General features: G+C 38.8%; 3 protein-coding genes and 1 long non-coding RNA gene across 5 annotated transcripts; all 4 read left to right on the forward strand.

The window, feature by feature from the left end:
* The first annotated feature begins 1857 nt into the window (after positions 1-1857).
* On the forward strand, positions 1858-32036 carry LOC757159 (sodium- and chloride-dependent GABA transporter 1-like). The gene is made up of 14 exons (XM_030973737.1): positions 1858-2082; positions 4986-5117; positions 10128-10291; positions 11769-11947; positions 14751-14883; positions 15951-16085; positions 18616-18818; positions 21286-21404; positions 24481-24593; positions 27138-27275; positions 29054-29156; positions 30040-30140; positions 30976-31152; positions 31733-32036. Exons 1-14 carry the CDS (start codon positions 1950-1952, stop codon positions 31814-31816), a joined length of 1914 nt encoding a protein of 637 aa, XP_030829597.1. The 5' UTR covers positions 1858-1949; the 3' UTR covers positions 31817-32036.
* A 4648-nt stretch (positions 32037-36684) lies between these two features.
* LOC115919839 lies at positions 36685-41249 on the forward strand. Its single transcript, XR_004062035.1, has 4 exons — positions 36685-36763; positions 37679-37991; positions 40384-40487; positions 40721-41249. It is a non-coding gene; the product is annotated as an uncharacterized LOC115919839 (long non-coding RNA).
* Positions 41250-44248: 2999 nt separating this feature from the next.
* LOC592669 (sodium- and chloride-dependent taurine transporter) lies at positions 44249-75598 on the forward strand. Its single transcript, XM_030974264.1, has 14 exons — positions 44249-44473; positions 47284-47415; positions 52406-52569; positions 54347-54525; positions 57362-57494; positions 58577-58711; positions 61278-61381; positions 63917-64041; positions 67476-67588; positions 69230-69367; positions 71038-71140; positions 72642-72742; positions 73625-73801; positions 74781-75598. Exons 1-14 carry the CDS (start codon positions 44341-44343, stop codon positions 74862-74864), a joined length of 1821 nt encoding a protein of 606 aa, XP_030830124.1. The 5' UTR covers positions 44249-44340; the 3' UTR covers positions 74865-75598.
* A 4268-nt stretch (positions 75599-79866) lies between these two features.
* LOC756837 lies at positions 79867-112621 on the forward strand. 2 transcript variants are annotated; one of them, XM_011666431.2, is made up of 19 exons: positions 79867-79974; positions 81778-81889; positions 83482-83620; positions 84552-84666; positions 85047-85122; positions 86049-86205; positions 87239-87428; positions 87900-87985; positions 89052-89200; positions 89866-89998; positions 91170-91250; positions 91732-91837; positions 92908-93005; positions 94066-94316; positions 95513-95588; positions 105545-105700; positions 106519-106572; positions 107850-107942; positions 112324-112621. In XM_011666431.2, exons 1-19 carry the CDS (start codon positions 79970-79972, stop codon positions 112392-112394), a joined length of 2148 nt encoding a protein of 715 aa, XP_011664733.1. In that variant the 5' UTR covers positions 79867-79969; the 3' UTR covers positions 112395-112621. The 2 variants fall into 2 exon arrangements, with proteins under 2 accessions (XP_011664733.1, XP_011664735.1); XM_011666433.2 differs by having other exon boundaries at positions 87903-87985.
* The last annotated feature ends 31558 nt before the right edge of the window (positions 112622-144179 follow it).

The raw sequence follows: 144179 nt of genomic DNA on the forward strand, positions 1-144179 counted from the left end.
CTGGACCGAACACCAATTTTTGTCCTGCCAGTGTCACAATTGATATAAAATATGCTCATCTGACCGTTATTTATTGCCCAAAACCCCGAGCTTCCGGGTACTCCGCCCCTGGACCCCACGCCAATTCGTGACCTACCAGTGTCACAAATAAGGTATAAAATCATGCTCATCTGACGATAATTTAATGTATAAAACCCCTGAGCTTCCGGGGCTCCGCCCTCTGGATCCCACATCAATTCGTGACCTGCCAGTGTCAAAAAATAAGGAATAATTATGCACATCCGACGATAATTTGATGTATAAAACCCCTGAGCTTCTGAGGGCTCCGCCCTGGGCGAAAAAGTGTAAAATACATTAATTTTACTTTTTTTTGGAGATAGATTTCCTATATCTGCTGTTCATAAATGTCAGGCTGAAGTGTATTTTGTAATCGAACTCAATTTGTAAATTGATACATGAATTGGCACTTCAGGTGGGCCCTGCAATCGCTACTACCCATCAATTGCCAGGTACTCATTCACATCGTTGTGGAGAGTGGCAATTTAATGTGGATGTATATTTTCATGAATACAATTATTACCGGGCTGGGAATCTTACCCTCAACCCTTGGACTTAGAGTCGATGAATTAACAATATAGCAACATATTCGGATCTCGACTTTGGACTCGACTACTATACTGAACATGATTTTTCAATCCTTTTGACGATTTATATATTTAAAATAAAACAGCCCCAAGAGGTATAATTACGTACATGTATAATAATAATAACTCCGCTTTATATAGTGCTTATTACATCTATGATTTACAGCGCTCTATAGATATTACATATATTATTATCCCGGTCATTGGATTCAATACTTTCCCGCACACAGTGTGTGCACAATCTCCACTTCCTGGGGAGCCAGCCAGGCGTAACGTTACGCTCAAAACTGTTTGACCAACAATGACGGTCGCATCCTACCTGGTACCCATTTAACACCTGGGTAGAGAGTAGCAAGTGCAGGTTAATATCTTGCCAAAGGATATTAGTGCCGTGTCGGGATTCGAACCCTCGACCTTCGCATCTGCAGTCAAGCGCCTTAAACCGCTCGACCACGACACTCTTACGCGTGTAAGCCTATGATTTACAGAAACTAGATTTTGAGCCAAGTACGCTACATTATGTGAGGTGGATTAACATCAGCGCTGCGCAATTCACATATTTGCAATAAATGCAGTAAAATCATGTACATTGGTCTAATATAGAAAGTACATGCATTCAGGATATGTATGCGGTTCGCCAAGGCTGCATCGCACCGCAACACCGCATACCAGGGGCGTACGCAGGGGGGGGGGTTAGGGGGTTCAAACCCCCCGCTTTGGTATTTTTATGTGTGTAAACCCCCCTAAAAAAAACTTAAAGTGACCTTACCCCCCCCCCCCCAACGAAAAAAGATGTCAAATTTTCAAATTTCGAGACCAAAAAAAAAAAAAAGTGTCCGCTTCCCCCCCCCCCCCCCAACGAAAAAAGAAGTCAAATTTTCAAATTTCGAGACCAAAAAAAAAAAAAAAAGTGTCCACTTACTCCCCCCCCCCCCCCCCCCCCCCCCCCCCCCCCCCACTGAGCGACTTTTCAAATTTTCGGAAGCAAATATTTTGGGCCAGATTTTAAACCCCCCCCCCCCCCCCCCTTGAAAAAATCCTGCGTACGCCCCTGCCGCATACATTACTATAAAGTTTACACACTGAACTTGAAAGAGAACGTCATGCTGAGTCACACCTACCGTACATTTGTTTAAGCCCCCCCCCCCCCCTGAGAAAAATCAGTTACAGTTGCACGTACTTCCTGGTTATTAAGCGCAGAATAGGATATACATTCGGCGTTCATGCATGATAGCTCGAAATATATCTTGACTATAGGATAGACCTGTATACCAGCTAGACCTATATCATACTGAACTATAGAATATGTCGGACCAGGCAGTGATAGATCGGGAACGGTGGAGTTGGCGATTTGAATCTATTGGGACGAACATCGGCTTCGTAGCCTGTTTTCAGAACTTATGGCGCTTCCCTTACCTCTGCTACGCCAATGGCGGGTGTAAGTAGATGACATTTTATTTAGATTATATTTCCTTGCTGTGTTGAACTAGCACGTACATCAGGATTGTTGCTCTATGTGGGGGTGGGGTCAGTCAGACCTCAGTGGTATGCAACCGCGTAGCTAGGATTTTATTTAAGGGGGCGAAGCACTTACAAAAGCGCGTTCCGAAGGAGGGTGGGTGCGAGGTAGGGGAGTCCCTCCCACCCGCCCCCACACCGCTCTTGCGAAGCGCGGAAGCTTTGACGTTTCATTAAACTATAGAGAAAGAAGGTGATTCGTTCTCGACCTTTATAACCCTTGTCTGAAATTTCAAAAATAATATTTGCTTCATTGTTAGGTCTATACAAGATTTCGATTTGTTTTCTTTTAGAATTGAGCATCATGCATGTGATAAATATATTGACCAATCACCAAGCAATCAGTATTTCATCATAAGATTTCCTTAATTGCTTGCGGGAAATATGTTCGTCATTATTTGCCACATTAGCGTACTTAGGGGGGGGGGTTTGGGGGGTTAAAGAATTTGAGATTTTTGTTGTAAACATAAAAAAAAGCTGAAACCTACCCCCCCCCCCCCCCCCCCCCCCCCCCCCCCCCCCCCCCCCCCCCCTTTTGATTTTTTTTTTTTTTTTTTTTTTTTTTTTTTTTTTTTATTATTAAAAAAAAAAAAAAAAAAAAAATTATTCCCATGGCCGACCTAAAAAAGGTGACCTTACCCCCCCAACGGAGCAAAATGTCAAATTTCCAATTTCGAGACCAAAAAAAAAAAAAAAAGTGTCCTCTTATGATCTCATGAAGTTCCATTAATTATGGAACTTCATGAGATCCTGATAGAATCGAGGCCTGTAAAAAAATATGGCATACCAGTCAGATCTGAGCCAAAAATAAACTGATTTAGTTTGTCTAGTTTGTCACGTTCCTTTGTCTGCTCCTTTTTTTTCCTACGTCCTCTTACTTTTTTCTCATCTCTCTCTCCCCCCCTTTTTTTTGGGGGGGGGGGAGGGGGAAGACCACCTCAACTCTTTTGCTTTCCAGTAATACCTAAAATATATTATTTCAAGAGGTCAACGTTAGTCGTCGCTCGAAAACCGCCAACCTATATTCTTATCCATCCCGCTCGTTTTTGTCAGAGGATTTTGAGATAAACTATTCTTCTATTCAGGAAAAATGTTTCGACAAAAAATAACTTCGTTACCGGTCAGGAGCTAGCAAAAACACAACGCTATGTCAAAATGTGATTGCAAAAAGAACAAAATTAGCCGAATATTTGGGCTCAATTTGCATTAACTTCAAAGTTCGGAAATATTACAAATAATATACCAAAAGAGAGAGCAAGAATCGTAAAATCAGTTACCACATCATTTTTCGATGATATCTGAATAATTTTTTGCAGAGGGAGGGGTTCTGTTGGCGCTTTCCAAATCTCGTGACATCTCGCACAAAATCTCGCGGTTTGGGATCGTACGGCCGTACGTGAATCTACAAAATTTGAAAAAATAGCTCATTAAATAGCGCGGGCGCTGCGGTCTGACTGGAGTGCATCAGTGCCCCTTCATGAGGGTGGATTGATTTCATTTATTGTTTTCATTACATTTATTTATTTAATCACGGTAAATTCGCTTCAGCCTAAACGATAGTTTTTCAAGGAATTTATCAACTGCATAACGTCTAATAATTATTTGATGATGATTATTAACCTAGTATAATTAAATGATTATTAGACCAAGTGGATAGTAGACAAAATTGGCATTCGACAAACAGTAATAATACTGATAAGGCTTATATGAGTATATGTTATCGTCACTATTGTTATAATTATCATTGTCATCATTATCATTGTATTCACTATTAGTATTGTTAGAAGTAGTATTAATAGTGGAGACCACTGCTCTACCAACAAGTAATAGTAGTAGTAGGACAGCAGTAGTAGTAAAAGCCGTATGCACTGTAAAAAAGAATTTGTTCATTGGTAATTTTTACGTATTTTTTCTATGTAGAATTTACTTGAAAACATTTGTTTTGCCACTTACGCACTAAATTTAAGTCTTGCTAACTCAAACTTTCAATTTAGTAGAACATACGTGGAATATTTAAGTAAAATCAAATACATAAGAACTTTAAGTAATTTCAGCTTGCATTAATTTAGTAATTTTAACTCAAAATCAGAAATTATACGTATTACTCAAACAATTTATGTTGATTATTCTTATTTTTTTAAAGTAAGGACCGATGCAGTGTGTAATAGAAATATTTACATAATTTATGAATATTCATTAAGACCAAATTATACTCTTTTTTAAATAAAACAATTCTTTTTTGTGGTTGAATGAAAATTTAAGGACTTTAGAACATTTACTAATTCATTTAACATGGCTAAGCAAAGACAAGACAATTTTTAATTGTTACCCAGTTCAAAACAAATCAAAACTTGATATTTCAGGAAATTGTCAACCAATTTTCCATTTAAGATGTTACGATCAAGTATATATAAAATTTGGAGCCTTTCAATATGTGTCCAGTTGAAGCATATGTAATAGTTTGTGATGGTGGTAGATATATATATACGGTTAAATCTTAAATAGAAGTAGTGAATGATTAGTGGATGTTACTTGTTAGATTAGATGGGTACCAAATCGTGCAATATGTAATCCTATCATAGCTTTTTTTAAATTATCTAAAATGATTACATTACTTAAATTATTTACGTTAACGTAACTCGATTAAACTGAGTAAAAATTTATTCAGCAAAATAAGTAAATTCTACTTAAGATGCCGTAGGTAATATTTACTTAATAAAAATAAGGCAATTCTTTCCTCAATTTTATTGAGTTATTTCGACTATTATTTTTTTACAGTGTGGTTTGGTAACACTTTTGATTATGTTCTCTCTCTCTCCACAGTTCTGTTCCTCATCCCATATTTACTATGTTCCATGTTTCTTGCGATTCCTCTCATGTTCTTGGAGACGGCACTCGGTCAATACACCTCCTCAGGTCCCATCAGGGCATGGAAGATATGCCCACTTTTTCAAGGTAAACATAACTAATTAATTAATATTTCTGAAAAGAAATACAAAACATATATACATTGTATAAAACAAGAATTTAGTAATGGGAGACCACGAAAAGACGAAGACGTTTCTAAAACCAACTTCAAACTCTGAGATCATTGATATTGTGTCATCTTTGAAACCATCTAAATCTAGTGGTTCTGATGATATTTCACCTAGAATTATAAAGGAGTGCATTCACCTTTGTATTGATCCCTTATGTAAAATCTTTAATATGTCTTTATCTCAGGGAGTTGTTCCAGATAAACTCAAGGTAGCTAAAGTGGTACCAGTATATAAAAAATCTGACCGTAAAAATGTCATTAATTATAGGCCAATAGCACTGTTACCAATCTTTTCTAAAATTCTTGAGAAAATAATTTATAAACGCTTAAATGAGTTTCTATCTAAAAAGAATATCTTGATTCCTCAGCAGTGCGGTTTTCGTAAGCACTTCTCCACACAAATGGGTGTGTTTAATTTATTAAGTAATATCATAAAAGCTATTGATGGAGACAAGTATTGTCTGGGGATGTTCTTAGATCTATCTAAGGCGTTTGATACCATTGACCATGGTATCCTCCTCAGGAAACTAGAGCATTATGGAATACGTGGTGCAGCATTGTCTTGGTTCCAAAGCTATTTGTTTGACAGGACTCAATTTGTTGTGGTGAATGGTAGTAGTTCCCAACTTGCTTCTATTAAATATGGTGTACCTCAGGGTTCTGTTCTTGGTCCCCTGTTGTTTTTAATTTATATAAATGATATAATACACTCGTCAACATTATTCTCATACTCCCTGTTTGCTGATGATACCAGCTTGCTGCTGGTTGATAAGAAGGCTGAAGATTTATTACTAATTGCAAATCAAGAGATTAAGAAACTGAATACATGGTATTGTTGTAATAAGTTATTGTTCAATGTTCAAAAGACCAAATGTGTTATTTTTCGCTCAAAGGGTAAAAAGCTTCCAGATGGTATTACTTTTCTTAATGTTGGAGGCCATGATGTTGCGCTTAGTGAAAATGTTCAGTTCTTATGGTTAACTATGGATGAACATTTATCTTGGAAGAATCATTTAGATGTTGTATGCACTAAGTTGTCTCGAAGTGTAGGTGTCATTTTTAGATTGAAATTTATTTTACCTGAAAGAGTGCTGATAACATTATATAATAGTATTATTCTTCCTTATTTGACATATTGTAATGTCGCTTGGGGAAACACTTTTAAGTCATATCTTGATAAGTTAAGAGTATTGCAGAAGAAGGCAATAAGGCTTATTACTAATTCTAATTATAGACATCCAAGTTCTCCATTGTTCCTTCGCTTAAGAATGTTACCACTAAGTGGACTTGTGTCAATCAATTGCGTATTGTTTATGTATAAACTTCAGTTTATGCCTCATGAATGTACGTTAAAAGATTTATTCCGTAAAAACTCACAAATTCATAATTATAATACACGTCAAAGGGGTCTTATTCATCAGCCTTTTGCAAGAACAAATATCACTCTGACATCTTTCCATATCTCTTGCATCAAAGAATGGAACAGTTTGCCTGATGATATAAAATATAGTACAACTCTTTCTAGGTTTAGAAGGTTATCTAAAACGTACCTACTTGGAAGACTGACATAATTTTACTTTGTATCTTAATAATTTCTCATTCTCAAATGCTTATAGACCACTAAGGACTCTGTGTGTGTGCGTGTGTGTGTGTGTGTGTGTGTGTGAGTGCGCGCGCGTGTGTGTGAATATTTTTTTGTGTTCTATATTCTGTAGCTTAGTTTGTTTCCATCCCTTGTATAAACATTAGATTCTTTTTATTCACCTTGCCATATCGTTAATGTATGTATTTTGTTGACTATAGGGCCCCGCTCACAAGCTTAGCTTCTACAGGGGTCCTAAAACCATTCACTTAATGATGTACTATTACCAGTCTCTTTTTCATGTAAAAGATTATATCATGTTTTGTGTGGTTTTGAATAAATGAACTTGAACTTGAACTTGAACTTGAAATGGCTAAAACGTGATTCCCAGATACGTCAAAATACATGCGCTGTACGTACAGTACGTTAGGTTCACACAAAAGTCCGTAGTTTTAATCTTCAAAGTTATTTTAACCGTTGTTAAGCACCGTGTCGACGCAATTGTGGTTACGAAACTTTAAATGCGTAGACGTGGGCGTAGATGAGAGTTTATATCTTGGGATGCATTTGTACTGACAAGAAAATAAATATATAACAAAATATTTTGGGGTGCCTTCATTTTCGATAACCCTCTAACAGGCAAAAAGACAAAAGAAAACGTAATCACATGTTTGATGGTGAATGTTTGCTCTTAAGTCACGGTTGGTTTAGAGTAGTCTTTCTGTTTGTTAATGGAGGGGTGGGGGTGCGTGAATCAAGAACAAAATCGTGAGGGAATTTTGATAGTAATCTCCCCCTGTCCAAATCGGAGGGAAAGTGTCAACCATCCCCGGTATTTCCGACCATGGAAAGACATAATAAACCAGCATTCACTCAGCTTCGACTCCCATCTTGGGGTTCAAGGGGGTGGGAGGGGCAGGGAGGCGATCGAATTCTTGTCATGTTCGGCAAACGAGGAAAGTTATAGCGACTAAGCATGAAAGGGTGGTAAGGGGCCACCCCTCCATTCATAAGAAAGAATAAAAGCACATGTAAATAATGCTCAATAAGATTTTCCATAATTTAACACCAGATTGTATCCAGACTAATCTCTTTTACGAAGAAACCAATTAGGCCTATCCCCTAAGAAATAGAGTGGTGAAGCGTGACGTCATCAAAAATCTATTTTTAGAATTTCTCAATTTTTTTCTTCATTTTTCGAAAGGTTATCAAAAATAATTTCCAAATGTCGAAAACCAATTGTATATGTTAGGTATTGGCTGAGATATGACCATCTGAATAAATATATTTCCTATAGGAACTCAGTGTTATTTTGCTCTGGCTCCTAACCATTATGAGTTAGTCATTTTAGTAGTTATCAGATTTGTATATTTCTCTTTCTTTATTCCTTTTGAATGATTACATTTCTCGTAATTGATGCTTGTACAGCGCGTAGAGAAACTTTTGTTTTATAATGCGCTTTATAAGTATTAATATTATTATTATTCCTTACCTCGGATTATTCATTATTTTGTATGAACTACAAAATCAACCTTTTGCGTTAGATCAGTTTACCAACATATTCACATTATTGGGATACTCTTTAAACAAAGGTTGTTCTTGAAAACACTAACGTTTGTACGAGGGTTGCTCGACATAGCAACAAATGATGTACGCAGACTGGATTCCGCGTATTGTAGTTCATTCATTGAAAACGGATTGATGAAAACACTCGTCACTAGGTCCCTAGGAAAGAAAACAAAAATCGATTTGAATATGTGAGCAAAGAGCGGTCTAAAGCTTCCAGACATTATTTTTTCAGTGTTTAGCGCATGAGCATTACTTGCCTCTTTCACTCTTTTACACACTTGACTTAACCCTAATAAGGCCGAGCTATTTGAGTTCTTAGTAGGGCCGGGGGGCCATTATGGCCCCTCTCCCCCCCCCCCCCTTAGGATCTCGGCCGCAAAGCGGCCGATCTCCGCGAAAATTTGCACGCATGTCAAGTGAAGTGTATAGAATAATATGATGATTTCAATTTTTAGAAAAATTTGCATATTTGCATATTTATGGTAATTTATGCAAATAAAGTCATAAAATCACATTTTTACCCATAAATCATATATTATTCATATTTAAGCATTTTTTTCACTACATATATTTATCAGACCATTTGAAATAAAAATACGACAAAAAAAGTTGAAAGAGCCAGCTTATTCCTTATGTTATTTCTTGTTTTTACAATTTCTTATATATTTCATTGTTTTGTTTAACTTATGTATTTTATTGTTTTTGTTGTTTTATTTCCTTTCTTACTATAATTCAACTATTTTGACTCCCAAAACAACCACCTAAACTTTAAACAAGACTCAATAACCAATGTTTAATCTATTTTAGGAAAAATGACATTTCCATATGTTTTGTACACAAATCACAAAAATGAGCGCTTTTCGGGCTGACACGCGAAGACAAAAGGTCACCTGACCTTGTAATTGAAGGTCCGATTTTCATTTTTTTTTTAAGATGCGCAAGACTCGAAAGAAAAAAGTCAGCGAGCGGCGGGCCACCATCCATATGCGTTCTCGAGCAATCGGAAAAATCCTTGAGGTGGGGGCCATAATGCCCCCCCCCCCCGGCCTTATTAGGGTTAAGATGCGAAGGCCGTGGGTTCGAGCCCCGTACCTGTACCACTGTCCTTTGGCAAGTCATCAGTTTGACATTTCCCACATTCGAATCAACCAAGGTATTTTTAAATATATATTTTATTACAGAGCACTTGTAACTTTTTTATTCTCAAGGGGTCTATAAAATACAAGCCATGCTTTTTTAATAGAACCTCCACTATGTTTACACCACCTTCCAAATCTTAAATGATTCATATGAATAATTGTTTAATTATTTGTCGTATCATTTGTTTAATATTGTGTTATTGAACGCTTGTATATATTGCATATTCATTTGATTATATTATGTGGACAAAATATTTAAAAAACTTGAAACCTTGAACCTTGTATTACTACATGGATACCTGGCTGGTAGGAAGTGTTTCATAAATTCTGTGAGCATACAGCAAAATCGGTAGCCTAGCTGGAGCCGGTAAGTTTTTATAAAATATATGTTGAACGCTTTTTTTTTTGTTTTTTGTAATACTCCAAGGCTCGTACAGAAATGACGCGGCATAATCACGGCTTTATTTTTTTTTTAGTGATGACGTTACGTGTACAATACACGGATCTCAGTGAATACGCAGAAGTCCTTTGTTGCTCATAGTTGCTATTCATTTTACATGTACAAAAACCCGGGTGGCTCTTTTTGTGGCGGTTTACCACGCCCACTCCTGAAAACGCCTTTAATTTGATCATCGTAGGTATTGGTGTCGCCACCACTGTCGTTGCTTGGTGGCGTACCATCTACCATAACGTCATCCTGGCTTGGACTCTATACTACCTCTACAGTTCGTGCCTTGGCGGTGAGCTCCCCTGGACGAGATGCAATAATGTATGGAACACACCTTCATGCCTTGAAAGCTCCGTAAGTCTAGACTCTGTACATCCCTCCCCTCCCCCACTCCATCCCATTATTTAAAGCTTCCTCAGTGGTGGATCGGGGGGGGGGAGTCGGGCACACAAGTCACCCCCACCCCCCCCCCCCCTGGTAAACCAAATATGGCAAACTTATACGACAACGACAAGTATCTGGTATATCTGTATCTAGGGAACAAACAAAAATGTAATAACATTTAATGCAGAAATCTTACTTAAGAGCCTCCTTACAAATTATTCTATTCACAGGCTTCGAATTGTATTTCAATAGACAGAATGCAACTTGCTAACATAATGGCCCGAATTCACAAAGGAGGTTTGTCGACAAACCGAGGTTTATGTACGTCATATGACGCGTTTTGACGCATTTTTCACAAACCTGGTTTGTAAAAACGCGTCGAAACGCGTCATATGACGCACGAAAACCAAGGTTTGTCGACAAACCTCCTTTGTGAATTCGGACGAATGTGTTGTTAGGTAGGACAAGTCATAAGTCTGTAATTCGCATTTCACTATTGAAATACTATTGAAATACTATTATTCGTAGTTAAGCGGGTGAATGAAACAATTTGTAATATAATAATAATAATAATAGATCACATTTATAACGCGCCTAATACATTGTAACAAGGCACTTAGAAAAGATTTGTGCATGAAATTTGATTCCATAACGAAAATTGTCTATTCCAATACCCTATGGTACATGTATATCACATATAAGTTCTATTCAGATTCCCTTATCATACATTTATCGCACATTCCAGTGGGTAATGGACAAGGCTATTGAGGCCAAGGGCTTCGGTTGATTTCTCGAAAGTCTTTGTGTTCGTGCATAGCTCTAGATGGGAAGTTTGAGTTGAGTTAATGATACAAGTAATGATAAACACGATCGCCACTAATTTCGAAATATCAACTTATTGTATATCCCCCAGAAATCCTGTTCGAATAAGGGAGTTTACAGATAGCACATAGTACAAATGACCCCAAATATCCACAGATCTTTTACACATGGAGAAGTTCCACTTTGAGCATCTTTTGAATAATGTCTGCCAAAGTCCTAGATGTGCTTCATGAATACCTTTTGTTTGACCTCTTGAAAAGAATACCTCCACCTGCGTATCATAGAATGTACCGTTAGTGCATGAATGAATAATGTCACATAACTTTCATGAGCGCATATCCAGTATTCATCTCTGTGGGTTTTACCATTTTGGTACAAATGACCTTTATCTGCCCATGCGCATATTGTATCTGTAAACTCCCTTATTACGTCACGCGTCTTTGCAATGTTCGCACATCCCAAAAGGTGATGTACAAATTAAGGCCATTGGAATTGCCTTTGGCTGATTTTCGAAGGTAGTTGCGATCGCGATAATGATGATAATAATGATAATAAAAATGATAATAAATATGGTATTAACCATTGTTGTTGTTATACTGTATCACGTTGAATTCATTGACTCTAGTCTAAATGGGTGTGCGTCAACGGAACCTATATCATCGGCAACAAGTGGGATACGTATCCAACGGAAGCACCGCGAGCCCCATCGTGGAACAGTAGGGATGTAGCAGGGTCTTCAGATAACCCTGACAAATGTGCTTATAATTACCCTTCAACCACCTACCCTGCCCACGAGTTCTGGAGGTAAGTTTCATGATATTGATGATGATGATGATGATTCTAAAACTCACAGTATCAATACTACTATATCATCAACGTTTCCCACTTAGACCGGTTTACTAACATATTCAAATTGTATACATACTTTTCAGACGAGGTTATTCTTGATAAACCGAACGCTTGTTCGGCGCTTCCCAGACATTTCAACAAGTAATGTATGCATACTGGATTCCAAGTATTGTAGTTCTTTCATTAATAACAGGTGAATGGGATAACTCATGACTAGGTCCTCTGAATAAAAACTTTCTTAACTTTAAATATGTTACTAAACCAGGCTATTCCTTCCAGTAACGTTTTTTATACTGTATTCATATGACTAAAATTCACCTTTCATTGAATGACTACAGTAATAATAGCGATATCATGCTAATATTAATAATAGTAATAATGATAATAATAATAATAATGCACATGTATCATGGCACTTCGATATTTGATTAATACCCCGGTTTATAGAGCCGACCCGTAAAAGTAAATAGCGCCCATTTAAAAAAAAATGTATTTACCTCTCCTGGAGTGGAAGCCCTAACATCGAAATCTGATTTCCATTGGGTACCCATTTACACCTGGGTTGGGAGTGGCAATTGTAGATTAACGGCTTTTGAAAACAACATTAGCGTTGGCCCGGGATTTGAACTCTCTACCTTGTGATCTACAATCCGTTGACTTAAAACGGGGTCAGAACCATTTAACCAAGATGTATGCCAAATTGTAGATATACAGGTATATCATCGCTGAATGTATGTGAATAAAGTCTGGATTATGTGATATCCGATATCAAACTCAAAATATGCCTAGATCGGAACAGACGGTACACGCCACCTACACACCGGATTTCCATTCCGGATACACACAGGGGCGTCGCTAGAACTTTTTCAGTGGGGGTGTAGAGGCTACCAATTACCGACAAAAGTAGCCCGACAAATACACTGTTGGTCATAAAGGTGGAATAATTATTTTTAACCCAATTTATGGAACGATTTTGACAATGATTTATTCTTAATAGATCTAGATAATAGTATATATTCTCAGATTGTATTGAATAATAATTTGTGAGTGTTTGTTTTGCTTGACTGTTAAAGCATTGTGTGCTACTATGCTAATCAACTAGGGGACCTACGTCCTTAAGTCATAACTGAAAGTAGCGAGGATTAATGCCTCGCAAAAGGGCACTACAGCACATCGACACGGTTTTGATCATGGGGCCTCACAGTAACAAGGCCAGTGCTTAGCCACTGAATCGTGACTGTACGCAACGGAGGCTAGGTTACAGGGCCGCCCCCACAAATACAAAAAAAAACAAAGAAAATGCACTAAATTATCAATAATTCATTGCATTTTGTCCCGATCTCAAACAGAAAAAATTCTTTGTGTAGCCATGCCTTAGACCATTAAACTTTAATTGATAACGTACACGAGGATCGAGCATGAATCGAGCCAGAATCGACACAGCTGATCCGACACAGCAACATATATGCGTATCTTTCTTGCTCCCTTGACGAGACGACTCCACCTAACAACTCTCCTCTCTCTCTCTCTTACTCCCACCCCTTCTCTCTCAGGCTCTTCCCCCCCCCCCCTCTCTCTTTCTCTCTCTCTCTCCTCTCTTTCATCCCCCGTTTCTTTTGTTTCCTTTTCTCTTTTTTTCTTACTCCTTTTCATTCTTTTCTTTTTTTTTACTTTCTTTCCTCTCTTTCCTCTTTTACTTTTTTCTCTTACTTTCTTTTCTTTCTTACTTTTCTCTTACTTTCTCTTTCTTTCTTTCCTTTCTTTTCCTTTTCTTTTTTCTTTTCTTTCCCTCCCCATTCTCTCAATTTTCCCGACGTCAGCGCAATTTTACCCACAATTTCCTGACAGGTGGGTGTGTCGCACCCCCACAGCCCCCCCCCCCCCCCCCTTTAGCGACGCCCATGCATACACCCTCTTGCGAATAGAATATACAAAGGGGCTCCGGTTGAAATTATGTTGTTTTTTAAAGCTATTTGAGGGGCGCAGTCATTCCCCCCCCCCCTCCCCATCAGGCGAGTTTCTAAAAGAATGACGGGTAGGGAGGAGCCTGGAGCCCTTGCATTCATTTTCTACATGTGCCTCGCTTAAATTCATTTATAATCAATACTTTGAGGGGGCTTGGAGGGAAGAAGGGTCCCCTCCAGCCCCTCTCTAGAACCGCTACTGTCTGAAAATGAGTAAAGTCAACATCTTTGTCTAAAGCCACATCCGGGTGTATTACTGGTTAAGTCTACTGCAGGATATGGCAGAAAAATCTGGGAAAATAGAACATGATGGGGAGGGGGGGGGCTCCACTTCATCTTTATTTCATCTTGAATATCGAGTGTTCCTAACATTCACAAATTTCTTGACACTCCTTTAACTACTGAGGATTCCATACCTCGAAATTATAATCATTTCTGTTTGTATGCATATTTTATGTAAACATTGCATCATTGGTCCCTGGACTACTGCATTGTACATTGTGTATGTTGATATTAACAAACCGAAATGAACTGAACTGATGTCACCTTGCAGCCTCAGTGATACCACAAACTGATGTTGTAGTTGTTAACGCTTCCGTCAGGATAACTCTTTATTATTTTCTGTATTCTTTGAATTAAAGTGTACTTTGAGAAAAAATTCGTATTTCTTAGTAGAAAAAGGAGTGTCAAGAAATTAGTGAATGTTAGGAAAACTCGATAGTCAAAATGAAATAAAGATGAAGTGAACTGAAAAATGGGATCTAGTTTTATCAGTTGTCATTTTCCTTTGCTAGATTCAATGTGCTAAATCAGACAGACGGAATACATGACGTAGGACGTATTGTTTGGTATCTTGCCCTAAACCTCTTCCTCGCATGGACGCTCATCTACTTTGGCCTCTGGATGGGAGTCAAATTGAGCGGCAAGGTAATTTTATATTTTTGTTTATTGTTTGTTTATTTGTCTGTAATAATTTTATGACGAAAAAATGACCCCCAAAATACGAAATTGCAATGATTTGTTTACAGTTCATTCCTTGTAATTGTAATGATGATGACGATGATGATGATTGTGCTCGTAATAATTACAATAATAATGATACTTACAATAATAATGATAATAATAGAAATAGTAATAATAATGATGATAATAATGATGATGATAATAGTGACGATGATAATGATAATAATTTTAATGAAGAAAAGAGGAATAATATAGTGGGTCCTTGTACAACGAATATGTCTGTCACACTATGAGCTAGACACCCTGTTCTACTGCTAAAATATCTCGGCTTTTTAGCTACATTGGTCACACTACGTACCCATTTGCTTAATTTACTTTTTATTGTTGGCTGTGAGCATAAACATTTAAGCAAGGCTTATTGTAGTTAAACTAGTGTAAATAGCTTGGTTTGATTAAAAACAGTACATTCATTTTAAAAGGTGCACTCAATTCATAATTCGACCCGTAAATCCGAGAAATAATTTGTATATTACTTCTTTTTGTTTTGTTTTCTTATTTTTAATACCAATGATCATTCTTTTATCATGTGATTTCGATCAGAAATTAATCATGTTTTTTTTCCTTCAACTTGCCTTTTTTAAAAGTGAATTGAATTAAATGTATTGTCTTGTGCAACAGACAAATCAAATTACATTTCAGCGATACGACATTTGTTTGAACGTGTACAAAGTGTAATAATAACAAAAGTTGACATTAAAACAACATGTTACTGATGACACTACCAAGAATTATTCATGAAGAAGCCTGCAAAAGAAGGGTTATCACAGTAAAGCGCTTGCTTGATAACGTGATAGTCCGGGGGATGGGTGTTAAAATAATATTAAAAACGGTGATGGTGATGAGGATGATGATGAAAAATTAAAAATAAAGTTTGTATAGAAATTCCCACTTTATGACCATATTGAGTGTAAAATTGTTGAAACCGAACTAGATGTGGTATAATTTTTATTCTTACTTCTCTTAATTTGCAGATAGCTTATGTCACCGTTCCCTATATACACCTTGTACTAGCCGCATTTTTTATACGTGGGGTCACTTTACCAGGAGCGTATGATGGTTTGCGGTTTTTTCTCTACCCCAACATATATCTACTTGGAAGAACACAGGTAAACGGTCTTCAAAGCTTGTATAATATCTTGCATCTGTTGATTTCGCGAAGGTATTTCCTATCGTGTTTTCTCTCTGATTAGAGGACCTGTATTCCCATGTTATGTAATCATTTGAATTTGACTAATTTATTTGACTTTGAAAATTGTATTGTTATGCATCGATATAAGCGCATCTCATTCTCATAAAATAAAATCATTACTTGACAAAGCCCTAAGGGCGACAATTTATAGAACAATATCTTCGTCTACGGAGCATTATTATTTCTTGTATTGTATATATTATATTACATATATAATATATATATATTCATATATATACACATTAAATATATTCTTTTTTAATCATTTGTTTATTCTGACAAGAACACGTATATATAAGGATAAATGCGAGAGATCATGTACTTGAAACTCCTTGAACATATATAAATACCATTAACTCGTTTATATTTCATTTCATTTATTTCATAAACATACATATATTTCAAATGAAGTACAAAATTGTTTTTTTCAATGATACATAATAATAACAAAGATAAGTGGTCAATATGAATTAGTGATTTAACTAAGAGAAATTTGATAGGAACTACATGAAAGCAAGCTTGTAAGGCTGTAGGCCCCAGTAAAAGTATTTGTGGTAATAAATGGAGGACGGATATGCATGTAATAGTGACCAGTCTAAATTAATCAAAAAATAAAAAGGAAATAATAATAAACTTGCAGTGGTGCTGTTTATATTATCCCTTCCTTTATTTAAGTGTAGATAAAAGTACACGTACTTAAATTATCATACAATGGGTGCTCAGCTGGTAAACGAACATTACAGATAATAGTAAAATGAATACATTTGTATATTACATACATAAATAGAATAACGAAGCGAGCAAGCACACTGTGTCAGCCGTCGCACTCTCGGATATAGAAGTAACGATGTTTTATTGTTGTTGTTGTTTTTTTTTTAAATACGTATTTCCGAAAGCACAACAACCAGACACAACGTGCTTGCACACAAAGGTCATATATACATTGACATCAAGATATGCTTTGAAAAGCAGTTCCTTCAGTTTACGTTTAAAAGTATATAAGGACTGACTTTCAATTAACTCTAACGGGAGGGCATTCCAGTAACTGGGTCCTGTAAACATAATCGTTTTGGGGGCAAAAACAGTTCGGGTACGTGGAAGGTGGTATGCGTTGCTCTGACATGTGGGATAATCATGTAGGGATCTATTTCTCCGGAACATTTGTACAAATATTTCAGGTAGGTTATTAGTAGATAAATTGTACATGAATATACCAACATTGCAATAGAATAAGTCTGATAATTTTAGGATTCTGTTTTCATGGAACAGGTTGTTGGTGTGAAAAAGGTATCCTACATGATTAATATTTCTAATAGCGCGTTTTTGAATGTGAAAAAGCATATTTATTAGATTTCCACTAGCGTTACCCCAGGCGAGAATTCCATAGGTGAGGTATGGAGTTATTATAGCAGAATAAACTGTTGATAAAATTTTACTGGGGAAAAAGTGTTTAAGTCTATTAAGTATACCAGTATTTCTTGAGAGGACCTTGCTCAAATTAGAAATGTGGGATTTCCAAGATAAATCACTATCAATATAAAGTCCCAGAAATTTAGTGCAGTCGACTTGTTCTAGTTCTAGGTGGTCTTGAGCATTTATGAATCTACCTCGAGAGAAAAGGTTAATGTGTATCAAAGCAAACAACATTAACCATTAACTTTGTGGCCCGAATTCACAAAGGAGGTTTGTAGATAAACCTAGGTTTATGTGCGTCACATGACTCGTTCCGACGCGTTTCGGACTAAAATTTGTCTGAACCTTGGTCTGAAATGCATCGGAACGCGTCATATGACGCACATAAACCTAGGTTTGTCGACAAACCATCTTTGTGAATTCGGGCCTTTAGGATTTGTTTATTTTAATATAATCAATATTTCTCTTTGTTTTCAAACTGGTCATTCCAATATTTGTAAAGCTCAGAACGAGTAAAACTATGCAGCGCTACCTTAACCGTGTCTGAATTTAATAGGCAAAATAATCTCCCTTTTTAAAATCATGATTTGAATTGATATCTGCATTTTTTCAAAATACACTGAATAACAAAGAAAATGTAAACGTTAGGTATAATAAAAATACGCTAATAATATAACTTCATTTCAAATTGTGATTAATACAATATATACATATATAAACAAATTTCTTCTATACTATATTATTATGAATTTGAAGTATTATCCTAAATATCTGTGGACAAAAGTCCAGGAGACTGCCATCATAAGTGACGCTTTACTATGATGGCGGTCTACGGTTCATTGTTTTGTTTTGTTTTATTTGTTGTTGTTTTTGTTTTGGTCTCCATCCACTTTCTTGTTGTTGTTGTTGAATGGTTTAACTGGAAATCCCGGCCCAATAGGTGAACTGCATTCAGTTTACAATATAAGCACATGAAATACATAGCAATCGACAGGCATTTGACTTTATTTTTCTTCATCAAATGGTTTGTAAAGGTGTGGATAGCCGCTGGAACAGAAGTTTTCTATTCCTTCTCGATTGGACTAGGTGCTTACACAGCCCTTGGAAGCTTCAACAAATTCCACTACAACTTCTATAGGTTGGTACAAAAACACTTGCTTGTAATATTCTCTTCTCGTGGCAAGAAAAGAAAAGCAGCGGGCACTAAGGCAAACTCAGAATCGCTCGATCAGCTATAAGATTTCAAGAGTTTGATTGAATTGCTAGCACCGGAACTCCATACGAAAACCATTAGTTTCGTGGAGCAGTAAGTAGACCAGCAAATGATTAATAAATAAAATATTTATTTCAACCGCATTGGAAGAATCATATTCTTCATGAAATTATTGTTCTCAGGGTTTGCAGAACTTCACCGTCTGAAATTTTCAAATATTACCTTTAATTCATATATTCCACTGTTTTCGCACTAGGTATTCGAAAAAGACGGTTAAATTTTTGTTTAAGTTCATGCAAGTGTAAATTCAGGTCAATTAATCGGGATAAATGATACCCCAACCTCCAAACAAAGTAGCGAACACACGTCTTTCAACGGTTTCCGGTAGTGGCATCAGGAACAACATGCTATAAACAATCTAAGAAAATCGGACACCGGAAAAGTGGTTACTTTAAAAATGGCGTCCAAGATGGCCGCCAATGAACAGATCATCAATCACAAATTAGTCGGGTCAATATAATTATGGTTAGACCCCCAACCGTTGCGGCAAGAAAAGGATTTTCAACGGTCTCCGGTGGTGTTTGACATCAGAAACAACATATGAATAATCTAAGAAAATAAACCCCCGGAAAGTGGTGGTTTTCAAAATGGCGTCCAAGACGGCCACCCAAGCCTCAAATAGTTGTAAATCATGATATAATCATCTTAAAAGATTTAATTTTGGTGTCAATACCTAGGTTTAGGGTTCGAAGAATCCATTTATACCACTTACATTACTCATTAGGTTATACCTACCAGAAAATCGGGAGATCCAAAATGGCGTCCAAAATGGCCGACAGTCTCCCAAAATAACCGGAAGTTATTATTTACAGGAAAGCTGTAATACATGTAGCAATATTAAAAGTATGACCCGCCGGAACTTACGGAAACCGTTGAAAAATCTTCTTCTTCTTTTTTACAATTTTGGGAGGCAAACTGACTTATTTGCGATCGATGATTTGTTATTTCGGATAATAATAATAATAACACTCAGTTTTTTTAAGGAGATTATTACCCCGGCTTTAGCTGTGCTGCCATTACGGCGCTCAAGCATTTCAAGGAATTAATTCCTGCCAGGTACCCATTTACATCACCTGGGTTGAGTGTGGGAAATGTAGATCAATGCCTTGCCAAAGGACATTAGTGCCACGGCAGGTCTCGAACCGCGGACCTTGTGCCCAGTAAGCCCGGATCCATTTTATTGATTCATTCATTTTTTAAAACTTTTTCTACTGATTTCCTTTATCTTTTGTTTTGCTACACGATATAATCTTATAGAGATAGAAAGAGACAGAGAGAGAAGAGGAAATAATGGAAAAGAACACAGATGAATGACCTTTATTATCCGCTCAAGGGAAGTAATATATACTGCAATAAGATCATAGCTGCGGGAAGAAAACATAGTGTATTTTCAATTCAGATATGGTAGACCTACGTTCATTCATTTTGATGATTTTAATTTGTCTCGATTTCTACCCGGTATGTCTTAAAAGTATAGACCAGTTTTGGAAACGCCACCCTCTCAAAAAAAAGAAATGGAAGCTCTTATTACTTATCATCTGAAAGAATATGATTTGCTAATACATGATGATACAAATTTTGCCGGGAAACCGCCTACTAATTGATACATTTGGTAAATTATCATATCGATCCGGCCTGGATAGATATATAGATATATATCCAACATTGAACATATTTTGGGCATATATTTCTGTTTTTGCGAATTTAGTTTGAAGTATTGCCATCTAGAACCTCTGAAGGCAATATTTAAACAATATTGAATGGTTATTTTGCACCCAAAACACTTGAACCGCAATTTTACCACTACCGGTCTATGCCTTTAAGAAAAATATTCTTTAAATAGAAGGTTGGGTTTTCGGACAGTTGAAAAATATTTATGAGCTTTATCATTCTTTGTATACGGTCAGTTTGAAAGAATATCATAGTGAAAGTGTCTCCTGAAAAGGATCGCTATTAAAACGCCGTGATGAACACAAGAATAAGATGAAAATTGTGGACCAAACATTTATGTGCAGTCCCATAACTGATTTCTGTGTGATATTTCGCAAAATGAGTCTTTTTATTTATGTTATCTGAAGCGGTTCTAGGAAATAAAAGGGGAGCATTGGGGAGGGGATTTTATGGAACATGAAAGTTCTTGCTTTCATTTCTATACGTGCCTTTCGATTTTTGTTCAGGGGTGAGGGGGCCTTGAAGAAAAGGGGAATCACCCCCCCCCCCCCCCCCCCCCCCCCCCTAAGCCTAACCCTAAATCTGCTACTGATGTTGATCATTACAAGCTTTGTTTATTATAAACATCGATTCTCTTGTACTCCATAATCAGCCTTTCCCAGTTGCTTCTAGATTGTTTATTTTACAATGTACCTGCATAATATTCACTCATCATTATCTTCAAGGCTATTTTGTGATTATTGATTGTCTTTAGGGACAGCATGATCGTAGCCTTCTTAAATGTTATTACAAGTATCTACAGTGTTATCATCGTCTCTTCATTCGTTGGCTTCGTAGCGTTCGCTGAGGATATCCCAATAAGTGGAGCCGTTGATAAAGGTAAGAGTAGTGTCAGCACCACTACCCTAATCATAGCACCACTGTTCTTCTGGTGGGGAAGTGATGTTGAGGGCTATACCCTTCTCATCCTCTAACCTTTACCCTAACCCTAGCATCACTGACCTACTGGTAGGAAAGGGGTTGAGGGCTACACCCCTCCCACCGTCTAACCTTAACCCTAACCCTAACACCACTGACCTACTGGTGGGGAGGGGTGAGGGCTTCACCCCCTCCTACCCCCTAACCTTAACCCTAACACCACTGACCTACTGGTGGGGGGAGGATGAGGGCTACACCTCTCCCACCCTCTAACCTTAACCCTAACCCTATCACCACTGAACTACTGGTGGGGAGGGGGATGAGGGCTCCTCCCCTCCCACCCTGTATCCCTAACCCCAACCCTAGCACCACTGGCCTACTGGTAAGGAGGGGGATGACGGCTCCACCCCTCCCACCGCTAACCTTAACCCTAACTGTATCACCACTGACCTTCTTGTGGGGAGGGGTGAGGGCTTCACCCCTCCTACCCTCTAACCTTAACCCTAACCCTAACACCACTGACATACTGGTGGGGAGGAGAGGTTGAGGGCTCCACCCCTCCCACCCTCTAACTTGAACCCTAACCCTATATCACCACTGTCCTACTGCTGGGAAAGGGGTTGAGGGCTTCACCCCTCCCACCGTCTAACCTTAACCCTAACCCTAACACCACTTGTCTACTGTGGTGAGGAGGGGTGAGGGCTTCACCCCTCCCACCCACTTACCTTAACCATAACCCAAGCATCACTCGCCTACTGGTGGGAGGAGAGGTTGTATTAATCTGCTACCGGTATAACTTGTGTATGTTTGTGAAAATGCATTCGTCCCAATCTATGTTTCTTGAAAATGTGCCATATTAAAGTAGATATTCATTGATTTTAAAAACTAACTTTATTTTCATTATTGCAAAGTTGACACTTCGATTCGACAAGGTTATCAAAATTTAATGCTTGGAAACATTCGAAGTAAAGATTACAAAATTACAAAATTACAAAACGCTTAAATACAGCCCCTGCATAGCACCTGAAGAGCTCTCCGAACGCTGGTGAGATGTGTGAAATCACAGTATGGACATGATTTGCACAAGCAGACGATGTCGCATGGCATCTCACACATTTTCAGTTCCTGTAATTTCATCTTCTCTTGAGTTCTTTTTCTTACTTCACTACCGTCAGGCTAAATGTATAATCTATTACCTCACTCTAAACCCCGCGCATGTTTTTATTTTGATGACAAATGCAGCGATACAAAATAAAAGAATCTGTCGCGTATAAACAAAATAAGACGCCATTGTATATTCAGCTGCACACACCGCGGTATGTTCGGCGTTTCAAGAGGGAACACATGCCGTCCTTAATAGGGACTTTTAGAATGAGTGGACGAGAACACGACGAACGCCAACTGACCATGCGTGTCAACGTACTCAACTGCCCATGTTGACTTCAATTAGAAATCTTTTAGATTGCACTCAACGATATACATGCATGTAGGAAGTAACACTATATGAACATGACAGACAAAGAAAGAGGACAAAATATACAGTTCCTCATTCTACTCTCAACAGTAGGCCATTTTCGTAATGTAACCAAATTTAATGCATAGGTCTTTGTGAAGTGCCTCAATACAATTATTTAATTCACCTGATATGAATAATAGTATTTCAATAGTCAGAATGCAACTGCATATATTAAGTGTTGCTAGGTAGGTCAAACCATAATGTTTGTCCAACCTAGCTGGCAACAACTATAATGTATGCAGTTAGAATTCTGTCTATTGAAATACTCTTTTTCCTATCAGGTGAATGAAATAGTTTGTATTGAGGCACTTCACAAAGACCTGTGCATTAAATTTGGTTACATTACGAAAATGGCCTATTGCTACGTGGTAGAACATCCCTTCACTGCTATTATGTAAAAATGTGTAGAACAGGTGAACATGCATGTGACACCTGTTCTACACATTTTTACATAATAGCAGGGAAGGGATGTTCCTTTGTCTACCTGAGGAACTGTATATTTTATGCGCACGCGGCATATACTAGTACCGTACTAGATTTAGGAAAATCAAGGTTGACGCATTCTCGATCGCCGACTGAGACGACGTGACGCATGCGCAGTGCCTTAAAATGACGTCACACGTTGCAGTCAAGGCTGTCAACGTGCAATTCTAAAAGTCCCTAATATCATTCCGGGGGGTTTTCAATTAGAAAGTCTGGTTTCTTTGATTGTTAATTAACTCCTATCCTGTGTATTTACAAACAAAAGATTTTAGTTATCAGAATCGGGTCATATCCCCTTTTGAATAGTTTGACATGCCATTACATGTGTATACACTAAACTCATCATAATTTGACAAATAATAGCTTTGCAATTATATGCATTCTTTATGGGATGTCGTCTGCTTGGGCAGTATTGGTCCATATAGTGACGTCATTAAAACATCGTTATTTTTCCGGCGAATCTCTCGTATATCCCAGCTGCTATGGAGGTGGTTGTATTTGTATTTTTATAAATCACCCGATACGTAGTTGACCTAAAACTTGTACGATGGCCATCTGTTAGCTTACCAGTTTGTAGTGATACATTAGTTGACATATTTGTGATTTTCTATGAACTTCACCTTTAAAGCTATAAAAGATATTTATATAACAAAGGCCGTTATTCAACTAGTATACCTTTCCCTCTAGAATTTACAAATTATTAATTAACAAGGGGTATTACTAACTTCATTTAAAACTGTATATTTTATTCTTGTTTGCGAAAATCGATGATTATGAGGAGTTTGAGGGCTTTCTCCCCTCCGGCCCCCCCCCCCCCCTTGCTTCGTAGAACGTTTGAAATTAATACGTTGTGGGCTACTGAGTACCACATTAATCTACCAATGATAAATCTTGGTGGTGAGAAACAATTTCAAAATGATTATCCCCTCCCGCTTAAATAATTTTCATTCTGTATATTTATATGTACATCCTTTGATATAAATCAGTTATTTCGTTTTCTTTTTTATCATTAATTTTGATTTTGTTTGATTACTTTAGGTCCTGGTCTATTTTTCGTGGTCTTTCCGCGTGCTTTTGCTGCAATGCCTTCATCAAGGGTCTCGGCAATTTTCTTCTTCCTAGTGGTCCTAAAGATTGGGCTAAACTCTCAGGTAATCGGGGAAGGAACAAGGATTGGAGTAGTCCAGTTTCAGTCCGTTCTTTGTTTTGATTCTTCTATCACACGCATCGATCCCACACACAGTGCGGTCCCTCCACTGATCGCGCGATCCCCCAAATTTCCGTCCATTATCGTGGTACATTCACTGACCTCTAGAGGTCAGTTGGTACATTATGAGGGGAATGGCTAGGTCTACATTCCACGTTGAGGGTGTGTTATTTGATCAGCTGATTAGGCGCGCGACACGGAAACGGTACAGAGGCTGGACTAGGATTTGGCTTAAGTGGGATGGCGGAGGTCAGAATTCTGACAAGACTAATACCCCATTCACAGTGGCCTCAAACACCGCGACAGCAGCGGGACTGTCCCGCTGCTGTCGCGGTGTTGTCTTCAGTGTGAAGGCTCGGACCCGTTATAAACTATCGCGGGATAACACCGCCTCGCGATAACGCCGCGACAAACTATCGCTAGGTTCGCCTAGCTACAGCAGCGGGACAGTCCCGCTGCTGTCGCGGTGTTTACTCAGTGTGAAGGCTCTCCGCTATAACACCGCGACAAACACGTGTGATTTGTTTACTTACCTATCACTGACCTCTTTTCTCCAGCAATGGGGAACATAAAGTGAAATAGAAATAAAGTAACCAGTGGATTCAAATTGATTTTATTATTATGTAGATATTATAATTATCCAAATAAAAATATTTCACACTTCAAAAAATTAAAATATTCTGACTGGAAGCAATAAAAATGCTAGTTTTTTAAAAAGTAATATGATCGAGGATACAAAAAGCAACTTGACATGTTTACCTTTTGCTGGCGCGCGCAATGTCAAGCAATCGAAAACCCCGCGCTGAAGTATTTCCGGTCATATCGGGGTCACTCGCGGGTCATGAGCCATGCATACACGTGTTTGTTACGGAGGTAATAAAAATCACCCGCTGCAGCGTGAATGGGTACATGATATTTATCCCGCTGCTGCAGCGGGATAACTTTTCTACTGTGAATGCATTTGTAGCGGTGTTATGGCGGTGTCGCCGCTCCGCTACAACGCCGCTACAAATTTCAAAACCACTGTGAATGGGGTATTAGGGTACGTTTATGGTCAAATTTTTCTGGCCAGAATGAGGCATTTGTTACGCGTTTAGTTCAAAACACGGTTGCGTCCTTTCTCATTTTGGAGAATCGCAGAAAACGGCGATCATAATTATGGCGGTCATGTTCGCCGATCGTAAACTCACAAAAAGGTGCGTTTTGAATCGGCGATTCTGGGGAAGCATAACCGCACAATCATTTGTAAACGCGTTTAAATGTGGTCAACATAGCATGCGCAGTGCAGACTCTGCACTGCACTTAGTCTGGCTCCTCCAGGCATGATTCTGGCTCAGCCAGAATCATGCCTGGAGGAGCCAGAGAAAAGAGCATTTACAGTACACCGTGGAACTGCGATTACGATGAGCGTTTACGATGAGCGTTTCAAATCGCTCATTCTGCCTTCAAAATTGAGCATAAACCAGAATCATGCCTGGAGGAGCCAGAGAAAAGAGCATTTACAGTACACCGTGGAACTGCGATTACGATGAGCGTTTACGATGAGCGTTTCAAATCGCTCATTCTGCCTTCAAAATTGAGCATAAACGTACCCTTAGAGGCATAAATATCATCAGAATGTCTTTACTGCCCTTTTTACTCTTAATACCAATATCTGACAAGCAAAAACAAAAATCATCACATATTTTCTATCATGATGTGTAGCAAAAATTAAGCTTACACATCTCTGACAAGGAAAACGGAGCGGTCTGGACCGCATTGACCCCCTCTGGATCAGCCTTTGCAAGTTTAATGTCTATCAACGAAATGGCTATAAGAAAGACATTGTGGATCATCATACCAAAATCCTTAAATTTCAATGTTTTTAACTCGACTATTTTCATTTAACAGTATTTGTACCATAAGCAGGTTTCAGAATGTATTGATTTGAAACAGAATGTAATTTAATCTATGCCTGATATTTGTTTTAAAAAAGACTCGATCGAGAATCTTTATCTATAGATTGCATTTGCTTCACCTATACCTATACTTAATTTCCCAATAGTAAGACCTATAATTTATTTCCCATTCGCCCTTTTAAATATGTTTAACTTTGATAACCTTTTCAACCTCTACAACATTGCCACTGTGTAAGGTCTGTAATGGCCGAAAAGGCCAACCCTTCTTCAATTTCTTCAAACTTCTTCAACAATTTCCGACCTTCAATCTTTTTATCTTTTTCTCAACCTTTAAACCGTTTCGACCTTTTTCATCCGCTTAATTTAAGCCTTGTCATTCCTTTCAACATCTTAAATATTTTCAAAAACTTTGAGAAAAAAAATAATTCTTCGTTCCTCTCAAATCATGTAATGTTTTGATACTCTGATAATATCGGCAAAAGACTTTGTGGATGTGAAAGCATAGTTTATAATTTTTCTCCCTAAAAACGCAACCAACACTCCCCATTTCATGAACTAAAAATGTTTTATCATCCTTTTATCTACGTTAGCTCGTCATGGTGAAGGCGTTCATCACGTCTGTCTTGGATCTTTTCCCTACCTCGCTGCGGATTGGGTATTATAAAGGGCTATTCGTGTTGGGAGTCTGCTTTGTAAACTTCCTGATTGGCCTTAGTATGGTAACTCAGGTAAGATATCGACACGTAAAGATATTTAGTGGTCAAGTACATAAATTAATGAAAACATAATACTACCAATAATAAACTTATTGATAATGGATATTTTCATAAGGCACATATTCACCATGCACGTTACGTGCTCATGGTGCTTACCCCGGCTCCGCGAGGCTACCGGTTTCGGTGCTCACACAGCATCCAAGGAACTCGTTCCCTACCAGTACCCATTTAACACCTGGATGGAGAGTGGCATATGTAGATTGATGTCTTGCAAAAGACATTAGTGCCGCTGGAGAACTTGAACTGCAAACCCTGTGATCCACAATCTGAAGACGTTTCTACTTGACCACAACAGCTCTACACTTCTGAGGGCTGTTGATGAAGAATTCATTCATCAATTCTATTTCATAGAGGAGTGTATGATAATATCGGCCTGATAATAAATATTTTATTTTCTTATAAAATGTATAACTTCCTTCTTGGGAATGTCAGATTTTCGTCCAATATTCATTAATCTGTTTATCTCAATTTCCGCCTGCCTCTACAGAGTTCAACTTGAAATCAGATTTGACAAAGTTCTCGTTCCTCTGTTGAATCGTTCAAGAAGTATCTTGTAACATATTTACATGTATTCACATTGTAGTTAACTGTGTGATATTAAAATTGTATTTTTGTTATTAGTGTTTATTTTACGATCATCAATTCTATATAGTGCTATGAAAGAAACCAGTACTATATACATTTATTATTATTATAATTATTTTCATTAGCATTATATTTACTGTTATTATTATTATCAATACTGTATTTATTTGGCCTTATTGAAAGAGTCAAAAAGCCAGTGAGGAATATGGACTGTACCTCATTATTAAGAAGACAAAGGTTATGATATGTGGAGGAAAGAATGACCATCATATTCAAGCTGATGGAGAGGATATCGAAATAGTCAACCCTGTCTGATTGTTGATGGTGGTGGAAGCTCACCAGAAATTGGATGACGTCTCGCCATGGCTAGATCATCTGCCATAAGCCTTACTAACATTTGGAAAGACAGAGATCTGAAGAAACACCAATATTCATATGATAATTGCTTTGGTCTTTCCAATCGCTACATATGGGTCAGAGACATGGGCGCTTGGAGCAGCAGATAGAAAGAAAATCCACGCTTTCGAAATGTATTGTTGGAGGAGGATGCTGAGGATATCCTGGAAAGCTCATAAATCAAATGATTTTGTCAAGAACCAAATTGGAGCGGAAGCCACCCTATGCCAGAAGATAGATAAGAACAAGTTGCGGTATTTTGACACATATCAAGGAGAGAAGGTGACAACATGGAGAAGATCATTACCCAAGGTCATGTTGAGAGTCAACGGAAACGTGGTTGGCCAAAGGTTCGATGGGCTGATTGACTAAAAAAAAATTACTGGCATGAACATCTGCACAGCTAGTCGCTATGCCCGGGATAGAAGTGGTTGGAACTTCATCATAGGATCGGTCATGATTCGTAGGACGACGGCGACGAGTGGTATCACTTATGTCGTTACCATTAGTAGTAGTAGTAGCAGTAGTAGTAGTAATAGTAGTAGTAATAGTATTAGTAGTAGTAGAAGTAGTAGTAGAAGTAGTAGTAGTAGTAGTACTGTTATCAATATTAGTAGTAGAAGTAGTAGTAGTAGTAGTAGTAGTAGAAGTAGTAGTAGTATTGTTATCAATATTATTATTATTATTATCATCATCATCATTATGATTATGATTATAATTATTTGTTGTTATTATTGATTACATTTTAGGGTGGTTTCTACGTCTTCACGCTCTTTAGCCACTATGGGGATAGTCCCTTCCCTATTGTTTGGATATGTTTCTTCGAGAGCATCGCCATCGGATGGTTTTATGGTAAACATTTCTCATCGATTTGGTCAGACATAAGGAAACGAAACAAGCCATTACCCCATTTAAATCATTATTATGTATGACTATTATTTTATCATCACCAAGTTAAACCATGTTTTGTATCATATTTATGTTCTTTGTAAACTGTGGATGAGCCTTAACTTTACATGTGAGTGAAACAACTATCCATGTTGAATGTATATATTGGACAAATAAAAAACATTGAATTGTGGCTAACTGCCCCTGATCCCGATTTACTCCAGATCCGGATGTCACCAGGCTCTGGAACTCACTACCGCAGGCCGCCGTCACATGTACCTCTCTGCTATTAAAGAGAGAGGTACTCAAGATCCAGCTCCGTTAAGCTACGGATGTCTTTTTAACTGCACATAGTTCAATGTAGACCTTTTATTGAGACAGTACATGATCGTATACACCTGCACAGCACCTACATCAGTAGGAAAATACACCCGACGGTGGCCTGTACTTATAGCGAAGAAGAAGAAGGATCCTTCTTCAATGAATCGAAAGATGAAGGAAATAGCTTAAGACAGACAAGGGTGGGGTGTTTTTTATGTTTAAAACCTGCGTAGCATAGCAATAGAGAGAGAAATGTTGCATGTGTCTCTTCGACCATTTTTCAATTTTAATTTATGTATTTACATTTTTTGTGTGTATCTAAGGTAATGGGACGATTCTCATACAACATTGTCGAGATTCTAAGATGTAGACATTTTATGGTACATCGTTAAGCTGGTCAGTCACTGTCACAACGTATGAAAACTAGTTTTAAGTGTAACTTTTGACATCTTCAGATTATCGCAAATTATCAAAGTATTGAAAGGAATGTGTAACTTCTTAATTTTCTTCCCACTTTTGTTTAAAGGAGTTAGAAAGTTCTCCCGAGACATTGCCGAGATGCTGAGATGGCAACAGATTGAATGGTACATAATCTGCTGGCCAGTCACTGTTCCTATTATTGCTCTGGTAAATATCTCTCCGAATATAGATGGCCCTTATTCTACTGATATTTAAAGTGTAGAAATGAATAGGATATATTTTGCACTGTATATTAAGGATTCCAAGTTGCTATACTACAATGAATATTTGAGCTTCAAACAATATTATAAAGAGATATTGCGAGTTAAAATACTCTCTCACTAGGTACGAAACTAGTAAACTAGTCGACGCATCGTAATTGCATGCAAAAGAATAAGGTGCTCGAGGAACCCAAGTCTGATTTGGGTTCCGTACGCGCCGTTAACTACCCCCTAGGACAACTACCCCCGGACAACTACCCCCGAACAACTACCCCCGAACAACTACCACCCAGAAAAATACCCCACGGCAACCATCCTCTAGGAAAACTACCCCTCGGACAACTATCCTAGAGGGTAGTTGTCCGGGAGTAGTTGTCCGGGGGTAGTTGTCTGGGGGTATTTGTCCGGGGGTAGTTGTCCTAGGTGGTGGCTGCCCTAGGGTTTTGATGTCCATGGGGTAGGTGTCCGGGTACGCTTCCAAACTGACAAAAAATAAGAAAGCTCACAATGAATATTTAAACCTCGAATTAAGCAGGACTCGACTTTCTCTTTATTCTACTCTACAGTGCGTCCCAGAAAAAACGAAACCGACAATTTTTTACTATAACTTAATCACAATTATAATTAATAAACGACACATAAATTGGTAAGCTTAGATCCTCCTCTTTCATTTCATGGAACTCATATGATGCATATTTCACACATGAGTGATTAAAACCAATTTGAAGAGAGGGTAACAAAAGATTTGTCAAATAATCGTGTAAAATACATTCTATTCTCAGCTCGTTTGGATCGGCAACATAGTGTACTGGGCCCCGCTGTCATTTTCCTCTGGCTACCCGAGCTGGGCCAACGGGCTCGGCTTCTGTATGACCCTCTCGTCGATGGTGTGCATTCCCGCAGGAGCGGTCTACTCCATCTTCTACCACATGATCAAAGGTGAAGGGCCCACTATGACGGTAAGATTATGAACAGGATTTTAGGGCTTTTAATTGGTGATCCTCAAAGGGAATACGGCTTCCCTTTGAGCAACGGAAATTCACTTTCTTCTCTTTTATTGGGGGGGGGGGGTATATAAGTGCCAATTCCAAAAGAAGCCTAAGGTAATTGTATGTGAAGATTTTCGGACAATTAGCCTTATGAGCCATGTAACCAAGTTGCTCTTAAAGATCTTTCTCAACAGAATCAAAATTCAAATTGGCAATGAAGTAGGAAAGGAACAGTTTGGTTTCAAACCTCAAAGTGGTACTAGAGAAGCCATATTCGTTTCGTTTGAAGTCCACTCCATGATGTCAGATAAATAGTGAAATTCACTCTCATAAGAATTATTAAACCATTCTTCTTCCAGTGCAATTCTTCATGTTCTGTTCTCTTTTGTTTTTTTGTTTTTTTTTTGGGGGGGGCTTCACTCCTCACATTGCTGCGTTACAATAAAATCCTTTGTGTGTGTGTGTGTGTGTGGACATTAGTGCCTTTCAACATGTTAATAATTCAATAATATTCAACAATAATTCTTCATTTTGTTTTTCTCCATTTCAGAGGCTGAAAAAGGTTATCCAACCCACTATCGTTCCCTTTCGTTACGAACTACATGTAGAACCAGATGGTGTGGAAATGACCTAATTTCATGAGAGTCAATTAAAAAAAAACTTTATGTAATAGTGGAAAAGATTGAAAAAAATAATCACTTGCAGTTTTGAAGTCGTATGCTATCTCTGAAATGATACGAAATTATATAAATACTTTAAATTGTTTAATTTTCTTCGGTTTCAATTTATATTTGATGATAATTCCAAGTCATTGGATCGCAAACTTATAATAGCCTATTCAATTTTACCTCAATGAGAAATTGTGATTTTGAAATATTGGGCAAAATTCGTAAAAGAACAAAAGCAGTTCAATAATTATGCTTTTTTTTTTCCTCCTCAAAATTATTATGGTAGCTTGGCATACAGTAAATTTTATTCGTATTTGAAAAGATCGGCGTAGGCGTAGTTATGGGCGCAATTTTGTTTAATAAGCTAACGTTTAATGCTGTCCAAAATTAATACTTCTTTCGACTTTCTATATCTCGCGAACGAGGAGCAATTTTGACACCATCACGATATAGCCAAATGTAGGCCTGTAGCTTGATTATTACCATATCATGTCGAATTTGTAGTATACCTTTTTTTACATTCTCATATACTTGAAATGCCTATATCATGAAAAAGAGGAATTTAACTGAATGCCCTGAAAAGCGCGGCTGCACGCTGCACTCTGTGCGTTGGAATTACGTGTGTGTGTGTGTGTGTGCGTGTGTGTACATGTGTGTGTGGGTGAGTGCGTTGTAAGTATTTCTACAATATTATTACACGAAGGTTTTGATTCATTTTAACAAGTATTTAAAAACAATTAAGGTTATTAATATGTCTTATTCTCTTTCTCTCTGATGTCATGTGTTCGTTCTACTCTCACCTTCGATTGTAATGTATGTACAGTACTATGATATAATTTACTCACTTTTAATTAATTTAATCTACTAATTTTAAGTGTACTAAAATTGGGATTAGCCTTGACTGTCCGATTGCTTTTGCTAATCCGTCACCTCTACTATAATCAATCCTTTTTGTATTTCTCATGTCAGCTATATAATCGTATGTGTATGTGTCTTTCTGTGATATGTCATTTTGTATATTAACCTCAAATTGCTTTATTTCATTGGTATTATATATTTTTTAAAGAAATAATCAAATAAACTGAATTGAAAAATGTTGTGGACTGAAATTTATTTGAGATTTAAACTTGATATATATCTAATCATGCTTACGCTTTCCTTGGATGGTAGATTTTCATTTATAACTGGGCCTTTACAAAACCTAACTAAGCTATAATTATAGCTGCAAGGTAAGTGGCATTGGCTATTTACATAACTTAAGTAATTCATAGTACTGGCCCTGGTGCATCAGTAGGCATAGGCCTATGACGTGTGAGACTGAAAGCTCAACAATGTCATTAAACAATTTCCCTTCAAATGGTCGCACATCAAAAGAATGAAATTATTATTCTTGTGTTTAGATATATACAAAATTGATATACTCTGTTTTCTGGAATAACCTGTATATCAACTCAAGGCCAATTTCGATATATCCCATTAAAAAAAAAATCATTTTCGGATTAAGTAATATGCACATTTCAATCATGTCATATAGGTGACGAACAAAACTACTGTAATAGCCCTTGATTAATTTTGTTTGTATAATTACTCTCGTGTTCCGTTAACCATAAGAATAGGGAAAAATAAGACTATTCAAACGCCTAATATAATTAAACGACGTCGTCTTGAACTAATGAATCAAACACATTTTAGTTTAAATTATATATTTCTATCTATCTTTTCCTAAATTATATGCTGTTATGTTGAAATTATGTTTGATATTGTATGTTTTTGCATTGTTTTTATATACATAAAAGGAGTTATTTTCAATTTCAATTTGCGCTTGCATGTATGCATAATTCGACCTCTATTATTACATGTACTGAAATGAATTGTGGAGAAACAATAATTGTAACATGTTTTTTTTAGTGGAAAATAAATGGTTTGATTTGATTTGATGCTTTTTGAGAGATAGCAATTATTTCTTTTGTGTAGTTTACAGAGTCTTCGGATGTTTAAGGATTATTAGGATTTCAACTTACTTCAATGCGTGGGCGTCAATAATAGGGGGAACAGGGGACACCCCCCCCCCCAAGTATTGCACTGTGTAAGTTCGAACCCTGTGTCCCGTTGTCCGTGGCACACACCTTTGTTATGTTTGTATATAAATTCGAGGGCAGGTCTTAATACCTGTTGAATTTTAAATAAAGCGTGTAAAAATTTCACCTGCAGGACCAGAAGGTCTGAGAAGCTAAAAGTGCAATTTGGTATTATTGGCTTTTAATTGTTCTCATTTTACTGCAAATCAATCAAATCAATCAAAGTATATTTGTATAGTATTTTGTATTTGCCTCTTAAAGTGTGAAAATCGCACCGTCCAATATTTCGTTCAGTGTTTAAGAAGGGGGGGGGAAGTGAGCAACAAAAAAAAAATTCGTTTTAGCCCCCGGAAATTTGAAAATCGAACAGAACACTATTTTCGCTCAGTAGGGGGGGGGGGAGGATCACTAATCGCGCCGGTCGATTTTTCGCTCACCGGAGGGGGCAGCACTAGTTGTTGTGTTTTTTTTTTCCGAAAATTTGAAAATCGCACCCCCCCCCCCCCCCCCCCCCCCCCCCCCCATTGAGCACCAGGGGAGGGGGCCGTCTTCTTTTTTAAAAACAAATTAAGGTAATTAAGGTACAGCTTTGCTGTAAGGTATTGTTCGCTTCCCTTTGCAACGACTCCCCTTCGGCTTCAGTTGTCTTGTATCTGCTAATTTTCTAATTTTATAACACCTGGGGGGGGGGTGTTACACAAAGATCCTTAGCTGAACTTATCTCTAAGTTGGACTTAAAACAGTTATGGAAAGCCGTTAGTTTGTTTGAAAATATTTTGTAAAAGTCATTTTAAAAGGCGTAAATGTTGTTTAAAATCATTCATATTTCTATTATCATGGGAGATTTCATGTTCTTGATGTGGAATTTATGAAATCCCTAAAAACATGAGTATTCACTTTTTAATATATTTTATTTTAGGCTACAAATGGCTCTCCATAATTTTTAAGTCCAACTTAGAGTTAAGTTCGACTTAGGATCTTTGTGAAACAACCCCCTGGACTTGAAATGCCTTTTCTTCTGTAAGATCATTTGCGACTCATGTATTAAAGGTAATGCAAAGTTTTGGGAAATTTTGAAAAATGGATAGATAGTAATTCTTCAAAGTTTTGATATATTTGGATGCCCCTGTGGATGTATTATAAGCACCGCAAAATTTAGTCCCTGAAACACTTCTGCTCTCGAGAAATTGAATAATCAAAAATTTACCGTTGCTCCCTTTAAATTTCAAATATTTCAAATAGCGATTAAGGCCATTCCATGGTAGCTGCGACTATGAGAATCTCAGAATTTCCAAACGGGAATAGCAAATCGGTCGATTGTAGTCAAGAAACATTGTTTTAAAGCTAAATTAAAAATCAGTCTTCAGAGGGATCTATACAACATAAAGAGTTTATTATGTACAATTTCATCACTTTAGACTCGATTTCAACCGCTACAACGATCATTGAATATTGTAAAATCGCATTTGCTTCCAATAATTATGTTCATTTGAACCAAACTCATGACCCCATACCAAAACTTTGTACATGTAAATGTATTACCTTTAACATCTTTCATGAGGTCTTCTGCTTGCGATCCTCCACTCTTCTCCTCAGCGTGGTCTACTTGCTGACTTATACGTTCCTCAATCCACGAGACAAGGGTTTCGCATATGAGGCTTTAACCTGTCAGCATGAACAACCATCTTCTTTCCACGGTTCTTTGCCTTTTTCCTGTAGACGACATTAGACAAGCGATGAATGATGAGGAAAGACCATTTCCAAAGACGCTGCAATTTCGGAGACAATCCCTTTGACCTATAGCCGAGTTGTAGTAGTCAGTGGCGAATCCAGGGGGCTGGGGCCCGCCCCCCCCCCCCCCCGGCAACAAAAAAGAAGAAAAAAAAGAAGGGAAAAAAAAAGAAGGGAAAAAAAAGAAGGAACAAAAAAAGGAAGGAAATAAAAGGGTTCTAAAAAAATGCTCATCTAACCGTAATTAAATGCCTAAAAACCCTTGACTTCCGTGGGCTCTGCCTTCTGGACCCCACCTAGGGCCCTAAGGCGGACGGCTGCATGCTCATCTAACCGTTATTTCTTGCCCAAAATCCCCGAGCTTCCGAGGGCTCCGCCCCTGGACCCCACGCCAATTCGTGACCTTCCAGTGTCACAAATAAGGTATAAAATCATGCTCATCTGATGATAATTTAATATATAAAACCCCTGAGCTTCCTGGGGCTCCGTCCCCTGGACCCAACAATTTTTGTCCTGACAGTGTCACAAATTGATATAAAAATATGCTCATCTGACCGTTATTTATTGCCCAAAACACCCGAGCTTCCGGGGACTCCGCCCCCTGGACCCCACGCCAATTCGTGACCTACCAGTGTCACAAATAAGGTATAAAATCATGCTCATCTGACGATAATTTAATATATAAAACCCCTGAGCTTCCTGGGGCTCCGTCCCCTGGACCCTACACCAATTTTTGTCCTGGCAGTGTCACAAATTGATTTAAAAATATGCTCATCTGACGTTTATTTATTGCCCAAAACCCCCGAGCTTCCGGGGACTCCGCCCCCTGGACCCCACGCCAATTCGTGACCTACCAGAGTCACAAATAAGGTATAAAATCATGCACATCTGACGATAATTTAATGTATAAAACCCTTGGGGTGGTATTCTCGAAAGCGGCCTAAGTTAAATCAGTGGCCTAAACCTGGTTTAAACCATGGACTATCTTTTTTGCTATTCTCGAAGGTGGCCTAAAGATAAGCCAGGTTTAAATACGTCATAGTTCGGCCTAACTTCGCGTGACGTCACTTTTTAGTTAAATCGACTGTCCGCGGAGAGTGAACGGTAAGTTTTGCATTTGAATTTCTATATTTGATAACAATTTACACTCTTTTGAATGGATAAGCGCTCATGAAAGTTACACCAGCTAATAAAGTATTGTTGTTACTTTCATGTTGCTGTTCTGGTGATAATCTAAAATGCTTTTAACTGAATAAATTTGGGGAAAACTTGGTAAATGTTCACAGTGTTGCAGACCAGTCCCATACGTGCAAATAATTGTCGGTTAACATTTTCGTTTCCTGAGATTGAGCAATTTCTTACCGGGTAATTTTTTTCTTGGCACTATTGTACTTTCGTACGCATATACCACCATAACACCAACTTAAAACTATCATTGCTAGACGTAGAAACTACTGTTATAGTGGATTTTCGAGACGCTGTTGCCTAAAAGTGGACTAGCACTAGGCCTAAATTTAGATCTAGCTGTCTCTTTCGTTCGTTCGTTGGCCTCTGATTTGGGTAGGGTCGGCTCCTCTTTTTCAGCCGACCCTACCCAAATCAGAGGCTAACGAACGAAAGAGACAGACATTTCGGTCTGGTATCACCTCTGCCTGAGCTGCAGTGCTAGTTGTGGCTGTTGGTGTGATAATTTTCTACAGGATGATGATGATTTTCATAACCAACCACCCCCCCCCCCCTCCCCCAAGAAAAACATATTTTTAAACAATATTACTAGATATCTAGACCTAGATCTAAATTTCATCAATAAGAGTCTAGTCTAGACAGATCTAATAGAAATTGAAAGGAAATGGACAGAAGGTTCCCTTTTTGACATACATTTGCTGATAATGTTACAGTAGTTTAGTCTAATAATACTATTAGGCCTAATTAGTAAACTACAGAGAAAGAGAAATGGTAATTTCTTATCAAATATCAACATAATTAATTAATTTTCATCTTGATTTTCTGCTATTTCAGGTTCTTTTCAATTGATGTATGGGGATGAAAAAAGAAGGCCTCTCCCAAGCTACGGTGTCCCGCCTTGTGAAGTCCATCTCAATAGCCAATGCCAGGAGATCGGACCAATACATCTCAATTCCTTCAACAAGAGAGGCAGTCCTGCAGAGTGCAGACCCAACATGAATTTTATAATTACTGCCATTTCCCTGGCGTTAATATGGTCGGTGCTATTGATTGCACCCACATAGGCGTCTTCAAGCCAGTTGGCCCAACACCAGTTATTTCCTGAACAGGAAAAATAGATACTCCATTTTTCTTGGAAAGTCTGCTGGTGAGTAAAGCTGTAATTACTCCTAAATTTTGTAAACTAAATCATGTTTAGGCCTATACAATGTTTATTAAAAAGATCTGCTGATTTTATGAATCTACAGATGTGTCTACAGGTACATTATGAAGTGATTTAAAATTGTTTTGTCTGATGAATGTAGGTGCAATCTACACTCAAACTTGTATTCATTTTACATCGGCACAAGCTAATATTTTCAGCTCGATTGCCATGGCTAACAGTCACTCCTGACAGTGACAGCTTGGCCTAGACTTTTGGGCGGAACTATCTCTGAAAATAAGACACAAATAATCAACAGTTGATAAACTACTTTCAAATTTGGGTCAGAAGAAAATTCAAACCTACCACTAATAATTCTAGACCATATAAGACTTATCGACCTACAGACTGCAGTACAGTACAGTGCAGTATTTTTTTCATTTTACTTTTTTCCCTTTCACGAAGCTCATTTTGGGAGATAACATAAACAATAAGACAATCCTTGGTCTAATGTTAGATTGAACTAAAATGGAAAAGTTGGGCTCTAACGATTAGGGCCTTGTAAAATCTACAACCCAGGCTCTGTTTACATCTAGGTTAGGCCAACTGTCGGCTGGTTATCTAAGTAAGATTTAGACCTCTAGACTTGATTTTAGGAAAGGGACTAACTTTTGACCTACTAGCTGTAGATAAGGGTACCTACTAGCTGTAGATAAGGGTAATGAAGCTGTCCTCATCTTGCTTGATTACACTGCCGCATTTGACACTATCAACCACGACCTGTTCTCCATCGCTTAGAGAACGACTTCTCCATCACCGGCACCGTACTTCAATGGATTCGCTCCTATCTCATGCACCGAACTCAGAAGGTGATCATCAATGACACCAACTCGGAATCATTTCCCCTCATCTGCGGCGTTCCTCAGGGTTCCGTGGTCGGCCCCCTCCTGTTTATTCTTTACACCAGCCCTCTCTCAAATGTTATTAACCTTCATCAGAATATTCAACACACTATGTATGCAGACGACACCCAGATTTATGTAACTCTTCACCCAAACAGCAGGACAGTAGCCGCGAACAAACTCACCAGTTGCCTCAATGAAATCAAAACCTGGTCTTTTCAAAACTGTCTCTGCCTTAATGATTCAAAATCTGAAATGATTCATATTACTTCTAAATTTCGGAACTCAGACCCCTTTCCTGATCTTGTTATGAGTGATGGCTCTCTCAGTTGTTGTGCTTCTGTGCGTGACCTTGGTTTAAATATTGACAGCAATCTTACTTTCAAACAACACATTAGTAATATTTGTAAGTCTGCTTCCTTTGGTATATATAAGATCAGTAGAATCAGGAGGCTACTTGACCGACCCACAACTTCAAAATTAGTCCATGCTTTTGTCTCGACCCATATCGATTACTGTAATTCTTCTCTTTCTGGCCTCCCTCAGTCACATCTAGTCCCACTTCAAAGGGTACAGAATAGCGCTGCTCGGCTTGTGACTCTCTCGCGTAAATCAGAGCACATAACTCCAATATTGAACTCACTACATTGGCTTAAAATTCACCACCGCATATCCTTCAAAATTCTTCTCCTGTGCTACAAAGCTATCAATGGCTTAGCCCCCTCTTACCTTTCCGATCTCATATCCTTACGTTCCCGTACGTCGTCACGAACACTTCGTTCATCTTCCACATTACTGTTAACACCTGGACCCCGCACTAACACCCGGTATGGTGACCGCGCCTTTTCAGTTATTGCCCCCGCTCTCTGGAACAAACTGCCCGCCTTTATTCACTGCGCCCCCTCTGTATCTCAATTCAAATCTCTACTCAAAACCTATCTTTTCAAATTGTAAATTGCAGTTGTGCGTCGGTCAATGGAGGTGCGCACCATATTTGTCTTTATTTAGTTGATTGCCACTGTTTTTCTTACCTTATCTATGTTACTTTTGTATTTTTGCTTTTTCTTCTAATTTAATTCTACGGGTTATAGTCTTCTCTTAATCAGAACACTGTGCGCTTAGAAACATCAGTATTAAGCGCCTAATAAATGTTATGTATTATTTATTATTATAACTTGGCTATAGACTTTAACTACTTAGGGCTTCTTAGGCCATGACATGGCAAGTACAACTGGGTGGAAGCACATTTATGAGATAGTACTGCAATAATGTGTATGTTTGTTCTTGACTTTAAAAGAGATACCGGTAGTCATTCTGTAAATCAATGATTACTAGTAACTGAGTGGGGAGGGGGTGCCTAGTCACTGCCTACATGAAAGGCGCCTTCATTTTTTTTTTAAGTTAGAATATGATTGACACTATAACTAAGACCAATTAGCAATGGAGTAGATCTTTGATATTTTAATGAGGTCTAAACCTTTTTAATTTTGTTTCAGGATGATGTTCTTCTTCAGTAAAATAAATGAAGGCAAATTCCCTGATAATTGAGACAAATTCAGAGAGAGGAAGGAGAACTACTGAGCTGCTGAATTTCTGACAGGTAGGCTGTACGAATAAGTTGTTGTTTGTATGACCAGGTACTTCAAGGAGGGCATTTGTTCATTCACATTTTTCCATCAATACTTTCAAATAATTGATTATGCACTCCACTTTTACCACAATGTGCATGTAAGTCCACTTTGGTCACAATGTACATGCAAGACCTTGTTAATGTTTAACAGAAATAGGTTACAATGTGCTTCCTTTCATTTTCTTTCTCTTTTTATTCAACAGACATACTTGCAAGGACTATGAAGTTCTACTTAGCCTCCTCAATGAACCAGACTCTATCTGCTGTAACTGTGACTGCATGGGAATCAAAACCTTTGTATTATGATCCTCATAACATGAAGCTAACAAACAAGCAACCATTGATAAAAAGCCTGATATGTCCTTGTTGTGTGTGTGAACCACAAAGCAACCATCGCTCATAAGGATGTTTTTATATACATCAGATGTTCATTGTTTCACTGGAAAAATTGTGATTTTTGAGTTATTTAAGAAATCATGTTTTATAATGTGTTTTATAATATAGTGCAAGTCATGATATAACAGATTCCCTGCAAAAGAAAGACGGCTCAAAGGAAGACTATGCTTTGTTTTTAAAAATGGGAAAAAGTAATGTAACAAATGCATAACTTTGAATTCTAATAATTTCAAATAGCAGATTATGAGGCTATTGGAGCTTAATATTTGACCTTCAATTTTATAATCGTATTCATCGTGAATTACAATCTTTTCTGTTTTAAGAAAAATAAATAAATTGAACGTAATTGTTGATATGTTATATACAATATTCCTTTCATATCTTTTGATTTTAAGTGTGCATACTGTTGGGTTCATTGAATTATACATGGAAAAAGTCTGGAAATAGAACAGTCAGAGAACAGAGAGCCAGCGAGAGAGAAAGATAGAGTAAAAGAGAAAGGGAACCAAATGAGAAAGAACAATTTAATGGTGAGAGATGTCATGAAAATGAGAAATAATCAATGATGTGAGATAGTGTGTGTGTGTGTGTGTGTGAGAGAGAGAGAGAGAGAGAGAGAGATGGAGATAGGGAGAAAGAGTTGGGGGGGGTACAGTGCCCCCTTTTTCAAATGCCCCTTTTAATATAGGTAAGTGCCCTTTTAACTTTGTAAGAAGTGCCCCCTTTTCCATAGGAAAAGTGCCCCTTCCCCTTTTCACGTCTGATAAGTGCCCCTTTAATTTTGAAATACGCCCCTTTTCCTTTGACAAGTTTCCATTTTCCTTGGCAATAAGTGTCAATTTTCCATTGTTATAAGTGCCCTTTTAAATCTCTAGTAAGTGCTCCTTTTCAGGTACGAGAAGTGCCCCTTCACCTCTGATAATTGCCCTATTTAAATCTGAGAGGTGCCCCTATTAACAAAATTATCGGTGCCTCTTTTTCATTCTCATAAGTGCCCCTTTAAAAATATGTTCAATGCCCCTTTTCAGGTGCGATATGTGACCCTTTTCACCTCTGATAATTTTCCTTTTAACAATGGTACAATTCCAGCAAGTGCCCTTTTTGTTGGTGCTGCCCCCCGCTTTGGAAGTCACTCCGCCGCCCCTGGACGTCATATTGCTCAAGTTGTCGAGGTGATGCATCCTCTCCACACTGCGCGCATCCATTGTCTTAGCCCATTGTCTTAGTGCATTGTGACGTCATATTGCTCAAGTTGTCGAGGTGATGCATCCTCTCCACACTGCGCGCATCCATTGTCTTAGCCCATTGTCCTAGTGCATTGTGACGTCGCAGCTTCGGTACTGAGCATGTGCAGAAACCGTAACCATGGTGAATAATCCATGGACTAAGTTAGGCCAGGTTTAAACCATGGATCAGTTAGGCCACCATTCGAGAAATGAAAATGACTTAGGTCAGCGGCCTAAGTTAAGCTTGGCCTAACTAAACCACGGTTTAACTTAGGCCAGGTTTAACTTAGGCCGCTTTCGAGAATACCACCCTTGGGCTTTAGGCTCCGTCCCCTGGACCCAACACCAAATTGTGTCCTGCCAGTATCAAAAATAAGGTATAAAAATATGCTCTTGTTATTTATTGCCCAAAACCCCTGAGCTTCCGGGTGCTCCGCCTACCTGGATACCACATCAATTCGTGACCTGCCAGTGTCACAAATAAGGAATAAAATATGCACATCTGACGATAATTTAATGTATAAAACCCATGAGCTTCTGAGGGCTCCGCCCCATAACCCAACACCAATTCGTGACCTGCCAGTGTCACAATTAAGGTATAAAATGATGCTCATCCGACGATAAATTGATGTATAAAACCCCTGAGCTTCTGAGGGCTCCGCCCTGGGCGAAAAGGTGTAAAATACATTAATTTTACTCTTTTTTTGGAGATAGATTTCCTATATCTGCTGTTCATAAATGTCAAGGCTGAAGTGTATTTTGTAATCGAACTCAATTTGTAAATTGATACATGAATTGGCACTTCAAGTGGGCCCTGCAATCGCTACTACCCATCAATTACCAGGTACTCATTCACATCGTTGTGGAGAGTGGCAATTTAATGTGGATGTATATTTTCATGAATACAATTATTACCGGGCTGGGAATCTTACCCTCAACCCTTGGACTTAGAGTCGATGAATTAATCATGATACGACGACAATATAGCAACATATTCGGATCTCGACTTTGGACTCGACTACTATACTGAACATGATTTTTCAATCCTTTTGACGATTTATATATTTAAAATAAAACAGCCCCAAGAGGTATAATTACGTACATGTATAATAATAATAACTCCGCTTTATATAGTGCTTATTACATCTATGATTTACAGCGCTCTATAGATATTACATATATTATTATCCCGGTCATTGGATTCAATACTTTCCCGCACACAGTGTGTGCACAATCTCCACTTCCTGGGGAGCCAGCCAGGCGTAACGTTACGCTCAAAACTGTTTGACCAACAATGACGGTCGCATCCTACCTGGTACCCATTTAACACCTGGGTAGAGAGTAGCAAGTGCAGGTTAATATCTTGCCAAAGGATATTAGTGCCGTGTCGGGATTCGAACCCTCGACCTTCGCATCTGCAGTCAAGCGCCTTAAACCGCTCGACCACGACACTCTTACGCGTGTAAGCCTATGATTTACAGAAACTACATTATGTGAAGTGGATTAACATCAGCGCTGCGCAATTCACATATTTGCAATAAATGCAGTAAAATCATGTACATTGGTCTAATATAGAAAGTACATGCATTCAGGATATGTATGCGGTTCGCCAAGGCTGCATCGCACCGCAACACCGCATACCAGGGGCGTACGCAGGGGGGGGGGGGGGGGTTAGGGGGTTCAAACCCCCCGCTTTGGTATTTTTATGTGTGTAAACCCCCCTAAAAAAAACTTAAAGTGACCTTACCCCCCCCCCCCCCAACGAAAAAAGATGTCAAATTTTCAAATTTCGAGACCAAAAAAAAAAAAAAAGTGTCCACTTACTCCCCCCCCCCCCCCCCCCCCCCCCCCCCCCCCCACTGAGCGACTTTTCAAATTTTCGGGAGCAAATATTTTGGGCCAGATTTTAAACCCCCCCCCCTTGAAAAAATCCTGCGTACGCCCCTGCCGCATACATTACTATAAAGTTTACACACTGAACTTGAAAGAGAACGTCATGCTGAGTCACACCTACCGTACATTTGTTTAAGCCCCCCCCCCCCCCCCCTGAGAAAAATCAGTTACAGTTGCACGTACTTCCTGGTTATTAAGCGCAGAATAGGATATACATTCGGCGTTCATGCATGATAGCTCGAAATATATCTTGACTATAGGATAGACCTGTATACCAGCTAGACCTATATCATACTGAACTATAGAATATGTCGGACCAGGCAGTGATAGATCGGGAACGGTGGAGTTGGCGATTTGAATCTATTGGGACGAACATCGGCTTCGTAGCCTGTTTTCAGAACTTATGGCGCTTCCCTTACCTCTGCTACGCCAATGGCGGGTGTAAGTAGATGACATTTTATTTAGATTATATTTCCTTGCTGTGTTGAACTAGCACGTACATCAGGATTGTTGCTCTATGTGGGGGTGGGGTCAGTCAGACCTCAGTGGTATGCAACCGCGTAGCTAGGATTTTATTTAAGGGGGCGAAGCACTTACAAAAGCGCGTTCCGAAGGAGGGTGGGTGCGAGGTAGGGGAGTCCCTCCCACCCGCCCCCACACCGCTCTTGCGAAGCGCGGAAGCTTTGACGTTTCATTAAACTATAGAGAAAGAAGGTGATTCGTTCTCGACCTTTATAACCCTTGTCTGAAATTTCAAAAATAATATTTGCTTCATTGTTAGGTCTATACAAGATTTCGATTTGTTTTCTTTTAGAATTGAGCATCATGCATGTGATAAATATATTGACCAATCACCAAGCAATCAGTATTTCATCATAAGATTTCCTTAATTGCTTGCGGGAAATATGTTCGTCATTATTTGCCACATTAGTGTGACTTATTTCTTGTTTATTTCTTGTTTGAGAATATGAGAGCGGGGTTGTATATACATACTGGCTAGCGATTCCTACACTCTCCTCAACGAATATACAATACACACGTAAAGAACCCGGCCCGCTGTACATAAAATATCCGTCGAGCACCGTTGAGTCATTGTGTAGGTACCTTATGTCGAGCAATACGAAAGGCGAACTGCGCTGGACTGGGCTTATGGCTATAGAATTCAAAGCTCATTTCACAATTACATTAAGAAGAATATAATTATGATACATATCTGATGTTTCCTTTGTAATCTTGTTATTTGTTAACGCAGTCTAGTTTGTCACGTTCCTTTGTCTGCTCCTTTTTTTTCCTACGTCCTCTTACTTTTTTCTCATCTCTCTCTCCCCCTTTTTTTTTTGGGGGGGGGGGGAGGGGAAGACCACCTCAACTCTTTTGCTTTCCAGTAATACCTAAAATATATTATTTCAAGAGGTCAACGTTAGTCGTCGCTCGAAAACCGCCAACCTATATTCTTATCCATCCCGCTCGTTTTTGTCAGAGGATTTTGAGATAAACTATTCTTCTATTCAGGAAAAATGTTTCGACAAAAAATAACTTCGTTACCGGTCAGGAGCTAGCAAAAACACAACGCTATGTCAAAATGTGATTGCAAAAAGAACAAAATTAGCCGAATATTTGGGCTCAATTTGCATTAACTTCAAAGTTCGGAAATATTACAAATAATATACCAAAAGAGAGAGCAAGAATCGTAAAATCAGTTACCACATCATTTTTCGATGATATCTGAATAATTTTTTGCAGAGGGAGGGGTTCTGTTGGCTCTTTCCAAATCTCGTGACATCTCGCACAAAATCTCGCGGTTTGGGATCGTACGGCCGTACGCGAATCTACAAAATTTGAAAAAATAGCTCATTAAATAGCGCGGGCGCTGCGGTCTGACTGGAGTGCATCAGTGCCCCTTCAAGAGGGTGGATTGATTTCATTTATTGTTTTCATTACATTTATTTATTTAATCACGGTAAATTCGCTTCAGCCTAAACGATAGTTTTTCAAGGAATTTATCAACTGAATAACGTCTAATAATTATTTGATGATGATTATTAACCTAGTATAATTAAATGATTATTAGACCAAGTGGATAGTAGACAAAATTGGCATTCGACAAACAGTAATAATACTGATTAGGCTTATATGAGTATATGTTATCGTCACTATTGTTATAATTATCATTGTCATCATTATCATTGTATTCACTATTAGTATTGTTAGAAGTAGTATTAATAGTGGAGACCACTGCTCTACCAACAAGTAATAGTAGTAGTAGGACAGCAGTAGTAGTAAAAGCCGTATGCACTGTAAAAAAGAATTTGTTCATTGGTAATTTTTACGTATTTTTTCTATGTAGAATTTACTTGAAAACATTTGTTTTGCCAATTACGCACTAAATTTAAGTCTTGCTAACTCAAACTTTCAATTTAGTAGAACATACGTGGAATATTTAAGTAAAATCAAATACATAAGAACTTTAAGTAATTTCAGCTTGCATTAATTTAGTAATTTTAACTCAAAATCAGAAATTATACGTATTACTCAAACAATTTATGTTGATTATTCTTATTTTTTTAAAGTAAGGACCGATGCAGTGTGTAATAGAAATATTTACATAATTTATGAATATTCATTAAGACCAAATTATACTCTTTTTTAAATAAAACAATTCTTTTTTGTGGTTGAATGAAAATTTAAGGACTTTAGAACATTTACTAATTCATTTAACATGGCTAAGCAAAGACAAGACAATTTTTAATTGTTACCCAGTTCGAAACAAATCAAAACTTGATATTTCAGGAAATTGTCAACCAATTTTCCTTTTAAGATGTTACGATCAAGTATATATAAAATTTGGAGCCTTTCAATATGTGTCCAGTTGAAGCATATGTAATAGTTTGTGATGGTGGTAGATATATATATACGGTTAAATCTTAAATAGAAGTAGTGAATGATTAGTGGATGTTACTTGTTAGATAAGATGGGTACCAAATCGTGCAATATGTAATCCTATCATAGCTTTTTTTAAATTATCTAAAATGATTACATTACTTAAATTATTTACGTTAACGTAACTCGATTAAACTGAGTAAAAATTTATTCAGCAAAATAAGTAAATTCTACTTAAGATGCCGTAGGTAATATTTACTTAATAAAAATAAGGCAATTCTTTTCCTCAATTTTATTGAGTTATTTCGATTATTATTTTTTTACAGTGTGGTTTGGTAACACTTTTGATTATGTTCTCTCTCTCTCCACAGTTCTGTTCCTCATCCCATATTTACTATGTTCCATGTTTCTTGCGATTCCTCTCATGTTCTTGGAGACGGCACTCGGTCAATACACCTCCTCAGGTCCCATCAGAGCATGGAAGATATGCCCACTTTTTCAAGGTAAACATAACTAATTAATTAATATTTCTGAAAAGAAATACAAAACATATATACATTGTATAAAACAAGAATTTAGTAATGGGAGACCACGAAAAGACGAAGACGTTTCTAAAACCAACTTCAAACTCTGAGATCATTGATATTGTGTCATCTTTGAAACCATCTAAATCTAGTGGTTCTGATGATATTTCACCTAGAATTATAAAGGAGTGCATTCACCTTTGTATTGATCCCTTATGTAAAATCTTTAATATGTCTTTATCTCAGGGAGTTGTTCCAGATAAACTCAAGGTAGCTAAAGTGGTACCAGTATATAAAAAATCTGACCGTAAAAATGTCATTAATTATAGGCCAATAGCACTGTTACCAATCTTTTCTAAAATTCTTGAGAAAATAATTTATAAACGCTTAAATGAGTTTCTATCTAAAAAGAATATCTTGATTCCTCAGCAGTGCGGTTTTCGTAAGCACTTCTCCACACAGATGGGTGTGTTTAATTTATTAAGTAATATCATAAAAGCTATTGATGGAGACAAGTATTGTCTGGGGATGTTCTTAGATCTATCTAAGGCGTTTGATACCATTGACCATGGTATCCTCAGGAAACTAGAGCATTATGGAATACGTGGTGCAGCATTGTCTTGGTTCCAAAGCTATTTGTTTGACAGGACTCAATTTGTTGTGGTGAATGGTAGTAGTTCCCAACTTGCTTCTATTAAATATGGTGTACCTCAGGGTTCTGTTCTTGGTCCCCTGTTGTTTTTAATTTATATAAATGATATAATACACTCGTCAACATTATTCTCATACTCCCTGTTTGCTGATGATACCAGCTTGCTGCTGGTTGATAAGAAGGCTGAAGATTTATTACTAATTGCAAATCAAGAGATTCAGAAACTGAATACATGGTATTGTTGTAATAAGTTATTGTTGAATGTTCAAAAGACCAAATGTGTTATTTTTCGCTCAAAGGGTAAAAAGCTTCCAGATGGTATTACTTTTCTTAATGTTGGAGGCCATGATGTTGCGCTTAGTGAAAATGTTCAGTTCTTATGGTTAACTATGGATGAACATTTATCTTGGAAGAATCATTTAGATGTTGTATGCACTAAGTTGTCTCGAAGTGTAGGTGTCATTTTTAGATTGAAATTTATTTTACCTGAAAGAGTGCTGATAACATTATATAATAGTATTATTCTTCCTTATTTGACATATTGTAATGTCGCTTGGGGAAACACTTTTAAGTCATATCTTGATAAGTTAAGAGTATTGCAGAAGAAGGCAATAAGGCTTATTACTAATTCTAATTATAGACATCCAAGTTCTCCATTGTTCCTTCGCTTAAGAATGTTACCACTAAGTGGACTTGTGTCAATCAATTGCGTATTGTTTATGTATAAACTTCAGTTTATGCCTCATGAATGTACGTTAAAAGATTTATTCCGTAAAAACTCACAAATTCATAATTATAATACACGTCAAAGGGGTCTTATTCATCAGCCTTTTGCAAGAACAAATATCACTCTGACATCTTTCCATATCTCTTGCATCAAAGAATGGAACAGTTTGCCTGATGATATAAAATATAGTACAACTCTTTCTAGGTTTAGAAGGTTATCTAAAACGTACCTACTTGGAAGACTGACATAATTTTACTTTGTATCTTAATAATTTCTCATTCTCAAATGCTTATAGACCACTAAGGACTGTGTGTGTGTGTGTGTGTGTGTGTGAGGGTGCGCGCGTGTGTGTGAATATTTTTTTGTGTTCTATATTCTGTAGCTTAGTTTGTTTCCATCCCTTGTATAAACATTAGATTCTTTTTATTCACCTTGCCATATCGTTAATGTATGTATTTTGTTGACTATAGGGCCCCGCTCACAAGCTTAGCTTCTACAGGGGTCCTAAAACCATTCACTTAATGATGTACTATTACCAGTCTCTTTTTCATGTAAAAGATTATATCATGTTTTGTGTGGTTTTGAATAAATGAACTTGAACTTGAACTTGAACTTGAAATGGCTAAAACGTGATTCCCAGATACGTCAAAATACATGCGCTGTACGTACAGTACGTTAGGTTCTCACAAAAGTCCGTAGTTTTAATCTTCAAAGTTATTTTAACCGTTGTTAAGCACCGTGTCGACGCAATTGTGGTTACGAAACTTTAAATGCGTAGACGTGGGCGTAGATGAGAGTTTATATCTTGGGATGCATTTGTACTGACAAGAAAATAAATATATAACAAAATATTTTGGGGTGCCTTCATTTTCGATAACCCTCTAACAGGCAAAAAGACAAAAGAAAACGTAATCACATGTTTGATGGTGAATGTTTGCTCTTAAGTCACGGTTGGTTTAGAGTAGTCTTTCTGTTTGTTAATGGAGGGGTGGGGGTGCGTGAATCAAGAACAAAATCGTGAGGGAATTTTGATAGTAATCTCCCCCTGTCCAAATCGGAGGGAAAGTGTCAACCATCCCCGGTATTTCCGACCATGGAAAGACATAATAAACCAGCATTCACTCAGCTTCGACTCCCATCTTGGGGTTCAAGGGGGTGGGAGGGGCAGGGAGGCGATCGAATTCTTGTCATGTTCGGCAAACGAGGAAAGTTATAGCGACTAAGCATGAAAGGGTGGTAAGGGGCCACCCCTCCATTCATAAGAAAGAATAAAAGCACATGTAAATAATGCTCAATAAGATTTTCCATAATTTAACACCAGATTGTATCCAGACTAATCTCTTTTACGAAGAAACCAATTAGGCCTATCCCCTAAGAAATAGAGTGGTGAAGCGTGACGTCATCAAAAATCTATTTTTAGAATTTCTCAATTTTTTTCTTCATTTTTCGAAAGGTTATCAAAAATAATTTCCAAATGTCGAAAACCAATTGTATATGTTAGGTATTGGCTGAGATATGACCATCTGAATAAATATATTTCCTATAGGAACTCAGTGTTATTTTGCTCTGGCTCCTAACCATTATGAGTTAGTCATTTTAGTAGTTATCAGATTTGTATATTTCTCTTTCTTTATTCCTTTTGAATGATTACATTTCTCGTAATTGATGCTTGTACAGCGCGTAGAGAAACTTTTGTTTTATAATGCGCTTTATAAGTATTAATATTATTATTATTCCTTACCTCGGATTATTCATTATTTTGTATGAACTACAAAATCAACCTTTTGCGTTAGATCAGTTTACCAACATATTCACATTATTGGGATACTCTTTAAACAAAGGTTGTTCTTGAAAACACTAACGTTTGTACGAGGGTTGCTCGACATAGCAACAAATGATGTACGCAGACTGGATTCCGCGTATTGTAGTTCATTCATTGAAAACGGATTGATGAAAACACTCGTCACTAGGTCCCTAGGAAAGAAAACAAAAATCGATTTGAATATGTGAGCAAAGAGCGGTCTAAAGCTTCCAGACATTATTTTTTCAGTGTTTAGCGCATGAGCATTACTTGCCTCTTTCACTCTTTTACACACTTGACTTAACCCTAATAAGGCCGAGCTATTTGAGTTCTTAGTAGGGCCGGGGGGCCATTATGGCCCCTCTCCCCCCCTTAGGATCTCGGCCGCAAAGCGGCCGATCTCCGCGAAAATTTGCACGCATGTCAAGTGAAGTGTATAGAATAATATGATGATTTCAATTTTCAGAAAAATTCGCATATTTGCATATTTATGGTAATTTATGCAAATAAAGTCATAAAATTACATTTTTACCCATAAATCATATATTATTCATATTTAAGCATTTTTTTCACTACATATATTTATCAGACCATTTGAAATAAAAATACGACAAAGAAAGTTGAAAGAGCCAGCTTATTCCTTATGTTATTTCTTGTTTTTACAATTTCTTATGTATTTCATTGTTTTGTTTAACTTATGTATTTTATTGTTTTTGTTGTTTTATTTCCTTTCTTACTATAATTCAACTATTTTGACTCCCAAAACAACCACCTAAACTTTAAACAAGACTCAATAACCAATGTTTAATCTATTTTAGGAAAAATGACATTTCCATATGTTTTGTACACAAATCACAAAAATGAGCGCTTTTCGGGCTGACACGCGAAGACAAAAGGTCACCTGACCTTGTAATTGTAGGTCCGATTTTCATTTTTTTTTTTAAGATGCGCAAGACTCGAAAGAAAAAAGTCAGCGAGCGGCGGGGCACCATCCATATGCGTTCTCGAGCAATCGGAAAAATCGTTGAGGTGGGGGCCATAATGCCCCCCCCCCCCGGCCTTATTAGGGTTAATATGCGAAGGCCGTGGGTTCGAGCCCCGTACCTGTACCACTGTCCTTTGGCAAGTCATCAGTTTGACATTTCCCACATTCGAATCAACCAAGGTATTTTTAAATATATATTTTATTACAGAGCACTTGTAACTTTTTTATTCTCAAGGGGTCTATAAAATACAAGCCATGCTTTTTTAATAGAACCTCCACTATGTTTACACCACCTTCCAAATCTTAAATGATTCATATGAATAATTGTTTAATTATTTGTCGTATCATTTGTTTAATATTGTGTTATTGAACGCTTGTATATATTGCATATTCATTTGATTATATTATGTGGACAAAATATTTAAAAAACTTGAAACCTTGAACCTTGTATTGCTACATGGATACCTGGCTGGTAGGAAGTGTTTCATAAATTCTGTGAGCATACAGCAAAATCGGTAGCCTAGCTGGAGCCGGTAAGTTTTTATAAAATATATGTTGAACGCTTTTTTTTTTTTTTTTTGTAATACTCCAAGGCTCGTACAGAAATGACGCGGCATAATCACGGCTTTATTTTTTTTTTAGTGATGACGTTACGTGTACAATACACGGATCTCAGTGAATACGCAGAAGTCCTTTGTTGCTCATAGTTGCTATTCATTTTACATGTACAAAAACCCGGGTGGCTCTTTTTGTGGCGGTTTACCACGCCCACTCCTGAAAACGCCTTTAATTTGATCATCGTAGGTATTGGTGTCGCCACCACTGTCGTTGCTTGGTGGCGTACCATCTACCATAACGTCATCCTGGCTTGGACTCTATACTACCTCTACAGTTCGTGCCTTGGCGGTGAGCTCCCCTGGACGAGATGCAATAATGTATGGAACACACCTTCATGCCTTGAAAGCTCCGTAAGTCTAGACTCTGTACATCCCTCCCCTCCCCCACTCCATCCCATTATTTAAAGCTTCCTCAGTGTGGATCGGGGGGGGGGGAGTCGGGCACACAAGTCACCCCCCCCCCCCCCTGGTAAACCAAATATGGCAGACTTACACGACAACGACAAGTATCTGGTATATCTGTATCTAGGGAACGAACAAAAATGTAATCAAATTTAATGCAGAAATCTTTCTTAAGAGCCTCCTTACAAATTATTCTTTTCACAGGCTACGAATTGTATTTAAATAGACAGAATGCAACTTGCTAACATAATGGCCCGAATTCACAAAGGAGGTTTGTCGACAAACCGAGGTTTATGTACGTCATAATTATGACGCGTTTTGACGCGTTTTTCACAAACCTGGTTTGTAAAAACGCGTCGAAACGCGTCATATGACGCACGAAAACCAAGGTTTGTCGACAAACCTTTGTGAATTCGGGCCAATGTGTTGTTAGGTAGGACAAGTCATAAGTGTAATTCGCATTTCACTATTGAAATACTATTGAAATACAATTATTCGTAGTTAAGCGGGTGAATGAAACAATGTGTAATATTAATAATAATAGATCACATTTATAACGCGCCTAATACATTGTAACGAGGTACTTAGAAAAGATTTTTGCATTAAATTTGATTCCATAACGAAAATTGTCTATTCCAATACCCTATGGTACATGTATATCACATATAAATTCTATTCAGATTTTCTTATCATACATTTATCGTACATTTCAGTAGGTAATGGACTAGGCTAGTGAGGCCAAGGGCTTCGGTTGGGTTCTCGAAAGTCTTTGTGATCGTGTATAGCTCTAAATGGGAAGGTTGAGTTGAGTTAATGATACAAGTAATGATAAACACGATCGCAACTAATTTCGAAATATCAATTTATTGTATATCCCACAGAAATCCTGTTCAAATTACGTCACACGTCTTTTTAATGTTCGCACATCTCAAAAGGCGATGTACAAATTAAGGCCATTGAAATAAGGCCCTTTTACACTTTCACGGATCATCCCGGATCTTAATCCGGGGTGTTCCGGCGTGCGACACCACGATTTCTTCTCGATGCCGGTGTGGATACGTTCCGAACTGGGTGTATACACGGGCAAGTACGGTGTCTCCACGGACAGACAAGGTCGCAACGCGGACCATGCCGGAAACGCATACGGAGCTAACACGGATTTCAAGGAAGAGCACGGAGGCTACTGGGTACTTTTACGGTCCTTACACGGAGGTGTACGTTGTCTATTGGGATATCTCCGGAATGTTGACGGGTGACTTGAGCTTGTAGGCGCTCATTTGATATACGGAATTCCAAACCCGGATGAAACCGGTGTTAATACGGACCTCCCGGTGTCTACACGGACTGTCCCGGGTGTATTCGGCGGCTACACGGAGGTACACGGTGCCTACAGGGAAGAGGACGGATTGTTTCATCCGTGAACTCCGGGATGAAAAGTTAAGCAAGCTTAATTTCTTCCCCGGATATGCCGGTACGCCAAGGATCACGCCGGATGCCTCCCCGGTGTATACACGGTAATGCCGGAGATAACACGGATGATCCCGGAGCGACGATCCGGGATGATCCGTGATGCGATCCGTGAAAGTGTAAAAGGGCCTTAAGGCTGATTTTCGAAGGTAGTTGCAATCGCGATAATGATGATAATAATGATAATAAAAATAATAATAAATATGGTATTAACAGTTGTTGTTGCTATACTGTATCACGTTGAATTCATTGACTCTAGTCTAAATGGGTGTGCGTTAACGGAACCTATATCATCGGCAACAAGTGGGATACGTATCCAACGGAAGCACCGCGAGCTCCATCGTGGAACAGTTGGGATGTAGCAGGGTCTTCAGATAACCCTGACCGATGTGCTTATAATTCCCCTGCAACCACCAACCCGGCCCAGGAGTTCTGGAAGTAAGTTTCATGATAATGATGATGATGATGATTCTAAAACTCACAGTATCAATACTACTATATCATCAACGTTTCCCACTTAGACCGGTTTACTAACATATTCAAATTGTATACATACTTTTCAGACAAGGTTATTCTTGATAAACCGAACGCTTGTTCGGCGCTTCTCAGACATTTCAACAAGTAATGTATGCATACTGGATTCCAAGTATTGTAGTTCTTTCATTAATAACAGGTGAATGGGATAACTCATGACTAGGTCCCCTGAATAAAAACTTTCTTAACTTTGAATATGTTACTAAACCAGGCTATTCCTTCCAGTAACGTTTTTCATACTCTATTCGTATGACTAAAATTCACCTTTCATTGAATGACTACAGTAATAATAGCGATATCATGATAATATTAATAATAGTAATAATGATAATAATAATAATAATGCACATGTATCATGGCACTTTGATATTTGATTAATACCCCGGTTTATAGAGCCGACCCGTAAAAGTAAATAGCGACCATTTAAAAAAAAAATGTATTTACCTCTCCTGGAGTGGAAGCCCTAACATCGAAATCTGATTTCCATTGGGTACCCATTTACACCTGGGTTGGGAGTGGCAATTGTAGATTAACGGCTTTTGAAAACAACATTAGCGTTGGCCCGGGATTTGAACTCTCTACCTTGTGATCTACAATCCGTTGACTTAAAACGGGGTCAGAACCATTTAACCAAGATGTATGCCAAATTGTAGATATACAGGTATATCATCGCTGAATGTATGTGAATAAAGTCTGGATTATGTGATATCCGATATCAAACTCAAAATATGCCTAGATCGGAACAGACGGTACACGCCACCTACACACCGGATTTCCATTCCGGATACACACAGGGGCGTCGCTAGAACTTTTTCAGTGGGGGTGTAGAGGCTACCAATTACCGACAGGCTACCAATTACCGACAAAAGTAGCCCGACAAATACACTGTTGGTCATAAAGGTGGAATAATTATTTTTAACCCAATAATTTATGGAACGATTTTGACAATGATTTATTCTTAATAGATCTAGATAATAGCATATATTCTCAGATTGTATTGAATAATAATTTGTGAGTGTTTGTTTTGCTTGACTGCTAAAGCATGTGTGTGCTACTATGCTAATCAACTAGGGGACCTACGTCCTTAAGTCATAACTGAAAGTAGCGAGGATTAATGCCTCGCAAAAGGGCACTACAGCACATCGACACGGTTTTGATCATGGGGCCTCACAGTAACAAGGCCAGTGCTTAGCCACTGAATCGTGACTGTACGCAACGGAGGCTAGGTTACAGGGCCGCCCCCACAAATACAAAAAAAACAAAGAAAATGCACTAAATTATCAATAATTCATTGCATTTTGCCCCGATCTCAAACAGAAAAAAAATCCTTTGTGTAGCCATGCCTTAGACCATTAAACTTTAATTGATAACGTACACGAGGATCGAGCATGAATCGAGCCAGAATCGACACAGCTGATCCGACACAGCAACATATATGCGTATCTTTCTTGCTCCCTTGACGAGACGACTCCACCTAACAACTCTCCTCTCTCTCTCTCTTACTCCCACCCCTTCTCTCTCAGGCTCTTCCCCCCCCCCCCTCTCTCTTTCTCTCTCTCTCTCCTCTCTTTCATCCCTCGTTTCTTTTGTTTCCTTTTCTCTTTTTTCTCTATTTTTCTTACTCCTTTTCATTCTTTTCTTTTTTTTTACTTTCTTTCCTCTCTTTCCTCTTTAACTTTTTTCTCTTTCTTTCTTTTCTTTCTTACTTTTCTCTTACTTTCTCTTTCTTTCTTTCCTTTCTTTTCCTTTTCTTTTTTCTTTTCTTTCCCTCCCCATTTTCTCAATTTTCCCGACGTCAGCGCAATTTTACCCACAATTTCCTGACAGTTGGGTGTGTCGCACCCCACAGCCCTCCCCCCCCCCCCTTTAGCGACGCCCATGCATACACCCTCTTGCGAATAGAATATACAAAGGGGCTCCGGTTGAAATTATGTTGTTTTTTAAAGCTATTTGAGGGGCGCAGTCATTCCCCCCCCCCCCCCCTCCCCATCAGGCGAGTTTCTAAAAGAATGACGGGTAGGGAGGAGCCTGGAGCCCTTGCATTCATTTTCTACATGTGCCTCGCTTAAATTCATTTATAATCAATACTTTGAGGGGGCTTGGAGGGAAGAAGGGTCCCCTCCAGCCCCTCTCTAGAACCGCTACTGTCTGAAAATGAGTAAAGTCAACATCTTTGTCTAAAGCCACATCCGGGTGTATTACTGGTTAAGTCTACTGCAGGATATGGCAGAAAAATCTGGGAAAATAGAACATGATGGGGAGGGGGGGGGGCTCCACTTCATCTTTATTTCATCTTGAATATCGAGTGTTCCTAACATTCACAAATTTCTTGACACTCCTTTATCTACTGAGGATTCCATACCTCAAAATTATAATCATTTCTGTTTGTATGCATATTTTATGTAAACATTGCATCATTGGTCCCTGGACTACTGCATTGTACATTGTGTATGTTGATATTAACAAACCGAAATGAACTGAACTGATGTCACCTTGCAGCCTCAGTGATACCACAAACTGATGTTGTAGTTGTTAACGCTTCCGTCAGGATAACTCTGTATTATTTTCTGTATTCTTTGAATTAAAGTGTACTTTGAGAAAAAATTCGTATTTCTTAGTAGAAAAAGGAGTGTCAAGAAATTAGTGAATGTTAGGAAAACTCGATAGTCAAAATGAAATAAAGATGAAGTGAACTGAAAAATGGGCTCTAGTTTTATCAGTTGTCATTTTCCTTTGCTAGATTCAATGTGCTACAACAGACAGACGGAATACATGACGTAGGACGTATTGTTTGGTATCTTGCCCTAAACCTCTTCCTCGCATGGAAGCTCATCTACTTTGGCCTCTGGATGGGAGTCAAATTGAGCGGCAAGGTAATGTTATATTTTTGTTTATTGTTTGTTTATTTGTCTGTAATAATTTTATGACGAAAAAATGACCCCCAAAATACGAAATTGCAATGATTTGTTTACAGTTCATTCCTTGTAATTGTAATGATGATGACGATGATGATGATTGTGCTCGTAATAATTACAATAATAATAATAATGATACTTACAATAATAATGATAATAATAGAAATAGTAATAATAATGATGATAATAATGATGATGATAATAGTGACGATGATAATGATAATAATTTTAATGAAGAAAAGAGGAATAATATAGTGGGTCCTTGTACAACGAATATGTCTGTCACACTATGAGCTAGACACCCTGTTCTACTGCTAAAATAACTCGGCTTTTTAGCTGCATTGGTCACACTACGTACCCATTTGCTTAATTTACTTTTTATTGTTGGCTGTGAGCATAAACATTTAAGCAAGGCTTATTGTAGTTAAACTAGTGTAAATAGCTTGGTTGGATTAAAAACAGTACATTCATTTTAAAAGGTGCACTCAATTCATAATTCGACCAGTAAATCCGAGAAATAATTTGTATATTACTTCTTTTTGTTCTATTTTCTTATTTTTAATACCAATGATCATTCTTTTATCGTGTGATTTCGATCAGAAATTAATCATGTTTTTTTTCCTTCAACTTGCCTTTTTTAAAAGTGAATTGAATTAAATGTATTGTCTTGTGCAACAGACAAATCAATACGACATTACAATACGACAGCGATACGACATTTGTTTGAACGTGTACAAAGTGTAATAATAAAAAAGTTGACATTAAAACAACATGTTACTGATGACACTACCAAGAATTATTCATGAAGAAGCCTGCAAAAGAAGGGTTATCACAGTAAAGCGCTTGCTTGATAACGTGATAGTCCTGGGGATGGGTGTTAAAATATTATTAAAAACGGTGATGGTGATGAGGATGATGATGAAAAATTAAAAATAAAGTTTGTATAGAAATTCCCATTTTATGACCATATTGAGTGTAAAATTGTTGAAACCAAACTAGATGTGGTATAATTATTATTCTTACTTCTCTTAATTTTGCAGATAGCTTATTTCACCGTTCCCTATATACACCTTGTACTAGCCGCATTTTTTATACGTGGGGTCACTTTACCAGGAGCGTATGATGGTTTGCGGTTTTTTCTCTACCCCAACATATATCTACTTGGAAGAACACAGGTAAACGGTCTTCAAAGCTTGTATAATATCTTGCATCTGTTGATTTCGCGAAGGTATTTCCTATCGTGTTTTCTCTCTGATTAGAGGACCTGTATTCCCATGTTATGTAATCATTTGAATTTGACTGATTTATTTGACTTTGAAAATTGTATTGTTATGCATCGATATAAGCGCATCCCATTCTCATAAAATAAAATCATTACTTGACAAAGCCCTAAGGGCGACAATTTATAGAACAATATCTTCGTCTACGGAGCATTATTATTTCTTGTATTTTATATATTATATTACATAATATATATATTCATATATATACACATTAAATATATTCTTTTTTAATCATTTGTTTATTCTGACAAGAACACGTATATATAAGGATAAATGCGAGAGATCATGTACTTGAAACTCCTTGAACATATATAAATACCATTAACTCGTTTATATTTCATTTCATTTATTTCATTTCATTTATTTTCATATTTCTCATAAACATACATATATTTCAAATGAAGTACAAAATTGTTTTATTTGAATGATACATAATAATAACAAAGATAAGTGGTCAATATGAATTAGTGATTTAACTAAGAGAAATATGATAGGAACTACATGGAAGCAAGCTTGTATTAAGGTTGTAGGCCCCAGTAAAAGTATTTGTGTTAATAAATGGAGGACGGATATGCATGTAATAGTGACTAGTCTAAATTAATAAAAAAATAAAAAGGAAATAATAATAAACTTGCGGTAGTGCTGTTTATATTATCCCTTCCTTTATTTAAGTGTAGATAAAAGTACACGTACTTAAATTATCATACAATGGGTGCTCAGCTGATAAACGAACATTACAGATAATAGTAAAATGAATACATTTGGATATTACATACATAAATAGAATAACGAGCAAGCGAGCAAGCACACTGTGTCAGCCGTCGCACTCTCGGATATAGAAGTAACGATGTTTTATTGTTGTTGTTGTTGTTTTTTAAATACGTATTCCCGAAAGCACGACAACCAGACACAACGTGCTTGCACACAAAGGTCATACATACATTGACATCAAGATATGCTTTGAAAAGCAGTTCCTTCAGTTTACGTTTAAAAGTATATAAGGACTGACTTTCAATTAACTCTAACGGGAGGGCATTCCAGTAACTGGGTCCTGTAAACATAATCGTTTTTTGGGCAAAAGCAGTTAGGGTACGTGGAAGGTGGTATGCGTTGCTCTGACATGTGGGATAATCATGTAGGGATCTATTTCTCCGGAACATTTGTACAAATATTTCAGGTCGGTTATTAGTAGATAAATTGTACATGAATATACCAACATTGCAATAGAATAAGTCTGATAATTTTAGGATTCTGTTTTCATGGAACAGGTTGTTGGTGTGAAAAAGGTCTCCTACATGATTAATATTTCTAATAGCGCGTTTTTGAATGCGAAAAAGCATATTTATTAGATTTCCACTAGCGTTACCCCAGGCGAGAATTCCATAGGTGAGGTATGGAGTCATTATAGCAGAATAAACTGATTATAAAATTTTACTGGGAAAAAAGTGTTTAAGTCTATTAAGTATACCAGTATTTCTTGAGAGGACCTTGCTCAAATTAGTAATGTGGGATTTCCAAGATAAATCACTATAAAATATAAAGTCCCAGAAATTTAGTGCAGTCGACTTGTTCTAGTTCTAGGTGGTCTTAAGCATTTATGAATCTACCTCGACAGAAAAGGTTAATGTGTATAAAAGCAACAACATTAACCATTAACTTTGTGGCCCGAATTCACAAAGGAGGTTTGTAGATAAACCTAGGTTTATGTGCGTCACATGACTCGTTCCGACGCGTTTCGGACCAAAGTTTGTCTGAACCTTGGTCTGAAATGCATCGGAACGCGTCATATGACGCACATAAACCTAGGTTTGTCGACAAACCATCTTTGTGAATTCGGGCCTTTAGGATTTGTTTATTTTAATATAATCAATATTTCTCTTTGTCTTCAAACTAGTCATTCCAATATTTGTAAAGCTCAGAACGAGTAAAACTATGCAGCGCTACCTTAACCGTGTCTGAATTTAATAGGCAAAATAATCTCCCTTTTTAAATCATGATTTGAATTGATATCTGCATTTTTTCAAAATACACTGAATAACAAAGAAAATGTAAACGTTAGGTATAATAAAAATACGCTAATAATATAACTTCATTTCGAATTGTGATTAATACAATATATACATATATAAACGAACTTCTTCTATACTATATTATTATGAATTTAAAGTATTATCCTAACTATCTGTGGACAAAAGTCCAGGAGACTGCCATCATAAGCGACGCTTTACTATGATGGCGGTCTACGGTTCATTGTTTTGTTTTGTTTTATTTGTTGTTGTTTTTCTTTCGAGTGTTTGTTTTGGTCTCCATCCACTTCCTTGTTGTTGTTGTTGAATGGTTTAACTGGAAATACCGGCCCAATAGGTGAACTGCATTCAGTTTACAATAAAAGCACATGAAATACATAGCAATCGACAGGCATTTGACTTTATTTTTCTTCATCAAATGGTTTGTAAAGGTGTGGATAGCCGCTGGAACAGAAGTTTTCTATTCCTTCTCGATTGGACTGGGTGCTTTCACAGCCCTTGGCAGCTTCAACAAATTCCACTACAACTTCTATAGGTTGGTACAAAAACACTTGCTTGTAATATTCTCTTCTCGTGGCAAGAAAAGAAAAGCAGCGGGCACTATTGGCAAACTCAGAATCGCTCGATCAGCTATAAGATTTCAAGAGTTTGATTTAATTGCTAGCACCGGAACTCAATACGAAAACCATTAGTTTCGTGGAGCAGTAAGTAGACCAACAAAATGATTAATAAATAAAATAATTACTTCAACCGCATTGGATGAATCATATTCTTCATGAAATTATTGTTTTCAGGGTTTGCAGAACTTCACCGTCTGAAATTTTCAAATATTACCTTTATTTCATATATTCCACTGTTTTCGCACTAGGTATTTGAAAAAGACAGTTAAATTTTGGTTTAAGTTCATGCAAGTGTAAATTCAGGTCAATTAATAGGGATAAAATGATACCCCAACCTCCAAACAAAGTAGCGAACAAACGTCTTTCAACGGTTTCCGGTAGTGGCCTCAGGAACAACATGCTATAAACAATCTAAGAAAATCGGACACCGGAAAAGTGGTTACTTTAAAAATGGCGTCCAAGATGGCCGCCGATGAACAGATCATCAATCACAAATTAGTCGGGTCAATATAATTATGGTTAGACCCCCAACCGTTGCGGCAAGAAAAGGATTTCCAACGGTTTCCGGTGGTGTTTGACATCAGAAACAACATATGAACAATCTAAGAAATTAAACCCCCGGAAAGTGGTGGTTTTCAAAATGGCGTCCAAGACGGCCACCCAAGCCTCAAATAGCTGTAAATCAAGATATAATCATCTTAAAGATTTAATTTTGGTGTCAATACCTAGGTTTAGGGTTCGAAGAATCCATTTATAACACTAACATTACTCATTAGGTTATACCTACCAGAAAATCGGGAGATCCAAAATGGCGTCTAAAATGGCCGACAGTCTCTCAAAATAACCGGAAGTTAGTTATTATTTACAGCTGTAATACATGTAGCAATATTAAAAGTATGACCCGCCGGAACCACCGGCGATCGATGATCTGTTATTTCGGATAATAATAATGATAATTTTCAACTTTTTATATAGCGCTTATTACAATCACTAAGCGCTTCCAAACTTGGAGTTTATTACCCCGGCTTTAGCTGTGCTGCCATTACGGCGCTCAAGCATTTCAAGGAATTAATTCCTGCCAGGTACCCATTTACATCACCTGGGTTGAGTGTGGGAAATGTAGATCAATGCCTTGCCAAAGGACATTGGTGCCGCGGCAGGTCTCGAACCGCGGACCTTGTGCTCATTAAGCCCGATCCATTTTATTGATTCATTCATTTTGTTAAACTTTTTCTACTGATTTCCTTTATCTTTTGTTTTGCTACACGATATAATCTTATAGAGATAGAAAGAGACAGAGAGAGAAGAGGAAATAATGGAAAAGAACACGGATGAATGACCTTTATTATCCGCTCAAGGAAAGTAATATATACTGCAATAAGATCATAGCTGCAGGAAGAAAACATAGTGTATTTTTAATTCAGATATGGTAGACCTACGTTCATTCATTTTGATGATTTTAATTTGTCTCGATTTCTACCCGGTATGTCTTAAAGGTATAGACCAGTTTTGGAAACGCCCCCCTCTCAAAAAAAGAAATGGAAGCTCTGATTACTTATCATCTGAAAGAATATGATTTGACTAATACATGATGATACAAATTTTGCCGGGAAACCGCCTACTAATTGATACATTTGGTAAATTATCATATCGATCCGGCCTAGATAGATATATAGATATATATCCAACATTGAACATATTTTGGGCATATATTTCTGTTTTTGCGAATTTAGTTTGAAGTTCTGCCATCTAGAACCTCTGAAGGCAATATTTAAACAATATTGAATGGTTATTTTGCACCCAAAACACTTGAACCGCAATTTTACCACTAACGGTCTATGTCTTTAAGAAAAATATTTTTTAAATAGAAGGTTGGGTTTTCGGAAAGTTGAACAATATTTATGAGCTTAAAATTCTTTGTATACGGTCAGTTTGAAAGAATATCATAGTGAAAATGTCTCCTGAAAAGGATCGCTATTAAAACGCCGTCTAATATGATGAACACAAGAAAAGGATGAAAAGTGTGGACCAAACATTTATATGCAGTCCCATAACTGATTTCTGTGTGATATTTCGCAAAATGAGTCTTTTTATTAATGTTAGCTGAAGCGGTTGTAGGAAAATAAAAGGGGAGCATTGGGGAGGGGATTTTATGGAACATGAGAGTTCTTGCTTTCATTTCTATACGTGCCTTTCGATTTTTGTTCAGGGGTGAGGGGGCCTTGAAGAAATGGGGAATCACCCATCCCCCCCCCCCCCCTAAGCCTAACCCTAGATCTGCTACTGATGTCATTACAAGCTTTGTTTATTATAAACATCAATTCTCTTGTACTCCATAATCAGCCTTTCTCAGTTGCTTCTAGATTGTTTCTTTCACAATTTACCTGTATGATCATTACTGATTTTTATCTTCAAGGCTATTTTTTTTAATCATTATTGGTTGTCTTTAGGGACAGCATGATCGTAGCCTACTTAAATGTGATTACAAGTATCTACGGTGTTCTCATCGTCTCTTCATTCGTTGGCTTCGTAGCGACCACTGAGGGAATCCCAGTAAATGGAGCCGTTAATGCAGGTAAGAGTAGTGTAAGCATTACTACCCTAATCCTAGCACCGCTGTCCCTAGTGAGGAAGTGGTGTTGAGGGTTATACCCATCCCTCCCTCCAACATTAACCCTAAGACTAGCACCACTGACCTACTGGTGGGTAGAAGGACGAGGGCTTTACCCCTCCCATCCCTAACCTTAACCCTAAGCCTATCACCACTTACCTACTAGTGGGAAAGGGGTTGAGGGCTACACTCCTCCCACCGTCTAACATTAACCCTAACCCTAACATCACTCGCCTACTGGTGGTGGGGAAGGGTGAGGGCTTCACCCCTCCCACCGTCTAACCTTTACCCTAACCCTAACACCACTGACCTACTGGTGGTGAGGAGGGGTGAGGGCTTCACCCCTCCCACCTTCTAACCTTAAACATAGCCCTAGCATCACTCGCCTACTGGTGGTGAGGAGGGGTGAGGGCTTCACTTCCCACCCTCTAACTTTAACTATTACCCTAACACCACCGGCTTACTGGTGGTGAGGAGGGGTGAGGGCTTTACCCCTCCCACCCACTAACCTTAACCCTAAGCCTATCACCACTTACCTACTAGTGGGAAAGGGGTTGAGGGCTACACTCCTCCCACCGTCTAACATTAACCCTAACCCTAACATCACTCGCCTACTGGTGGTGGGGAAGGGTGAGGGCTTCACCCCTCCCACCGTCTAACCTTTACCCTAACCCTAACACCACTGACCTACTGGTGGTGAGGAGGGGTGAGGGCTTCACCCCTCCCACCTTCTAACCTTAAACATAGCCCTAGCATCACTCGCCTACTGGTGGTGAGGAGGGGTGAGGGCTTCACTTCCCACCCTCTAACTTTAACTATTACCCTAACACCACCGGCTTACTGGTGGTGAGGAGGGGTGAGGGCTTTACCCCTCCCACCCACTAACCGTAACCCTAACCCTAACACCACTGGCCTACTGGTGGTGAGGAGGGGTGAGGGCTTCACCCCTCCAACCCTCTAACCCTAACCATAATCCTAGCATCACTCCCCTACTGATGGAAAGAGAGGTTGTATTAATCTGCTACCGGTATATTTTCGTATATTCAGTTAACAACTCAATTATTTATACCCTTATGTTTGCAACTTTTGTAGGTATGTGAAAAGAAAAAAATTCTCTTATCCTCAAGCGAGGTTTTTATTTCCATAATATAATACATTTGTGCATTAATAGCTCAATAATTGAGTGAAACATAACATAGGTTAAAGATTAAAGTACATTCAACAATTCTTCCAGCTTAGTATTATTTTCTTTGCTAACACATTCATATCTTAAAAATAATCTTAGCAACGACTTGAATCCAAAAAACAAAGTATGTGGGTAGTAAACAGAACCATTAACAATCTTCTTGACGTAACATTTATAAATTGCATATTGCGCATAATTTAAAATAATATTCAGAAGTGAATATTTCTTGTTTCCAATATCCTTTCCTACAACTATTATCTTCTGGTCTATTTGTATTTCTATTTGGAATAGATTAAATAACAAATTACATATTATTTTCCAAATCATAGTCACATCCTTGCAATATAACATAAAATGAAAAGTTGAGTCAACTTGTCCACAAGAGTTGCATAAATTATTATTAACAATTTGCCATTTATATAAGTTTTCTTTTGAGGCAATAAACCTATAAATCATCTTGAAATTAAATTGTTTAACTTTATTATTACGAATTTGCTTTAATTTAAATAAAAATACATCCTTCCAAACAAATTCATTATCCAAATCTAAAAAGAAATTCCAAAAGTAAATGATATTTGGTTCTTTTGACTTATTACGTAATAACAAACGATAGTAATCTTTAACTTTCATAACAAAAACATTCACTTTATCCCCTGTTTCTATTTCTATCATATTCGAAATATCACATTCTTGTTCAAATTCATAACTTAATCTATCCAACCAACACTGTGGAAATGCTTTCTTTAATTTTGTATATTTAATCTTGCCATTCTCGATAAAACAGTATTTTGTTCTGAAAGGTAATGTTACTATTTTTCCAAATAATTTCATTTGGAATATTTCTTACTTTAAACATATCAATGAATTTTAGTTCTGACCAAGTACAAAAAAGATCTACATAGAATTCTGGCAAATTATGTTTAGAGCATAGTAAATTCATATCCTTTATGTTACAATTGAAATGTAAACATAGTGGCAAACCCCCTATTTTGTCGGACCAGTATTTAAACATATTTTTCCAATGACAGCCATTATCATTAAAAAAACGAGATATCCATGCCAAACGAAGTGAAAATATTTTACTAGCAATATCAATCATATTCAATCCACCATTTTCAATATCATTTATAATTACATTACGTTTAATTTTATCTTTTTTGGCGTTCCATAAGAAACGAAATAATAGTCTGTTCAATATCTGTGAAACATGTGTTGGTACTGGTACAACAGTTGCGGTATATACAATTTGTGACGCCGCTAACATTTTCAAAACAATTATTCTGCCATAAAAAGTAAGATCTCTCATTTTCCACATATTTAATACATTTCGAATTTTATCTATTTTTACATTCCAGTTTAAATCTTGTAACAATTTTTTATTTTCGCCTACATATACTCCTAGATATTTTACAGGTTGATCAGTATATATAATGGCATTATCATGAACAAAATTATCTACAGTATTCAGTTTCATAACTTCTGTCTTATTCCAGTTTATTTTCGGACCTGCATAGTCTCCAAAGTCGTTGATTTCATTCATAATATATTGTATATCATTAACAGATTCCACAAATAATGTTGTGTCATCTGCATATTGGGAAATTTTTAAACTATCAATACCTAAATCAACACTGAATATATTAATCCCTTTTTATTTTGTCTTATTTTGCATGCTAATATTTCCACTACTATGTTAAAAAGTAATGCCGATAATAGGCAACCCTGGCGAACTCCTCTTCCAATAAGTAACTTTTCTGGTATGTGAAAATGCATTCGTCCCAATCTAAGTTTCTTGAAAATGTGCCATATTAAAGCTTACATCTAATAATATTTAACAAAGGCCCTTTTGCAACTAGTCCACCTTTCCCTCTTAAATTTACAAGTTATTAATTAACAAGGGGTATTACTAACTTCATTTAAAACTGTATATTTTATTCTTGCTTGCGAAAACCGATGATTATGAGGAGCTTGAGGACTTTCCGTCCCCTCCCCCTGTTTCGTATAACGTTTGAAATTAATACGTTGTGGGCTACTGAGTACCACATTAATCTACCAATGATACATCTTGGTGGTAAGGAAAATTGTCAAAATGATTACCCCCTCCTGCTTAAATAATTATCATTCTGTATATTTATATGTACGTCCTTTGATATAAATCAGTTATTTCGTTTTCTTTTTTATCATTAATTTTGATTTTGTTTGATTACTTTAGGTCCTGGTCTTATTTTCGAGGTCTTTCCGCGTGCTTTTGCTGCGATGCCTTCATCAAGGGTCTCGGCAATTTTCTTCTTCCTAGTGGTCCTAACGATTGTGCTAAACTCTCAGGTAATCGGGGAAGGAACAAGGATTGGGGTAGTCCAGTTTCAGTCCGTTCTTTGTTTTGATTCTTCTATCACACGCATCGATCCCACACACAGTGCGGTCCCTCCACTGATCGCGCGATCCCCCAAATTTCCGTCCATTATCGGGGTACATTCACTGACATCTAGAGGTCAGGTGGTACATTATGAGGGGAATGGCTAGGTCTACATTCCACGTTGAGGGTGTGTTATTTGATCAGCTGATTAGGCGCGCGACACGGAAACGGTACACAGGCTGGACTAGGATTTGGCTAAAGTGGGATGGCGGAGGTCAGAATTCTGACAAGAGTTAGGGTACGTTTATGGTCAACTTTTTCTGGCCAGAATGAGGCATTTGTTACGCGTTTAGTTCAAAACACGGTTGCGTCCTTTCTCATTTTGGAGAATCGCAGAAAAACGGCGATCATAATCGCCGATCGTAAACTCACGAAAAGGTGCGTTTTGAATCGGTGATTCTGGGGAAGCATAACCGCACAATCATTTGTAAACGCGTTTAAATGGGGTCAACATAGCATGCGCAGTGCAGACTTTGCACTGCACTTACTCTGGCTCCTCCAGGCATGATCCTGGCTCTCAGCCAGAATCATGCCTGGAGGAGCCAGAGAAAAGAGCATTTACAGTACACCGTGGAACTGCGATTACGATGAGCGTTTACGATGAGCGTTTCAAATCGCTCATTCTGCCTTCAAAATTGAGCATAAACGTACCCTTAGAGGCATCAAAATCATCAGAATGTCTTTACTGCCCTTTTTACTCTTAATACCTATATCTGACAAGCAAAAACAAAAATCATCACATATTTTCTATCATGATGTGTAGCAAAAATTAAGCTTACAAATCTCTGACAAGGAAAACGGAGCGGTCTGGACCGCATTGACCCCCTCTGGATCAGCCTTTGCAAGTTTAATGTCTATCAACGAAATGGCTATAAGAAAGACATTGTGGATCATCATACCAAAATCCTTAAATTTCAATGTTTTTAACTCGACTGTTTTCATTTAACAGTATTTGTACCATAAGCAGGTTTCAGAATGTATTGATTTGAAACAGAATTTAATTTAATCTATGCCTGATATTTTTTTTTTAAAAGACTCGATCGAGAATCTTTATCTATAGATTGCATTTGCTTCACCTATACCTATACTTAATTTCCCAATAGTAAGACCTATAATTTATTTCCCATTCGCCCTTTTAAATATGTTTAACTTTGATAACCTTTTCAACCTCTACAACATTACAACTGTGTAAGGTCTGTAATGGCCGAAAAGGCCAACCCTTCTTCAATTTCTTCAAAATTCTTCAACAATTTCCAACCTTCAATCTTTTTATCTTTTTCTCAACCTTTAAACCGTTTCGACCTTTTTCATCCGCTTAATTTAAGCCTTGTCATTCCTTTCAACATCTTAAATATTTTCAAAAACTTTGAGAAAAAAAATGATTCTTCATTCCTCTCAAATCATGTAATGTTTTGATACTCTGATAATATCGGCAAAAAATTATGTGGATGTGAAAGCATAGTTTATAATTAATTTTCTCCCTTAAAACGCAACCAACACTCCCCATTTCATGAACTAAAAATTTGTTATCATCCTTTTTTCTACGTTAGCTCGTCATGGTAGGGGCGTTCATCACGTCTGTCTTGGATCTTTTCCCTACCTCGCTGCGGATTGGGTATTATAAAGGGCTATTCGTATTGGGAGTCTGCTTTGTAAACTTCCTGATTGGCCTTAGTATGGTAACTCAGGTACGATATCGACACGTAAAGATATTTAGTGGTCAAGAACATTAAATTAATGAAAACATAATACTACCAATGATAAACTTATTGATATTGGATATTTTTATAAGGCACATATTCACCATGCACGGTACGTGCTCATGGTGCCTACCCCGGCTCCGCGAGGCTACCGGTTTCGGTGCTCACATGGCATCCAAGGAACTCGTTCCCACCAGTACCCATTTAACACCTGGATGGAGAGTGGCATATGTAGATTAATGTCTTGCAAAAGGACATTAGTTCCGTTGGAGAACTTGAACTGCGATCCCTTCGATCCACAATCTGAAGACGTTTCCACTTGACCACTACAGCTTTAGACTTCTGAGGGCTGTTGATGAAGAATTCATTTATTAATTCTATTTTATAGAGGAGTATATGATAATATCGGCCTGATAATAAATATTTTATTTTCTTATAAAATGTATAACTTCCTTCTTGGGAATGTCAGATTTTCGTCCAACATTCATTAATCTGTTTATGCCAATTTCCGCCTGCCTCTACTGAGATCGACTTGAAATCAGATTTGACAAAGTTCTCGTTCCTCTGTTGAATCGTTCAAGAAGTATCTTGTAACATATTTACATGTATTTACATTGTAGTTAACTGTGTGATGTTTATATTATATTCTTGTTATTAGTTTTTAGTTTACGATCATCAATTCGATATAGTGCTATGAAAGAAACCAGTACTATATACATTTATTATCAATATAATTATTTTCATTAGCATTATATTTACTGTTATTATTATTATCAATACTGTATTTAATGGGCCTTATTGAAAGAGTCAAAAAGCCAGTGAGGAATATGGACTGTACCTCATTATTAAGAAGACAAAGGTAATGATATGTGGAGGAAAGAAGGGACATCATATTCAAGCTGATGGAGAGGATATCGAAGTAGTCAACCCTGTCTAATTGTGGATGGTGGTGGAAGCTCACCATAAATTAGATGACGTCTCGCCATGGCTAGATCATCTGCCATAAGCCTTACTGACATTTGGAAAGATAGAGAGATCTCAAGGAAAACCAATATTCATATGATGATTGCTCTGGTCTTTTCAATCGCTACATACGGGTCAGAGACGTGGTCGCTTGGAGCAGCAGAAAATCCATGCTTTCGAAATGTAGTGTTGGAGGAGGATGCTGAGGATATCCTGGACGGCTCATAAATCAAATGATTTTGTCAAGATAAAAATTGAAGCGGAAGCCACCCTATGCCAGAAAATAGATAATAACAAGTTGCGGTATTTTGACACATATCAAGGAGAGAAGGTGACAACATGGAGAAGATCATAACCCAAGGTCACGTTGAGGGTCAACGGAAACGTGGTTGGCCAAAGGTTCGATGAGCTGATGGACTAAAAAAAAGATTACTGGCATGAACATCTGCACAGCTAATCGCTATGCCCAGGATAGAATTGGTTGGAACTTCATTATATATAGGGTCACTAAGGGTCAGTCATGACTTGTAGGACGCCGACGACGACGAGGATTATCACTAATGATATTATCATTATTAGTAGTAGTTGTTGTAGTAGTAGTAGTAGTAGCAGTGGCAGTAGTATTGTTATCAATATTATTATTATCATCATCATTATGATTATTATATTTGTTGTTATTATTGATTACATTTTAGGGTGGTCTCTACGTCTTCACGCTCTTCAGTAACTATGGGGATAGTGCCTTCCCTATCGTTTGGATATGTTTCTTCGAGAGCATCGCCATCGGATGGTTTTATGGTAAAAATTTCTCTTTGATTTGATCAGAGATAAGGAAACGAAACAAGCCATTACCCAATTTAAATCATTATTATGTATGACTATTAGTTTAACATCACCAAATTTAACCATGTTTTGTATCCTATTTCTGTGTAAACGGTGGATTAGCCTTAACTCTACATGTGAGCGAAACAACTGCCCATGTTGAAGGTATAGAGTGCGTCCCAGAAAAAACGAAACCGAGAATTATCGATGTTTTATCATAACTTAATCACAATTATAATTGATAAATGACACATATTTGTAAAGCTTAGATCCTCTTCTTTCATTTGACGGAACTCATATAATGCATATTTCACGCATGAGTGATTAAAAGCAATTTGAAGAGAGGAACCAAAAAGTCATTTGGCGGGCGGTATCTGATTTTCAAGGAGAAAATCACTTTTCTAGAAAGTTCAATTTCTGACCTTTCATATGACACCTCAATCAGGAAAAATGAGCCAGGAATAACAAAGTTATGTTTGTTTTAAAAAATGCTTGCATTTCCATAATTTGATCAAACGAGTTCGTTTTCACTGGCTGCTTGCCGTAGCAACACACAGAGTTGACAAAAGTCTTAACTCAGTTTCGTTGAAAATCAGCCATGCATCAGGTCTTTCGTGTTATTTGTGCATGGCTGATCGTCAACGAAACGGAGTCCTTTGTCAACTCTGTTCGTTGCAACGGCAGGCAGCCAGTAAAAACGAACCCATTTGAGCAAATTATGGAAATGCAAGCATTACTTTAAACAAACAGAACTTTGTTATTCCTGGCTCATTTTTCCTGATTGAGGTGTCATATGAAAGAGGAGAAATTGAACTTTCTAGAAAATTAATGTGATTTTCCTATTAAAATTCAGATACCGCCCGCCAAATGACTTTTTGGTTTCCGCTCTATTCAAATTACTTTTAATTACTCATGCGTGAAATATGAGTTGCATCAAATGAAAGATGAGGATCTAAGATTTCCAAATAGGTGTCATTTATTATAATTATAATTGTGATTAAGTTATGATAAAACATCGATAGTTCTCGGTTTCGTTTTTTCTGGGACGCACTGTATATTGGACAAATCAATACATTGAATGGAGGTTAACTGCCCCTGATCCCAAGTGAGGCGAAATTTGTATCTGTTATGTTTTTTTTTTTAATGGAACATGTATGTTCGTTGGGTTTAATTTTACCAAATATTGAGTAAATTGTCATCAATTTTGGTACATGCGTTAAATCGTACCAAATGATTTTCACTTTCCTTGTTTTCCCATCATCAGTAAAGATAAAAGATCGAACATTGTCGAGATTCTAAGATGGAGACACCTTATGGTACATCGTTAAGCTGGTCAGTCACAACGTAGAAAAACTAGATTTATGTGTAATTTTTTGACATCTTAGGGCATCAATAAGATTATCGAAAATTATCAAAGTATTGAAAGGAATGTGTAACTTTTTGATTTTCCATTCTTACCTCTTTTCTTTTAATAAAGGTGTTAGAAGGTTCTCCCGAGACATTGCCGAGATGCTGAAATGGCAACAGATTGAATGGTACATAATCTGCTGGCCAGTCACTGTTCCTATTATTGCTCTGGTAAATATCTCTCCGAATATAGATGGCCCTTATTCTACTGACATTTAAAGTGTAGAAATCAATAGGATATATTTTGCATTGTATGTTAAGGATTTCAAGTTGCTATACTACAATGAATATTTGAGCTTCAAACAATATTATAAAGAGATATTGCGAGTTAAAATACTCTTTCACTAGATACAAAACTAGTAAACTAGTCGACGCATCGTAATTGCATGGAGTAGAATAAGGTGCTCGAGGAACCCAAGTCTGATTTGGGTTCCGTACGCGCCGTTAACTACCCCCTAGGACAACTACCCCCGGACAACTACCCCCGGATAACTACCCCCGAACAACTACCATCCGGAAAAATACCCCTACGGCAACCATCATCTAGGATAACTACCCCTCGGACAACTATCCTAGAGAGTAGTTGTCCGGGAGTAGTTGTCCGGGGGTAGTTGTCTGGGGGTATTTGTCCGGGGAAGTTGTCCTAGGGAGTAGTTTTCCTAGGGGGTAGTTGTCTGGGGGTAGTCATCCTAGGTGGTGGCTGCCCTAGGGTTTGGATGTCCAGGGGGTAGGTGTCCGGATACGCTTCCAAACTGACAAAAAATAAGAAAGCTCACAATGAATATTTAAACCTCGAATTAAGCAGGACTCGACTTTCTCTTTATTCTACTCTACAGTGCGTCCCAGAAAAAACGAAACCGACAATTTTTTTACTATAACTTAATCACAATTATAATTGATAAATGACACATAAATTGGTAAGCTTAGATCCTCCTCTTTCATTTCATGGAACTCATATGATGCATATTTCACACATGAGTGATTAAAACCAATTTGAAGAGAGGGTAACAAAAGATTTGTCAAATAATCGTGTAAAATACATTCTATTCTCAGCTCGTTTGGATCGGCAACATAGTGTACTGGGCCCCGCTGTCCTATTTCCCTGGCTACCCGAGATGGGCCGACGGGCTCGGCTTCTGTATGACCCTCTCGTCGATGGTGTGCATTCCCGCAGGAGCGGTCTACTCCATCTTCTATCACATGATCAAAGGTGAAGGGCCCACTATGACGGTAAGATTATGAACAGGCTTTTAATTGGTGATCGTCAAAGGGAATACGGCTTCCCTTTGAGCAACGGAAATTCACTTTCTTCTCTTTTATTGGGGGGGGGGTATATAAGTGCCAATTCCAAAAGAAGCCTAAGGTAATTGTATGTGAAGATTTTCGGACAATTAGCCTTATGAGCCATGTAACCAAGCAAGTTGCTCTTAAAGATCATTCTCAACAGAATCAAAATTCACATTGGCAATGAAGTAGGAAAGGAACAGTTTGGTTTCAAACCCCCGGCCCCCCCCCCCCCCCCCCCCCACTCAGGGGTCGGAATGACCGCATGCGTGTTGCCAAAATGTCCGGTAAAGGGGTACTTTTCGTGCGACAAAGTCCGGCCCGAGAATTGTAAAAAAAGGGGTGTATTTGACTTTCACCCGGAGATTTCTTCAAAAAAGGGGTGTTTTTTCTTCTTTTTTCTCATCTCTTTGGACTCCTGAGAAATTATTCCGAATTTATGGGGGTACATTGAGCATTTTTCCTGATTTAGGGGGGTCTCCAAAGCAGGAAAAGGCCGCGAAAAGCCCGCGAAAGGGGGGTTCGAAAATGTTGGCAGTCCTCAGATAGGGGGTGCTTTAAAAAATAGGGAACGAGCATATGCGTACCCTAAATAACACTGAGTGGGGGGCCGGGTTCAAACCTCAAAGTGGTACTAGAGAAGCCATATTCGTTTCGTTTGAAGTCCACTCCATGATGTCAGATAAATAGTGAAATTCACTCTCATAAGAATTATTAAACCATTCTTCTTCCAGTGCAATTCTTCATGTTCTCTTCTCTTTTGTTTTTTTTTGGGGGGGGGCTTCACTCCTCACATTGCTGCGTTACAATAAAATCCTTTTTGTGTGTGTGTGTGTGTGTGTGTGTGGACATTAGTGCCTTTCAACATGTTAATAATTCAATAATATTCAACAATAATTCTTCATTTTGTTTTTCTCCATTTCAGAGGCTGAAAAAGGTTATCCAACCCACTATCGTTCCCTTTCGTTACGAACTACATGTAGAACCAGATGGTGTGGAAATGACCTAAGTTCATGAGAGTCAATTAAAAAAAAACTTTATGTAATAGTGGAAAAGATTGAAAAAAATAATCACTTGCAGTTTTGAAGTCGTATGCTATCTCTGAAATGATACGAAATTATATAAATACTTTAAATTGTTTAATTTTCTTCGGTTTCAATTTATATTTGATGATAATTCCAAGTCATTGGATTGCAAACTTATAATAGCCTATTCAATTTTACCTCAATGAAAAATTGTGATTTTGAAATATTGGGCAAAATTCGTAAAAGAACAAAAGCAGTTCAATAATTATGCTTTTTTTTTTCCTCCTCAAAATTATTATGGTAGCTTGGCTTACAGTAAATTTTATTCGTATTTGAAAAGATCGGCGTAGGCGTAGTTATGGGCGCAATTCTTTTTAATGAGCTAACGTTTAATGTTGTCCAAAATTAATACTTCTTTCGACTTTCTATATCTCGCGAACGAGGAGCAATTTTGACACCATCACGATATAGCCAAATGTAGGCCTGTAGCTTGATTATTACCATATCATGTCGAATTTGTAGTATACCTTTTTTTACATTCTCATATACTTGAAATGCCTATATCATGAAAAACATGAATTGGTGCGTGGGTGCGTGGGTGAGTGTGCATGTTGTAAGTATTTCTACAATATTATTACACGAAGGTTTTGATTCATTTTAACAAGTATTTAAAAACAATTAAGGTTATTAATATGTCATATTCTCTTTCTCTCTGATGTCATGTGTTCGTTCTACTCTCACCTTCGATTGTAATGTATGTACAGTACTAGATATAATTTACTCACTTTTAATTATTTTAATCTACTAATTTTAAGTGTACTAAAATTGGGATTAGCCCTGACTCTCCGATTACTTTTGCTAATCCGTCACCTCCACTATAATCAATCCTTTTTGTATTTCTCATGTCAGCTATATATGTATGTGTAGGTGTATTTCTGTGATATGTAATTTTGTATATTTACTTCAAATTGCTTTATTTCGTTGGTATTATATATTTTTAAAGAAATAATCAAATAAACTGAATTGAAAAATGTTGTGGACTGAAATTTATTTGAGATTTAAACTTGATATATATCTAATCATGCTTACGCTTTCCTTGGATGGTGGATTTTCATTTATAACTGGGCCTTTACAAAACCTAACTGAGCTATAATTATAGCTGCAAGGTAAGTGGCATTGGCTATATACATAACTTAAGTAATTCATAGTACTGGCCCTGGTGCATCAGTAGGCATTTGGTGTCTGACATGGAAATTTTTCACGATGTCATCAAATAATTTCCCTTCAAATTAATGGTCGCACATCAAAAGTATGAAATAATTATTCTTGTGTTTAGATATATAAAAATGATAAACTCTGATTTATGGAATAACCTGTAAATCAACCCAAGGCCAATTTCGATACATCCCATTAAAAAAAATCATTTTCGGATTAAGTAATATGCACATTTCAATCATGTCATTATAGGTGACGGACAAAACTACTGTAATTGCCTTTGGTTGATTTTTGGTTTGTATAGTTACTCTCATGTTCCGTTAACCATAAGAATAGGGGAAAATAAGACAATTCAAACGCAGAGTAAACGACTTCGTCTTGAACTAATGAATCACACATATTTTAGTTTAAATTATATATTTCTATCTATCTTTTCTTAAATTATCTGCTGTTATATGTTTAAATTAAGTTTTATATTATATGTTTTTGCATTGTTTTTATATACATATAAGGAGTTATTTGCGCTTGCATGTAGGCCTATGCATAATTCGACCTCTATTAATACATGTACTGAAATGAGTTGTGGAGAAGCAATAATTGTAACTTGTTTTTTTAATGAAAAATAAATGATTTGATTTGATTTAATGCTTTTTGAATGATAGCAGTTATTCCTTTTGTGTAGTTTACAGTGTCTTCGGATGTTTAAGAATTATTGAGATTTCAACTTACTTCAATGCATGGGCGTCAATAATAGGGGGAACAGGGGGACATCCCCCAAAAAAAATCAAGGGAAGGGGACACAATATCAAATCCCCCCCCCCCATATTTTTGACCTCCTTTATCATGAAGCTCAAGTATTGCACTGTGTACGTTCGAACCCTGTGTCCCGTTGCCCGTGGCACACACCTTTGTTATGTTGTGTATATAAATTCGAGGGCAAGTTTTATTACCTGTTGAATTTTAAATAAAGCGTGTAAAAATTTTGAACTTTACCTGCAGGACCAGACGGTCTGAGACGGTCTGTCATAATTGACAGTAATGAGGATTAATACCTCATAAAAGGGCACTAATATATAGCTGATCGACACGATTTTTATCCTGGGGCCTCACAGTAACGAGGCCATTGCTTAGCCCCTGAATAATGACTGTGCGCAGTGTTTGCTAGGGTACGCGGCCCCTTCCACAAATCCCCCAAAACGAAGAAAATGCAATCAATTGTCAAAAATTCATTACAATTTCCCCCGGCCCCCAACAGGAAAAATTCCTCTGTAGGGTCATGCATTATGGTTCAAGGCATGGGCACACAACCATTTTCTTTCCACGGTTCTTTACCTTTTTTACTATAGACGACATTAGACAAGCGACGAATGATGAGCAGAGACCCTTTCCAAAGACGCTGCAATTTCGGAGACAACCCCTTCGACCTATAGCCGAGTTGTATATAGTAGTAGTAGTTCATGACTCCATGTGTCACATGGCTTGGCATTCACACAGATCTATGAGTTTAAAAAAATAAGTTAAATAGATCTGGAGAAATTACAAAAGATTGTATATATTTTTCTTTTAGGAGGAAAGGGAATTAATCTCTAGGTTCTGAAAGGTTAAAGTCACAAAATTTATGAAGAAAATGAAAAAAAACTGAGTCAAAATCCCTTTTTACACCGTAAATTACACACAATAATTATTGTTGACTACACATTGGCACACACACACGAGACACGACCCACCAACCTGTGTACTCCTATTCTTTCTGAGTACCCAAAAATCGTACTAGGACTCTAGGAGAGTTTCTTATATAGTCCTATATCCTTTTCACACCTGGTTCAGATAACCCTGGCTTTTCTTAGTATATAAGTATGCTCTACCGTCTCCACGCTCTTGACATTCTAAAGATCACACGAATGTGTTTTTCTTTTTCAAATAAGCTATTGCAGGTTATTTATTTCCTGCACGATTTATCACAATATTTATTGTATTTTTTATGATCTATTTCGAAGGTATTAATAAAGCTCATGATCAACTTTGTAATTATCTTTGGCCTTGATTAATTAGTTTAAACTATCCTTACTTACGTTCTTTGTTTTGACCATGTTAGCTATCTCTTCATTATGTTATTTACTATGTTAAGTTAGTCATTTTAGTAGTATAAGATTTGTATATTTCTCTGTGTTGATTCCTTTTATGTGATTATATATATGCTTGTACAGCGCAAAGAGAAACTTATGTTTATTTTGCGCAGTATAAATATCGTATTATTATTGTTATCCAATGATTATCATAGACTCTGTCATTCTGAAATCAAGCTAATCAACAGTCTTTTCTAACCAATAAACAACTAACCAATCAACAACTATAATTCGTCCATGGGTTCGGGCATGCAGACTGCAGAGACCCAGTGTGTGTTTCATTTTCTGAATTTAAAGGCAACATAAATTATTGATATTTAATGTACCATATTGTTACTCCCTACGTGATTGGTTCTTGTCAATATGATACATTAAAGGTACTATGTCCCTTTTGCAGCCAACCTCAAATGCTGTAGAACTTTGCAGGAATTATGAATATGTCATGTATGTCCTATCTGTAAAATCTAAACGTTAGCAGTGTCCTCATATTCAAATTATGCAAGGAAACCTGTTTACTTGCTAGACTTCACTGTCAGACACTATTGAGTGACTGACTGGCTTTTCTTCTTCTTTGGTAATAACATACATAAAAAGAGTTGTAAAGGGTACATGAGCATTTGTCTACATCAATAACCCACTTCTTGTGATGGCCAAGATTAAACTGATTGAATCTTTGCGCAGCATAAAACGTATGACCATTCGGTACAATTACTTTTGGGCTCTATAGCCCTAAAGTCGATTCGACAACTAATAGTCGTTATTTTCCCATTTTGAAGACATTTTCAAGCCCCAACTTTTTTAGGGAAGTTCTAAATTAGTATTATCTTTCAAATGCAGTTGGAATTTAACTTTTTCATTTTTTTGGCCTGCAAATGGGACATAGTAGCTTTAAATACCATTATTGTACAAAATATCACCACGTAAGTACCTGCTTAACTTATAGAAATGAAATGTATTACTTTTAATAAATCTCTTTAAAATTGTCTTTCATGAAAATGCGAAACATTCATGTTCATGTTTCTTTCTACATACATTAGTTACACGCTTTAGCCTTACTGTAATACTGTAATACTAAACACATGCTTATTCAAACTTAAGAATTCAAAGCAGGAAGCACATGGAATGGTAAACTGCACTATGACAACGAAACATAATACATTCATCAGTTTTTAGTCAGTGTCCCCAAAACAACTTGAGACGCGGAAAGTATACAGTACATACATTTTACTACACCCTGTTTGCTGTTATGTGAGATTCTTGTCTGGTTGATATTCACCTGAAAATCATAAAAATTAGGGTACAGTACCATATTCTTTCGTTTCCTTTCTTTTCTTTTCATTTTTGTTCTTTTCTTTTCCAATTTTCATCTCCTTCCTCTTTTTTTCTCTTTCTTTCTTCTCTTTTTTTTTTCTTTCCCTTTCCCCTTCATTTTTCCCGACTGCAGCTCAATTTCACCGACAATATCTTGATAGGTGGGGGTGTTACATCCCCCAACCCTCCCACCCCCCCCCCCTCCTTTCTTTAGCGACGCCCCAGGTCATACGATAGTTTTTAAAAACATAACAATCTAATATCTTACTCCTCTTGCCTTTTACCGTCAGCAGCCGAGACGTGCACAATTTTCTTTTTCATTTCCGATCGGACGATTCGGAGACACTACAGCTCACGGTATTGGTGGCTAGCTTCCTTCTTATTAGTCGGAGGCTTATTAGTCGCCAGGTTCAAGGAGCAATTTACTTTGGTAGACGATGAAATTGGACTACTTCTAGCGACCACAACTAAGCGACCACTCGTGTGCATCGAACCGTGACGGCATGATAACAATAGAATTGTCCGCTATGGTGTCTTCAAACCGGTATACAGTAAATGAAGATGGAAAAGGACACTGGTACACGCATAGTCTGTCGACAGTAGGGTGCGGGCGCGCGCGGGGCGTGAAGTTAGCGACCGTAATGATGAATTACTTACTTGTACACGACTGTAATGAGGATCTAGCTGATATTACAGTCGCTAACTTCACACACGTGCACGCCCGCATTACACCGTCGGTATTGTGCAGTGGGTTCTTCCAAGGAGGATATACAAATGGTTCATCTCCTTCTTTGCTATAAGTACAGGTCACAGTCGGGTGTACCGTAGGGTTGTCGTAAAACCTATGAGAAAGTTTTTATTATAATGTCTTCCGTCTTATTAAAGGTAAAGACCAGTTATGGTCATGCGATTGCATTGTGAAAGAAACGTTGTGGAATCGAGAATACAGAGCCGACTCTAGAGTTAACAGTAAGGTCCAGACATCTTCCCCCGGCAGGTGACCTATACCACCAGAAAGCTGGAAATTCCCTCTTTTAGAATATGTAATCAGCTAAGAATAAAAATGTCGGCCAAAGATTCAGGCGTCCTGGCATTTGGGCATCTTATTTTGGAATGCTATTTTAACGGGATATGACGCTATTGTTCGGAAAAACCGAACATTTTCAGAATACAGAGCCAATATTAAAGTTAAACAGTAAGATCCAGACATCTTCCCCCGGCAGGTGACCTATACCACCAGAAAGCTGGAAATTCCCTCTTTTAGAATATGTAATCAGCTAAGAATAAAAAATGTCGGCCAAAGATTCAGGCGTCCTGGCATTTGGGCATCTTATTTTGGAATGCTATTTTAACGGGATATGACGCTATTGTTCGGAAAAACCGAACATTTTCAGAATACAGAGCCAATATTAAAGTTAAACAGTAAGATCCAGACATCTTCCCCCGGCAGGTGACCTATACCACCAGAAAGCTGGAAATTCCCTCTTTTAGAATATGTAATCAGCTAAGAATAAAAAATGTCGGCCAAAGATTCAGGCGTCCTGACATTTGGGCATCTTATTTTGGAATGCTATTTTAACGGGATATGACGCTATTGTTCGGAAAAACCGAACATTTTCAGAATACAGAGCCGACTCTAGAGTTAAACAGTAAGATCCAGACATCTTCCCCCGGCAGGTGACCTATACCACCAGAAAGCTGGAAATTCCCTCTTTCAGAATATGTTATCAGCTAAGATTAAAAAATGTCGGCCAAAATAAAGGCGCCTTGACAGTTAGGCACCTCATTTTGGATTGCGTACTCGGGATTTGAAGCTGTTGGGCGAAATGACCGAACATTTTCAGAATACAGAGCACCACAGAGCCGATATTAAAGTTAAACAATAAGGTTAAGACATGTTCCTCCGACAAGTGAAATGTACCACCAAAAAGCCAGAAGTCATTTTAGATTGCGTACTCGGGATTTGAAGCTGTTGGGCGAAATGACCGAACATTTTCAGAATACAGAGCACCACAGAGCCGATATTAAAGTTAAACAATAAGGTTAAGACATGTTCCTCCGACAAGTGAAATGTACCACCAAAAAGCCAGAAGTTATTACTCATTACTCATTACATTTTCTAACGAGAAGCATCTAAAGAAAATGAGCGGAAAAATTATCTTTTCTTTTTTCTTTTTACCCTTTTGAAGACACCGTAATTGGTCGCTGAACTTGTGGTCGCCAGATTCAAGGAGCGGTTGATGAATATCATGAAACCCGACATTCATCTGGTGGAGAATTCATCATGTATCGACGTCTTATCTTCGTCCCATGATAATAGGATAGCAGTTGCTACGGATAAATATGTCTATGTTTTGGTAAATGTTATTCCTTTATTAATATTATGAACTTTAATCACATAAATAAGCTTATTACTGTCCCACATGTCTGCTTCTGTGTCAGTGTGTGTTCTTATTCATTGCGATTGTATCATTGTTGTCATTGACATTGCATTGTATTTTTAATGTTCATTTCTTTTAGCGTTTCAATGCAATTTGCATGTTTCTTGATGTATAATTAAAAAGGATGACCATTATGAGCCTCATGCATGCACTTTCAGTGAAGGCTTTTACCATTTTCTTTCTTTGTTTTGTTTTGTTTGTTTTTTAATTTTACAAAAAAAGAGACAAAAATAAATGGCTAGACTATTGTATTAATTCATAATACTAGAGTAAAGGAGCCGGTAATCGGACAGCTCCAGTTTTCGGCCGATCCATTGGCTGCATGGTAAAATCCCTTTAAAATCATCGCATAATAGCATATCACATATCCCACACATACCATAGACCTACCATGCCAGAGTCACTGAAGAACCACATTTGCAATGGAAAATATATCCTAAAATATCACATTTTAGCGATGTAATCGGCGGTCCCGCTACCCAAATCTGAAAAATCGAGTTTCTTACGCGTGTATGTAAGAAATATGGGTACCATAAAATGAGCTTTATTTCAAGTATTTTTCAGATTTAGAGCCCGATTTTGTGTTGGTCGCAAGCTCAAAAGTATCTCATCGCATGTATTAAATCAATGCAGCCGGACCCCGCCACGCACACACAATATGTCTGTCTAGACCTAATTCAGATTCCAACTTCCGATCACCGCTGTGCCTGTCTTCGGCCAGGCGAGCACCCGGGAGCTCCGGCGTGGGATACCTGCTCCGCCCGCTTGTGCTATACATCAGCGCGGAAACGCACAGCGCGCGCGAGCGCTTCCTATTGACTTTGTACATGCGTCCGAAAACTAGTTCGCTATGCCGATAATCGGCTCCAAAACAGTGAAAATTGAAACGAATGTTGTCATGGCAATTCGTGATTTTTTTCTGGGATTCTTTTTTTTGTTTAAATAATAATAATATTTACTTCATGATTTGAACAAGAAATGATAATAAATAGGAAGTAAAGAGTCCAAAAAATAGATTTTGTCTTAAATGGCCGAAAACCGGGTCCTTTACTCTAGACCTATATATAATATTTATATATAGGCCTAGTCACAGAGAGAGAGCCAAGCCCCGCATTAGCTCTACCTTTTTGCTTTAAAAAATTCTGGAAGCAACAGAAATATGTATCACAAGATTCTCAATTTATCTCAGATATTTTTTTGTATAGATCCTCTAGATCTAGATCTAGATTAAAGACTAGGGTCTGGATCTAGATCCATTTTCTTAGATTTCAATCCGGTGCCCTTTCTTAGTCTTAATTTCCTTCGAGGAGAAGGGCATATATTTAATAGGAGGCATTATTCCTTTTGTAATTTTATACTTTTTTTAAAACTTTTTTTTTTTTAAATAGTCTAGGGTCTATGTAGACTCTACACATTTTAATTAATATTATTCTTATAATTATTACTATCATTATCATTCTGAGCCCAAGTCTGACATAAATGAAATATTTGTAATCTCTTCTTTCCAGGAGCAAACCTTTAACCCCTCTTTCAGATTTGACTTTCTGAACTTCTCCAAGGAAATAGTGAAGGATACGAAAGAGGATCATCAGTTTTATGATGTTGGAGTCGAGACTGCAGAGATCAAGAAACTTCCTAAAGGATCATGTAAGTAGTTTAGATTATCCCCATTTTGGGACATGTATTTTACTTAAAGTGTACCAATTATGGCGGAAATCATCGAATGATGATGGAAACGCCATTAATCACAACAACAACAACAAAAACGTAGGGGGTTCCATGTGGCTATACAGTATTCAAAATGCGAGCAAAGAGATATATCGCAAAATAAATACATTTGTACATTCTCAGTGATAACTAAAATATCTTGTTGAGTAGACTAGTTAATGTAGGCGTAAACACTAGCATAGAATAGGGTATGCATAGAACCCAAGCTTGACTGTTTACCTATAGAATGCCAGGTACAGTTTTTTAGGTTGATATTATTTTGCTTCGTATTTTTGGGGTTCCATACTGGGGTAGACCTGTTTACTAAATGTATTTTTTGATTTATACATGTTTCTCTCAAGAAACCCAGGTGTTTAACTGACTACCTAATTCACATGCTATGCTCAATCACATCCATATGGATGGAATCCATTTTGTTGCTATGTCGAACAAGCTTCCGGCAAGCTTTTTCAAGAGCTTCTTTCACTCAAGAAGCATGAACAAAAATTTAAACAGGCTTATCTGTATTCAACATATCTCAGCTCCAAATATTGTTTCTCTAAAGAGGGGTTTCAATTTTTTATACAAAATGTTTCACTTTGAATAAAGATAGAAGCTGCTTATGATTAGACTATTGTTTTTAGTCCAAGGCAAATGGGAGGAGAGCTCTCAAGACCGTCACAGAGTTGCCAATTTGTGTTTGATTGATCGCACCTTTAATTATTTATAACTTTCTTGTTTTTTAAGTAGTTTTTGCTCAACTTTAACCGATCAGTCCCTCTCATTGTTTGCTTCTATCAAAACCAACGTAATATCAGGGTGGACTTCCCCTTTAACACATGGCTTTTTTAAAAATCTCTTTGTCCAACAGATATCCAGCAGCGGTTCGCTTTGAATGGATTATTGTTGGAAGGAGATGCAGTATCTCCTTATTCAGAACAATTCAAAACTGTCAAGTTCTCTCCAGTGTCTGATTACCAAGAGAGGTAAATATATTGTAACAAAGATAAATGGGAAAGAGTTTGTGATGGAAACATAAAATTGGGTGTTCCAGCAAGGGAGATAATTCCTGACCTTCAATTCAATTCAATTCAATGTTTTTCTGCCCCATGTCTTTTTTTTTTTGTCATCATTCATGATTTATCTATTATGAATGATTTGTCTATTATGAATGATTTATCTATTATGAATGATTTATTTTTCTTCTATTCAACCCCCCAATACTGAAAACACATTCTTGTTCATTCAAGTGCTTTAAAGCATCTTAAATTTTTATAATTTATATGCTTTGATTTATAGTTATTTGAAGTATGTGTTGTTCGTGATTTATGTTGTTATTCTGTGATTTGGTTGTTATGTTTTGAAGGAGCCTCTTGGCAACATTATCACGTGATAACAGGGTTGTAGTCTACTGCACTGGAAAAGGACAAGGTTTCATTAAGGTAAGTGCTTAGTCATCATTTTGCAATAGGTTTTTACCTGTATATATGATTTTCTCATGAAATATATGGCTTTTATGCATTTTAGGGACACCAATGTTAACTGTCAATATGAAGACTGTGATTTTGTTTTCTCTCAAAAATGAAAAGGTATTTTTAGCATTTTTCTCCCTGGTGCTTCTACTTAAGGCATTCAGAAAAGAAAGAATTAGATACTGAAGAGTAAAACTCTGTGACACACTCTATAATATTTTTTCTGCCTGAGATTTCCTACATATAGTGTATATTGTTACTTTTAAATGCATCAACAATTGGATAATCCCATCTTGGCTCCTAGCAAAGTATATTTGTTATGTAGACTTCTGATTCATGCGGAGGGGTTTGAACCTGTGGCATTAGGCCCTCCCTCACTAGTAATCATAATAAAGGTTTAGCTTTTGATATTCACACTTATTAACAGTAATATTCTGAGTTCATATGGTCTTTCATACATTAACAATGTCACTAAGGGCTTAGTATATAGATATAATATTACTCCAGTCATAGAAATCAGGCTTGCCCATGCAGAATGTATCAACCTTCTCCACTCCCTGGGGAGCATTCCAGCCAGATGCTGACTTGTAAACCTCACATGCAATGCTGAGCAAATTACAACGACTTTCGCATCCTACCAGGTACCCATGGAAAACCTGGATGAAGAGTGGCAAATGTGGGTTATTGCTTTGACAGAGGATGTTAGCGCTTGGCTGGGATACAAACCTTTGACCCCTAAACCCTTAGATCCTACTGGGTAGCTATGGAAAACCCGGGTGGAGAGTGGCAAATGTGGATTAATGCTTATCCAAAGGATGTTAGATCAAGAGACGAGTAAAGGAATCACTGTACCATGACACCTTCACATTTCTCTTTGCTTGAATGTCATCATGCAGGTGGAAAATCTATCAGATAAATTGTATGAGTACGCCAAGAAGACGAACTTCACCCTGAGCTCAGATGGGGAGGAGGAAAAGGAAGTAGCGACAAACAAGGAAACAAGCACTGACTTTGTGGAATGTCAGAGAAGAACAAACTCTGTGAGCGTTACTGGTAAGAATTACAGAGAAACTTGCAACAAGATGACAAAAGAGAGTGGAGGAACGGAAGTGATGGGTTGGGGGAGGGGAGGAATGTTCGTCTTTTCAGTGCCAGGAGGTTAATTCTGTGTTAAAAGTATATGAGTTCACCCCCTTCTAACCCCAAACAGACAGTATGTAAATTAAATGGGGAAATTCTTTTGTTATGTGTTTGGCAGGGGGGGGGGGGAGTTCTATACTCTGTTTGAAAGGTCGTGAGTTTAGACACCAAAGTTGCACTATAAATAAAAGTAAAATTCATTTGTGAGTAGACTGTTTTATATGCACTTTTTTAAAGTTATAAATGGGCATGACAATTGTGTCCTTTGCATATTAATTGCAAAATGGTAGTGAACATCTACATTGTATGTACATTCTTCCAACCTCTACATGTATGTGTGCACTGTCGTACACTTCTAGTATGCAGTGAAACCTGTATATAAAGGCCACTCAAGGGATACATGAAAAGCAGTCTTTAAAGGCAGGTGGTCTTAATGCACAGATTCCTTTTATACAGGTTTCAATGAGAAACATTAATCAAGGGAAACGAGAAAAGAAATGTGATCTTTATAGACAGGTGGTCGCTAAAGCAGGTTTGACTGTATAAGAAACAATCTGAACAGCTTGGTCCCCCCCCCACTCTCTTCCTCTCTCTCTCTCTCTCTCTCTCCCTCCCTCCCTCCCTCCCTCCCTCCCTCCCTCCCTCCCTCCCTCTTTTTCTCCCTCCCTTTCATCCTCCATCTTATCTCTGCTTCTCTTCCTACACATTTCACTTCATTCAAATAGCCATGGCATATGACTCTATCCCGTCAAAGCAATGGCGAAAATCTTCCAACGACAATGGAAAACGCCATAAAAACCAACAAAAAATAAACAATACTGTTCATTTTTTGTGTGCCTATATTTGATGATTATTGAATTAGTTGTATCATTATATATATGCAGATACAAACTGAACTAAATAGTCGGCCATTGCACATTTTTCTTCCCTCTCTTATTTCATGCAGGTATAGCGTGGTCTGGAGTGCTCACTTCATCCGTTAAGAAGCCCCTACCAACAAGAGGCAAGAGCAATGCCAAGAGGAAGCGCCCGGACAACGATGCTGAAACCTCAACCAACGATTTCATTCTCCTGGCAACAGCCCTCAAAAGCAACCATGTTGTCCTGTGGAAGTTCCCCTGCCCTGTCAATGAGAAGTGAGTATGGAGATTGTGCACACAGTGTGTGTGGGCAAGTATTGAATCCAATGACCGGGGTAATAGTATATCTGTAAAGTGCTTAGAGACATCATAGATGTATTAAGCGCTATGTAAAAGCAGAATTATTATTATTATTATTGATTTATGCCACCCTGCGTTGTACGTCTACTTCGACATTTAAACTGTTTGTTATCGGGAAACTTACTGAGGGTTTTTGGTGATGTGCTTTCCATCATTATAAAGAGCATAAGATATGTTAGTTTCCCAAAGGTTCTACTATAAATATAACTGCCATGAATGGATATTGAAAGATAAGCAAGAGCTGTTTCATGACTTTGTGAGCTTTATGGGGAGCCTTCCATACTTACATCACTCTCCATTCTGATTTATTTTTCCTCTTTTATATTTACACCTCTGCCTCTTGCTCTCTCTCTCTCTCTCTCTCTCTCTCTCTGATATTAACAACAGAAGCACTTCTCAGTTAGCTGCAGTCATCCGTCCTGATGATCGTACGTCAGCCATGCATTGGTGTGTTAGGGAGAAAAATGAAAAAGGTGAGTTTTCTATAGAGTTAGGATTTCAACGTCAACTTTAGTTCAACGGTAGTCATAATTAAAATGTATAGAATGAAATGGAACTTACACTAAAACGATCATGACAAAAACTTGGTTTTGTGGTCGAGTGGATAAATCTGTTGCCTGTTAACCACAAGTTACTAGGTTCAAATCCCTGCCACGACACTAACATCCTTTGGTTAGTCGCCATTTGACATACTCGACCCAGGTGTAGTATTAAAGTGGGTATCTGGTAGGACCTTGAATGCACTGAGCGCTACAGTTGCCAGACCTAAAGCCAAGTAAAAAAGTATGTTGGAGTGCACAGAGATGTTACATCACTATGTGATAAACAGTTTAATACAAGAATGGAATATTCATATGGAGGTGCAATGGCTCAGTGGTAGAGCATTAGTCTCGGAAACAAGAGGTCCCAGGTCCCAAACCAAGTCAATGCACTTGTGTCTTTTGGTAAGGCATTAATCCTCATTACCGAGTCCCTCGGAGAGAACTCAAAGCTGTCGGTCCCCTGGTTGCTAATACTTACAAGCATATAACATGCTTTCTTAGCAGTCGGGTAAAACAATCATCAACCATCAATCAATCCATGAAGTATTTTTATATTTTTAATTTGGGCGATTGGCACAAAAAAAGAAGCTTCACATGCATTCCTTTTGTTATTTAAACATATTTGTGGCTTGCACCCATTAAATAAGATCGATTGATCGATCTCTAATTGAAAAACAAGTTAGAAAAAATCTTGGAACCAGCGGGTTTGAACCTGCCATCTACTGCTTGCTGGGTAGCAACTCTACCACCAGGCCATCACTGCATGGTCTATGGCACAGTCACGATGAACTGGAAACAAATACCAAAGCTCTCCTTACTCATTCTGACTTATTGATATTCATTAGTCCGCCATAGGACAATCCTTTTTATAAATGTAATGCTTCTCGATCAATCGATCTTATTTATTTGGTGTAAGACATAATTTTTTTTAAATAATTGAAATTTTTCCAAGGAAGCATTACATTAATAATTCCTTTTGTTTTTCTCTCTGTTGCAGCTTACCTAGCAACTGGTGGATGCGATGGTAGGATATCAGTGTGGAGCGTTTCGCCGGAGGGAGACGTGACTGGACATAGAGAACTTGATGTATGGAAGGAGACGGACGATATACTAGTTCAAGCATTGACTTGGGTTCAGGCACTTTGTGTAAGCTTTAAAAAGAAGTTTTAGGACTGGACCAGATGGAAAAAATATAATTTGTAAAGTTTCTCATTCTTTCTATACATGTCACCTTTGGAAGAACATCGTATTTGAAATGTCCCCTGATGAAAAGGATTGCAACTCAAACGCCCTCATATTTGAAATATAATGAAAAATGGCTGTAAAGTTTGGACCAAACATTCATGCTGCATGTGTGTGTGTTGTATAACCATATTTGTGTGCAGTGTGTATAATTTTCAGGACAAATTTCTTTTCATTTTTAAGATTCCACACCCTTGCGGTACATCAATTTTGCTGTCTTTAGCTATATCAAATAATTTGAGAATCAAACTACTCTTTGACCTATGTGACCTTTTGAACTTTTGAAAATGCTTCTGTTTACCATTTAAGTATAAGAGAAAAGAGATTAAAACTACAGTGATTTTATATCTTGTATCAGCCCAATTCAATTCAATTCAATTCAATCAAGGTTTATTACAAACATGACTGGCAGTCACAAACTGAATCGAACATGTTTTTACAGTGCAAGTGAAATTACAATTGCAACAATAAAAAAAATACATGTAAAACTGAATGTTAAAGCTACAAACATAAGATTACATTGATAACATTTTATTTATAATTCTCCTTTCTATATTCTTGTCCTGCAGACTGGTGACTCATTTGTGCTCCTTGCTGCCAAAGGCCCATGTGTGTTTGTCTTCCAGATACACCTGATGAATGGGAACATGGAAATTGCACACCAGTCTCATACTTTGACAAAGCATTCTGCTCTGGTTTCAGGTACAGTTCTTTGTGTGTTTAGTTTTATTTAGGGGTTGTTGTTTTTTTGGGGGAGGGGTGGTTTGTTCTTATATTTCAGTGTTGCTTTCTTGTTCAAGTATGATATTTATCTTGGTTTATAAAAGAATACATACATATGGAATAGCTTGCAAAAGAAATACAAAGCACTCCATCTCTCAATGTCTTCAAATCCAAATTAAAAACTTATTTGTTCAATTGAGAGATCCTATTTTGTAGAATTTAGTAAAAAGGAGCTCTGAACCAGCGCAGCTGAATATATTTTGTATAAAAGCTGCGCAATATAAATTTATTATTATTATTGTTACAAGAAGGTCATCAATTTGTGAAAATATAGCCATAACCTTAATTTTATTCACATTGTATGACATGATTTTTTAAATCTCTAAGATTAGAAATTTGACAAATATACTCATAAGCATGGAATTGATCAGAATTTGTATTTATTTTGTGATCTCCTTCATATGTGTAAAAGAGTCACATGAATATGAGTGTCATTGTCTTAAGTTAATTTTTATTGTTTTTACTATTTTAAATATTATTTATGTGTGATTTTTTATTTATTGTATTTTGCTGTAAAAATGGTATAAACTTTGATGAGTCCGGAATAGAATATAGTCCCATATATGTATATAGAATAGAATATAGTCCTGTATACATGTAATACAAGTTCTTTTGAAGTATTGATGAAACAAACTTTTTAAGGCACAGGATGTTGTAGGGCCTTTAAAAGCATCGTTTAACAATGTTAAATCTGAGATGCACGGCCCTACGTGTTATCAATGTCTGTGATATGGTGTAATATTGAAAGTAAAAATCTTTGAGTGACCGGTTTTACCATACTCGTTTCCCCCAATGGACTGTAGTGTTATGAAAACCGTTTGGCAAACGCACAATTTGGTTTTGATTTCCAATCATAAATATCTTGATAATGAGACAGGCGATCGGCTTGTAAAAGTCATGGGGTTCCTGACTGACCTAAAGGTTTATAATTATCATTGCAGCATGAGCTAAATCCAGGATTTTGTTTTAGTTCAGAATCTGAGACAAAGTTATTGAATCCCTTTAAAATGTTTTCACAGGTTATCATATTAATTTTCACTATGATATCATAGAGTCATTGAAAGATACTTTCTTGAATCTGTCAATGCAGGTATGTGTAACATCAGAGATAAAGTGTATACTTCTTCGGTTGATGGCAGCATACAGGTCGCTCAGGTCAAGCAAGACAATGGTAAGTTGCATGAAATTTAATTGTTTTCTCAACCACTATTGTGCCATCAAGTTCACAGCCGTGTATTAAAACTAAAGTGTTGTTTTTTTGACAAAATGTTTCAATCATAATGCTTCACATCATTGTTCTTATTGTGTGCCAATCATCTGAAAGAAAAGATTGTGTACCACTAGAGTGTATGACATCAGCCTCATGAAATATTTACCTGGGATTTTGCTGGTTAACGGATAAGGAATATGAAGGACTTGGGTTCTGTGTTAGTAGTTTATGTTATTCCATAATTTCTTCATACCGTACTCCTTATCTGTTAGAATACAGAATTAAGTTTTTTTGAGTTTGATTTTATACATTCTAGCTGTACCCAAATTAAGTTTTAGGTGATTGGTATACAGTGTACTTTAAATCTGCTGCTCTATTTGACCCCACACTGTGAAGTGTAGCCTTCATATGTGACCTTTGAGCTTTGACCTCTGTCCTTTAGGTATCTCGGTAGATCTTCATTTGCTGGAACGCCCTAAATATATGACAACGAGAATAAATGGGATGTCAGCATCAACCAATGGTGTCTACCTCACAACTGTCAATAGGTAATGATATTAATATGTGTTCCTTATATACCGTATATATATATATATATATATATAATAATATGTCTTGTATATTCAGGGTAGCCTCATCAGTATTGATACTGTTCTCCCCGAGGGCCCTGCAATCATACCATTACCCCAGCTTTAGCCTAGCTACCATGAAAAGGCACTCCAAGAAATATCTTACCAGGTACGCATTTACCTAACCTGGGTGGAGTGTGGCATAATAATGTAGATTGCTATCTTGCCAAAAGACTCGAACCAATAAAAAATGTGATCACCTTATAAATCAGCTTACTAGTTGCAACATAACCAGCAAAAGCACTTCCAGTATTATTGCGATTTACAATATTGGTCTTGAGATTACAATTAGAATGCGCTGGGATGGCATACTAGTGTTGATTTGAGAGTTAATTAAAAGATTTTCTTTTTAGGATAAATTTTAGAAGAAATACAATAGCTGAATCAAATGCAAATAAAGACTATTTTTAATGAATATTGGTTATTCTGGTTTAAAGCCCCGTTGCACTAGTTATAGCTACTTGCGCCCTCTATATAGTAAACAATGCCTAAGTGGTGATCGTTGGTCCCCCATGGTCCCCTTGTTCTTATGTTAACTGAGAGCTGATTTGATGAGATAACCACCTGTCAGTGACCATGCAGAGAGGTCTAATCCCTCCTGGCTAAACTAGTGTAGATAGGCTTTAAGACGTTAATGGAAGCTGTTGTATCAAAATTATCATTCACAAAGCTCTTACACGTTCATTGTTTCACACCCATTCAAATGATTATCGTTTCAGCTACTGAGCAGTGCACATTATGAAGAACATTTTTACTCTCTTCTATGGCTGCAAAATTATACCAAATATGGTATCATTTTGAAGAGGAATAAACACAATTTTTAATGATCACAAACAAAGCAATAATTTTGCCATAAAAAGAGAGATATGATCGATCAAACTTCAGTTTCCAAACCTTTCTTGAGGGGTTTGGAATCATTTATGGTAGGCATATGTTTGTGAGTTTAATACTGATAATGATATTCTCCCATTTTTTCCATTTCATTTCAGGCACTCCAGCTATGCGACACATATAGAGAAATCCAATCTGAAATTCCTTCAGATAGCGACGGATCAAGAGGCAGAGCAGATGCTGATGGAACCTCAAGGTAATTGGGTAGTATACAAATAAAGTTAAGGAAACCAAACACTAATATTTATTGAATCATTAAAAACCCTTTTCAAACCCACCATTTTAATCAGTTAGAGTATACTGGAGGTGCACACAAGGAGTTAATTCCATTCAACTGAATTGTATTGTATTAGTAATATTTCATTTTATTTTGTTGCTTTTATTATTGAACATGTTGAACAATTATACTGATTGAGACAGCGCCACCTGTGCGCTTAAAAACGCCTGTATGAAGCGCCCTATAGATGTAATTGTCATTATTACAGGTATTATTAATATGAGGCTCATTTACACAGCCCTAACACCCATTTTGAAGAATCAATTTTGGAGACTGCTATTAGCACTACTGGAAAAACCCATAAACACCGTTGGTGTTTGCTCATTACAATTTTGTTGTGAGTAGTGGGCATGCTTGACATGCTGCTGCTCTGCATGCGATCGCAACAAAGCAAGGAGAGTCACATGATAAAAAGCGGAAGCAATCACCGATATTTCGAGTTTAACAGGCATTTACACTACAAAACTTGGCGAAATTTCTGCAGGTGTTCCGAAAAACCAGACTTCCAGAATAATTCCTTTAGTTGCAACTATACTCACGAAACACTGGAACATGAAGAAAAAGAAGAAAAAAATATGGCTAGTATTTCACGAAATGGTTAAGTTTGCAAAGATCCTAATCTTTTGTTATGGTGAACACACTGTTACTGTAGAGGTTTCGTGGTCGAGGAGATATGTCGCCTGACTGTCGATCACAGAGTCTTCGGTTCGAGTCCCACCGCGGCACTAATGTCCACCCAGGTGTTAAATGTGTACCTATTAGGATGCAAAAGCCAATGTAGTATGCTTAGCAATTCGGGCCTAGTAGCTCTTGCTGGAATGCTCCCCAGGGAGTGGAGAAAGTGCATACATTGTGTGCGGGCAAGCCAGAATGTGATGACCAGGGGTAATAACTGTAAAGCGCTTAGAAACTCAGACTTGCTGATGTATTAAGCGCTATATAAGCAGAAATATTATTATTATCCCATGTACCCACCCAGGCAGGCTATGCTTTAAGTTTGACTGCCTTGACTGGCTCTACCAAAGGTTGACTCCAGAGGGCGCTCTTCAAAATACCACCGTAACCATCCTCTCCGACGATGCGTTGGCCGACAAGTCCCCGAGCGAGATTCTGTACCTGTTGAAGCTGAGACGCCTTGTCGTGATGATGATAGCGCACAGGATATCCTGTGAGATCAACAACTCACGAGGGAGAAAGAGAGATACCCTCGAAGTTATGATTAAGATAAATGTAAGTGTTCACTGTGGATATATTGTTCTGATTTACTCAAAGAAATGGATTGATGATAATGATATTGGATATTTTTATACCACTCATATCCTCCATACAAGGTGCTCAAGGCACTCCAATAGTACCCTAGTCCAGAATCTGCCCTTTTTAATTTTGATCTTCACGTCCACCATACCACCGCTACCGCCCCTACTTACTTGCTACCAGCCGAAGATGCCGTGATCATTAGATTAGGACGCCCGACGAAAAAATGGGTGGTTAGGCTTGGCTGTTGAGCCTATAATGAGTTTGTTGATAAGGCTATTTTTGTCGGCTTGAATCAAATGTAGGGAATATAATATGAAGAACCAGCCAGATTCTGGACTAATAGTACCCCCGCTCTAGCTAGGATACCAATGTTGGTGCTCACAGCATACAAGGAATTCTTCTCTGCTGGTACCCTTAAACACCTGGGTGGAGAGGGGCAAATAAAGATTGATTCCTTGGACACTGGTGCTGCACCGGGGCTCGAACCCACAACCTTAGCATTTCCAGTCAAGTGTTGAAACCAATCGACAACAACACCTCGACATACAAACACATGTAACATTGAACAGATTGAATTTTTGTAAAAAGTGAAAGTACATAGTATTGCATGACTACTGATATTATTGTCTGTACTTGGTATGTTTACTTCATTCATCAACTTCAGATTACTGGCAAAAACTTTCAGATAATCTTGTCACATTTCGGGGGGGGGGGGGGGAAATCTTTGCAGAAGTGTGTCTTAAATGACATCCTTTTTCACATTATGATACAATTTAAGGGAAATTGTGCCATCAAATTGTTGGCGGATTTGCGGCTACCAACACTTGACAGGGGCTTTAAGCAAACATTCATCATAAAATTACTGGGGAAAAATAGAGAGAGTTATGTAATAGCCCCTCGCCTTTTCTAAGTTACATAAAAATACATCAAATTATGTATTCAGCTACATTGAAGCCATGTCACAACTTCAAAAGGCCCTTAATAATAATAGCAAAGTTAGACCCCATCCTAAATCTACGGTAAAGGCAAAGCCACCCCTGACAACTACCTCAATTTTTAGTCTTTCTCTGTACATGCCACAAAAATGTATTGTATACATCTATTGCATCTCTCTCTATCTATCAGTACCATTTTCAAAAAGGAAAATCATATTTTATCGCTCTCCACAGGAAGGTCATGTGAAGGAAATCTCAGATCGTATTTTCCAGCTGCATATAGAGAAAAGCTTGGAAACGCTGGCATCAGGTATTGGTCTAGTTGGCGTTTAAATAAAGCGGCATTAAGGGTGGTGTGTCCTTTTTGCAGGCTGAAAATATAAACTTGTGTGAATCATAATTATGGTAAACAAGAGATAATACCAACTTCATACTCCCCTGAAAAGAATAAAAACTGAATCTTCGCAATACGTCATGAAAATTATGCATAGATAACAGTCTGATTTTCAGACCCTTAATCCGTTTGGTCGTACGTTTTGTGCAGTCCAAAGATTTAATCTGCTTAATTTTGGCCATTACAAGAAGGAAGGTTATTGATGGGTACAAATGCTCATAAGAGAAGAAAAAAAGTCAGTCAGTCAGTCACTCAATAGTGTATGATAGTGAAGTCTAGAAAGACCTTGCATAATTTGAATACTAGGACACTGCAAGCGTTTAAATGTATTCATAATTCCTGCAAAGTTCGACAGAATTTGATGTAGGCTGCAAAAGGGATACACTACCTTTAAAAAGATCTGCACTAACACTTTCATTTGTCTCATGTAACTGTGTGTCTTGCTAGCCAGGCTAGGCATGCACTAGAAGTAGTATTTTGAACACTGGTGGGTACCTGCCCCGGAGAAAGATCTCAGATAAGAAGAAAACGAATGTTGATCGGCCAGATACATTCCCCTTTTATAAATCCTGTGATTTTGCATGCCACTATATTTGGAAAGTAGGTAGTTGTGTGTATGATTTGGCTTAATAGAATGTTAAAGGGGGAACAAAATCTATGAAATTCTGAACCATGGTATTTAATGTAGAAATACAGTACACGCCGAAAATCTCCGCAACACGATTACACGATTTATTTTTAGGATTACACGGTTTACACGATTCACCTGAATCGTGTAACTGTGTAATCGTGTAAATTTACACGATTGAAGAATGTCGCTCTGAATCGTGTAATCGTGTAAATAGTTAAGTGCGTTGGTCGGATGATTCGACCAGATGCAACAATCGTGTAACTGTGTAATCGTGTAAATTTACACGATTGAAGAATGTCGCTTTGAATCGTGTAATCGTGTAAATAGTTATTAGGGTTATAAGGGCATTGGTAGAACGATGCGACAAGCTGCAACAATCGTTAAATCGTATCCTGCTGACACCAATTGCTTTATACACAACTTACCTTCAGTGTACATCAGTTAATTACTGTACTTTATATTCGTGTATATAAACCTCGGCACTTTCCACTAACATGTATCGTATACTAATCCGTGAGACAAGGTAGGAAAACGTCAGAAACAGGAAGACAGATGAAATAGTAAAGGAAAAAAAGATAGCTACGAGGAGAAGGGAACATATAAAAGGAAAATGAGGGTTGGGAGGCACGATAAAGATAAACAGAAAAAATTATGCAAGAGAGAAAAATGGGAAAACTAAAAAGTTGACCGGAAGAAAAGAAAGAGTGAAATAGAGTGATAAAAAAAAAGAAGGGCGAAACATAGTAAAATTAACAGAAATGAGAAGGCTATGAAACGGAGAGGAAAAGAGACAAATTAATAAGGTAAGAGGGGAACATAATGAGGGAAAGAGAGGCGAGAAAGATATGGGGGAACGGAAAGATATTGAAAGAAAGGGAGAGAGTGAGAGAGAGAGAGAAAGAGCGATAAAAAAGCTTTAGTTGAAAGAAAAGGGGCACTGATTAGATTTTAATAGGGGCATTTATCGGAGTTGATGGGGGCATTTATCAAAAGTGAAGAGGGGCACTTCTCGTACTTAAAGGGGATACTTACTAGAGATTAAAAGGACACTAATGAGAATGGAAAATGGACACTTATTGCAAAAGAAAATAGGAACTCGTCGAAGGATAAGGGGCGTGTGTCAAAAGAAAAGGAGCACTTATCAGAGTTGAAAGGGGAAGGGGCACTTTTACAAATTAATAGGGACACTTTTCAAAGTAAAATAGGTACTTTTCCTACACTCAAAGGGGCACTTTGGGGGAACTTGAAAAAGTGGGGGGACACTGTGCCGCTAGCTTAACGTAACTCAAAGACAGTTGGCCATTCACTTATTCTATTCATTCTCGGCTTGCAACTGTTCCCTACACTCTGTAGCCAGTGGTTTACATACTTACGTACATGTAATACCTATTGTTCAGGGGGATCCTATGTTCAAGGGGAACCCCCTGAACAATAGGTATTATGTAAGGATCTCTGCCTGTAGCTAGGGCAACGGCCTTTGTCCCCGGCGAGGGTCAATGGCAGGCCACATTCAGAGTAAGCTTCTTTTGTATGTGACAGGAAGTGTGCCCTTAAGCCTTGACCGTAGCTCTTTATACATATAGCTGAATAATGCAATGTTGTATAAGGTAATTTACGAAAATGAGGAACGCTAATAAAGCAATAAGTGATCAAAGTCTAAGGCCCGAATTCACAAAGGAGGTTTGTCGTCAAACCTTGGTTTTTGTGCGTCATATGACGCGTTTTGACGCGTTTTTACAAACCAGGTTTGTAAAATGGATAATGATTGAATAAAAAAAAAGTATAACGATATTCATAGTAACGAATGAGCTGGTGAACATAATTCTAATTGGTACAGCCTTGTAATGTAAGAGTATCACAACATACTTAATTATGTTAGCCCTCCTTTACATTTTGTAATCATTTTTTACTTATTTACAACTTAGGAATAACAGAATTCCCCCCTTCCTTCGTCGTTCATCGCTTTTTTCTTTTTTTCTCATCGAGGATTAAATCCGAGAGTGCTTTTCGGGAAGTGGACTGATTTTTTTAACTTTCAAACAGTCTATAATAAAACTAGAGACAAGACACTGCAATTAAAAATATATACAAGAGAAAGAAAGCGTAATGTTCGCTATCCCCTCGTATCGTCCACTTGTCCTCGTTCAACCAAGAAGTAACTTGCTTTTACTGAACTAGACATCCTTAACCTGCTCACCATCACCACTGAAAATAAATTGTAACACAATTCCAGCGAGCAATCGAATCGTGTAAATTTTGAATCGTGTAATCGTGTTGCGGAGATTTTCGGCGGGAAGATTACACGATTACACGATTCGACCTGAATTGAGGAATCGTGTAATTTTACACGATTACACGTTTACACGATTCAAATTTCGCTTCATTGGCAAAAAACGAATCGTGTAAAAATAAATGGTTACACGATTCCCGCGAGCAGTCGAATCGTGTAAATTTTGAATCGTGTAAATCGTGTTGCGGAGATTTTCGGCGTGTACTGTATGTATACAGTTAGTGGAAGATCATGGTTTATTTTCAATAAGAATAAATTCTATATGTAGCATGTAAGAAAAAAAGATCTTTGAAATTCTGAAGAATGGCTTTTATTTAAAAAAGATACATGTATGTATACAGAAAGTGGAAGATTATTGTTTATTGTCAATAAGAATAATAAGAATTCTGTTTGTAGCATGGTACAAATGAAATTATTTTCATAATTATAGGACATACAGAAAGCATTTCGAGTAAACTTCATAACATTGTCATCACCAATAGTCAGGGGCGTCGCTAGACCTTTTTCAGTGGGGGGGTGTAGAGGCTTACGATTGCCGACAAAACTAGCCACCAATTACCGACAAAATTAAATGTCCAATATCGAAAAATTCAACCCTATAAACCTGGGGCCGAAGGCTAAATTGTTTTTCCTATGGACTATCTCTTGTACTTGCGTATGCGCAAAATGGTCATTTTCCTCGACGACATAAATATACAAATTATTTCTTTAATTTAGTCAGCATCATAGCTAGACATTTTAATGCAGGCGCGGAGCTGGATCTTATTTTAGGGAGGGGCGGTAGTGAGCAAGAGAATCACTTAAAAGCGCGCTCATTAAGGGGTTGTGGGTGATGGGCCTCCCGCGCGAAGCGCGGAAGCTTAGACGTTTCCTTAAATTATTAGGAAAAGAAGACGATTAATATAATACCGTTTTCGACTGATAATCCTTGGCTCAATGAAGTCCCCCCCCCCCTCCCGCGCGAAAGCTTTGGCGTTTCATTGAATTATTATAAAAAAGAAGACGATTTGCTCTACCGTTCTCGACTGTTTATCCTTTTCTGAATTCAGTCCCCCCCCCCCTCCCGTGCAAAGCGCGGAAGCTTTGACCTTTCATTAAATTATGAGAAAAAGCAGACGATTCGGTGTACTGTTCTCGACTCTTAATCCTTATCTGAATGAAGCTTCCCCCTCCCGCGCGAAGCGCGGAAGTTTAAACGTTTCATTAAATTATTAGAGAAAGAAGACGATTCGTCATACCGTTTTCGACTCTTAATAAGGCCTATTCATCTGAATTCAGTTTCCCCCTCTCGCGCGAAGTGCGGAAGCTTTGACGTTTCCTTAAATTATTAGAGAAAGAACACGATTCGTTGTACCGTTTTCGACTCTGAATAAGCCCTATTAATTTTGTCTGAATTCAGTTTACCCCTCTCGCGCGAAGCGCGGAAGCTTTGATGTTTCCTTAAATTATTAGAGAAAGAAGACGATTCGTTGTACCGTTCTCGACTTGTCTAAATGAAGTTTTCCCCTTCCGCGCTAAGCGCGGAATTTTTTGCGTTTCATCACAATATAGAGAAAGGAAGACGATTCATCGTACTGTTTTCGACTCTTATTAAGCCCTATTCATCTCAATTCAGTTTCCCCCTCTCGCGCAAAGCGCGAAAACTTTGACGTTTCCTCAAATTATTAGAGAAAAAACACGATACGTTGTACCGTTTTCGACTCTAAATAAGCCCTATTAATTTTGTCTGAATTCAGTTTCTCCCTCTCGCTTTGACGTTTCCTTAAATTATTAGAGAAAGAAGGCGATTCGTTGTACCGTTCTCGACTCGTCTAAATGAAGTTTTCCCCTTCCGCGCGAAGCGCGGAATTTTTGGCGTTTCATCACAATATAGAGATAGAAAGACGATTCCTCGTACCGTTTTCTAATATTATTAAGCCCTATTCATCTGAATTCAGTTTCCCCCTTTCGCGCGAAGCGCGAAAGCTTTGACGTTTCCTCAATTTACAAGAGAAAGAACACGATTCGTCGTTCCGTTCTCGAGTCGTCTAAATGAAGTTTTTCCCCTTCCGCGCGAAGCGCGGAATTTTTGGCGTTTCATCACAATATATAGAAAGGAAGACGATTCCTCGTACCGTTTTCGAATCTTATTAAGCCCTTTTCATCTGAATTCAGTTTCCCCCTCTCGCGCGAAGCTCGAAAGCCTTGACGTTTCCTCAAATTATTAGAGAAAGAACACGATTCGTTGTACCGTTTTCGACTTTTAATAAGCCCTATTTGTCTGAATTCAGTTTCCCACTTTCGCGCGAAGCGCGGAAGCTTTGACGTTTCCTTAAATTATTAGAGATAGAAGACGATTTCGTTGTACCGTTCTCGACTCGTCTAAATGAAGTTTCACCTTCCGCGCGAAGCGCGGAATTTTTGGCCTTCCATCACAGTATAAAGAAAGGAAGAGGATTCGTCGTACCGTTTTTGATTCTTAAACCTTGTTTGAATTGAGTTTCCCCGAAAATGTTAAACCTCTGATTTCTTTAGCTGAACTTATAGGAAAGTGAAACTTCGAGAAAATACAAGTATTGTAGTTGTAGTCACTCTCGAAATGGTCACAACGGATAAGAAATCACAGTTCGTAGGGAAAAAAACTTGTCGGCCGACCAACAATATACATCTCACCGACTTTAAACTTCTGCATTGATATAGTACACGAGGATCGAGCAAGAATACCGACACAGCTGACACGACACAGCAACATATTTACCCGTGTCTTGCTTGCTCCCTCGACGAGACGACTCCACCCAACAACCCCTTCTCTCTTTTACTCCCACTCCTCCTCTCTCAGACTCTTATCTCCCCTCTCTCTCCTCTCTTTCATCTCCCGTATTTTTTGTTTCCCTTTCACTCTTTTTTCTTCTTTTTCCTTTTCTTTCTTTTCTTTCTTTTCCTTTCTTTCCTCTCCTCCCTCTTTTTCTTTTTTCTCTTTCTTTCTTCTCTTTTCTTTCCTTTCTTTTCCTTTCTTTCCTTTCTTTTCCTTTCTTTCTTTTCTTTTCCTTTTCTTTTTTTCTTTTCTTTTCCTTTTCTTTTTTCTTTTCTTTCCCTTTCCCTCTCTTTTTTCCCTCTCTTTTTTTTCCCTCTCTTTTTTTCCCTCCCTTTTTTTTCCCTCTCTTTTTTCAATTCAATTCAATTCAAGGTATTTTATTCACTCATTGTAGCCAAAGGCTAAATTACAAATGAATTTACAAAATTCAAAACGTTAAAAACATCATACAAATTAAAAGGAATCATACACAATATTGTAAAAATAAATATTAAAGCAAATGAAAGTAACTATACATGTATAATGCTAACATTATAAAAATATTGCTTACAAACAAAGACAATTTTGGAATTTAAAATTTAAATATAAATATTATTATCCACTTTCCATCAAAATTTAAAGCTTTGTGTAAAGTGACTTGAGTGGTATCTGATGGTAAAAAAGATAAAATGATTATTTTTCATTAAGTTTAATTAAAGGAGTTATGAGTTTTCTATTATACAAGTAAAGGTATAATCAAAAGGAACAAACATGAAAAATCAATACAAATTCACAAGTGATTAAATAGCTATAAGTTCCGAATTATAAGAAGTAGACTGGCAAGTGGTCAATAAAGTATGCATGGGTTGTATCAAATAATTAATTGATTAAAAAGGGCAGTATATTATTAAACTTAAAAAACACTAAATTAAATGAGTGTAAACAAATGTTCGGCGTTTCTATTGAAAATATAATAAATGTTTAATATACAGTCATAGCTAGTGAAATTTAATATGTACGAATGTAAATTATACTATTAATCTAATCTAAGCCAGATTCATAAATAGGTAAAAACAAGTTTGTGATAATCAAGGATCATTTCTGGTTTAAAAGTTTCACAAGAAATGGGAGAGCACTTTTCCGATAGCGCTCTGTTCTACATTTCACAGGCCTGTACTGGTCACTGAAACGTAGTGCACGGAGTTCAGATTGCTTAGGGGGCAACCATTGGGGAAAGTTTTTCTCAAGTGATTTGGCAAACTTGACACACAGTTTGACACGTCTTTCCGACAAAGTGGTAAGTTTTGTAGTTATTAGTGCATTCTCATACGTTTGGTACTCTCTGCCTAGAATGATGCGAAGGGCCCTTTTCTGTATACTTTCTATCTGGTTGGAGTCCGCTAAGGTCAGGGAAGAATGCCAAACTGGGGCGCAATATTCGGTAATGGGTCTGATGTACGACTGGAATACGGTAAGTAAATCTTCTGCGGGAAGTCCAAACTTTTTGAGGGTTCTGAGCATGTACAGTTTTTTACTTGACCTTGAAACAACGTCGCAGACATGCTTGTTCCATTTCAGGTCATTCTGGATGGTAACGCCTAGCAATTTTACATGGACGCACTCTGGGATTGGTTGATTTGAAATGGTGATGGGTTCGGGATTAGGGGGTCGTCTGCTAAATGATATCTGAAAGAACTGACATTTAGCTGGGTTTAGCTTCATGCGCGTGGATTCACACCATATTTCCAACTCCTGGACAGCTTGCGATATGTTACTTCTTGTTGTAGATTTTCGGCTTTCAGCTATCGTCAAGTCATCAACGTATTTCCACCTGGAGGTTGTTGATTCGTCTAATGCATCATTTACTAGGGCAAGGAAAAGTACTGGTCCCAAGCGTGTTCCCTGTGGAACACCTGCATTTGTCACCACTGGTTCCGAAAGTTTGCCACGGTATCTCACTTGCTGCGTCCGCTCCGAGAGGAAGCTGGACAACCATGGTATCAGTTGTGGTCTGGCACCCAGTGTGTAGATCTTCTCAATGGCAATATTGTGGTCAACCAAGTCAAACGCCTTGGAAAAATCTGTCATCACTACTGTTGATGTGTATCCCGTCTTGTCAGCATGTGAATACAGATATTCCAGGAGATCTACTAGGTAATGAGAGGTTGACATGCCCGGCCGATTTCCATACTGATGGGGATCAATGTTCCCACTGATATCAGCGAGCAGCATCTTGCAAACAAAGAGTTCGGCAAGTTTCGCGAAATGACTGGTGAGTGCAATGGGTCTCAGCTTGTCAATTGAAGGCGGTGTTGTTTTAGGTAATGGAACTATGGTGGACATTTTCCATTGATGAGGAACGATTCCTTGGTCAAGAGAAGCATTGATTATATCACAAATTGGAGACGTAAGTTCAAGTGCGAATTCACGAACCAAGCGACTGGAAATGCCATCAGGCCCGCAGCTCTTGCCAACTTTGGTCTTCCGAAGTTCCTGGTAGACCTGCCAAAGATGCACCTTCGGAGCAATGGTTTCTTTTAGTGGTAAGTATGCAGGGAGACTTGACTGGCTCAGAGGTGGTATATCTTCCGCCACCTTCACAAGATGAGTGTTGATCGCATTGGCAACTTCGATGTGGTCATCCTCATCAACCCCTGGGACATCTATGAGCAATTCGTTGGATTTGTTTGAGGTCATTAGTTTGATATACCGGTACCATGAACTTGGATTCTCTTGTTTTAATCGATGGACGCGATTGTGATAAAAGTCAATTTTGGCCTTTTGAATTTCTCTTTGGATCTGATTTCGGATATTTGTCCAATCTGGAGATCTCGAGTTAAACAGTTGTTGGCGTTGGCGAATCAAGCATTTTATTTTGGTGGTCATCCATGGTTTGTCATCTTCGTGGAGTCGAACCGACTTAATCGGGAAATGGCTGTCAATCGCTGGGTTCAACTCGCTATAGAAACGGTCACATTTCTCGTTGACATCCTGCACATTTGATACTGAAGACCAGTCATGGTGCGTGATCCAGTTGCCGAAGCTGCGTATGCTAGATTCTCTCATGGGTCTAGCCTGCTTCATCTTGGTCTTGTTCTGGCTGGGCGGTAGGATCTTTGGTTTCAGGAGGATGCCATTGTGGTCGCTTTGCCCGATCGGAGCTATCATTTCGACCGGATGGTAAAACTGTTTTAAATTGGTAACAATTTTATCCAGAATGATGTTGTGTCGTGTAGGCTTGTCCACCACCTGTTTCAAGCTGTGATAACAAGTTCAAACGGTTCATATCACCACTGATGATGACTCCTGCCCCTGGATGATTTCTGAAGATGTCGTCAGCAGCTTCAGTCAGGTAGGTTACGAGAGTATTGTCATTGTTCATGTTTGGCGGTGAGTATACAGTTGCTACGAATATAGAGGACACTGTTCGTGGCAGTCGCTTTGGTCGAATCTGCACCCAAACAACTTCAAGGTCGCGTGGTACTGGGATCTCAAAAGACTTTGGGTTCATGGCGTATTTTACGTATGTCGCAACTCCTCCCCCACGTCTGCCTTCCCGTCCCTTGGAAAAGACTTGGTACTCTTCCCCCCCCCTTTTCTCTTTTTCCCGACGGCAGCGCAATTTTACCGACAAAATATTGACAGGTGGGGGGGTGTCGCACCCCCCCACACCCCCCCTTTGGCGACGCCCCTGCCAATAGTATCTTGCTTCTCATCAAACTTTGTGCGTTTTTGAAGATTAACTCTCAAAAGCTATATAATGCCACATCACATGTATTTTGTATATTACTCATAGATTATGAAAATATATACATGAAGGATACAGATATCGATGAAAAGAAATAGAAATCAAATCAAATCTTCATGAAAATCAAGCAAATCAAGTAATCCTTGCAAGGAATCAATATTTCATATTAATTATATTTTGTATATCACTATTAAATCGATTATGAAAATATATACATTAAGGATACAGATATTTCTGAAAAGAAATCGAATAAAATATTCATGAAAGTCATGCAAATCAAGTAGTCCTCGCAAGAAATCAGTTCATTAGATTTATTATTACTTCTAAACACATGATCAATCTTCATGGTATCAATATGTCAGATTTAACCCTACTTCTAACACATGTGATCAATCTTCATGATATGTAACCTCTCCTCTTATCATTGCAGCTGACACGAGGAAAAAAGTCACAGGGAGAGCCAAACGTGTTCAGAAGCTAATGTCTGATTGGCTGGTGCTAAATGAATCACGTTCTAAAGCACCAATCACAGAAAGTGGCTCAGTGGATGGGGATGCGTGTGAGAGTTGCAGATTGTGTGGAGAGAATATCCTTTGAAATATGTACTATGACTGTAAAGTGTAAACACAGTGATTGGAATATTTTTTTTCTTCTGCCTATTAAAAATATCACTAATAAATATATTATATAATATGATATTATTTTTGTTACCTGTAATTTATTTTCATTTAATTCGTTGTTAATTACATGTAGATTAGTAATGACATAAAGATTAGTATTACTTGGTTGTTGTTTTTTGGGGGGTGGCAGCCTGCAAGTATGAAAACCAATCCTTTAAAACATTAAAAATAATATTTTTTGAAAATGAAAATAATAATAAATATAGTGATGTGAATCAATTTATTTCAATTCATTTAATTTCATTCACCACTATATACTTTGAAATTTCAACTAGAATGATTTATTATTGAGAATGGCTCACTCTACTTACTTTCTAACAATGTAAACATCATACTGTTCTCAGTTTACCTTTCATTTCATATGGTGGGTGATGTAAGTGTCATATTTTATTTGGTACATTATGTTTTATATATTTCTTTGAGGAAGGTGTGGCGTGTATTATAGGTCTTTTTCATGTTAAAAATGAAATTGAAAAAGGTACATGTATATTTTGTTCACAAATATAGTACCAAAAACATCTGAAAAATTCAAAGTGAGCTTCTTTTCTGTCAATTTTATTTTATTTTCCAACTATACATGTATCGTAATTTCAAAATAATATTTTTTGTACCTTAGTAATAAAAAAAGTTATGCATTCATGATTGCTTGGAAAGAATTCATTTTTTCAAAGCCTGCCTTTTTATTTGTTCTCTTTCAATGATATTCCTTGACTCGCTTCATCAAGTATTCCACTCACATCACGAGAAGATGGCTCCTGTCATAATGGACACAGATGGAGTAAGTCTTAAAGCCCCGCTGCACTACTTATAAGCTACTTGCGCCCTCTATATAGCAAACAATGCCTAATCGGTGCAATTTGATCCCCCATGATCCTCTTTTTCTTATGTTAATTGAGAGCTGATTTGATGAGATAACCACCTGTCAGTGACCATGCAGGGAGGTCTAATCCCCCTGACCAAACTAGTACAGATGGGCTTTAAAGAACCTATCCGATGAAAATAGAACTAGATATCAGTGGAAAGCTAAATGAGCGTAGAATACAATGTAAGAGAATAACAAATGTTTTTCTTTTAAGTATTGCACAAAAGCAAATTAAAATTGCATTTTTGCACGCCCCTCCAAATTCTGGGTCGACACGGGTCAAATTTGGTTGCAGTTACAGTGACGACATAACATGTGGACCCAATTGGCTTGCCTATATAGCTGAGGCAATGAGCCCTGCTCAATTAATGCAAAGTAATTGTGAGTATGCGTACTCTACGTAAGATGATGTCATCAAGTTGATTTCTTTTTTTAGTTTGACAACCTTCGATGTTCAAAGCTTTAGATTTTAAATTTTTGGAGAGCTGTTACTCCTCTGACAGAGACTAAAATGGCATATATCATTATATTCTAGAATATTAGTTTAGTCTGACATGTCTGACATAGCAAGTTGTATGTTGCTTTTGTTTGTGGTATTGTAACAGGTGGTCAACTTTGGCAAAGTTACATGCCACTTTCTCAAGTTAGCTCATTGATGACTGACAAATGATGTCACAAGGGGAATGAGATCTGGAGGTTTTTGGGGTGGAGCTTAGCAAGTTTGAAAAACAAATATTTCAAAAAATATTTAAAAATCTATGAAACAAACTCAGAAGTTTACATATCAAAATATGAGATGTATGCAGGACTGTACACCAACAGGAATACACTTGTATTTCGATGTCATGGGCCCTTTAAATGGGTATCTGGTAGGATTATTCCTTGAAATGCACTGTGCACTGATTACGGCTGCCAGAGCTAAAGCTAGGTTAATAATTTCCAAAGCTCGTTGTATAATTCGATATGCACTATTCAAGAACTGAATATTATTATTATTATTACACCTCCACTACCTCGACTGATAAAACTAAAGAACCAGACTAGGCATAAATAGTCAAATTTGACTGAATGCCAAGAATGCAATCAACATCAACAGTGCATGCCGTTTGATTTATTTCATATTACTTTCAATCAAAAAATTGAAGCATTGTTTTTTTTTAATGTTGAACATATCTGTTGTGACATCTTTTCAGAGCGATGTAGCTTTTCTTTGCTGCTGTGTCAGACATTGAAACCAGGAAGCTGTGCCTACTGCAGAACTTGTTATGCATCCAAGGACGAAACAGGTACAAAAGAGTGATTTTAATTCATTTTCATCATGACTGCTTTTATAGTTTATGGAATTATAGTTAATATTAACACTGATAGGTAAAAGAAGAAGACTATATTTTACTAGAAATCAGTTTCCCAACCTTTTATTTTTATGGATTTTAATTGCTTTTATAAAGTCACCTTACAAAAAATTGACAAAGTGGACCCTCTTTATTAAGGGCCGCGATTAGAACTTGATAATATTTCTTTGAGCTATTAAGGAAAACAAGATCTTATCTACAGGTAACATTGTAATTTTCTTAGTCCAAAAGAGATTGTTATTAGTTCCACTGTTTTAAAAAGTAATTTGTTTTAGCATTATCACCTGGACTGTTACTGCCTTAAGAACATAAGGCAATATTCTAATACATGTAGTTCATAATGCTATTTTTTTTTCGTTCAAGATTTTTGTGTGTAATATGTGCCCCCCCCCCCCCCTCCACCTCCCCGAAAAAAGAAAAAAAAATCACAACAAATTATTTTTTTTTAAATATAGGACAAGAGGCTACCCCACTATCCATGATGCCAGTGGCCCTTCCATTGTAGGATAGATGCTATGATGAAATATAGGGGGAGGGGAGAACATTTCCATACTCCTATATCAAATTATTTTAAACTTGCACTGCATACATTAAGATAGTCTACCTGTAGTTGGATATTCTCTTCTTTATTTTTGTTTTGTTCTTGTTTTTATTTTGAACCTGCCCTACAAACATTATTATTATTATAAACGTTTTTTTTATTGAAAATCATCTCGCAGCCCGAAGGCTGAATTGTGTGACTTTTTACAAATTGATAAAAAAATTACATTACAATAAATACATGTGAAATCAGACATTACAAGATATAAATTCAAAATTCGTTCAAGTTCATAGTAAAAATATAAAATATAAAGTTATATATAAATGTGAACATGCAATAATATTTCCACTCCGATATTCATTGATTTTAAACGGGTCGTGTTTGTTTGTAACAATAGTTGCAATAGATTTTAAAAGTGAATAATTGCGTGATTTTAACAGATTAAAAAGCTCAGTAAAATACAGTGATATATTGGAAATTTACATTTGACAGAAAATAAGTTAAGATTTACAAAGGCAAAAAATAGATATACTTTAATGTTAATAGGTTCAAAGCGTATCCTGTGCTGATCGGTTTGTGAACGGGGCCAGCTATTCCAAATCGTTACAATAGAGAAACATACAGGGTGACGGATACAATAGGAGAGAAGGGGGAATGAAAAGGAGAGAAGAAAGAGAGAGAATAGGAGAGAGACAGAGAGAGGGGAGAGAGAGACAGACAGAGAGAGAGAGAGAGGGGAGAAAGAGTGCTAGAAACGGGGGAGAGAATGGAAGAGGAAAATAAGTTTAGCAGTTACGATTGATACAGCAATGATTTGTCAATTAACTGGATATAATTCATTAAAGTTAATATCATGTAACAAACTGGAATAAATTCCAATATAATAAGGGGTGAAAAGCGAAAAGTGTAGATATGTCTGATGATTATAGTTACATATCATTCAATAGGTCGACCAAGAATGGAATTGGGCTTCTTTTGTATCTATCAGTTCTGCATCTGATTGCAGGATAAGGAGCAACCCTCCTCAGAGATTGAGAATATCTATTCTGGCGTGGGCGTGGCAACCAGTCCCTGAACTGAGGTGAATTTATTAGTGATTTAGCAAATCTTTTGCAAAGTTCTCGCCTTCTATTGTCTAGGGTTTGGAGATTGGTCATTTGTAGTGCATTTTCGTAGGTCACGTACAATGATCCCAGTACAATTTTGAGTGCACGTTTCTGGATCCTTTCAATCTGGGCATTTTGTTGGTTTGTTAAGCCAGGATGCCACACAGGAGCAGCATATTCAACAAGGGGCCTGACATAGCCTGTGTATACACATAGTACGTCTTTCCATGGTAATTGGAATGGTTTCAGGGTTCTTAGCATATACATGCGCCTATTTGCGTTACGCACCATGTTATCGACATGGCTGTTCCATTTCAGATCTGTTTGTAGTAGTACCCCCAGGGCTTTGATTGTTTGCACCTCATCAAGGGTCTGGTCCCCAAGACTAACATTAATTGGAGGGAGTTGGGTTTTTCCGAAGTTTACTCTCATTACATGACATTTACTGGCATTAAGCTGCATGGCGTTGTTATTGCACCATGTGTTGAGTTCAGATAGGGTATTGTGGATTTCTGCAGCCGCACCCCGTGGTCTCGCTTCCGCTATTGTCATGTCATCAACGTATTTCCAATGCTCCAAATTTGAGGATGCCAATGCGTCGTTGATTAGGACTAGGAACAAGATCGGGCCTAAGCGTGTCCCCTGTGGGACGCCCGCGTTCACTGGAGCCCAGGTAGACATGACACCTTGGTAGCGAACACACTGGGTGCGACCAGTCAGAAAGTTAGAAATCCAAGGTACAAGTGAGGGACAAGACACAAGATGGATAAGCTTAGAGATAACTACTGTATGATCAACTTTATCAAAAGCCTTAGAAAAGTCAGTTGTGACTAGAGTGGATGTGGTACCTAATTTGTCGACCTGCTTCGTTAGAAAATTTACAATATCTACAAGACAGTGAGTTGTTGATCTACCTGGTCTACTTCCAAACTGTTTGGCATCTAGTTTGGATGAGATATCAGACATCAACCACTTTGTTATGAAAAGTTCTGCTACCTTCACAAAGTGGTCTGTAAGTGCAATCGGTCTCAGTTTATCGATTCTAGCAGGCTTTTCCTTCGGGATTGGCACAACAATAGCTTTTTTCCATCTGTTGGGAACTTCCCCTTCCGCGAACGAGCTATTCAAGATGGTGGTAAGTGGATAGGCTATTTCATACGCAAACGTCCTGATCAATCTGGTAGGTACTCCATCGGGACCAGCGGACTTTCCGGGTTTTAGCCGTTGGAGTTCTCGATAAACTTCCCATGGCTGCACAGTAGGGGGTCTCTGAGACGGCAGGTATGATGGCAAGTCGCATAGTTGGAGGGGCCGGATGTTGCTAGCAATCGCTTGTTGATGGTATCTGCAATCTTCGATGGGTCCGACTGATCATAACCAGGAACGTCAATGGTTGGACAGCATTGCGATCTAGAAGTCATGAGCTTAATATGCTTGTGCCACGAGGTAGGATTGTCCGATTTCAGCTGAGCCACACGATCGTGGTAGAAGTGGCGTTTCTCTTTACCTATGCTCCGGATGATTTTATTAGAGCAGGCTCTCCATTCGCCTTTCTGTCCAGTGTTGAAGAGGATTTGACGCTGATTAATTGAAGCCTTAATAGATGGTGTAACCCATGGCTTATCCTTCTGATGGATTTTCACTTCCTTTGTTGGAAAATGTGTGTCAATGGCTGATTGGAAGGATGTGTAAAATGCCTCACATTTGTCTGATGTTGTCACAGCATCTTGAACTTCAGGCCAAGTTTGAACAGATATCCACCGGCCGAAGGATCTTATGTCAGAATCGCGCATCGGTCTGATGACTCGTCTGGAGAAAACGTTCCGTTTGTGGGGGAATATATTCAATGGACCCCACTCAACAGAATTATGGTCACTCAGTCCTAGCGGTGACATGACGTCAGCATCACTGTAGAAGTCTTTCATATTTGTCAATATTTTGTCCAATATAGCTGTATTTCGGGTAGGTTTCTTGACGATCTGTTTGAGCGACGTGCTTGTACAGATCACGTCGGTGTTCATTTGGTTAAAGTCCCCCATTATGACGAAGCCAGCAGAAGGGTGCTTCGACCTTAGTTGGTCTACTGAGCCAATGAGATGGTCGGCCAGTTCTAGCTCGTTGACACTATTTGGTGGGAAGTAGACTGACGCCACAAAGATACTTGATATCTCACGTGGCAGCCGACGCGGCCGAATCTGTCCCCAGACCACTTCGATGTCTTCAGGAACGTGTATGTCAGGTACAGGTCTGGGTGACATTTGTTCATTTATGTAAATGGATACTCCACCTCCTCTCTTATGATTTCTGCATTTGTGAAGGTGGCTAAAGCCATTCATTTCGAAATAATCAACTGTTTCCGGGGTCAACCATGTTTCACTGAGGGCGCAAACGTCAATATTGCTCTCATGGATGATTGTTTGAAGTTCATAAAGGTAATAATAAAAACGTTACTTATAAAGCGCTTACCACCGAAGTCTCTAAGCGCTATAACAAACAAAATAGACTGATAAACAATTACATATTAAACAAAACAAAAAAGTGCAAATTAACCAACAAATTACAAATCATATGAAATACACATCAATGTGAACAGAGTAAGTCAATTACTTTAAAAAAGAAGTAACTTAATTATCTGATTGTGTCTTTTAATTTTTGTTTTATTCTACAGACAGCACCTGGCTTCATAGTCTTCTTAGCTCTCATTGCCTGTGGTGCGATGGACCTCTTACGGACAGATGACATCATCAACTCATAATGACAATACATCGGTGCTTTAACCCAACGACTGCTGAATTCTCTAATCCCCATAGGCTTAACACAGGGACCTCCTGGTACTCGTAGGCAATGGGTTAATTCAGTATTTTGCTCAGTGACTATTGTTAAAGACTAAAATGGTGAAATCTTGTTATAAACTCCTTGGAAGCAAGAAAATGTCATTATATTGAAATCGTGTTGTATAAAGGGCTTTTAAAAATATGAAATACAAGGACATAGGACCAGCAAAATTACCTCGTTATAACAAACAGTTAGTTGTACATGTACTATTTTCTTTCTAACAAGGTTCCACTGTACTACTTCGATGAATTGTACAAGACAATAAATTTCAAAGAGCTCATTATTTCAAACATTCATAACTTTCTTATTATTGGTCTGATTTACCTCAAACTTTCATCATTCTGTTTCTCTGATTATTCTGCTTTCATACCAATGAAATTTTTACAAGGGTTGAATTGCACTTTAAAGGTACTATGTCCCTTTTGCAGCCAACCTCAAATTCTGTAGAACTTTGCAGGAGTTATGAATATGTCATGTATGTCCTATCTGTGAAATTTAAACGTTAGCAGTGTCCTCATATTCAAATTATGCAAGGAAACCCGTTTACTTGCTAGATTTCACTGTCAGACACTATTGAGTGACTGACTGGCTTTTTTCTTCTTTGGTAATAACATACATGAAAAGAGTTGTAAAGGGTACATGAGCCTTTGTCTACATCAATAACCCACTTCTTGTGATGGCCAAGATTAAACTGATTGAATCTTTGCGCAGCATAAAACGTATGACCATTCGGTATAATTGTCTGAAAATCAAGACTATTACTTTTGGGCTCTATAGCCCTAAAGTCGATTTGATAACTAATAGTCGTTATTTTCCCACTTGAAGACATTTTCAAGCCCCACCTTTTTTTTAGGGAAGTTCTAAATTAGTATTATCTTTTAAATGCAGTTGGAATTAACTTTTTCATTTTTTGGCCTGCAAATGGGACATTGTACCTTTAACCACTCTTAAAATTTGCAAAACATTTCATGCCTGTGAATGTTTCCGATTGCAAAGTACTTGTCTACAGGTCAAGTGCTTTTTTAAAAAGCAACCAAAGATATAATGAGAATTATTGCACAACTTTTACTTGTCATGTCCTTATCAGTGGGTATAGTAATGCCCCAACCCCACCCCCAAATCCCAAACAAATCTGCTCTTGGCCATACATTTACATGTATTATTTTGCTAGGGCAAGTATTTTGAGGCAATTTACAGTGGCATCATCTCTGAACAAAGTTTCTTGTGCCACCAAGTTCATTACATAAGGTGTCATGCATGCAATGAGAAGCTACTATCCCAAACAAATGACCATGTGAATGTATCTAATAAGAGTGAATATGCTTTTGTTTTTGTAATTGCCATTAAAAACAAGAAATACCTCGATTTTGGTCCAGATTGATATATTCTATTTTATAATTGTTGCAGCTAGTCTGCATGATTTGAAATAGGGGCAGTTGAGGGGTTTGACTGTTGAAGAGGAAAAGAAGGAGAGGGAGAGAGAGAGAGAGAGAGAGAGAAGTAGAGAGATAGGGAAATATAAAATAGAAGAGAGAAAAAAAATTAGGTTAAAGAGAGAGAGAGAGAGATAGATGGAAAGAGCAGAAAAAAGAAGTGAAATATGATCAATGAGACAGCAAAGAGAAGAGGAGAGATAGAAGGACGAAAATAGAAAGGAGATTAGAAAGAGAGTGATAGAAGATGGATAGATTTAGAAATTATGCAAAAAGAGTAGAAGAGAAGAGAAGGAATGGAAAGAGAGACTGGTAAAAGAAGCAGCAAAGAGAAGGGGGTAGGAGGAGGCCATAGAGAAGCAACAGAATGATAAAGATTTGTGGACCTCTGTGTGCCCCCCCCCCCCCCAGAAAATGATGGATAAATTTACCGTAATTATGAATGCATTTTAGAGGTAGTAAGTGTGAAAGAAATGTTGGACTAATTCAGACCCTACGTATCAGGAAAATCCCCTTGAGGGGTGTTATTTTCCGGGGGGTAATTTTCCTTTGAGGGTAATTGTACGTCCCGCTTGTAATCGACCAGGGGGGGGGGGTGATTGCCCGGGGGGTAATTGTCCCCAGAACTACTGAAGTGTATACAGAGCACAAATATCATAAGTTTTGGGAGAAATAAAAAGAGCACATCATAGCTGGGTTTAATACTGTGTCCCCCACCCACCCCGCCCCCTCTAAAATGAAAAATAAGATAGAATTTGATACTCCCAAGATGTGTCGAAATAAATTAAAGCATAAATGGGTGTGGGATGAATATTTGAGATTTTAATCACCAGGGACGTGGTATGCGAAGACACAAATTGTTGTGTTAATTGTTTTAAACAAAAGATAAGGAATTCATTTATGTAAATGAGAGAAAATGGTATAGTTCGATTCCAACTCCCATGGTCATTCATAAAATTCCCTAGTATACGAATTTCAAATTAAATAATATTCAGTATTGAGGAAATAAGAGGGGAAATCAATCTTTCGATTTTTTAGAGTTTTCGTCTGTTAAATTCTGGGGTAAAACTAAAATGTTTATCAAATTTAATGAGTCGACGTGGTGTCAATTTACCGTAAGGCGTAAATATTCTAAAAAAAGAAGGAAACGCCGATAATACCAAACAACAACAACTCTGTCTCTGGTCGTTTGCACGTACAGTATATGACTGAACTGGCTAAACAGCTGTGCCTCCTCCACCAAAACAAACCACGTGCCACCACCACCACCACCACCATCTAGCATAGCTAGCTGTATGTGCAGTGTGCATGTACTGTATGCGTTTATAACGCAGACGTTCCCACGGTCCACTAAGAGGAAGATTTTTATTTCAAGTTTGCTGGTGAGTACAGCTGTAATTACGCTTTAAATTCGTAAATTAAGTCATATTTATGAAAATATGTACTAATATTAGGAATCTGCAGAAGTTTTTGTACATTATCTGTGATGAATTTAAGAGCAATCCGATCTCGAACTTTTTATAAATTTTTCATCGTCGTGAACTAATATTTCAGCTGGATTGCCATCGCTACCCTGTCACTCCTGATAGCTTGGCTAAGACTTGCGGGCAGGACTGTCTCTGAAAATTCGATACGAGTAGGCCTAGATCATATTTCACTGCATCAATGATCCAACTGTTGATAACTACTTTCGAATTTGTGGAAGTTGTGGAAGAAAATTCGAAGCAAACACCAACAAATTTGGACCAGATTAGACTTAAAATTAAAAACCTACTGACTGACCTGTGCAGGAAATTTCCCTATCACCTTTTCCCCTACGCACTTATCTACTGACTAGTTTTCATTATTGTTCATTTAATAATTTAGGGAGATGAAATGAAACTAAAAAGGAGAATCTTACTTGCATCTAACATTAGGAATCAGTTATAAAAGGAAGCATTGTTGGGCTTTATAGTAGAAGTTAGGACCTAGTATTAAATGTACATTAAAAACATCTAGATTAGGCCACCTTTCGATCGGTTTGATTATCTAAGTTAGATGTAGACCTTTAGGATATCCTGAGTAAACCCTCGTTATTAATAGCTATGATTTCTTGCTCTCTCCAGTGATACTCATACTATCATAGACATACTACTTTACCTTGTGCAATATCTTTTTGATCATACTATCCATGTACTAACTATATATGTTACAATCCATGTTATTTCATGTAACTCTTTGTCAAGTTTGTGTGAATCCCCTTTTTCTTCCTCTTCTCTTTGGTTCTCGTCTTTTTCTATTGTATTTCTGTTTTCCTACCTCTTTCCTCTGCTATTTTTTTCGCTTTTTTCTTCACACAATACATGTATGTAATGTTTTACATACATGTATCTAGGTGCTTTGTACATGTATAGTAATAGTGAATATGACATTTTTTAAATCTTCATATTGTCTTTTGGAGTTACAAAATAATTTGCATTGAACTTGGATGTGGTGCTGGATTGGCATAGCTCTGCTCTTTTGACATTAACAAATATTTTTTAATGACATTAATATATTATGTACAGTATTCAAAGTGGTTTGTTTTAATATATATATATTTCAACTTCAGGTGCACTTGGCAGAGACTTTCATTCCTTTATTCCTGTTTGGAATGAATAAAAAAAACACATATACCTTAAGACTGTAACACATTAATATTAATGGTCTTCGATCATTCTCCTCTCTTTCTACTTTTCATTTTCTACTCAGTTCTTCTCCACCCTTCTTATCCAATCTTTCATATTTTCTCTGATCAACTTCTCTTTCTTTCTAATTCTTCTTCCTTCTCTTCCTCTTTCTAGTTCCGTCTCTCTCTCTCTCCTTTCCTTCTTACAGTATATTGTACCTTTGATGACATAGAAGTTTTCAATATATTTAGATTTGTATGTAATATTTGAGAGTTTTATATACTTTCATTATGCATGATTTATGGTTGTACATTTTAGTCATTCATATTTTGATGTTTATTGTGTTGTACAAATTGACTACAATGTAAGTTGAGCAATTTCAACTTTCCAGCTGCATGATCTTTTCAATCAATTCAGTTTAGTACTTAGATTTCATTTTAGGATGGGTTTGCTATTAAGCCAGGGCCTACATGTAGATTGTAAGTTGTGATATGGCTACCATGCAGTTTAACCTGGGGCAAGCAGATTCATGATGATATAGTATGATGGGGGGTTGGGTGTCTCAACACTCAACAAAAATAAAGAATTCCCACGTGTACTAACCATCATTAATATTTTGCCTTTATGACGTACTTGTCCAACATACTGTACAGTAAGGCTTGGAAAATTTATGAAATATTAATTGTAAACTTTGACAAATTGCTATTTTAAATCGACTGTCCAGATCCACACAACCTGTCCGGATACACAACGTCTGGGTATACTGCAAGAATGTGAATGTTTGTTCTTGATTTCAAAAAGTGTGTCATTCAGTAATTTCTACTAACTGAAATTGGGAGAGGTTGTCTACATGAAAGGCGCCTCTGTTTTCTTTTAAGGTGGATTATGGGTGACACTCTAACTAAGGCAAATTATCAATGGATAAATTTTAATGTGATGACTGAACCTTTTTATTTCTTTTTCATGATAATGCTCTTCTTCAATAAAAAAAATAATGATGAAGGCAAATCCCCTGAGAATTTAGATTTATTCAGAAATGAAGGAAAAGAGTGTGGGGGGGGGGGTCAAATTAAATTTAAAGTTAGCTGGAAAAAAAGAGAGTAATAAATATGTAATGTTCCCATTTGTTAGGCCAAAACAAAACATTTTCCAAGACGTCCAGCCAGGATTTTTTTCAATTTGACCACCAGCTGTTATATTTCATTTAAATTTATTTCTTAACAGGATAATTTTAGCAGTATGTTTTTCAAGGTTTTTTCATTATTTTGTTTAAAATAAAAGCAGTTAGCCTCAAAAGAGAAAGCGGGTGGGGACGCTAAACATGATTTTTCTTTCTTATGAGCAAGATTGACAGCTTGACCCTTTCATTTAAACTCATTTACATGTACATGTACCCATTTTCATGAATGAACACTTGAAAATAATTGTTTGCAATGGATTTATCCCAGTGAAATGGATTCTATTTTAACTTTTTTTAGTATAATTTACTGAGGGAATTAACAACAAGAATAATTGATTTCTTGTCCTGCCAGGGAAAAAAGAAAAAACTTTTACCTGTTTTCATATATCAGCTCATTTTTTATATTAGAAATAAAATTAATTTGAATATTCACTCACTATAGAAATCAATAAGTTTTATTTACAAACAAAGTTTTATTAAATCTGTTACATCAGCTCATTTTAATTCATGTACAGTATACAATGATACTGCCTTTGCATACCACGATATGTCGTCATATTTTGATGACATCATTATACATATGTAGCTCTAGATATCACGCATACGCAAGATATGCCAGCCGACATTGAGTGATACAATCAATTGTATCGCGTGATATCAGTCAAATTTCATTAGAATTTGGCCTAATATAACATTGTTTGGTCTTGCCTGTGGGACACTGTGCATTCGTGTGGAACTGTAAGTGGATAATTTGACTTCTTTTATGAAGATTAAAGTGTATATTTTTGATATGTCATAAAGGAAGATGACATTGTGTGTGGTTTGTTTATGATTTGTCACATGTGGTTATAATGAACGATCAAAGGTCTACAATGTAGCTTATACAGCATGTGGATACCGGTACTGCATACTACCGGTACATGTACATGTATGTGCCTTGTGCACGTGCATTGGCATTAATTAAAGGAAAAGTTGTGTTGACATTGACTCCTATTAAATAATATTCTGTGAAAGAGCTCCCCCCCCCCCCTTCCAGGTATAAAAAAAATGGGTCAATATTAGACTGGGAATCTATTCTTGAGGTGGCAGTACACTTTTTGCAAATGATGAATAAGTTCTGCTTTGATAATTTTTCAGGGGATTCTATTTTGTTGACATAGAGTGAGAGACATAGTCAACTGTACAAATACTGAATACCGGTGTGACAGTTTCTGTGCAAGAAAAGTGTTGATATGATAATGATCGATTGTATGACATATTTATGTCATATAGTAACATAAAAATATGATGGGGGTTGTGTGTCAGAATGCCTAACAAAAATAAAGCCAACTATTTTGCCTTTTAATTTAACAAAATTATGCATCAAATAGCACTAGCCTCCTTAAAAAAGTCTGAAAAGATTAATGAAATAATGTGTGTAAGCTTCTACACATTACCGTTTTCAAAATCAACTGTCTGGACTAACAACGTCTGGGTATATGGCAACAATTGCCACAGGTTCATTATCTAGAATTTAACACTAACCAAATTCATATCAAATTCAACACTGTACAGTTTTAAACCTGCACACACACGCACCACTCGCACCCTTGTTTTTGTTTAGTTTCTCTCTTATCTCTGTCATTAACGTATAATTAGTAGCCATATAAATATGAGATTCATATGCTAATTTTATAATTATTTATATTAAATACAACTGTTTATATTCATATTTAATTGTAATATATATCATTTGAGTATCATGGCCCCCTCTTCTTGTTAATTTGCCAATATTTCACAACTCATTTTTATTTTAGCTCGGTTGATCGTCTACTCAAGCTTTTGCTTATAACGGCGACCTTCTGCTTTCTTTCTTTATACACGCAATGGCCCAACGTATAAGTTTACTCTTACTCATGTATTATACATTCGTTTCTATATTTTGTATATTGTTTGCATACCTTATGTTTTATATAATTATCCATATTTGTTGTATAACTGATTTGTTTGATTGCAGAAAATAAAGTCTTTGAAATGAAAATAAAACCAATCTCAATGAGCTATCTTGGATGAAATACAGCCTTGAGGCAACTATAGGCAAATGCCAGCAGAGCATATACAGAAATATTTGTCTATAGTATGGGAATCCTTTAATAAAACTGACATTTGTCAACCTTCCCAATACACAGATAGTAATGCTTGCCACACGCACAAGGGGCGGGGGGAATAACCACCAATTCTTCCAGGAATCGGGCGAAAATTTTCCCCTCGTCCCTCAGTTTTTCTTTATCTAGACTTAACAGTAAATTGATTCAGAAGAAGAAGAAAAGATAATTGGAAGGAAAAGTAGATCTAATTTACATTAAAAAATATACAATAAAAAAATAACATCGAAAATCACTGTAAAACATCAAAATATATGGGGACTTACGTTCAGCTAATCTGTCCATTTTCTGGAAGCTGCTCCGCGCGATGACAATCACACACAAACTACATTGCGTAACGTCCCCTCACTAATCCATACGATGTACTTCGGTCTTTATATAGAGGCGGTTCATCAGCAGAAAAATTAATTACCAATATCAGTGACTGAAGCTTTTAGTCTAGTCAGACCACTATTGATTTTCTATTTTTGTTAATGTATTGGTAGTACAGTAGCTTAATTTTGGATATATATGTAACTATTTTTGTAAGAATCATGTTTAATTAGCGATGGTTGATTACACTTATTTCAAGACCTCTGCCATGAAGGTGGGGCCTGAGCCTGAGGTACTATGTTACTGTGTTGTCTATCTGTCCTGCTTCCTCATAATCTTGTTATCTCAGGACTCGTTTGAGCAATAAACTTCAAGTAGGTCAAAAGTTAAAAGTAATAAAGGTCACACTCACTTTTCTTCGAAATTCAGTGTTTTTTCCCCGCATTATTGCAATATCTCGAGAGCCATTGGAGCAATGAACACCAAACTTGATACTAGTATGTACATGTAGGTCAAAGGTCGTAAGAGGTCAATTGCCATGAAACTCTGTATTTCTTTATGCCCATGCAGTTATTGCGGAGACTAGGCCAGACTCGGAAGGTAATGTTTGTACATGTACATGTCTAAGTAAGCACTATTACATGTATATGTACGTATAGACTGGTCATCAGATTAATGATAGTGAAAATAAATCTATACTGAAGGTATATAGTTCTAGTAGTATAGAGAGTGATAATGAGCAATTAATTGCAATTTGGCTCATAAAAATAGTGTAGTGGGGGCTAGAAGTAGGCACTGTACATAGTCGCTAAAAGAGGAAAAATCTATTGTTATTATTATTATTATTATAGTTTTTAATATTATTGTTCTCATTATTTTTATTATTATTATTGTCGTTATTTTTGTTGTTGTTCTTGTATTATAAGATGATGATGTGGATCCTAATCAAATGATTGGTTAAAAGCGTACACGTGACCAGGCATTTATTTTGCCTTGTGCGTAATTTGGATAATGACCAGGCATTTATTTTGCCTTGCGCGTAATTTGGATAATGACCGGTCATTATCCAAATCATAATAATAGCTCACATTTATAATGCGCCTAATACTTTGTTTCTAGGCGCAGAACATATTATTACCCCGGTCATCGGATTCAGGCTTACCCGCACACAAGGTATGCACATTCTCCACTCCCTGGGGAGCATTCCAGCCAGTCGCCATTCTACAAGCGCCATTGCTATAATCAAACCACATTAGCTTTCGCATCCTACGGGGTACCCATTTTAAAACATCATTTATAGATCAAATAAAACATAATCTTTTAAAACAAATAATACACATCATTTTGTTCAGGCATTAGTAAAATTACCCACACTTGGTACCTTCAAAACATTCCAAATATCCTCAGCTGGGCGTGTTAGACTGTTCCTGAGGTACCCTGTGTGGGTAATTCTAACTAATGTACTCACTGATGTGTATTATTTGTATATTATGGTAATGATAGTGATGATGATAATGACTGAGAGCTTAGAATTTCTAATTGCTATATTAAACTGTTCTTTCTTTATTTTTTTCTTCACATGTACAGGTTTCCAACTATGGATGCCAGCCCGTCTGTGCAAGCGCAGACAAATTCAGATGGTTTTGAAGAGCTGGTGAGTAGAAAACATTGAGTGACACATCCTTTGCTATAGTAACTGTATGTACATGTATACATGGTCACCCCTTGCATGGTACGTGTAGTGAATGCAAAAGTTTCTGCTTTTACAGTATTTATGAAATTTGTTTAATCTCTAACTCTAACTCTAAACAGGATTTTTCTGAGACCCGTAGACAGATGAGGATCATAGCGTTACACTGCAGGAAATGCTTTAGCTGTAGGCCTATGCTTGCAACAAGGAATGATGATCTGGATAGGCCTAATGGTGTTCTTAATCCAAGCTTGCTGAAGGTCAGTCGTAATCATTGTTTTAATAATTTATCTCTAGCTGGTCACGAATAACAACTTGTTATGCCTCTGTTAAGCGTTGGTCACATCCCACCGTGCGTGTTTTTAGTCCGTACGATTTTGGGGAGGCCACGGCTGTCACGTTTTTCTGAAAACGTAGGGAGGGAGTGGCAAAGGCAGGGAGGGAGTACCGGCATCGCGCGTCACACGCACTGTGTAAGTACGTGGCCCGCACGCCACGCCTGGCCGTGAACGGTTGCGTGCATCGTACGTTGCGCACGTGGTAAGTGCGTTGTACGTGCTTACAACGTGCTTACAACGTACGGTCTCTGTGCGGTTGCCACGTTATCGTACGGAGGCCGTACTTACAAGTGCTGCTCACGTACGGTGTCCTTACTCGCTCGCATGTTGTAAGTGCGTGCACGTGCGATGAACTCGGTGTTTATATAGGACGACATTCCGATGTTCTCCAAAATTCCCAGCTGTTGCTGCCTCAAGATGCCGCCCATTCCACCGAAGAGACTATATACTGCATAAATCAGTGGGAACAACGTGCGTTGTAAGTGCTTACTCGGTACGGTCCACGTGAGTTCTGCGTGCTCATTGGATAGCTGAACTGGGGAAGTGGCGAGTAAGCACGGACCACGCACTTATCACGTGCGCCTTTAAAAGACTCACGGAGTCAGTGCGTTGTGCGCTCGTTGGCAGTACCGGGCACGCACGTCACACGCACTGGGGTGAATCGGTAGCCCGAACGCAGCGAAAGTTCCTCATGCACTAAAAGTGCTACGGTGTGTCTGCGTGCTCCCAAATCCGTACGGAGGCGGTACTCATCACGTACGGATACCCAAATTTTGCCCACGTTTTTGCACGTAGACAGCACGCACTTGCAAGTACGGCGGGATGTGACCACCGCATTACGAAGTAGCCAGAGGCATTATGTTTTTGGGTTGTCCGTCCGTCCCGTTCTCGGGATCGCGTCATCTCAAGAATCGACCGATGTATTCCTGCCAAACTTTGGTCATGTATGTAACTTTCAGAGCTAATGAATTGATAAGATTTGGGGATCACGAGGTCAAAGTTCAAAGGTCACAGGGCTCATATGTATGAAAAACTACTCATGATTGCGTTATCATTAGGCCTAAAATAAAAACTTGTTGCATTGCCCTTTGCGACCGACAGAAAAATCTGAAAATCTGCGGTCGCCATTTAAAAAAAAAAAAAAAAATTTAAACCGTTTTATAGATTTTTGTTATTAATGAATAAAAATATAAAAATATATGTATTTTGTTTGTTTAAATGGGATATAAATGCATAAAATCAAATTATTCCAAAATTCTCATTTGTGCAAACCATGGATAATTATGAGGTGAAAAAGATATCAATAGAATGATGACACTGAAGCACATGTATTAAACCATTAAAAACTGAGAAATATCAGCTAAAAGAGGGCGGGAAAAAGAAGAAGAAAAAAAATCAAATTTGAAAATATCGGCCCAAAGAGGGCTACAAACAGAATGCGTTGTATAGGTAACCAGTGGAGTTCCTAGCTTAATCAAAGGACAAGTACATGTATGAGTCCGAGATCCAAGGCCCAAGATTAATCTAACGGCTCGATTCTGGACAGTTTCAAGTTTCTTATAACTTTGGTAGACAAAACAGTATACAAACTATTATGATAATCTAACCTAGATAGAAATATGTTTTGGTTAATGTACAAACTAAGCAGTTACGTTGTACTGTACATGTAAGCCACTGAACATGTACAAATTCAGTAATTTCATATGTTTGGTCTCGCCCTAAATGAGTAGTGGGCATCTTCAGTGAAAGTCACCATTATTTATGTTCATAGAGTTAAGCTGAAATGAGAAAAAAATGTTGTAGAATTGGGTGATTTTTGTCATGGTCACCCCTTGCATGGTACGTTTAGTGAATGCAAAAGTTTCTGCTTTTACAGTATTTATGAAATTTGTATCATCTCTAACTTTTTTAGAAACAGGATTTTGCTGAGACCCTTAAACAGATGAGGATCATAGCGTTAGACTACAGGAAATGCATTAACTGTAGGCCTATGCTTGAAACAAGGGATGATGATGATTTTCAGGCTGTGGATAATGTTCAGATGAATGTCAAGCTTGAAGATGAACTGGATATGCCTAATGATGTTCTTAATCCAAGCTTGCTGAAGGTCAGTCTTTACCAATGTTTAACAATTGATCTCTCACGAATAACATCTTGTTTAACATTGTAAGAGAATAAATCATGGGTTAAAATATAATTTTGATAATAATATCAGTCATTTAGGATTGCTAAAAACAAAATGTACCATAGTGCTTACAAAACTACAGAAAGTGAAGAAGAAACGTGAAATACATGAAATTATGAAAATAGGTACATCATTATAAGTAAAGTTACTGAGGGAAGAAGTATTTTTTAAGGGATCTTTTGAAGGAGGCAAGACAGGTTAATTCTCTGATGGAAAGTGAGAAATTGACCCATGTTTTCAAAGCAGCCACTGTGAGACGTTTTTTGGTAGAAAGCCTGAATTTGGGAATAGTTAGTTTACATTTATCAGATGTTGAGCAAAGAGTACGAGCTGGTGTATATATTTGGTGGGTGTCATTAAGATTCAGATGCCCTATGATTAAGAATTATGAAGATATACAAGCAGACCTTAACCCTTTGAGAGCGAGCCTGCCCACCGCGATTGTTTCCCCTGTGACGGGACGGGGTTACATCGCCAGTAATGGAAAATTCGGTGGTGCTTTCTACTTTCATTGCTCATTTCGCCTAATTTAGTCATTTTTGTGACTTTTCGTAAATGTAAAAATGAAAGATCAGACTTTTGTTCATCAATACAAAAAATAACGTCTGTTATTTTTTAGGGAAATTGCCCTCTAATTTTGCTGAAACTTCACGTCTTTCCTTTTCAATACATTCACAATACAAATTGCGTAAGCACCGCTGCATGCGCAGATCAGTCGATACCTCCATTCGTTACCCCATTGTCAATGATTGTCGTCTGATAAGGCTGGGCCGATTATTAACCGAGCCTTAACCATAAATAATAGGCCTAAGCCTTCGTTTTACACGGGTTTGCAACACATTTTGTAAAGGTATATTAAGTTAGAGTGGTTGTTTGTATTGTATCTACGTTTAGGCCTATTTCCTCTTCTTTCAAAACAGTAATTTTCCAGAGTAGTTACTTCTTTACACTCGTTTGTTTCTCTTAGGGTGGGATCCGGTGCAGGCATATATGATTTGGTTAATGTACAAAGTTATACATGTAAGTCACTGAACAAGTACAAATTCAAAGATGAATACTTTGTGAAAAGACAAAAGATAAAAAGACAAAGCCTTGAAAAGAGAAATAACTTGAAAATAATTTTTAGATGGATGAATGACCACACAATCTTTCCCTTTTGGCTTGCAATATATATGTCTGATAATGGGAACAAGGCTTTCTTTCCATTATTAGCAGAAGTCAAGATTTCATTTAATCCCTCTGGATGATTTTGGCTTCTTATCATGAAGTACTCTTTTTCTTTGTCTTTTCTCTAATATTCTACACTTGATAGAGATTTAAAACAGCATTCTGCACTCTCTTTTGCAAAGGATCCAGAGGATGCAGAGATGGTATAACAACAAAGGAACAAGAGCGTGCACAAACCATAGTTGTTGGTAAGACTTATTTCATATACTCCTTATGATTCAGAAATTATTATACAGATCTTTTCTTTCTGATGAAGAATGTAATAGTTATCATTCCATTGATCTTATTTTAATGCACCTTTGTAAAGTTGCTGATAGGGATACTTATGTAACATTCTTCTCTTGAATACAGATCAAAATAGCAGGCAAAAGGGGTCTCCACAACAAGAGCCAAGAAAAAAGAAGAAGATGCCTTATGTAGGACACGTGCCTGCACTGAATATCAATATCTCAACAAAAACCAGTACTACCCTTGCTCCAAAGCCAGATCGCCCGCCAGCTGTTGACAACCAGTGTCGAGAGCCACGATCTAGAGCCCTTGACAGAGAAGCTCCAGTTCCAAAGCCTGGAGCTGTGGATGACAAGGATCCACAGCCAGATCGCCCGCCAGCTGTTGACACCCAGTGTCCAGAGCCACCATCTAGAGCCCTTGACAGAGAAGCTCCAGTTTCAGAGTCTGGAGCTGTGAATGACAAGGGTCCACAGCCAGATTGCCCACCAGCTGTAGACATACAGTGTCCAGAGCCACCATCTAGAGCCCTTGACAGAGAAGCTCCAGGTTCAGAGTCTGGAGCTGTGGATGACAAGGATCCACAGCCAGATCGCCTGCCAGCTGTAGACATACAGTGTCCAGAGCCACCATCTGGAGCCCTTGACAGAGAAGCTCTAGTTTCAGAGTCTCGAGCTGTGAATGACAAGGGTCCACAGCCAGATCGCCCACCAGCTATTGACACCCCGTGTCCAGAGTCACCATCTAGAGCCCTTGACAGAGAAGCTCCAGGTTCAGAGTCTGGAGCTGTGGATGACAAGGATCCACAGCCTGATCGCCTGCCAGCTGTAGACATACAGTGTCCAGAGCCACCATCTAGAGCCCTTGACAGAGAAGCTCTAGTTTCAGAGTCTGGAGCTGTGAATGACAAGGGTCCACAGCCAGATTGCCCACCAGCTGTAGACTCAGAGTTTCCAGAGCCACTATCTAGAGCCCTTGACAGAGAAGCTCCAGTTCCAAAGCCTGGAGCTGTGGATGACAAGGGTCCAGAGCCAGAACCTGGAGCTGTCAACAGACAGGATCTTTCAAAGAATATCCCGGGTTTAGTTGGAGCAACCCAGCATCAGATACTCAGGGCAGGTATGTCAAAATCAGTGAATTTGTAAGATGATATACACGTCTGTCAGTTTGGGCCATTCTTATACATGTACTCACAAATTATTCAATACATATTATACAAGCTTACTCTTTCCTGTTTGTTCATACACAAAGCATTTTGACAGTAACATGTCCATGTAGGGCTGTGGAAAGAGAATGCTTTCTGACTCCACTTTATTCAGACATACATTCGGTATGAACCCAAGTGTATTTAGATTCAGTAATTGATGGTACAAGTCTTTTCTTTCTAATGAAAAATGTTATGGTAAGTGTTCAATTGGTGATAGGAATACTTATTGAACATTCTTTTCTTGAATACAGATCGAAATAGCAAGCAAAAGAAGTCTCGACAACAAAGGTCAAGAAAGAAGAAGAAGATGCATGATGAAAGAAAAGCGCCGAGACAGACCTACAATTGCGCAAGAGCCCTTATCAACCGTGGTCCACGGCCAGATCGCCCGCCAGCTGTTGACAACCAGTGTCCAGAGCCACCATCTGGAGCCCTTGACAGAGAAGCTTCGGTTTCAGAGTCTGGAGCTGTAGATGACAAGGATCCACAGCCTGATCGCCTGCCAGCTGTTGACACCCAGTGTCCAGAGCCACCATCTGGAGCCCTTGACAGAGAAGCTCCAGGTTCAGAGTCTGGAGCTGTGGATGACAAGGATCCACAGCCAGATCGCCCACCAGCTGTTGACACCCAGTGTCCAGAGCCACGATCTAGAGCCCTTGGCAGAGAAGCTCCAGTTTCAAAGCCTGGAGCTGTAGATGACAAGGATCCACAGCCTGATTGCCCGCCAGCTGTTGACACCCAGTTTCCAGAGCCACCATCTAGAGCCCTTGACAGAGAAGCTCCAGTTCCAAAGCCTGGAGCTGTGGATGACAAGGGTCCAGAGCCAGAACCTGGAGCTGTCAACAGACAGGATCTTTCAAAGAATATCCCAGGTTTAGTTGGAGCAACCCAGCATCAGATACTCAGGGCAGGTATGTCAAAATCAGTGAATTTGTAAGATGATATACACGTCTGTCAGTTTGGGCCATTCTTATACATGTACTCACAAATTATTCAATACATATTATACAAGCTTACTCTTTCCTGTTTGTTCATACACAAAGCATTTTGACAGTAACATGTCCATGTAGGGCTGTGGAAAGAGAATGCTTTCTGACTCCACTTTATTCAGACATACATTCGGTATGAACCCAAGTGTATTTAGATTCAGTAATTGATGGTACAAGTCTTTTCTTTCTAATGAAAAATGTTATGGTAAGTGTTCAATTGGTGATAGGAATACTTATTGAACATTCTTTTCTTGAATACAGATCGAAATAGCAAGCAAAAGAAGTCTCGACAACAAAGGTCAAGAAAGAAGAAGAAGATGCATGATGAAAGAAAAGCGCCGAGACAGACCTACAATTGCGCAAGAGCCCTTATCAACCGTGGTCCACGGCCAGATCGCCCGCCAGCTGTTGACAACCAGTGTCCAGAGCCACCATCTGGAGCCCTTGACAGAGAAGCTTCGGTTTCAGAGTCTGGAGCTGTAGATGACAAGGATCCACAGCCTGATCGCCTGCCAGCTGTTGACACCCAGTGTCCAGAGCCACCATCTGGAGCCCTTGACAGAGAAGCTCCAGGTTCAGAGTCTGGAGCTGTGGATGACAAGGATCCACAGCCAGATCGCCCACCAGCTGTTGACACCCAGTGTCCAGAGCCACGATCTAGAGCCCTTGGCAGAGAAGCTCCAGTTTCAAAGCCTGGAGCTGTAGATGACAAGGATCCACAGCCTGATTGCCCGCCAGCTGTTGACACCCAGTTTCCAGAGCCACCATCTAGAGCCCTTGACAGAGAAGCTCCAGTTCCAAAGCCTGGAGCTGTGGATGACAAGGGTCCAGAGCCAGAACCTGGAGCTGTCAACAGACAGGATCTTTCAAAGAATATCCCAGGTTCAGTTGGAGCAACCCAGCATCAGATACTCAGGGCAGGTATGTCAAAATCAGTGAATTTGTAAGATGATATACACGTCTGTCAGTTTGGGCCATTCTTATACATGTACTCACAAATTATTCAATACATATTATACAAGCTTACTCTTTCCTGTTTGTTCATACACAAAGCATTTTGACAATAACATGTCCATGTAGGGTCGTGGGAAGAGAAGGCTTTCTGACTCCACTTTATTCAAACATACGTTCCGTATGTACCTGAGTGTATTTAGATTCAGAAATTATTATACAGATCTTTTCTTTCTAATGAAGAATGGAATAGTTATCATTCCATTGATGTTATTTTAATGCACCTTTGTAAAGTTACTAATAGGAATACTTATGTAACATTCTTCTCTTGAATACAGATCGAAATAGCAAGCAGAAGGAGTCTCCACAACAAAAGCCAAGAAAGAAGAAGAAGATGCCTTATGTAAGACAAGTGCCTGCACTGAATATAACTATCTCAACAAAAACCAGTACTACCCTTGCTCCACAGCCAGATCGCCCGCCAGCTGTTGACAACCAGTGTCGAGAGCCACGATCTAGAGCCCTTGACAGAGAAGCTCCAGTTTTAAAGCCTGGAGCTGTAGATGACAAGGATCCACAGCCAGATCGCCCGCCAGCTGTAGACATACAGTGTCCAGAGCCACCATCTGGAGCCCTTGACAGAGAAGCTCTAGTTTCAGAGTCTGGAGCTGTGAATGACAACGGTCCACAGCCAGATTGCCCACCAGCTGTAGACATACAGTGTCCAGAGCCACCATCTAGAGCCCTTGACAGAGAAGCTTCAGGTTCAGAGTCTGGAGCTGTGGATGACAAGGATCCACAGCCAGATCGCCCACCAGCTGTTGACCCCCAGTGTCCAGAGCCACCATCTAGAGCCCTTGACAGGGTAGCTCCAGTTTCAAAGTCTAGTTCTTTGGATGACAAAGGTCAACAGCCAGATCGCCCACCAGCTGTTGACACCCAGTGTCCAGAGCCACCATCTAGAGCCCTTGACAGAGAAGCTTCAGTTTCAAAGTCTGGAGCTGTAGATGACAAAGGTCAACAGCCAGATCGCCCACCAGCTGTTGACACCCAGTGTCCAGAGCCACGATCTAGAGCCCTTGACAGAGAAGCTCCAGGTTCAGAGTCTGGAGCTGTGGATGACAAGGATCCACAGCCTGATCGCCTGCCAGCTGTAGACATACAGTGTCCAGAGCCACCATCTAGAGCCCTTGACAGAGAAGCTCTAGTTTCAGAGTCTGGAGCTGTGAATGACAAGGGTCCACAGCCAGATTGCCCACCAGCTGTAGACTCAGAGTTTCCAGAGCCACTATCTAGAGCCCTTGACAGAGAAGCTCCAGTTCCAAAGCCTGGAGCTGTGGATGACAAGGGTCCAGAGCCAGAACCTGGAGCTGTCAACAGACAGGATCTTTCAAAGAATATCCCCGGTTCAGTTGGAGCAACCCAGCATCAGATACTCAGGGCAGGTATGTCAAAATCAGTGAATTTGTAAGATGATATACACGTCTGTCAGTTTGGGCCATTCTTATACATGTACTCACAAATTATTCAATACATATTATACAAGCTTACTCTTTCCTGTTTGTTCATACACAAAGCATTTTGACAGTAACATGTCCATGTAGGGCTGTGGAAAGAGAATGCTTTTCTGACTCCACTTTATTCAGACATACATTCGGTATGAACCCAAGTGTATTTAGATTCAGTAATTGATGGTACAAGTCTTTTCTTTCTAATGAAAAATGTTATGGTAAGTGTTCAATTGGTGATAGGAATACTTATTGAACATTCTTTTCTTGAATACAGATCGAAATAGCAAGCAAAAGAAGTCTCGACAACAAAGGTCAAGAAAGAAGAAGAAGATGCATGATGAAAGAAAAGCGCCGAGACAGACCTACAATTGCGCAAGAGCCCTTATCAACCGTGGTCCACGGCCAGATCGCCCGCCAGCTGTTGACAACCAGTGTCCAGAGCCACCATCTGGAGCCCTTGACAGAGAAGCTTCGGTTTCAGAGTCTGGAGCTGTAGATGACAAGGATCCACAGCCTGATCGCCTGCCAGCTGTTGACACCCAGTGTCCAGAGCCACCATCTGGAGCCCTTGACAGAGAAGCTCCAGGTTCAGAGTCTGGAGCTGTGGATGACAAGGATTCACAGCCAGATCGCCCACCAGCTGTTGACACCCAGTGTCCAGAGCCACGATCTAGAGCCCTTGGCAGAGAAGCTCCAGTTTCAAAGCCTGGAGCTGTAGATGACAAGGATCCACAGCCTGATTGCCCGCCAGCTGTTGACACCCAGTTTCCAGAGCCACCATCTAGAGCCCTTGACAGAGAAGCTCCAGTTCCAAAGCCTGGAGCTGTGGATGACAAGGGTCCAGAGCCAGAACCTGGAGCTGTCAACAGACAGGATCTTTCAAAGAATATCCCAGGTTCAGTTGGAGCAACCCAGCATCAGATACTCAGGGCAGGTATGTCAAAATCAGTGAATTTGTAAGATGATATACACGTCTGTCAGTTGGGGCCATTCTTATACATGTACTCACAAATTATTCAATACATATTATACAAGCTTACTCTTTCCTGTTTGTTCATACACAAAGCATTTTGACAATAACATGTCCATGTAGGGTCGTGGGAAGAGAAGGCTTTCTGACTCCACTTTATTCAAACATACGTTCCGTATGTACCTGAGTGTATTTAGATTCAGAAATTATTATACAGATCTTTTCTTTCTAATGAAGAATGGAATAGTTATTTTAATGCACCTTTGTAAAGTTACTAATAGGAATACTTATGTAACATTCTTCTCTTGAATACAGATCGAAATAGCATGCAGAAGGAGTCTCCACAACAAAAGCCAAGAAAGAAGAAGAAGATGCCTTATGTAAGACAAGTGCCTGCACTGAATATAACTATCTCAACAAAAACCAGTACTACCCTTGCTCCACAGCCAGATCGCCCGCCAGCTGTTGACAACCAGTGTCGAGAGCCACGATCTAGAGCCCTTGACAGAGAAGCTCCAGTTTTAAAGCCTGGAGCTGTAGATGACAAGGATCCACAGCCAGATCGCCCACCAGCTGTTGACCCCCAGTGTCCAGAGCCACCATCTAGAGCCCTTGACAGGGTAGCTCCAGTTTCAAAGTCTAGTTCTTTGGATGACAAAGGTCAACAGCCAGATCGCCCACCAGCTGTTGACACCCAGTGTCCAAAGCCACCATCTAGAGCCCTTGACAGAGAAGCTTCAGTTTCAAAGTCTGGAGCTGTAGATGACAAAGGTCAACAGCCAGATCGCCCACCAGCTGTTGACACCCAGTGTCCAGAGCCACGATCTAGAGCCCTTGACAGAGAAGCTCCAGGTTCAGAGTCTGGAGCTGTGGATGACAAGGATCCACAGCCTGATCGCCTGCCAGCTGTAGACATACAGTGTCCAGAGCCACCATCTAGAGCCCTTGACAGAGAAGCTCCAGTTTTAAAGCCTGGAGCTGTAGATGACAAGGATCCACAGCCAGATCGCCCGCCAGCTGTAGACATACAGTGTCCAGAGCCACCATCTGGAGCCCTTGACAGAGAAGCTCTAGTTTCAGAGTCTGGAGCTGTGAATGACAACGGTCCACAGCCAGATTGCCCACCAGCTGTAGACATACAGTGTCCAGTGCCACCATCTAGAGCCCTTGACAGAGAAGCTCCAGGTTCAGAGTCTGGAGCTGTGGATGACAAGGATCCACAGCCAGATCGCCCACCAGCTGTTGACCCCCAGTGTCCAGAGCCACCATCTAGAGCCCTTGACAGGGTAGCTCCAGTTTCAAAGTCTAGTTCTTTGGATGACAAAGGTCAACAGCCAGATCGCCCACCAGCTGTTGACACCCAGTGTCCAGAGCCACCATCTAGAGCCCTTGACAGAGAAGCTTCAGTTTCAAAGTCTGGAGCTGTAGATGACAAAGGTCAACAGCCAGATCGCCCACCAGCTGTTGACACCCAGTGTCCAGAGCCACGATCTAGAGCCCTTGACAGAGAAGCTCCAGGTTCAGAGTCTGGAGCTGTGGATGACAAGGATCCACAGCCTGATCGCCTGCCAGCTGTAGACATACAGTGTCCAGAGCCACCATCTAGAGCCCTTGACAGAGAAGCTCTAGTTTCAGAGTCTGGAGCTGTGAATGACAAGGGTCCACAGCCAGATTGCCCACCAGCTGTAGACTCAGAGTTTCCAGAGCCACTATCTAGAGCCCTTGACAGAGAAGCTCCAGTTCCAAAGCCTGGAGCTGTGGATGACAAGGGTCCAGAGCCAGAACCTGGAGCTGTCAACAGACAGGATCTTTCAAAGAATATCCCCGGTTCAGTTGGAGCAACCCAGCATCAGATACTCAGGGCAGGTATGTCAAAATCAGTGAATTTGTAAGATGATATACACGTCTGTCAGTTTGGGCCATTCTTATACATGTACTCACAAATTATTCAATACATATTATACAAGCTTACTCTTTCCTGTTTGTTCATACACAAAGCATTTTGACAGTAACATGTCCATGTAGGGCTGTGGAAAGAGAATGCTTTCTGACTCCACTTTATTCAGACATACATTCGGTATGAACCCAAGTGTATTTAGATTCAGTAATTGATGGTACAAGTCTTTTCTTTCTAATGAAAAATGTTATGGTAAGTGTTCAATTGGTGATAGGAATACTTATTGAACATTCTTTTCTTGAATACAGATCGAAATAGCAAGCAAAAGAAGTCTCGACAACAAAGGTCAAGAAAGAAGAAGAAGATGCATGATGAAAGAAAAGCGCCGAGACAGACCTACAATTGCGCAAGAGCCCTTATCAACCGTGGTCCACGGCCAGATCGCCCGCCAGCTGTTGACAACCAGTGTCCAGAGCCACCATCTGGAGCCCTTGACAGAGAAGCTTCGGTTTCAGAGTCTGGAGCTGTAGATGACAAGGATCCACAGCCTGATCGCCTGCCAGCTGTTGACACCCAGTGTCCAGAGCCACCATCTGGAGCCCTTGACAGGGTAGCTCCAGGTTCAGAGTCTGGAGCTGTGGATGACAAGGATCCACAGCCAGATCGCCCACCAGCTGTTGACACTCAGTGTCCAGAGCCACGATCTAGAGCCCTTGACAGAGAAGCTCCAGTTTCAGAGTCTGGAGCTGTAGATGACAAAGGTCAACAACCAGATCGCCCACCAGCTGTTGACCCCCAGTGTCCAGAGCCACCATCTAGAGCCCTTGACAGGGTAGCTCCAGTTTCAAAGTCTAGTTCTTTGGATGACAAAGGTCAACAGCCAGATCGCCCACCAGCTGTTGACACCCAGTGTCCAGAGCCACTATATAGAGCCCTTGACAGAGAAGCTCCAGGTTCAAAGTCTGGAGCTGTAGATGACAGGGGTTCACAGCCAGATCGCCCACCAGCTGTTGACACCCAGTGTCCAGAGCCACCATCTAGAGCCCTTGACAGAGAAGCATCGGTTTCAGAGTCTGGAGCTGTAGATGACAAGGATCCACAGCCTGATCGCCTGCCAGCTGTTGACACCCAGTGTCCAGAGCCACCATCTGGAGCCCTTGACAGAGAAGCTCCAGGTTCAGAGTCTGGAGCTGTGGATGACAAGAATCCACAGCCAGATCGCCCACCAGCTGTTGACACCCAGTGTCCAGAGCCACCATCTAGAGCCCTTGACAGAGAAGCTCCAGTTTCAGAGTCTGGAGCTGTAGATGACAAAGGTCAACAGCCCGATCGCCCACCAGCTGTTGACCCCCAGTGTCCAGAGCCACGATCTAGAGCCCTTGACAGAGAAGCTCCAGTTTCAGAGTCTGGAGCTGTAGATGACAAAGGTCAACAACCAGATCGCCCACCAGCTGTTGACCCCCAGTGTCCAGAGCCACCATCTAGAGCCCTTGACAGGGTAGCTCCAGTTTCAAAGTCTAGTTCTTTGGATGACAAAGGTCAACAGCCAGATCGCCCACCAGCTGTTGACACCCAGTGTCCAGAGCCACTATATAGAGCCCTTGACAGAGAAGCTCCAGGTTCAAAGTCTGGAGCTGTAGATGACAGGGGTTCACAGCCAGATCGCCCACCAGCTGTTGACACCCAGTGTCCAGAGCCACCATCTAGAGCCCTTGACAGAGAAGCATCGGTTTCAGAGTCTGGAGCTGTAGATGACAAGGATCCACAGCCTGATCGCCTGCCAGCTGTTGACACCCAGTGTCCAGAGCCACCATCTGGAGCCCTTGACAGAGAAGCTCCAGGTTCAGAGTCTGGAGCTGTGGATGACAAGAATCCACAGCCAGATCGCCCACCAGCTGTTGACACCCAGTGTCCAGAGCCACCATCTAGAGCCCTTGACAGAGAAGCTCCAGTTTCAGAGTCTGGAGCTGTAGATGACAAAGGTCAACAGCCCGATCGCCCACCAGCTGTTGACCCCCAGTGTCCAGAGCCACCATCTAGAGCCCTTGACAGGGTAGCTCCAGGTTCAGAGTCTGGAGCTGTGGATGACAAGGATCCACAGCCAGATCGCCCACCAGCTGTTGACACCCAGTGTCCAGAGCCACCATCTGGAGCCCTTGACAGAGAAGCTCCAGGTTCAGAGTCTGGAGCTGTGGATGACAAGGATCCACAGCCTGATCGCCTGCCAGCTGTTGACACCCAGTGTCCAGAGCCACCATCTAGAGCCCTTGACAGACAAGCTTCAGTTTCAAAGTCTGGAGCTTTGAATGACAAGGGTCAAGAGCAAGAACCTGGAGCTGTCAACAGACAGGATCTTTCAAAGCATAGCTCATGTTCAGTTGCAGCAACCTTGCATCCGATATTCAGGGCAGGTATGTCAAAATCAGTGAATTTGTAAGATGATATACAGGTCAGTCAGTTTGGGCAGCTCTTATACATGTACTCACAAATTATTGATTATATATTATACAAGCTAACTCTTTCTTGTTTGATCATACACAAAGCATTTTGACAGTAACATGTCCATGTAGGGCCGTTGAAAAGAGAAGGCTTTCTCACTCCACTTTATTCAGACATACATTCGGTATGTACCTGAGTGTATTTAGATTCAGTAATTGATGGTACAAGTCTTTTCTTTCTAATAAAAAATGTTATGGTTAGTGTTCAATTGTTGATCGGAATACTTATCGAACATTCTTCTCATTATATAGGTCAGAAACGCAAGCGAAACGATTCTCCACAACAAGTGCCAAGAAAGAAAATGAAGATGCATGATGAAAGAAAAGCGCCGAGACAGACCTACAATTGCGCAAGAGCCCTTATCAACCGTGGTTCACGGCCAGATCGCCCGCCAGCTGTTGACAACCAGTGTCCAGAGCCACCATCTGGAGCCCTTGACAGAGAAGCTCCAGGTTCAAAGTCTGGAGCTGTAGATGACAGGGGTTCACAGCCAGATCGCCCACCAGCTGTTGACACCCCGTGTCCAGAGCCACCATCTAGAGCCCTTGACAGAGAAGCTTCGGTTTCAGAGTCTGGAGCTGTAGATGACAAGGATCCACAGCCTGATCGCCTGCCAGCTGTTGACACCCAGTGTCCAGAGCCACCATCTGGAGCCCTTGACAGAGAAGCTCCAGGTTCAGAGTCTGGAGCTGTGGATGACAAGGATCCACAGCCAGATCGCCCACCAGCTGTTAACACCCAGTGTCCAGAGCCACGATCTAGAGCCCTTGACAGAGAAGCTCTAGTTTCAGAGTCTGGAGCTGTAGATGACAAAGGTCAACAGCCAGATCGCCCACCAGCTGTTGACCCCCAGTGTCCAGAGCCACCATCTAGAGCCCTTGACAGGGTAGGTCCAGTTTCAAAGTCTAGGTCTTTGGATGACAAAGGTCAACAGCCAGATCGCCCACCAGCTGTTGACACCCAGTGTCCAGAGCCACTATCTAGAGCCCTTGACAGAGAAGCTCCAGGTTCAAAGTCTGGAGCTGTAGATGACAGGGGTTCACAGCCAGATCGCCCACCAGCTGTTGACACCCAGTGTCCAGAGCCACGATCTAGAGCCCTTGACAGAGAAGCTTCGGTTTCAGAGTCTGGAGCTGTAGATGACAAGGATCCACAGCCTGATCGCCTGCCAGCTGTTGACACCCAGTGTCCAGAACCACCATCTGGAGCCCTTGACAGAGAAGCTCCAGGTTCAGAGTCTGGAGCTGTGGATGACAAGGATCCACAGCCAGATCGCCCACCAGCTGTTGACACCCAGTGTCCAGAGCCACCATCTAGAGCCCTTGACAGAAAAGCTCCAGTTTCAGAGTCTGGAGCTGTAGATGACAAAGGTCAACAGCCAGATCGCCCACCAGCTGTTGACCCCCAGTGTCCAGAGCCACCATCTAGAGCCCTTGACAGGGTAGCTCCTGGTTCAGAGTCTGGAGCTGTGGATGACAAGGATCCACAGCCAGATCGCCCACCAGCTGTTGACACCCAGTGTCCAGAGCCACCATCTGGAGCCCTTGACAGAGAAGCTCCAGGTTCAGAGTCTGGAGCTGTGGATGACAAGGATCCACAGCCAGATCGCCCACCAGCTGTTGACACCCAGTGTCCAGAGCCACCATCTAGAGCCCTTGACAGAGAAGCTCCAGGTTCAGAGTCTGGAGCTGTGGATGACAAGGATCCACAGCCAGATCGCCCACCAGCTGTTGACACCCAGTGTCCAGAGCCACCATCTAGAGCCCTTGACAGAGAAGCTCAAGGTTCAGAGTCTGGAGCTGTGGATGACAAGGATCCACAGCCTGATCGCCTGCCAGCTGTTGACACCCAGTGTCCAGAGCCACCATCTGGAGCCCTTGACAGAGAAGCTCCAGGTTCAGAGTCTGGAGCTGTGGATGACAAGGATCCACAGCCTGATCGCCTGCCAGCTGTTGACACCCAGTGTCCAGAGCCACCATCTACAGCCCTTGACAGAGAAGCTTCAGTTTCAAAGTCTGGAGCTGTGAATGACAAGGGTCAAGAGCAAGAACCTGGAGCTGTCAACAGACAGGATCTTTCAAAGCATAGCTCATGTTCAGTTGGAGCAACCTTGCATCCGATACTCAGGGCAGGTATGTCAAAATCAGTGAATTTGTAAGATGATATACAGGTCAGTCAGTTTGGGCAGCTCTTATACATGTACTCACAAATTATTGATTACATATTATCGTCGGCCTTATGCCAAAAGGGCCTTAACCCGATTTTGGGGGTTATTGAGTTATTAACATCACCTTGTAGATTTCATCATTCTCTTTAAAATGATGTGCTTCACTTGTTGAAATTCGATTTATTCATGAAGATAATTATGAATTTCAAAAGGGCCTTATCGCGTATCTCATCTTTTTCCTTACGCCAAAAGGGCCTTAACCTACACGGATGATCCATTTGCGTTAGGAGGGCCTTTCTGGCAAACCAAAGGTGTTGCAAAACAAGAAAATTTCCTTATGCCAAGGGGGCGCTAACTATGCGCGCGTACGCGCGCATAGTTACGCGTACGATAACGGCAGGTTAAGGCCCTTTTGGCATAACGCCGCGGAGGTTACGCCCCTTTTGGCATAATGCTGAGTAGGTTACGGCCCTTCTGGCAAAAATACGCTACATTCAAGCCTTATGCCAAAAAGGCCCTAACATGTTTTTTGCACATAGCATGTACAATTCTGAATATTTTATAACAAATTTAACACATTTCATGTAAAACTTAATAACTTAACACATATATCGAAATTGGCTTCAAAAGCAAAAAAACGACCACAAACTTTTGATTATTAGAGAGGCCAAAACCTTTAAACGCGATTATCTCGGAATACCCAAAAGCAGTTAAGGCCCTTTTGGCATAAGGCCGACGTTATACAAGCTAACTCTTTCCTGTTTGATCATACACAAAGCATTTTGACAGTAACATGTCCATGCAGGGCCGTTGAAAAGAGAAGGCTTTCTCACTCCACTTTATTCAGACATACATTCGGTATGTACCTGAGTGTATTTAGATTCAGTAATTGATGGTACAAGTCTTTTCTTTCTAATGAAAAATGTTATGGTTAGTGTTCAATTGTTGATCGGAATACTTATTGAACATTCTTCTCATTATATAGGTCAGAAACGCAAGCGAAACGATTCTCCACAACAAGTGCCAAGAAAGAAAATGAAGATGCATGATGAAAGAAAAGCACCGAGACAGACCTTCAATTGCGCAAGAGACCTTATCAACCGTGGTCCACGGCCAGATCGCCCGCCAGCTGTTGACAACCAGTGTCCAGAGCCACCATCTGGAGCCCTTGACAGAGAAGCTCCAGGTTCAAAGTCTGGAGCTGTAGATGACAGGGGTTCACAGCCAGATCGCCCACCAGCTGTTGACACCCCGTGTCCAGAGCCACCATCTAGAGCCCTTGAGAGAGAAGCTTCGGTTTCAGAGTCTGGAGCTGTAGATGACAAGGATCCACAGCCTGATCGCCTGCCAGCTGTTGACACCCAGTGTCCAGAGCCACCATCTGGAGCCCTTGACAGAGAAGCTCCAGGTTCAGAGTCTGGAGCTGTGGATGACAAGGATCCACAGCCAGATCGCCCACCAGCTGTTGACACCCAGTGTCCAGAGCCACCATCTAGAGCCCTTGACAGAGAAGGTCCAGTTTCAGAGTCTGGAGCTGTAGATGACAAAGGTCAACAGCCAGATCGCCCACCAGCTGTTGACCCCCAGTGTCCAGAGCCACCATCTAGAGCCCTTGACAGGGTAGCTCCAGGTTCAGAGTCTGGAGCTGTGGATGACAAGGATCCACAGCCAGATCGCCCACCAGCTGTTGACACCCAGTGTCCAGAGCCACGATCTAGAGCCCTTGACAGAGAAGCTCCAGTTTCAGAGTCTGGAGCTGTAGATGACAAGGATCCACAGCCAGATCGCCCACCAGCTGTTGACACCCAGTGTCCAGAGCCACGATCTAGAGCCCTTGACAGAGAAGCTCAAGGTTCAGAGTCTGGAGCTGTGGATGACAAGGATCCACAGCCTGATCGCCTGCCAGCTGTTGACACCCAGTGTCCAGAGCCACGATCTAGAGCCCTTGACAGAGAAGCTTCAGTTTCAAAGTCTGGAGCTGTAGATGACAAGGATCCACAGCCAGATCGCCCACCAGCTGTTGACACCCAGTGTCCAGAGCCACGATCTAGAGCCCTTGACAGAGAAGCTCAAGGTTCAGAGTCTGGAGCTGTGGATGACAAGGATCCACAGCCTGATCGCCTGCCAGCTGTTGACACCCAGTGTCCAGAGCCACTATCTGGAGCCCTTGACAGAGAAGCTCATCTTTCCATGCCTGGAGCTGTATATGACAAGGGTCAAGAGCAAGAACCTGGAGCTGTCAACAGACAGGATCTTTCAAAGCATAGCTCATGTTCAGTTGGAGCAACCTTGCATCAGATACTCAGGGCAGGTATGTCAAAATCAGTGAATTTGTAAGATGATATACAGGTCAGTCAGTTTGGGCAGCTCTTATACATGTACTTACAAATTACCGATTACATATTATACAAGCTAACTCTGTACTGTTTGATCATACACAAAGCATTTTGACAGTTACATGTCCATGTAGGGCCGTTGGAAAGAGAAGGCTTTCTCACTCCACTTTATTCAGACATACATTTGGTATGTACCTGAGTGTATCTAGATTCAGTAATTGATGGTACAAGTCTTTTCTTTCTAATAAAATATGTTATGGTTAGTGTTCAATTGGTGATCGGAATACTTATTGAACATTCTTCTCATTATATAGGTCGGAAACGGAAGCGAAACGATTCTCCACAACAAGTGCCAAGAAAGAAAATGAAGATGCATGATGAAAGAAAAGCGCCGAGACAGACCTACAGTTGCGCAAGAGCCGTTATCAACCGTGGTCCACAGCCAGATTGCCCGCCAGCTGTAGACTCAGAGTTTCCAGAGCCACTATCTAGAGCCCTTGACAGAGAAGCTCCAGTTCCAAAGCCCGGAGCTGTGGATGACAAGGGTCCAGAGCCAGAACCTGGAGCTGTCAACAGACAGGATCTTTCAAATAATATCCCGGGTTCAGTTGGAGCAACCCAGCATCAGATACTCAGGGCAGGTATGTGAAAATCCGTGAATTTTTCAGATGATATACACGTCAGTCAGTTTGGGCCGTTCTTATACATGTACTCACAAATTATTCAATACATATTATACAAGCTAACTCTTTCCTCTTTGTTCATACACAAAGCATTATGACAGTAACATGTCCATGTAGGGCCGTTGGAAAGAGAAGGCTTTCTCTCTCCACTTTATTCAGACATGCATTCGGTATTTACCTGAGTGTATTTAGATTCAGTAATTGATGGTACAAGTCTTTTCTTTCTAATAAAAAATGTTATGGTTAGTGTTCAATTGGTGATCAGAATACTTATTGAACATTCTTCTTATTAATATAGGTCAGAAACGCAAGCGAAACGATTCTCCACAACAAGTGCCAAGAAAGAAAATGAAGATGCATGATGAAAGATGCCTACAGTTTCGCAAGAGCCGTTAATAACCTTGATCCACAGCCAGATTGCCCGCCAGCTGTTGACACCCAGAGTCCAGAGCCGCCATCTGGAGCCCTCGGCAGAGAAGCTCCAGTTTTAAAGCCTGGAGCTGTGGATGACGAGGATCCACAGCCAGAACCTGGAGCTGTCAACAGACAGGGTCAATAAGTTAATCTCACTGAAATGGAAGAAGAACAAAATGTAGTGAAGACTTCGTTTTGCAACCCAAGTTGAAAAAAAACGATGAGTTCAGCTTAGAATGATATATCTAATAATAATACGATATATAAAACATGAAAAAAATAGGGTATGATAGGGTTAGGGTATAGTGTGAGTGTTAGGGGTGGATTTTAGGGGACTGTTGAAGTAACTGCATATGAAATGTTTTTCATTGGCTTCAAGCAAAATGATTACAATTATTGAAATTTCTTGAGACAAAACTTCCAAGGGTATGAGATTCAATCTACCCACTGCACTTTGAGGAATAACAGATGACCATATATTGGTACATGTTTGTGGCATCACCAATGTTGTGATCTTAATTCTCAATTTTTCCCAAGTGTTGGTCAAATCATTTAAAATAAGTTACTTATAGTGCTATTTATTGAAATCTCCATTACGCCGGCTGAATAAGAATCATCAATATTTATTATAACGGTACTATAGGCCCCGTTGTTATAACAAAGGTCACTCGACCTACCATTTTTGCTCAATAATTATAATGATACTATCTAAGATTTATATAGCACTGGTATACACATACAGTTTCTAAGCGCTTTACAAAACAAATGAAATGAAAGTTCACTTATATATGAATGGTGTAACTGGGCACCTTAAAGAGAAGGTTGAGTTCAGGGAAGAGGTGAAAAATAATTTGTGAGCGTTATCATTCTTATTATGCAAGTGTGGAAGAACATCAGATACGACATGTTCCCCGAAAAGCATGGCTCTTCAAATGCCTTCATATTCGAAATATGTCATGTTACATCGTAAAAATTGGGGGTAGGATTTTTTTAGCCACGTGTTTGTGTAGTCCCATATACATCTTTCTGTGTACAATGTTTGTAACTCACCAAGACTTGGCCAAATTCTTAACATTTTGATGATTCCAGAACCTTGCAATACCCATAGGAAAGAAATGAGCCTGCCGCATACTCCTGCGGCAGACCTGCCGCAGACAGTCATCTTTTTCACATGCAAATTAGTTTTGCCGCAGACTTGCCGCAGACTTGCCGCAGACTTGCCGCATACTCTTTCAGTATGATGAAGAGTCTGCGGCAGGTCTGCCGCAGACTTGCCGCATACTCTTTCAGTATGATGAAGAGTCTGCGGCAGACCTGCCGCAGACTTGCTGCAGACCTGCCGCATACTCTTTCAGTATGATGAAGAGTCTGCGGCAGGTCTGCCGCAGACTTGCCGCATGATGAAGAGTCTGCGGCAAGTCTGCGGCAAAACTAATTTGCATGTGAAAAAGATGACTGTCTGCGGCAGGTCTGCCGCAGACTTGCTGCAGACTTGCCGCATACTTTTTCAGTATGATGAAGAGACCTGCTGCAGACCTGCCGCATACTCTTTCATATCCAGTACGTGGCAATAAAGTATGCATGTAGAAGAACCAGTGATAAACTGATTGATACTTCATAATCAATATTGGCAATATCGATATTACCAATTAGGTAATACCATTATATATCGATATTACCAATTAGGTATATTCTATTCTCAATTGTATTAACTTCATCACATTGATCATTTGAAGTGTATTCAAGAGTAACATTTAAAGTGACACAGGCTCGTACACATATATATACTAAATATGTATATTGTTTCTTGGTTAGTAATCATAGTTTCTTGGTTAGTAATCAATATATCTATTGCTTAAACGTGAATGTAATTGTAACATGATCAGACAAAATAATCTATTGGTTAATAATGGCAAAAGGAAAATAGAAATCACAAAAATGATGTGCATTGTCTTAATTTGCTTAACAAATCATGATAAATGTATTTTTCTGTCACACGTGTAAAGTAATAATGAATATGCATGAGATGATTGGTTTCAATTGGCCCTATTAGACTTTAATGGGATTTCCTGTGGCAGACCTGCCGCAGACTGTTCCTGTGGCGTACTGGTATGCGGCAAGTCTGGAGCAAAGTTTCGCCCTGCCGCAGATCTGCCGCAGACTGTTCCTGTGGCATACTAGTATGCGGCAAGTCTGGAGCAAAGTTTCATCCTGCCGCAGATCTGCCGCAGACTATTCCTGTGGCATACTAGTATGCGGCAAGTCTGGAGCAAAGTTTCATCCTGCCGCAGATCTGCCGCAGACTGTTCCTGTGGCATACTAGTATGCGGCAAGTCTGCAGCAAAATTTCATCCTGCCGCAGATCTGCCGCAGAATGTTCCTGTGGCATACTAGTATGCGGCAAGTCTGCAGCAAAATTTCATCCTGCCGCAGATCTGCCGCAGACTGTTCCTGTGGCATACTAGTATGCAGCAAGTCTGCAGCAAAATTTCATCCTGCCGCAGATCTGCCGCAGACTGTTCCTGTGGCATACTGGTATGCGGCAAGTCTGCAGCAAAATTTCTTTCTGCCGCATACTTCGGCATACTCTTTGCCGCAGACTAAAAGTCTGCGGCAGGTCTGCGGCAGATCTGCGGCAGGTCTGCGGCAGGTCTGCGGCATACTTTTCACTTTCCTATGG

The sequence above is a fragment of the Strongylocentrotus purpuratus genome, unplaced genomic scaffold, assembly GCF_000002235.5.
Source record: "Strongylocentrotus purpuratus isolate Spur 01 unplaced genomic scaffold, Spur_5.0 spur5_contig_866, whole genome shotgun sequence".
NCBI classification, from domain to species: Eukaryota; Metazoa; Echinodermata; class Echinoidea; order Camarodonta; family Strongylocentrotidae; genus Strongylocentrotus; species Strongylocentrotus purpuratus.

Excerpts from the sequence above, each read along its gene's own strand:
- LOC757159 (XM_030973737.1), top strand. The coding sequence starts at position 1,950 with ATGTCGGACCAGGCAGTGATAGATCGGGAACGGTGGAGTTGGCGATTT. Across the intron at positions 16,086-18,615 it reads ATCTACTTGGAAGAACACAG|GTGTGGATAGCCGCTGGAAC; the intron begins GTAAACGGTCTT and ends TGGTTTGTAAAG. Across the intron at positions 18,819-21,285 it reads GAATCGCTCGATCAGCTATA|CATGATCGTAGCCTTCTTAA; the intron begins AGATTTCAAGAG and ends CTTTAGGGACAG.
- LOC592669 (XM_030974264.1), top strand. The coding sequence starts at position 44,341 with ATGTCGGACCAGGCAGTGATAGATCGGGAACGGTGGAGTTGGCGATTT. Across the intron at positions 64,042-67,475 it reads AAATGGAGCCGTTAATGCAG|GTCCTGGTCTTATTTTCGAG; the intron begins GTAAGAGTAGTG and ends TGATTACTTTAG. Across the intron at positions 69,368-71,037 it reads GCCTTAGTATGGTAACTCAG|GGTGGTCTCTACGTCTTCAC; the intron begins GTACGATATCGA and ends ATTACATTTTAG.
- LOC756837 (XM_011666431.2), top strand. Across the intron at positions 83,621-84,551 it reads GAAACTTCCTAAAGGATCAT|ATATCCAGCAGCGGTTCGCT; the intron begins GTAAGTAGTTTA and ends TTTGTCCAACAG. Across the intron at positions 87,986-89,051 it reads TAGGGAGAAAAATGAAAAAG|CTTACCTAGCAACTGGTGGA; the intron begins GTGAGTTTTCTA and ends TCTCTGTTGCAG.